Genomic DNA, 126,455 nt, shown 5'->3' with positions numbered 1-126,455 from the left:
TATGGGGCTTGATGCTGGCCACAGCACAGGAGCTCTAGTGTAGACCAGGTGGCTTTACTGAGGCTGGCTTTGTGCACATTCTGAAAAAAAGGTCTATGCAAGCCTGGATAAGCCGCAGACCATCATGTAGGCATGGAGGTTGTGCTTTCCCACCAACATCCACACCTCGATTTTGCTGGTACTGGGGCAGTGGGATTAAAAGTATAGCTTGCTTTGCAGCTCTGCCTGTGTCTGCTGGTGGTGCAGCACACCAGCATGGAGTTAGGCATGCTGGAATTGGTGTGGGACTTCAGCATGTCAGTGGGGAGATGTGCATGTTTGGAAAGCAGCAGCGAGTAATAAGAGTAGCGCACAGCTCCAGGCACAATCCAGCCCAGGTTCACCGAGGGTCCTGCAGCGTCTCCTCATCCCTCCAGCATGGTCATTTGCCAGGGATTTCTGCTCAGAACATTAATTTCATATAGTTTCATATTAGTTTCCATAGGGGACTTTTTAAAAGGGCTTTTTGTAAGGGCATGTTTTGATAGAACAAGCGGGGAATGGCTTTAAAGTGAATGAGGATGAGGTTAGATGAACTATCTGGAAGAAATTCTTTACTGAGAGCCTGGTGAGGCACTGGCACAGGTTGCCCAGAGAAGCTGTGAATGATGTTGCAGCCCTGGCAGTGTTCAAGGCCAGGCTGGCTGGGGCTCTGAACAACCTGATCTAGTGGAAAGTGTCCCTGCCCATGGCAGGGGGCTGGAACTAGATGATCTTTAAGGTCCATTCCAACCCAGATCACTCTGTGATTCTATGGTTCTATGATTCTATGATGAATTGGCCGTTCAGGGTCTACCTTTGACCTGAAAGAGCATCTTCATGGAGGAACAGACATCCATCCTACTGAAAGTTGGTGCTGAAGTATTTCTTCTTGCACTTGTATCCCTTATAGCCATGATCTTCCCACCTTAAGCCTGTATACATTCCCCACCATATGAGCCTCCTGCCGCTCAAAAGGATGAGGGATTTCCAGCAGGAAGGGCTGCAGAGCTGGAAGGGTCTTCAGCAATGAGATGAGTTCATTGCTTGGCCCTCAGAATTGTTCAGGTGCTGCCGCACACTCGGCCAATAGCCCGGGTTCATTCCCAGGGATTGGCCACTGGAGTCTGGAGTCTGTTCTGTCTGAAAGCTCCTTGGACTCTCCAAATCCCCCCTCCAAACCCAGTGGTGCACTCAGGAAGCATGTCCAGCCCTGTGTTCCTGGCAGAGCCCCACTGCTCCCTTTCCACACATGTATATGGGTCCTGTTGGGCACAAGGCAAGGCTGCCCAAGCTTTTCCAAGCACACTGGATACAGCCCAGAGCAAAGCCCAGACACAGCCAGAATCTGCCCTCAAGTCCACACCAACTACATTGACACAGTGAGGAAGGCTTCAGTGACACTGAGCTGTGGACTGTGCTGTGACTTCTACATTTTGAGCAGAGTTCCTGGTTAGCTTTGAAGCAAGGAGGCTCCCTTTTAGTGCTCCTTACTTCTGCAGTATCACCAAAAAACCATATTTGGTTGGGTCCCCAGGAGGATTTCCAGCACGGTCATTCCAAAGTGGAACTTAGAAACAACTTTTATGATAACACTGCAAATACAAAGGTGTATTTTGCACCTTTCACTAGCTAAAATGACAAGCTTTATACCTAAGTAAGAAACTTCTTAATTGTTCTTCGTAGCACAATTAAAATCCAACCCCACCTTTCTCAGCAGGAAGGAAAAAAGACACTAGCCCAGATTTGGGCAGGGAGTCACCAGGTCAGAGTTAAGCTTCTAGGCAAAACCTCAGCTCTGAGTTTCCTGGTCCTCAAGTGTTTTCCCGTCCCAGTTTTCACATTTACAAGTGCACAAGGCTGGTGCATTCAAACAAGAATGCCTGTCAGCTCCTGGCCTCACCCCACAGGACCTCAGTACTGTCCCTTGCACAGCCCAGAGACCTGTTTGCACGGGGCAGGAGGACCTTTCCAGACACACTTTTTGCTAGGCATCCATCAGGGTTCTGCTCAATGAGGACCTGAAACTGCAGCTAAACTCACAGCATGGGTGCCATGAAAACATTTTACATGAGCAGATAGTGATAGGAAAAGGGGAAATGGTTTTAAACATAAAGGAGGGAGATTAAGATTAGATATTAGGAATAACTTTTTTACTGTGAGCATGGTGAGGCACTGGAACAGATTGGTTGCCCAAAGAAGCTGTGGATGAACATCCCTGGAATTGTTAAAGGGCAGGTTGGATGGGGCTTTGAGCAACCTGGTCTAGTGGAAGGTGTCCCTGCCCACATCAGGGGGGTTGAACCTAGGTGATATTTCATGTCCCTGCCGACCCAGGCCATTCTATGATTTTATGATACCACACTGATTTGATGTGATTTAATTTAACCACATACGATTTAATGATATCCGTGGCGGACTCTAGGGCTGCAGGAGGACGTCTCTTTGGAGAGCGGGGATGCCGCGGGAGCGCGGCGCTTGCGGCTCCCGCGATGGAGGTACCCCCACACCCCCAGACGCACTGACACCCCCACACCACACCCACACCCACAGCGGGGGCCGGCTGCAGCCCGGCTCCTCCCCCGCTAAGAGGCTCAGCCAGGGCAGGCGCTGCCCTCGCTCGGTGCTGGAGGCAGCACGGCTCCGCTCCGGGCACCGGTGCCCCGTCCCCGCCGCCGTCCCTGGCCATGCCCCGCTAAGGTAAGGCGGAGCGGGGGGCAGGCGGCACCCGGGGGAGCCAGGCGGGGGCTGGGGATGCTGCGGGCGGGGTGCAGCGGGGATGCGGTGGGATGCGGAGGGGCGCGGTGAGGTGCGATGGGTGGGATGGATGGGATGGATGGATGGATGGATGGGGGTGCCCCCGCCGGGGCTGCGGGCAGCGAGTCGGATCAAACCTGGGCAAGAGGCTGGGCTCGATGGGAGAGGGGAGGCGACACGACCGCAGACCTGCCAGCAGTGCCCAGCAGCCCCGAGCCAGCTCGGCTCCTGCAGCATGGATTAGCCGCTCGGTAATTTCTAGCTGCTGCTTAATTTGGCTGGGGTCACCTAGCAGTGAGCTGGAGCGAAGGGTGGAGGGCATCGCCCTCCTGTGCTGTGGTGTGCAGCCCTCCACGCCTTTTCTCCACAGCCCTTTCACGTTCAGGGATACCTCCGGACGTGCTTAAACGTGGGGAGAGGCTTTGGGGGATGTCCCTGCAACATGGATCCACTGGCAGTGCCGCGAGACCCCAAGTGTCCTCCCAGTCCACTTCACCCTCTCCCTTCTTTCACGCACTTCCAAACACATATTTAGGTGGATAAAGCACAACCTGTGCTTAGGCAGGTGCTGCTCTTCACAAGTTTTCCCTGGCTGCAGCACAGCACGGATTGTGCCCAGGCTGGTTTTGGGGGGGTGTCTCCTGGCTCACACCGATGCTGGTAAGCAGCACCCAGGATCTTCCAGGCTATTTAAATTATTAGAACCATCCCTGGGAAGGGACTGAGGCTTGATATGGGATATTCCCACAAAGCAGTTTGCATTTTGCTGCCTGGTCTGGGAGTATGATATTTTGTACATGGGCTGTGCTGGACCAGCTAAGCACAGCACCAAAATAAAATCCCAGGATTTCCTAGGATATTTACAATTATATTATCGTTAGGAAAATGGGACAGTGGAACTGACATATCTTGGTCTCTCTGGAAAGACTGGGGTGTGTGGTGGAGGACCTGTCATGTAGGCAAAATGGAGGGGGAGTTTGAAAGGCAACACAGCGGTGGGTCTGAGATTGCCTGGTTGCCCCTTGCTGTTAAGTCTCCCCTGCAGAAGGAGGTGGCAGAAGCTAGAGAAGATTTTCTCACGGCTGTGGTGTTGGTGTGAGTGCATCTCTCCATAGTCTGGGCAAAAGGATGTCCAAGAACCAACCCTGTGGGGTTAACCTATGACTTACATAAAGATGGAAAACACATGATAGGTGCAAGCTGACTCCTCACCCATCCTCCACTATCGGATGTTATGAGTCTTACTCTTCCCATGAGGTGAGGGACTGCAAGGTCCCAAGACTGGTAGTGTGAAGGTATGGAATGGATTTGCAGCTTTGACTGAGCTTTGCCAAAGCTTTAGTCAAAACCTTCCTCCCTGTGAGACCCTGTGAAGTCCCCTCCCTACCCTGTGCCTAAATTGTCCCAAGAAAACCAAAGAGGGACAAAAAAGAGCAAAAAAATCCAGGACAGCACTTCTGATCATTGATGGTGAAAATTTTTTCACCTGTGGCTTTGCAATCTCTGAGCCCTTACAATTCCCAAATATGTGTATCTAAATTGTGTTTTACTTTGTGGTGGTGGCCTGGTGACAAACTGTCCTTCTCTCCTGACCTGTTTGAAAGAGCTGATGTTCTGTAAAACTAAGAGGTAGGGCCAGAGTCTCCTTTTGGGCTTTTTGGGGGAGACTGGAATAACTTCATGAAGCTACAGGATCTCCCGACAGACAGTGGCATTTATGAGATCTGAATCCTGGCCAGGGATGACCGTCTTTTCAAGGCAATATTATTTCTAACTCATTTGCCCTCCTCAGAGCAGCCAATTCATCTCACTAGCTATGGAGTTTCCCCAGGCCGAGGGCTGCTGTACAGTGTTTCTGTCTTACGCTTGCTAACTTGTGACTTCGCAATCCTTGGGTTGCCATGGAAAGGATTATGCTGTGATTAATGAAGGCATTGTCAGCTAATAGTTTTTTTCAAAGCCTTTCCTGGAGCTGTAGAGAACAGCTTCCAAGCCTGGCAGAAAGGGGCTGACAGGATAGGTGGCTGCATGCACTCAGTCCTGGGCATATTTTTGGTTGTCCACATCAAGACCATGCTGGCTCCAGTCATAGTCACATCAACTCTGCCAGTCGCTTTTGAGGGTGAGAGGAAAGCCAGGGGGGTTTATTGTGTTCTTGGAACAGAGCCAGTGCTTTTTTCTCCCAAAGCAGAGTGGGACAAGTGTCACTGTACCAAGAGTTTGGCAGGATGTGGAGACAGCGTGTAAGACAGTTTTGCGCTGTGAAATCCTCCTGTCTGCTAGGCACTGTCCAAGGAGAGCTGATATGGGATGAAACTATGTGTTTGTGACTTTCTGGTCCCCCAGTAAAGTGCTAGGTACAGCCAGAGAGCTTATCAGGACAGCACTGCCCCAGCAGTGTCCGTGTTTATTCTGTCTGTCCAACCCCAGGTAGACCCTCCCAATCCCTGCTGTGCCTGGAGCTGTGCACAGAGCCCCTGATCTGAACTGTAGAAACACAATGGTTGGTAAAGCCCTCTAAGATCATAAAGTCCAACCCTCAAGCCAGCACTGCCAAGCCCACCACTAAACTGTGTCTCCAAGTGCCACATCTACACATCTTTTAAATACCTCTAGGGACTTCACTGCTTCCCTGGGCAGCCTGCTCCAGTGCTTGACCACCCTTTCTTCAAAGAAAGTTGTCCAGTATGCAGCTCTTGTAGTCAGACACTAGTGGAGAGCAGTGTGTAGTTGTGCCCAGCTGTACAAAGGGAGTGCAAAATGTGAAAATCCATTGAAAAACAGGCATTTGAATGAAAATAGAAAAGTTAGAAATCCCTAGCCATAAATCTCTGGGGACCCCTCTGTTTCTTGGCATTGTTAGACAAGTTCCTCCCCCAGACCTGCCCAGCCTGAGCAGCTAGGTAGCAGCTACTACCTCAGGCCAGCTGGCATTAAAAAACAGTGCTTGGTCCCATTGTCAGCCTCAGAGCAGTCACAGAAAATCATTGAGCTCTTCTTAGACTGCAGTCCCAGCAAATGCCTTTCCCAGGTTGTTGGTTCAGCTGCTGCCATCCCCTTTCCTGCATTTAACCTGGTGTAATGACACAGCATTTACCCGGGGTGCAGATGACCTGAACACAGTTTCACATGCATGAAAGGAGTTAAAACTAACACTGTAAGGTTGGCTGTAGACTGACAGGTGCCTGGGGGGGAGGTTGGCACTGCTGTTGTTGCTGCACAACTAGTCTGGTCTCCACCTTTATGAGTGTGGCGGAAGGAGGACTTGCAAGAGGATATGCCTGATGTTACATGGAGTGTCGGGAGAATGGAGCCTCTGTGAATCCTGGTCTTGTCCTCTCTCCCCATCTGACAGTGGCTTGTACAGTGGGAGCTGTGCTTGGAAGGGGCTTCGCCCCGTCAGACAAAGCCACTCTCTTAAGCTGTTCCTAATTTTGGAAATGGGAAGATAAATTTGGGATCATGGTAGCTGTCAACATCTCCATGTAAATGTAAAGACTTTTAGGAGTATTACAGAATCATGGAATGGTTTGGGCTGAAAGGAACTTTAAAGATGAACTCATTCATAGAACCCACCTTGCCATGGGCAGGGATACCTTCTACTAGGCCAGGTTGCTCAAAGTCCCGTCCAACCTGGCCTTGATCATGAGACGTAATCTTGTAAGGCTTGCGGGTTGCAGCTGGGAAACACCTTCCACCTGAGCAGGACTCACCTGCACAAAACACCAGGACACAGGGAAAAGGTGCTGTGGGCTGTGCTAGATTGGGACCAGGACCCACATATTGGGACCAAGCCCTTCTGTGTTTCTCCTCATATCTGCCATTGTCCAGAGAGCACATTCCACTCCTCTGATGATTCATCTCATTTCAAGTCATCTAAAACAAAAAGTGGTTGCACTGGGGAGAATTCTGAGAAAGAAATAATGGTCAGAGGTCTGGATCACCTTCCTCAGGAGGAATGATTGTTTAGACCAAGGCTCCAAGCTGAGAAAAGATGGGAAGAAGGTATCTTATAGATCCTGGAAGATCATGTTTGCATGATGATTGCAAAAGAAAGATTTTCCTTAATTTTCCTTTGAAATACAAAAAATTAGGGAGCATCAAATAAAGCTTATAGAGACCAGGCTCAAATATAAAAAGAGTTTTCACAATCTGGCATCTTTGGTGCTCCTTATGGCAGAACCCTCTGGATTCTCAAAGGATTGGGTTAAAAAAAAATTTGGATGAGTTTCATTTTAAAAAAGCCTCTAAGAACTATACAGCATATATATGAAAGGAAAAAGAAAAGTACCCCATTTTGGCTCTAAGGGTTCTTGAGCTGCAAATTATAAGTTTCTGGATGAAAATATCACAGAGAATTACCACTACATCTGCTTTTATACTGCTCCTTAGGCATCCTCTGTCAGGGAAATATAGTATCTGGGGAGCCCACAGGCTGGATCCGGTGTGGGCTATTTTATGTGGAGCTCAACTCACTAAAAAGTTGTTCATGCCTAGAGATCCTCCTTCAAAGAGTTCTTCTGAGATATCGGCCTCACTGCACTTCTTAGTTGTCTTGGAGTAGATAAAGTGTCAGCACATCATTCTAGTGCAAATGCCATGTGTCATGTGGGTCAAGGGAAATCAACAAAACCTGTTCTTTTTTCATTGAAAATATTTTTATTGCAGCAGATACATGGAGGAGCTTCATGGAATTTCTTGCAGATTCTGTATCAGATTTCCTGAAAGCCATTAGGGAATTGCCACAAAGATATTGATCATCTGGATCTCTGCTAGAAGAGCTGGGGTTTGTGTGTGGATTCCTGTGATTTCCAGAGCTGACACATGCTTTTGTTGGGGTGAGGCTTGCTTCCTAAGTCAGTTGTCCATGTGCCTGGTGTGTATTGGTGCACAGGAGTTTGAATTCATGCCAGCTGGGAGAGGCTGGGAGAAGAAAATGCTTTGCCTCTTGGCATCAAGTTGCCAGCCGAGGCAAAGCTCCTGCTGAGCTCAGTGGTCTCAAACAGCTTCACAGTAGCAGTGGGGCTGGAAGTGCGAGCACCCACAAACCACGCCACCTCTCATCAACAGGAGTAGGGTTCTCTTCCCTGGCTGAGGCTGGGAGGACAGGCAGACCCCCTGCACTGGGACAGAGGAGCCCAGCACATGTGTGCCGTGGTGAGGAGGAAGGAGCCCTGCGAGCCCAGCTAGAGCTCATCAGAGTGCTGCCTCCCACGTCTGAGCCTTTGGGTGTTTTCCAGCATCAGTGGAGGTTGCTGGTACGTTATGATACCCCAGCTATTTCTGTCCTGCTTCCTCTCATCCCTCAGATTTGCTGGATCAGTGCCATCAAGGCCAGCAGATTTACTCTGGGCTGACATGAACTCCAGAAACCACACACACACACACACTGGGTTTGTCTCTACAGCCCACACAAGGTTTTGGTGTGGAGAAACAAAGGAGTGGTCATTTCATCTGTCATTTCTGTGTAAGAGCCTTCCTCAAGTCAAGTCTCCTGAAAGTCTTCATGAGCTCTCCATGGCTGGAAAAAGACTTCTAAGATCTTTGCTAAGTGATGAAGTAAATCAGGACTGCAGTTGATTCAGGTTAATTGTACCAATACAAATTAGGGCGGTGGGTAACAGAAAGGGAAAGCTGTTAGGGCAGCCTTATTTCTCTTAGAAAAAACCCTCCGGATCTCCCCCAATGCCCTGTTATGTCTGTTTTTCTCCCAGGGCAGACTGCTCTCCAGAGCAGTGAACCAGGTCCTGTCCTCCCAGCCCTGAGCTCAGCAGTCAGGGAAGATATTAAGCAAGCAGGGCTGGAACTAAACTCAAGCTTTTCAGATGCAGCTGTGATGTTGACCTCAGCCAGGGAAATCAGTTGTCTCCAGAAACCACTGATTTCTTAAGTGTAGCTAAAAGCAAATGACAACCATCAACAGCCACCCCTTTCTTTGTGTGTGAGTTTCTCAAAGTTCTGCAAAGAAGGGCAGGAACAGAGCAGCTTGTTAATGCTGGAATAATTTAAGGACCTGATTAAAGCTGGCTTTCTCATCTAGGCTGATTTCCATAGGAAACAAGGCTTGTGTGGCCACTCTGCCTATCCCTTTAGGTGTGTCACCTAATCACGGTAGTTTGATGATCAAGTTCACTTCAAATTCGAGCTGTAACAAGGAAGCAAAGTTCCTAGACATTTCATGAAAAGACACAGTAAGCATGGGAGAAATCTGGTGCCCTGCAGCATGATGCCAGTGCCTGTTGGACACCTCAGGTGGGGTGAGAAAGCTATTATGGATGCCCCACCTGCAGGAAAGTCTTCTTAGGAGGGGCTATGCCCTACTGACCATCTAGAAATCTTATTATTTGGAATTTTGTCGTTGTAAATGTTTGTTGTCGTTAGCACTGCTCCTCACAGATGAAATTCTATCTATTTCTGGCTCTGCTGTTTGCCTGGTGGGAACTTGGCATGGAACAAAGCCACTTTACTTCCTGGAGACTGCAGTCCTTTTGTCCATCCAGGCTGTTTCAGGATGCAATGACTTTTATGCCTATGCAACACCTAGCATATAAAATTATAGAATGGTTTGGGTTGAAAAAGACCTTGTAGATTATCTCATTCCAACCCCCATACCATGGGGACAGGACACTTTCCACTAGACCAGGTTGCTCGGACCCCCATCCAACCTGGCCTTGAACACTCCCAGGGATGGGGCATCCACAGCTTCTCTGGGCCACCTGTGCCAGTGTCTCACCACCCTCACAGTATAATGATTCCCCCTAATATCTAATCCAAACCAACGTTTCTGTGTGCCCTTTAGTCTAACTCTGCTTTGACCTATACAAGTGACTTTAGCTCAGCCAGATGATGCCCTTTAGAGCAGAGTATCCCATGCCCTGAATAACACCCAGCAAGGAGAGCAGTAGATCAGCAGCAAACAGCCTCTGTGACTCAGAATACCCAGCTGAAAAATTAATATAACTTTTTGCATGTGCAGCCAATGAGTCAGGGAGTGTCTGTCCCCCTCTCATCCGGACTATTACAGGGCTGATGTCTCCCAGCACTGCCTGATTCTGCCCTGAGGGGTGTGATGGTGATTGCACAAAAGCCACCCTGAAAGGGCAGAGCAGAGTCTCCACTTAATTTTACAGTCCCTGTCCAAGCAAAACAACCTCATGAGTCAGCAGAAATCTCAGCAGAATAAACAGGGTTGGTATCTTATGATTTGAACCCACTTAATCCTAACAGCCCTTGCATTTGGAGGCTGACCCCAGCCTCTTGAAGGGCCACCCTGAATTTCTCTAGGACCGTGAAAAATAAGAGGATAGTGTTAGGGCAGGCAGAAGGAGGATTTCAGTAAAAATCCCAGCAAAGGGGTTACTGCTGAGACAAAAACCCTCACAGGATTACAACAGCTTGCAGAAGTCCTGCTCCAGCCAGCATTAGTAGCACCAAAAGGAGAGTGCCAAGGCCAGATCATTAGGGACCAACAAGAGTAGAGGTGAGACAGCTGCTTATTATGCCAATTTAAGGATAGAGAAGAGTAGAGGAGCTTCCTTTATTAAAGACATTCTGTTCTGAAGTCATAGGCACAGACCTGGGTGCCCTGGTTCTACTGCACAATCTTGGGGAAAGTGACGTCCTCCCTCCATGCCTCAGTTTCCCTCTGTGTGAAATAAGGATAGTGTTAGCCCCTTCTCCCTAAATAGGCTGGGATTCAAGAAGGAATAACACAGGATAATATCTTGCTAGAGTTGTAACTAAAACAGTGACTGCAGTGACTTTTAGAGAACATTTCTATAGGAAAAAAACAGAAGTGGGTTAGTAATTAATTTACTGAGCTGAGCTAAATTCAGTAAATTACCTCTGCCATACACTCACTGGGTGGTGGAGGGTCATCTAGAGACTGTTGTAAAATGGAGCACCTTTCCTTAGATTTCTGATTCCCAAGCCTTTGCAACAGGTGCCCAGATAAGCTGTGGATGCCCTATCCCTGTTGGATGGTTCTTTGAGCAACCTGATCTAGTGGAAATTCTCCCTGCCCATAGCAGAGGTGTTGGAACAAGATAATGTCTAAGATCCTTCACAACCCAAGTCTTTCTAGGATTCTATGACCTTTACAGAGTTGTTTTCAGATAACAGAGTTTTTGTAGGTGCCTGAGCAATAGAGCCAAAGGGTTACACCTGCATCTAATGTCTGTGGTTCTGCTGCAGGGCTGGCAGAGCATGGATGCCTCAGAAGGTTGCAGCCTCCCAAACCTGGCCCAAAACAGGATGCACCACAGATCCTGTGGTACATTCCTCCCAAATCCAATCATTCAGTGTAAAACATGTCAGGCTGAAGTCAACCACCACGTGTGTGTATCATTTGCTCTATAAGCAACAGGGATTTACCAGCCCATGAAGGGGCAGACCCATGGTGACCCCACTGGCACTTACTGGCCCACTCAGTCCAGGCTACTTGGGCTTCTCTGAATCACAGATAGGCAGGTCCTGAGCTCTGTTCTTGGCACAGTGCTGTCCAGACATGCCAATTTACTCAGGACAAGCAAGAGGGCTTCCAGTACAGCCCAGCCCTGCTGCAAGGAGAATCTTGAGAGCATGTTCAAGTCTCAAATCACCCTCAGTTTCAAACAAAGGCTTTACTCCTAATTAGTTCCTGTCATGTGCTGGGCGCTGTGTGTAGGGGCAAGACTTGGGAGTTCATGTACAGGTACAGAGGAGATGAAAACAGTTGCAAACACCATTCAGCCAACCTGCAAGTGCAGCATTTTTCCTAGATCAGCCCAGCCTGCTGCGTCTGGATTATGCTGAAATTACACCTGACCTCCCTGCAAAATGATACTTTATTTGATGAATTATTGTGGTGGTTGAAAAACGCTCAATCGCCGGTAGAGGTTGGTGCACAAAAGGAAATTGCCCTCCTTGGGAGGCTGTGCTGAGTGCTCTGCGGAGAGTCGGGATCAGATGCCACCGTGGTCCATTGTTCTGCTTGGGCTATGTGAAAGCACAGTGAGGGATAAAAGGTCAGGTCTTTTGTTCGGCTCCTCTGCCTGCTGGACTTTTCGAGGAGATTGAATGCAGGGCAAATCTATTGAACTTCCTGCTGAGGGCTTAAAAAATTTATGCCTGTTTCCTGACCACTCTCAGATGAACAGAGGCTACTACATATCGATTCTCTGACTTTCCAGAGGGGGGAGTTTTCTGTGATTTCTTGCTTTAATAAGACATTTTGGCTTGGACTCCTCCAGTTGAGGTGTCTCTTTCCATGTCACTACTACCAAAACCCTCCAAATAGAGGTTTGGGGATCAAACCCTCAGAGTCAGCTAAGTGGTCTGTTTTCCATATTCACAGCTGCTCAGGGATGGGAGAAAGGAGGTGACATAAAAATTAAACCAGTCACCTCAGGTTTCTTCTGTAGTCTGTGAGATAAATAATCCTGATGGATGGAATGAATTGGACCTTGGAAGCACTGGCGTGTCCCCATAGTCATGGAGGTGATCTTAGACAATCACAGAAATGTTCAGGTTGGAAAAGATCTCTAAGATCATCAATTCCAAAGATTAACCCAGCACTGCCGCGTTCACCACTAAGCCACATCCCTAAATGCTCTATCCACATGCCTTCTAAACACTTCTAGGGATGGCAATTCCACACTGCCCTGGACAGCCTGTTCCAATGCTTGAAAACCCTTTCAATGAAAAAAAAATTCCTAATATTCAATTTAAACCTCCCCTGGCACAACTCGAGGCCATTTCCTCTTGTCCTGTTGCTTGTTACTAGGAAGAAGTGACCGACCCCACACCTGGCTGCAACCTCCTTTCAGGGAGCTGTAGGGGGAGAGAGGGTCACCCCTGAGCCTCCTTTTCTTCAGGCTAAATAGCCCCAGCTCCTTTGGCTGCTCCTTATCAGACTTGTGCTCCAGACCCTTCACCCTTCTAATCTTTGTTGACTTGATCAAACCCAGTGTCTGCATATAAACAGCTCAGTCCTATTCTGGGTGTCAGATGGGACTTGGAGCATGAAAAGGTTGAGAACCACAAAGACACCCAAATGACAGCGCTGTCACGGGAGAGGGAATGATGGATGCTGATATGAGGCATAAAGCCACAACAGAGAGATACACTAATGGGCTCCCATTCTAGGATTTGCATGCTTCTGTCTTACTCCATGGTCCTCAGGCTTGTGTGCATAAATACAGTGACAGGTATTTGCTGCCAGCTCTCCTGTGATGTGTGGCATGGCCAGGAGGAGGCAAGGAAATGTTCAGGCATCACTTTGCACCATCCCTAGGTAGTGAGTGCATCACAAAGCAGGCTCTTGGCTTTGTGGAAACTTTTGCTTCTGTCTTGAGCTCTGCTTAAAATCACATCCTGAGGTCCACAGTGTTTTGGGGTTAGTTTTTTGAGTTAGCTAGTTTATCACCTTTTGAGACATGGTGTCAACTCAGACTGTTGCACTCTTGCACAGAGTAACAGAATCAATTCAGTTGGAAAAACCTGTGAAATCATCAAGTCCAACTTGTGACCGAATGCCACCATGTCAATAGACCATGGCACCTAGTGCCACATCCAGTCTTTCCTTAAACACCTTTGGGGATGGTGACTCCACCACCTCCTTGGGCAGCCCATTCCAATGTCTAATCACCCTTTCTGTGAAGAAATTTTTCCTGATTTCTAACCTGAACCTTCCCTGACACAGCTTAAGACTATGTCCCCTTGTCTTGTCATTGGTTGCCTGAGAGAAGAAACCGACACCCACCTGGCTACATCTGAGGTAGTCCTAGAGGATAGCCCAGAATGCACCCCCAACATAGCTAAACACACAAGGCGTGTCAGCCTCTTTGGGGAACTGTCTATATTGTCCTCATCTGAAATATGAAAGAGTTTGAGTAACTCTGTTAGGAGATCGGTAGTGACAAAGCAGAGGATCAAATGGACCACAGAGGTCCATGAAGACACTCCGAGGACTTGGAGCACCTCTCCTATAAAGACAGGCTGAGAGGAGAGATTTGGGGTTGTTCAGTCTGAAGAACAGAAGGTTCTTGGGAGATGTTAGAGCCCTTTCCAGTAATGAAAGGGGCTGCAAGAGAGCTGTAGAGGGACTTTGGACAAGGAAATGTAGTGCTAGGACAAGAGGGAATGGCTTTAAGCTGAAGGAGACTTTATTTAGACTAGATATAAGAGAGAAATTTCTTATAATGAGAATGGTAAGGCACTGGAACAGGCTGCCCAGAGAAGTGATCAGTGCCCCATTGCTGGAAGTATTAGAGGTCAAGTTGGATGGAGCTTTCAGCAACCTGATCTAGTGGAAGGTGCCTCTGCCTGCGGCAAGGGTTTTGGACCAGATGACCTTTAGAGGTCCCTTCCAACTCAAACTATTTAATGATTGTAAAATTGCATCTGGAGAGCAGTCTCCATCTTCCTTTCACTGACCAGTGCAGTGCTTTGCAAAAGCAAACAGTATGGCACAGCCTGGAGCTGTCATCACAGGCTCTGATTAGTGCTGTAGCTCTTGGTGGAGGAAGGCACAGAGGATCACATTCCTTTCCTTTGCTGCCTTTTCAAACCCTTCACAGTCTCAGCAGAGATCACCACCTCAGCTTTTCATGGCACCACATCTCACGGCTTGTGGAAATCAGCAGTTTCAAACAAAGTCATTTTATCTCAATCATCTGATACTGCTGGGGATCTGGTTGTTGAGATTTTTTAGCTCAATCAAAAGAAACAACATTGTTTGCATTTTTAGCTGGTCCACAGTCAGCCTGACCAATGAGGAGAGCTCAGCACATGGTTTGTAAGTGCTTGGTTTTCAGAGAGAAGCAATATTTTTCATATAGTTCATATCTACCCAAGGTCTGTTGAAAATCATACCCTATTCTTGGGTACTGAAATCTTTGGCTGGAAACTCTACCTGCTGCACAGCCCCTGACACTCATTTGTCGCTCATGTTGTGTAGATGACACCCTGTTTATTGGTGGTTTCAGTTACAAGCATCATTTCCCCAGGTTTCAGTTGCACTTGCAGAATGACAGACTGCAGTCTACATTATCACTGCACTTTCTTCCTGGAGCTACTTTTATGGGAAAAAAAAAAAAACCCTAATGTACAGAAATGCAAAGTATCTGTGTATGTAATGCAGCAATGCTCCTCCTGTGCTGGGCTGCTTTATTACAGAAAGCCACCTTGGTACCTGTGTTCTTTTCATCCTGTAGTTATTTGGCTAATTGATTAGCAGGCTCTCTGTGTTCTTTTATGTGGAAAAGGTTGTTTTTACTCCAGGTAGCTGGGATTTTATGGGTTTGGAGATTCCAGATCTTTAGGAAGACCGTAGCATCACTTTTTTGTGAAAAACAAAAAAAACAACCAAACAAAACCCCACCACAATAACAAACTACCAGGTCTTCCCTGCAAACAGCATCCACCCACGAGAAGGAGAAGCCTGACAGGAGTACCCTCAAATCTAATTAGCACCTAATCCTGTGCCTTTCATCACTGTAAGGCTGACTGTTGCAGAAATAGCGAGAGAAAAAGCTGCACATTTCCTGGAAGAGCCCTGTCAGGCTGTTGTTTAGTTGCACAGTTTTGCACACCAAGGAGCCCTTCTGAGGATCCAGGGCTTCCCAAAGGCTCTGTACCCACCCTGCTATCAGGTATACCTTTACATGTCAGCTTGCAGCTCTGCTTGAAGTTGTCTTTTTACCTCACTTGTGTGGAAAGCTGGATCTGCAGCTGACAGGGAGGTAATTCTTTATGCCAAAATACACCTCTTGTTCAAGTAGATGTTCCTCTCCTGAGACCAGCATTCACTGGATATCTGGTAATCACTCAAGTTCTGATCCAAAAGCTGTAGGAAAGGCTTTTCTCGACCTTCAGTGAATTTGGGTCAGAGCTTTTCCAGGAAGACGGGCTCTGTGCTGATGATGGTGCAGGCAAAGCCTGCAGGCAGGCTGTGTCATGGATGCACCGCTCACATGAGCAATGGTAATTCCAATGTTTTCTGCAGCTTATTGCTATTGTGACCTGCCTTGCTGAGGTGAGAGCTTCCTCGCATTCCTCACGTCATTTGTCAGCATGACCTCAAGCTGATCCGTCTGTGCGGAGGCGGCAATTAAGGCATAAATAAGGGAACTTTCTCAGCACCGGTGGCAGGCAACATATGGCCAGGTGGTGCTTGCCGTGTCCCCACATCCCCGCCACGACAGACTTGTACTGTTTGCTTACTTGCAAAAGCTCAGGGTATGCTGCCCTGTGTGTAAAAAAAACCGTGAATACTCTGGGTGAATTCCCATTGCTATTTATTGCACTCCAGGCAATACCATTGTTTCCTGTGGGAATGTGTCTTTTCTCCACATTAAAGGAGATAATGGGTAACAAAACCAGAAGGCTGTACTTTTCTTTTCTGAAGGAGTTAGAAATGACCATTTCTTCTTGCAAGGATGAAGATATTTGCACCATGGGAAGGGAAGGTGTAAGTGAATGGCTACTACTGTAACACTTCAACCCAAAGCTCAAATGGGAGAAATGTGGGAGATCATAGAGTCATGGAATGGGTTGGGTTGAAAAGGACCTTAAAGATCATACATATTCAACCCCTTTGCCATGGGAAGGGAAACCTTCCACTAGACCAGGCAAAATCCTCCATGTGGGCCCATCTATCATCTATGTGCTCAGTTTTAGTTGGTCAGTTGTGACTGCCTCAAGTGAGAAGCTGAAGGCAAATACAGAGGATGAGAAGATACTTAAATATTTTTAACATTAAGAATTGTTTGAGCTGGAGCACATTACCTAGAGAAGTAGTGGATTGTCTCTGTTGAGAGCTTGCTTGTTGATCAAGCTCGCAGGAAAGATTCCTGTTAAGGAGAAGATGGATGGCTGCCATATTAAGACTCATACCTTCAGACCTGAAAGCCCTTCTTCCCATTCAGGGCTCCAGGAAGAGTGCAAAAATACAAACTGTTGTGCCAGCTTCCAGATGGACAAAGACTGGGAGGAACAGTGTGTAGTGACATTGCCTTCCTCCTTTCTGCTCACTGTCACCCACAGCCAGTGGTCAGAGATTCCCAAAGACTTGGCAGGGTTTGTCAGCTTAACTGCATTCAAGAGCCATTGTTTTCCTTCCTGATTGTAATCCTGGTTTTGCTAAGGACAAAGGTGCTTGTCTCTGAGTGTGTAGGTCTGACCTTTTTATTCACTATTTCTCAGATGAACAGTAAAATACACTGGAAAATCCTTAATCCTTCTCAGATCCCTTGCAGGAGGGCAGGAGGTGAAAGCGGTAGTGTGCAGAGAGCACTGACGTGTTAAATCTCTTTGCTCAGCTAAGGTGACACATGTTTCTGCCAGGCAAGTGAAGTGGACACAAACTGAATGAAATTTTTTACTGTTTGGAGTGCACAAGGTATTCTACAAAAGACGGGCTCTACACCAAGATGGGTATGGTTGGGGACAGACATTGAATTTGAAGGCACACACCCCATAAATTACTTTTTTTTTTTTTTTTCCACTTCATTTGCATTCAGGAAAATCATTTAGGGTGCAGGACTTTAGGAGAAAGGAATAGATTTTACATTTAGAGTGAAATACCTGAATTTCTTCTGACCAATGCTTAATGAGCATGTGCTCTGGAGGATTAGCACTGCAGAGTGATCCCCCAGGAAGTATGGCCAGTCATGTGGTTGGTTGGACTCCGGTCCTGAAGTGCCAACAAGGGGCACAGAAGTGCCAGTTAAAGAGATTAGAGCAGCAACCCCCTTCTTTGCAATTGCAGGATAATGGCTTTGTCCAGGTTCCTCAGACTTTCTTCCTCCAGAGTCAAACTCCATTGGGTTCCTTTTGTATGAGGATCTCTTCAGAACCAGGAAAGCCATGGTGGAGATCACTGTGGTGCAGACCTCATACTGAAGCACTCCTTGGCTTCTGTTGACCACAGCTTGCAAGCAAATGGCATGTATAGCCCTGTGTCACACATCACTCTGCATCCAGATGTAGTTTAAACCCCTTCCGCCTCACCCCACTGCCTCCCCCAGATGCTGAGTTCAGATGATGCTCAACCAATGATGGCCAAAAAGCTGCAAAATGAACCATATTTACCAAAAATACACTTTCCAGAGGGTTGTCTGTGTGCCCTTGTGTTACATATGAGTGATTTGGGAGAGGTGCTGGCTATGTTTTGCTCAGCCCAGCTCATTTCCCAGACCATCTGTAGAGCTCCTCACAGGATTGGGATTGAAGTGCCCTACACTCACCTGCCAGCAAGGGTCAGAGGGTCCAGATGGTTGTTTTGTTCCACCAGGGCCCTCATGAATTAGTAGGCAGCTGATCTCTCTGGTGCTCAGACAAGCCCAATCCTTCTTACTGATCCCTGTGGGAAGAGCAGGCATGGGGGTCTGCTGCCTCCCCTTTGGGGTGTTCCCTGCTGAGCAAGCCATGGGGAAAGCTGTTATTTGAGCTCTCTCTTGTGTACAACCTCTCTTGCCAAGACATCATGAAGGGACTGACAACGCGCTGAACAAAATGAAGCGTGGTGGCTTGGACTGATGCTAAACCTCAGAAAATGAAAATAAAAATAACCTACAAAAGATTCTGAGTACCAAAGTCCTGTTTAAAACCAGTCTGGATTTGGCACGTAAATATTCTTCCAAACCTGGCACAAGTTTTGGAAGAGTATTCAGCATCACCACAAGCCAGGCTGAGCAGGATGCCCACGCACCAGGTAGCTCTATTGTTGGGAACCCAGATAACCATGGAAAAGTGCTTTGCATCGGCAGCCGCAGAACAAAAACTGAAGGAGCAGTTCTGAGACATGGACTTGTGCCTTTAGCCCAGCCTGTTGGAATAGATGTCCCATGCACGGTTTTTGCAATGTGGACACCCAATAGGGCCAGCTCACCCAGGTCACTTGGCTAATTAGCATAAAATTTATGCCTGGGATACTTAGGAGCTCCCTTATTGGGTGAGGTCTCTGTTTGTCAGAGTGGAAAAGGGAGGAAAGGAATTACTGGATGACTTGTCCATAGCAGATGTCCTTCAGCCAGGGAACTCCTATCCAGCTATCCTCCCTAGTGTCCAACACTGACCCCATGATCATCACATACAGACCTCTGAAGAACCTCCCCCAGTGCCTGCTCTGAGCCAGGCTAAGATTTCATTTACTGTTCCCAGTGGAACACTCTTCAGCATCCCTGGGCAGTCTGCCTCAGGGCTTGCTGCTTGGCAGGGTTAGAAAGTTATTTTCAATCTGTGTGAATTAAAGAGAAGAGTAATAATTTAATGTGCTACAGAGAAGGTTCAATCTTAGAATTAGGAAATGTGCCTGTCAGCCTTTCAGTTCCTGAGTGTGCACGTGATTTTCCACCACTCATCTACCTTCTAGGAAAAGCAAAATTAATTCATTAAATATGGCCTGTGGCCAAAGTTTGCCTAGTGAGCATTTCCTAATGAACGGTGATGCTCTGGCTACTCTTGGGACACCAATTCCTTTCCTAGGAAATGCAGGGGGTTTGTGAGTCATATAGATGGTTTTAGCAGATGGATGTTTTTATTGAGGTGGTTGAAGGCACTTGGATGGCAGAAGCCTACAAATTTCAGTGGGGTAGTTTCCTACTTCATATATGCTGTCTGTGAAAATGTAGAGGTGGTGCAGGCAGCCTGGTGAGGTAAAGGGATTCTCTTGAGCCTTTACAGTCTCTAGAGAGAGATAAATCCTTTCTAGCTAGGACAGGAGCACCTCTGTTTCCCACTGCACCTGAGAGGCTACCGAAATTTCAGCCAGCAGGATCAGCACCAAAGGCCAAGTCCCTACCTTTCTGAATGGGATGCAAGCAGTTGCTGCTGGTGGGAAAGAGACATCACTTTCGTGGCCATGAGGAAAGTGTGTAGGGACACTGGCATGGGATATTATTGTACCTTTTTTGCAAGACTGAGTCTGTCTCTTTGGGACATCCCACCTGGAGAGGATTGTGGGGAGGGTATAAAGACTTCTCTTGCCCATCCCTCTGAGAAATGTTTTTTTTTAGTCGGGGGAGCATACAAATGAAAATTATGGCTAAAACTTGAAACACAATATTTAGGTTTTTATGATGAGTCCAGATTATTTTGCCACTGTGAAAGGAAATATCTTGTGTCCTGCAAGATTATCCTTCATCAGTCTTCAATTTCCAGTGTCCTGTGGGAATCGTGTCTCTGAGATTGAGTGCCTTTTCCCCTGCTTTTTAAGGCATGAGTACTTTTACTATGCTGGAAAATGTTCCACACCATAAATACAACTACTATTGATTGCCATGTAGCAAGGATGACTCTGAGATTAAAAGCTGCAGAAATTCAATTCTTTGAAAGCACTTTTCATTCATACAAACCCAGCATATTTAATTTTGGGAGCCATGAAATGGCAGCAGAGCAGCAAGCACATGGGACTTTCCCATGCAAATCCCACGAAGATACAATTTGCACAACAGCTGGAGCAGAGAGTGGAGCTACACCATCCAGTCCAGGTCTTAGTTTCAGGATGTGTTAGGGGACTTGATATTTTCTTTCCTCTCTTGAAAGCAGTTTGGGTAAAAAGATGAAAATCCATCCAGCCTTGTGATTCATTAAGGACTGCACTTCCCATCTCCATCTGCTTTAGTTCATGCCACAGGATCCAAAGACACATGTAATAAATCAGTATCAGTGTGTTTGCTGGCTTAATCCTTGGATAACTTTCTAGGACTCAGTTTGCAAAATATTACTTGCATAAGTGACCTCCAGTCCCAGTCTCATTCACCATGGTGCTAGCATTAATCTGGATGTATTTAGAGGATTGTCTCTCACTGTCTGGAATTAATATTATGAAAGCATTGGGAGTTTCAGTGCTACTAGCTGTCTTCCAAACCTGGGGCAGTGGAAATGCTGTAGGGTTGGAACAGTCCCCAAGCTGGGTCTCTTGAGCCAGGGGGAGAGTCATTAATTGCTGATTTATTTTGATTTAGGTCCATTCCTGGTGATTGCTGATGTGTTTATACAGGAACCATGGTCATTCTACGACAGGTAAGTGAATCATTCCTGTCCTCAGCTTCTCTAGTTTTACTCCACTAACACAGGCACTAATGAAAATATTTTTTTTGAGGGGAAGGGTCAAGTCAGGTTATTTTTGTCCTGTCTTATTTCCCTAAAAGGAGTGTTACAAGATGCAGAGATACTCATTAGCCTTAATCCTTGATTGGCTTAGAGGAAATCATTGCTCTATGTGTGTAGTCCAGATTAACCTCACACAATGTTCCACTTCTATTTTCTCATCTGGGATGGCCCAAAAGCTGCACATGAATCCTGAACATGCAGAAGAGTAAAACAACTTACTGCCTGACTTAAAATAGGATCTGGTAAAAAATTGATTTCCAATTTCAAGCAACAATTCTGCTTAGGTTGTGTAAAAATAGAATCTTTTTGGACATTTAAAAGAAATTGAGGGATGGAGCACCTCTGATATGAAGACAGTCTGAGAGAGCTGGGATTGAGAAGAGGAAGGAGAAGGCTCCAGAGTCTTATATCACCTTGCAGTAACTAAAGGGAGCTTGTAAAAAAGGAGAGCAACTTTCACATTGGCCTGTAGTGATGGGACCAGGGAAGTGCTTTTAAACTAAGAGAGGACAGGTTTAGATGAGACATTAGGAAGAAATTCTTTCCTGTGAGAGTGGAGAGGTACTGGCACAGGTTTCCCAGAGAAGCTGCCCCATCCCTTGGAGTGTTCAAAGGAAGGTTGGATGGGGCTTTGAGCAATCTGGTCTAGTGGAAGGTGTCGCTTCCCACAGCAGGGGGTTTGGAACAAGAAGATCCTTAAAGTCCCTTCAGATCCATTTTAAGATTCTATCAGTTGAAGAATTAAGTTGTGTAGCAGGTCTCATGTAGATTCTGCAATAATTTAGGGCTTCATATTTTGAGTTTACCCTTTGTCTAGGTATAACATGTCTCACTCTCAGCTTCTCATTGCCATGTCTCACCTGGGGAAGACTGCCAGTCCCACCAGGGGACTGCAGAGACTCGTGTATTTGTCAACACAGTCAAGCATTGATGCAATGGAGCACATCTACCCAACAATTCTGACTGAATTCTGTGTCTTGCTTGGTAAATCTGCTTTTGTCCAGCAGAAAGCACTGGACCTTTGAAGGCACTCACATAAGTTTCAATTTACAGCAGTAGCACAAACAGCTGAGGATAGCTTTGAGTGGAAGGAATGCCAGAGTTCTTGTGGAGTAACTGAGGTGCTTTTTATAGTGTTTCCCCAACCTGCTGGAACCTGAGCCCAACAAAAACAGGCTGCACTTTGGTAGGGGTGTGTTGAAGCTCAGTCCTCCTTCCAAAGGCTCCAAGATATCGACCCTGTGCACAAATTGCCTGATGCAGTTTGTGATGCTAAGGAAAACGGGTGTGGAAATTAAAACAAATTAGGCTAAAATAATAGAAATTGAGAAATACCTTGTAAAAACTCTGTCTAGGATGGTATCACTCCAGACTGCCTGTCGTGTCTCTCTCTGGGTGTTACCCCTCTGTGGTTCAGCTACTGGATTATAGTCTTCTGTACCAGTCTGAATTTACCTTTGCAGAGCCTCAGTCAAATTGAGCACCTTCCTAGTTATCTAAACACAAAGTGTCCTGTCTAGGCAAGGCTGCAGCGTGCTCCTGAATAATTCTGGGCACTCTCCCTGTGGGTTCAGATGCCAAGCACAAATATCAGAGAAATGGGTTTGTGAATTTGTTGCTTACTGCAGACATCTCTGCAGCATGGATAAGGACCTCTCCATAATGAATTAAGGTTACCCAGATGTTAGCAGGGATCGTCCCTTTCTGAAGTCACTTTATACCAGTTTGTTCCGTCTAAAGGCCCTTTCTCTGTCACATAAGAAACACTTTGCTCTCTGTTGCCCTGAAGACTGCTGTTCATGTGATGCTTAATTGCAAATAGCAGCAATATTCATATTTTGCCTCCTTCAGTTTTGCTGTAAGATTTTGGAAATGCATCTGTGTTGTTCATGACCTGTATTACTTTTCAAGGAGCACTCTCTCTGCCTTTTTTTTTTTTTTCTCATTCTTAAATGTGCATAGCATCCTTACAGTCCTGCCATCCTACCCCTTTTTCCCTGAAAACTTTCTCCAACAAGGTCAAACAAAACCCCAAATCTTCACCTGGGATAGATAAGCACAGCACATTTGGCCCTTACTGCTTGGTTTCCACCCAGCTATTAATCCAGGAATTTTGAAGATGAGTCTGTGACATTGCTTTCCTTCCATTCTCCCATCAGAGCAATTCATACCAGGGTCTCCCTTGGGGAGAACTGAGCACCGAGGCCAGCACACAGCTCCAACGAGTAGGAGAGAGCACGCAGAGCTTTCTGCCTGCCCTGTGTCTTCCACCCAGTAGCCCAAAAGAAAAGCCAATATTGTTCCCCAGCAGGGGCCTGCAGGGAGCCAAACTTATCAGCTTTAGTTGCTAGCAAATTACTAGTGGCAAGTAATGCACAAAGAAAGGGAATGCACAAAGAAAGGGAAGATGGAAAACGAGGGCTTCCTGAATTCCTGCCTTGGCAGCCTGACAAGTTTGTTTGGCTCCACAGCACAGCAGCCGCTCGTTCATGCACGTTCTGTCTGCTGCTTAAAGTAGAGACATTTTTGGAGCTGGAGTGGAGACAGGGAGGGTGTGGTGGTTCTCCCCACAGCCTGGCCAGGCAGAGGGCTTTCCTGGTGGAAAATGGCAGCAGATTGCTGCTTGCTGCATGGCTCTTTTTTTTTTTTTTGTCAGGTCCACCTTCTCGCTCTTGTAGGCAACCCTCGGATAACCCAGTCTTAAATCCAGAGTGCTGGAAATTTTCTGTTGCTGGGCCAGCCCAATTGAAATCAAACCCACTTATCTGCTGGGGAATAAAACATGCTGCAAAATTTAAGTATTTCGTGGAGGACCAAGTTCAGCATTAGGAGTTAGACTAGATGATCCTTATGCATCCCTTCCAACCCAGGATATTCTGTGATCCTACAAATCTCATCCATTAAGCTAGACTTTTCAGATTATTGTATCTGTGTTACCGTAGTTGCCTGACTATGTCCAGACCACATGAAGAGCATCGCTGCTGTTGCAGGTTTTTCCCATTCTCAGTGTCCCCCTAATCTGTTCCTGCAGTTATAGGGAGAAAAGTAGAAATAAGAGCTAAAAAAAACAGTGGAGACCTAATCCAAGCAGATAAAGGAAAACAAAGTTCAGCCAGATATTAAGGTCCTGAGGGGTCAAGCACAGTGGATGCTTCACACTATAAAGTTCTTTTTAGTTCAATAGCAAAACAAGGAAGTTTTTCCAACAATTTTGAAACTTTACAGGAGCCAAGGCTTGGTCAGAGACTTCAGCTCTGCTCTCCTGGCTTGGAAGACCTGCTGGGGAGGTGACTCTTGGGGGCAATGCCAAAATCTCAGTTTTCTTGCTCCTATCTACTCTGCAATTCCTGTGACACCTCTGGCATTTCTTTGAATGTAAAGTCTGCAGCTTCAGCTTTAAACCCCACAAGGCCTACATTAACAAGATGATCCTTGATATCTTCGTGTTTCTGGTTTTTGAGGATATTTGTGGCTTCCTGCTCTCATGTCAGGAATGGCCTTTAGATAAAATTGTCCTTTCTCCTTCTTGTCATTTCTCAATGTTTGTATACAGAGCTATAGTTTACCTCCATACCATTGGAATTGACCAAAATCCTACAAAACCTTCTCCCCCCCACCTTTTAAAACAAGCTCTGCAGTCCTCCTGTGATGGCAGCAGCCCTTTCTCCACTATTCCAGCTTAATTTCTTCTTGTTAAGACCAGAATTGCACATTGCAATGCAGGTGAAGGGGATTTGTGCAGTTTGTAAATGAGCAGAAATAAATGTTGTGACTTTCACAGACATCTTTCACTTGGGCTCTGTGAGCACCAGCTTTACCTGGAGCTGACATAAACTGTTTTGAGCACACATTCAGCTTTGCCCAGTGATTCATTGTGCTGTATATTTTGCTAGCAAGGAGGAAGGGGTGGGAGGGAAAAACAAGGGTATTGTAGGTCTGCTTGGGGCTCATCTGTAATCATGTTATTATAAAAAGCAAAGTGTAACTCTGCTGTTTGGATTCTCCTTCTCATAAACACTGAATAATTTAAGCCTTCTCCCATTTATGCCTTGTATCTGTCTGATCTATGACTCTGAGGCTTCCCTGGATAGCTGTAACGCAGCAGTGAAAAGTCCAGCACAAGCCAACCAAAGGGCACATTTGCATATAGATTGAAACATGAATCGTTGGGAGCCATTCATTAGTTGCAGTGCTCAAGACATTTGGCATTTTAACAGCTCTTTGCATCAAATCCTTTCCATCACGTTTATGGGACAATTAAAGTGCTGGGGTTGCTGTGTGCAGAAAATGAAGCTGCAGGCGAGGGAGATGTTCTTGCAGGGCTATGGCTGTGGAATATAAATTGTGTGATGTCAAATAAAGGTAGAGCAAGCAATCTCAGCCCTGGTGTGGAGATACCTTCTGAGAGAGCCTGTCTGAAATGTACTCATTCCTGCTTCTTGATACCTCAGGCTAACTCCCAGGATCCATCTTCCCTGAAATGTATGCACTGAAACCTTCATCTATTTGAATTCAAGACACAGAAGACTTGGAGTAAGGGTTGCTATATGTGTAGCTGAATTTAGTGTTGCTTTTTTAAGAGGCAGTAACAAAATACCCAGCCAACAGGACATTAATTTGAGGGTATAGGAAACTTCAAAGGATTCAATAACAAATTTTACCTCCATCTTGGGGCCACATGTTTCACCAGGGAGAGCTCTTGCAGAACTTATATATCATCTTGTCTTGCTTGATGGTAACTTCTCCATGAATGTTAGAGCCCTTAAAGATGCATTTAACTTGCTGAAACCTGTCATCTGGAGCAAGAAGAGAGGAATTCAGCTCCTCAAACTGTCTCTTAAACCCTCCAACTCATCATAGCTTCAAGTTGTGCTGGGGAGTTGAGATTGGATATTAGGAAAAATTTCCTCACCATAAGGATTGTCAGGTATTGGAACAGGCTACACAGTGTTGGAGTCATCATCCCTGGAGGGATTTAAAAGATGTGGCACCTGGGGACGTGGTTTAGAGTGTTAGGTTAATGGTTGGAGATGATGATCTTAAGGGTCCTGTCCAACATAAATGCAGCTTAGAATCATTCTAAGATTCTACAACATGATCCTGAAGAAGTCTCACTGTATTTACATGATTTCTGTAAAAAAACATAAAATCCTGTCATGAATCTTGGACCTCACCTGGCCACTCTGCACCAGCTGGTGGAGCTGAGGGCTGCCAGCCCATCTATCAACCCCTTTTTCAGGAGTGAGGTTTGGGGAGGGACATCAGAAATCTTTCACTCTCATCCACCCCACATCTTATCCTGCTGCTAGGGATCAACACAAGTGTTGATTTCCCTTAGTCAACCAGCCGTGGAGCCTCTGATAACTGTTTGTATTGGGAGGAAGCATCTTCATCCCAGCTGTGCAAGGAGCAGAGCAAAGGAGCTCCCATCCCCATCCCCATCCCCATCCCCATCCCCATCCCCATCCCCATCCCCATCCCCATCCCCATCCCCATCCCCATCCCCATCCCCATCCCCATCCCCATCCCCATCCCCATCCCCATCCCCATCCCATCATACCTTCCTGTCTGCCATCCACTCTGTCCCAGATGTGTGAGACAGCTGTTATCTGGACCACCTCATCCACATTTTCACCAAAATCATATGATTCATGTGTACTTTTAAAAATCTTTTACATAAGTTATGATTTATTTTTTTTCCTGTTATTTTTACTCAGGCCAGTTCTCAGGTCTGGGGTAAGTAGGGACTGAGAATTGGAGAGATTTGAGTCAAAAGTAGATATTGAAGCCAACGTGTCTGCTGTAAAGAGTGTTTGTGATGTGACATCCTCAGTGGGGTGTGGGACCATGTTTGCTGTCTTCTCCTTGTACAAAAGGCTGTGCAGCAGGCTGGTGTCTCTCTCTGTCAGAGGTGACCTTCCTCTTCATCAAATTCCTCTTGCAAGATTGGAAAACATTTGACAGCAAGGCATTAAAAAGGGAACCCTCAACATTTCATGGATTTGGGGTTACAGACACTTCTGTGGAATGACTCTGATGTACATCAGTGAAAGATTTGGCTTTTACGGTGTAAAATTCATTCCCTTTTCACGACACAGCATCATTTGCTAGCACAGAGTAGACTTGACAGCAATTTTCCTAAAGGAACTCACTTAGCTCTGGCTTTTGCAATCAGGTTCAAGAGGCTGAGAACATCTCCTGGGATCCTGGGGAAGAAAAGTAATAACAGACCTTTTCAAATAGCACAAATTGAAAAATGTCATTTATTTCTTGGGAGAAAGTTGTGGTGGGGGTATAGAGAATATCTGTCAGGATGTAATTTCCTGGTCAATAAATACAATAGTTCCATTGAAATTAAAACCTGAATTTGGAGACAGAATTCCAATAAGAACATCAAAATTATACTCTCCATGTCAGACTTCAGAAAATCGTGTTTTCCCCTAAAAGCTTTGTTTATATGTTTTTCCTGTTGCATTACAGGTTTTGGTGAAATGGAAATTTCTATGGAAAATGTATAATGAGAATTTTTGAAGAGTAAATATATTTTCAGTTGTTTCATAAATGTAGCCAACATAGTCAGATAATTTAAATGTTTGCTTGAATATAAGGAGACTTCTGAAAAAGAATTCAAAATCTATTTAAGAACAAAGAAAATTCAGTAGTGGGAGTGAAATAACCTGAGATAGGCCAGTGAGCCAGCTGCCACTTTAGATACTTTTACTGGAGCTTTTGACAGTGGGAGAATGAGATGAGTAACTGTGGACTGAGACTTGGGAATTTGTATTCTGATACTTTAGCATTTCCATTTAGCAACTCCTGGATATATTTACAGATACTGCTCCAGTGGTCAGCTCGTGCAGGGGTTGTGCATCAGTGTTGCAGGGTAAGGCAATTGCCCTTTCTCTGTTGGCCGCACCCATATGGATAAGTTTTACAAACATGGGAAGGTGATATGATGGTGGATCAGTCCTCTTCTTCTCTGCCTCACAAATCAGCCTTGTCTGGGAGGTGGAACAAGGGAGGTGGCATTGGCAAAGGAAACATCCTCCTTTCTTGCACTGGGCAAAGGTCAATCTTAAAAGTTGACAAGGATTTCATCCTCCGTAAGGCAATTTTTGTGAAAGGAGAAAACTCCACCAATTTTTACATTTCAAACTTCACCAGTAATTTACATTTACCAATGTAAGTTATAAGGACTTCTGTTCCTGAACAGAAACTGTTATAAAATTCTTGAGATAGTTACAGTGGGCTGAAGTTGGCAATATATATCAAATGTTCAGATTTGTTCAGACTCAGGTCTGTCCCACTTGGCATTCTGTATCTAAAATGACTGTTGCTGAAAAGCGAGGGACTAGTAAGCATACACTGTTATTTCCCCAAAATATTTTCCTATCCTTCAGCTAATTTCCTGGCTTTCACCTCTGACTTTTTAGCTTGGTTATTTCCCAAGCCAGATGTGACTTATTTAGTTAGCAGTCCCTAATGCATATCCCTTCCAAGCACTTGTACAATGTCCTTACTTCTCATCTACTTCCATGGCTATTTTCTCGATCTACCCACCACTGAGTATGATATCCCCTTAATTTTGGACCGGAGGAGTATTTTAAAGAAGTATCTCATCTGACCTGTCCTGCTCTGCCCTAGGCAATGTCATGGGCCACTGGAGAAAGCAAGATGCTACCTGCCATAGATGGTCCTTTGGTGTGCCTTGACCTTGCACACCCATTTGCATGTCCTGCCTGAGGCAATCCCACATGCATCCTGATAGTATTGCCCCCTCCCAACTCCTCTACCAAGAAGCAGATGTCCTCCATCCTTTCCTCAGAGACGCTTTAGCAGAACCCAGAAGAAGAAGAGGTTGGTTTGTCCTGCATGCTGAAGAAAGAACCAAATTATGCTTGGTTTTAAGGTTAGGAGAAACACCTGTCTGGGACAGTGATTTGCCCACCGTGACTCAGAGTCCTTATGTGGAGCCCACACAATTTATGTGCATCCCCTACCGCCCAGCCAGGCGTTTTATTGCCAGCACCATTGCTGGCAAATGGCTCTTAAGGTCATACACCACATTTTCATGATCTACAAATCACTTTGTGAGGGCATTTTACTGCCCCTTTACCCCATAAAATTGCTAGGTTCGGTGTGAGACAAATAGGCAGTCTTTCCAATTACATAGATGCTGGAAGTTAAACAACATTTGCATCCAGCAAAATGCAGTGGGGGCATTAACTGTATTTCCATGCTGATACTGTCAGCTAATTCCTGAAACATAGGCTTAATTAATATATCTATATGATAATACTCTTGGGAGTCTCAAAATTAAAGTGGTATGACAATTACTGAGTTTCTCAAAGCAAGTATAAAATTGATGAGTATTACTCACATGAATTAATTTCCCTTCACATGATTTGGGTTTGCACATGAGTACCCATTAGCTGCCAGTTTCTGAACAATCCTCCATGCCATGCTAGGCTCCCTGAAAGCCCCCCAACCAAACCAAAATTTTGGTTCCAGGAATAACATTTAACAAAACTTATTTGTAATTCAGCCCTTCTCAAAATGGGTTTTGGAGGCCATATCCCCCTTTTGCAGCATATGCAGAATGGACTGTCCATGTAATGAAATATCCATGAGAAATATAAGAAGTACCAAAACTACAGGAGTTATTTGCCGTGTCAAAATGCTGAGCTTATTTCTTTTATGGTTTTGTTCTTCTAGCTACAAGAGTTCAGGATGTCCATGTGAAAGTCTTAGCCCACTGACAATCTTACCAGCCACCATTCCTTAAGAATTTCTTGTAAGAAATAGGTCCAACTTCCTTTTCCAAGCTGTGACTATTGCTTTGTTTGCAGTGGCTGGGGATTATTTGGTGGGATTTGGATTTTGAAACATGCTTCTGGATTCATGTGTGTAAAAAAGACTGATGTCTGGTTCATGGTCACTTTCTGAAGACCAGGTCTCTTCAGTGTGTGCCCAACAAGCTCTAAACCATTAGCGGTAAAGCTGTCCCAAGCTCGCAGTTTGAAGGCATCCACAGTGCACATCTGTGCGTGTCCTGATCCAACAAATCAACTGTCTTGGCTGAGTCTGGCAACTGCAGGTGTGATTTGAACAGTGATGGTTGTTCCAGTCTCTGTCATCTTGTTTGCAGCTTAAAAACTCCACCTCTGTCTGGAGCCTCTAGAGTTTGTCTTCCTGAACTTGGCAACTGGTCCTTTCAGACCCTTAAGCCAGGTTGTCCTCTGCGGTCTCTGCATTATTCCAGAGCCTTCTGGAATTTCATATACTATTAGCATCAAAGTTTAATTAAAACCCATGGAGAAATTATCAGAAACAAATCTCCTGATGCATTTGGTAGTTCCAAAGAGTTACAGCAGATGGGGCTGGTATTGTGCTGCACAGCTCTGCGGCTGGTCCACCTCCTCCCTCAGAGGGACCCACCACCAGCACTTGGATAAGATTTTCCAATACTGTAGGCAGAGGGATTGAAGAATCCAGGCAAGTGGTTGCAATTAGCAGCCTGCTGTGAGTTTCCTTTCCAAGGTGATCTTGTATGGAGACAACTCTGGAGTCTTCAAAACAAAGCAAGTAGTGAAATATGGATACTTTTTCTGGGTTTTGATAAGTACTCACAGGATTCTTTTGGTTTCTATTTCATTATGAAAAAAGAGCCATGGGCTTCGCATCCTCAAGGCTTGTTTCATAGAATCATAGTATCATAGATTGGTTTGGCTTGGAAGAGACCCCAAAGATGATCTCATTACCATCCCCTGCCATGGACAGGGACACCTTCCACTGGATCAGGTTGCTCAAAGCCCCACCCAACCAGGCCTTCAACACTTCTGGGTTTGGGACTGCCACACCTTCACTGGGCAACCTCTTCCAGTGCCTCACCACCCTCACTGTCAAGAATGTTTTCCTGATACCTAATCTAAACCTAATCTAAACCCAGGTTTTTTGCATGTTGGAGTGTCTTTTCTCCTTTTGGAGGGATGATACTTGTATTGCAGCATCTCTGCACCTTTGTTGCTGGCACCTAAGGAACAAAGACCAGTATTGAGATGTTTTGAATTGCTTCAAAAGTATTGCCAGCATGGTTTGGTTGTTTTCAGCTATGCTTTCTCCTGCCATCCTTTCCTCTCAGGGAATGGCTTTCAGGGGCTGGCTTTGCAAACACACCCCTGAAATAGTCAGCTTCTCCCTTCAGCAGTCATCTCATAAATTCCCTCAGGATGCTAATGTCTGAGGTGTAAACTAACCTCCCACCAGAACCCCTCATTCTCTTCAGCAATCATCACAACCCCCAGTGGGTAAGCATAGATGGTGTGCAGAAAGGACAGACCTGCTCAGATCTGGTGTAGCAATGAAGGAAAAGTGGCATTACTCCCCTTTCATTCAATACTTCCAAAGATTAGGTATTCTGTTTAAGTAGTAGAGTTTGTCTAGACAGATCAGTGTGACTTTGGCTAATGCAGACCCTTAGTGCAGACACATTTCTGCTGGGAAAATTGCATTTACACAAGTATAGACTACTACTGTGTAGGAAAATAATATATTTGCAGTATGATTAAGCACTTCTTTGTACTAAGTCTACATCTTTGTTTATGTAAGAATTGCTGTGCAGATTACAATAGTCCCACCTCTGTTCGGTACACAGGAACTAATTGCAGACTGGGTCTCAGTGAGGTGGTGAAAAGGCAGGGAGGAGCAAATGAGAGCGTGAGCTAAAGAAATGCAGCAGAAAGCATCTTCCCACAGCATGGAAGATAAAGCTAAAACTCTGAAAGACAATTTGACAGGTTGCATGTGAAAAGTAAAATGTATTTTATCGCAGATGATGGAAAAACATTCTTTGTTTCCAAAGGAATGAAATCAGCCAAAACAATGAAATTCATGTGGTTGTTTTTAGGCTTCTTTGAACAACCTGCATGAGCCAGGATTAGAAACATCCCTTCCAATTTACATTTCTCTGTATCATCTTCTCTTTCTGTTATTTTTCCCCTTAATCAGTACTGTACTATGTAATTCTAACTGTCCTTTCTGTGAATCATTATGATCTTGAAAAGGCTGTATGCCTCAGAGGCAGAACAATGTTTTGTAGACATACCTATTTACCTCCATCTGTTCCATAGTTCTGTAGCTCTCGTGCTCATCCGCTGGGATTCTGCTTTTGTGAATCATATCAAACCATTCTCGTCCTTCATCCAGGGAATAAAGCTCATCCATGAGTGTGGTGGAGCCCCCATCAGCTCTGCTCAGTGATGCCACAGAAGGTACATCCCAGGCAGCAGCTCCACTCCCCCGGCCATCCCGCCAGCTCTATGTTCTTGCTGCTCTCCCTGCTCCTGCACTGGGGCTTTGCTTTTTGCCTGGAGAGTCAGTTCACAGACTAAACCAGCAAAACACTTTGCAGAAACACATGAAAATGTTGCTCCTGGGTTAATGCTCTGAGCTGGTCCGCTGGGGATCAAATCAAAGGAAAAAAAATCACAGATTCTTTAAAGCAATCTAGTCCAGAGTCCCTGCAATGAGCACAGACATCTTAAACTGGATCAGGTTGCACAGAGCCCTCTCCAACCTGATCTTCTTCCAAACATCTAATCTAGATCTCCTTTCTTTTAGTTTAAAACCATTACCCCCTTTTCCTGCTAAAAAGTTTGTCCCCAGCTTTCTTATAGCCTAAATCAACCCTACTTCAACTTGAAGCCATTCCCCCTTGTCATATCACTACGTACCCTTGTAAAAAGCCCCTTTCCAGCTTTCTCCTGGATATTCTTTAGGTACTGTAGAGGCTCTAAAGTCTTCCTGGAACCTTCTCTTCTCCAAACTGGACACCCCAACTCTTTAAGTTTGTCTCCATAGCAGAAGTTCTCCAGCCTTCTGAGCATTGTCATGGCCCCCTCTGGTCTCATTCCAACAGGTCCATGTCCCTCATATGTTGGGGGCCCCAGAGTAGGTGGGGTCTTACCAGAATGGAGGTGAGGGGAAAGAACCCCCTCCCTTGGCCTGCTGGCCACACTGCTGAGGATGCAGTCCAGGGTGCAGTTGGGATTCTGGGCTGCCAGTGCACATTGTTGGGTCATGTCCAGTTTCTCATCCATCCTGTCCTTCTCAGTGTTGCTCTCAATCCCTTTATCCCCCAGCCTATATGGGCACTGGGGGTTACTCTGAGCCAGGTGCAGGACCTTGCACTTAGCCTTGTTGACCCGCATGAGTGCACCCCCATGGGTGCACTCCTTGAGCTTGTGCCTCTGGTGGCATCTCATCCTTAAGGTGTCTCTACTGCACTACAGAGCTTGGTACCATCAAAGGGATGGGAGCAGATAGCTGAGTGGTATTGTCCAACCTTAGGGACCTGTTGGAACCCTCCCAAACTATGCTTAGAGAAGAAGATGACATTCTCTTAATACCATCTTCCTAAAACTTGATTAATTTATATAAAAATACCCAAAGTATTTAATTCTTGATGGGTAAGGGAAAGAGTTTCCATCATGCCTACTATTGCAAAGTAAGGAAGATTTAGCTGCACCCTTGGTTCTCTGGGAGCATGGGTTTGACAGTTCATGGCAGATTTAGAGAGGATCTGAAAGTTCCCAGAGTGGTACCCAGCAACCTCTTACTCCTAGGACATGAAGAAATATGTCTTGGTCAAACAGTACCGAATTATGTGCTCCCATCCTAAAGTGCTTCCCTTCTGATTCCTCCTGTTTTTGTTTTCCCTCAATCCAGTTTTCCAAATTTGTACTTCTTATGATTGCTCTGTTGCCTTTATTTGGATTTCTTCCATTTGCATTTAGGACAGGACCCGGCCATGGGGCTAAAAGGCTCGGTCTTCATTTCCTGTTCCACTTCTGCATCTTAGCAGATTTTTCAATCACATCCCAAGCAGCATCCATCAGCTTTTTGTATGAGACCTGATAGGCAGGGCTCTGGCACGGCTTTTGGGTGGGTGACACCCGAGGACAGCCTAATCTGCTTGTAGCATCAAGGGATTGCCGGATTCTCCACCCGTGACAGTAATGCCACAGGAGTCACGGATTAAATCTTCTATCTCCGTGTTTGTCTGCATACTTAAACTCCTCTCCTGAGCCAAGAGGTCCCAAACAGTCAACAACAAGCTCCTTGCCAAAAGCCAGGGAAGAGGTCAAGCATCACTGGGAGCTGAGCCTCATTACACCACACTAGGTTGCACCCTGATAAATCCAACTAAATCCATCATTTTTGCTCCCAGAGCCTTTGACTATCCCTCAGCACCAAATGGGAAAATGTTGGGATGAGTGCCACATTTGTGAGAGGTTTTTTTTCAGTCCTGTCAGTATCGGAGTTACAGGGAGAGTAAGCAGTGCATCAATTATTGAATTATTTAACAACTCCTCTAGTATCTCTCCCCTTGCTTCAGGAAGCCTTTGTGAGTAGCTCATTACCTTGGCTGACAGCTGGTGCCTGATGTGCTACAAGAAATTGTGAATGGAATCTTCTTTGAAACAGGAAAATTATTAGTGTTACCAGCTTCCAGCATGCACGCTTCTTCTCTACGTTATCTTTTGTTATCAAGCAGAAATGCAAGCTTTTTCCTCCTTTTCTACCTCTTCCTGATGATAGAGGCAAATGCACAACTAGAGATGAGTGCAAAGCATAGCAATGAGCAGTCCTGATTCTCCCTTGGGTTGCACAGCTGTGAATCCAGGAGGAGCTCCATTAAACTGAGCAGGGTACACCTGTGTAATTGAGAGCCGAACTGAATCAGACATGTGAAATCTAGAGGTGATGATGTCTGTTTTTAGTAAAGCACAGACATGCTACTGCCTGAAGGATGCAGGTAGCTGCTGCAAGTCCTAACTGGCATAATCAGCTGCAGTGCACCAGTACATTTGGATTTCAGTCTGCTCTCTAAATCATACTGAAATTTGGAGCTGGGGGAATACCCTATGTTTGCACTGGTGTTATGTTCACTAAGGACTTTCTTTCTTCAAAGATGAGCAGGAAGGGAGTAAAGGATTCAGCTCGGGAAACCTGGATATATGATTGTGTCTGTTTCAATAAGAAAAAACAACAACAAACAACTGCACAAACACAGAAACAGGTTGGTTTGACAACATCACTTGTCAGAGGTACGGTCCACAGATAACATTTGGCCCACACAGTGCATCAACAGTCATTCTGCAGGGTATCATCTTATTTTAGAAAAGCAAGTTTTGGAGCTGTGGGGAGTAACTGCTGGCCTGAGTCCTTAGAAAGCCTCTGCTAACCACTGATTTTTCCATATCCTTCAGCAATTTATCTGAGTATCAGCCCTTAGAGATTTTCAGTATCCCTGCAATGCGTACGGGCTACCTTAGCTAGCCTTGCACACATATACTGTAGTTTTGTAGCTCCAAACTGTCCTCTTCACACTCTCCTTTAGGTCAGCATCATCTGACCTAATTTAATTACCTGCTTTGGTGACCATAGAATTGCCTTTTTTTCCCCCCCTTGAATGTAGAATACGCTAAGCTAGGATATTTCGTTTGAAAGGGATGATACCTAGCAAAGGTCTGGATGTCTTGCTGAGAGGTGAACGCTGGGTTAGTTGAGCTATACCTGACCTTTTGGCACTGAGTAACTTAGCTTTTCAGTGCTAGCTCCAAAATAATTGATTCAAGAGCACTTCTTCAGCCCTGGTAGTGTCTGATGCCTTTTCTTAGGGACTGAAAAGCAGTCTGGGACAAAGAAACCCAAGGTTTCATTAAATTAGGTGCTTCACCTGCTGTGAGGGTGCTTCCTGCAGGTGGAATTTCCCTTCTTGATCCAGCAGTAAAGTCCATGCCACTGCAATAGCACTTAATGGGAGCTCAGTCCTCAGCAGCAGCATAAACATATTGCCCATGTCACATCAATTCTTTAGGATAAACATTTACCCCTTACTATGAATATGCACAAAGCGTGTCACAGCAGGACCTTGATCTCAGCTGTGCCTGCTGCTGCAGAGGTGTAGTAAATCATCAGATGAGGGTCCAGCATGGCTCTTCTGGCTCATACTTCTGTCTCTGCAGGGAAGGATCTAATATTACCCCAGGGAGCTGTAATCTAAACCGGATGGCATTGCTGACAGGCTGCCAGCCAGCTAAAGGTTTCTTTTCCTCAACTGTAGCCGTCCCCTTATTGTACTAAGTGTGCTTATTTGTTCCCCACATAAGGCATAGCACATTCCCTCAGAAGAAGCAGGCTGATAGGAGGCTTAGTACTGTTGCTCTGCCTCTTGATGCATAGAGAAGGGAGGCTGGTTTCCAAGCTGGGTCATCCCTTCCAAGGAATGGGGTTTCCCGTTTCCAGGAGGCAGAATGCTCGGGTCATTCAGGCAGACCTCACTGCAAATGCCAGGTGTCTCTGGCTGCCACGTGTGACTCTGCCTAAGTGTCTCCAGAAAATCTGCTGCTAGCAGAGGAGCAATGCAAAAAATAATGTGTGGAATTACAGATCTTCAGCAGCCCCAGTGCCAGGACAAAAATAAGCATACTCATATAATAGGACTGGAGAGGCAGGATTCAGCCCACTAGGGTCGCGTCTGTCCTTTGGATCCCATTCCAAGGACAGCCTAGGGCAAATCATTGCAGTCCTCTGCTCCTTAGCGTACTCTTTGGCAGCACACTGGGATACACAGCCTCAGAAATATGGTACAGGGTATGGCTGAGCAAGGATGGTATTGTCTGCTTCATTGCAAGGTGAGATAAATGCTCCAGCTGCTCTCTTGGATCTGCTGCTCCTACCCTGCTCCAGTTTCTGTGGCACAGCAGTGAAGAGAGGTGTTCTGGTGAATAAGGAGCCTCTGTAGGACCCCACGCAAACCCAAAGAGCCCCTTCTATGGGTCCCTTTATATATATTTAATCAGTCTTCCATGTGGATCCTCTCAGTTTTTTAGCTTTGATTTGACATCTATCTTCCGCTTTTTAGGGGAGCAAAACTGCAGTCATTTACAGTGCTGTGTGTTCAGGGCATGCTGGAGGCAGACATCTCCCTTGGGATTGCTACATTCACTCTGTCCCCTTCTCCCTGCATTACTATCATGACTCACGTACATTTTTACTTGCTTCATTGGTGGACATACATCTAATTAATCTTCACCTGGCTTCTTATCCATGAGACATGATCTCTTCCCTGCACAGCTACAAGAGCTATACACCTTATTGTTCCTGGGCTTTAAACCTTCAATGTTCCAGCTTAAACCTTCAGTGTTTCTTGCCTGCCCTTTGGGCAAGGGTTGCCTCGCTGTTGTCACTGCTGCTCACAGATGAGAAGAACTAGCTCATTCTGAGTTTATTGTACCCATCATCTGCTGTTGACCTTGGAGACTGTGCCCCATGAAGGGTGCCTTCGAAGCCTTCCTTTGTCTAGAAAGTTTACCTTCAAGCATATAAAATCACAGAATCATTGAGGTTGGAAAAGACCTCTAACATCATCAAATCCAACCATTAACCTAATGCTGCCAGGCCTACCAGAAAACCACGTCCCTGTGCCCTGTTCTTCGTGGACAGATGGATTTGAAATCCCATGGAATCAAGGCATCAGTAGAGCTTTGCATTAAAAGTGATAAATGAGAATGTCTTAGCAGCTGCACTCTTTTATCTAGTCGTGCATTGCTCTGTTCTCTATAAACAGTACTGCTTTAGATTCAAAATTTTAATGGATGAAATTAGGGCTGAGCTATAGTGGTCTGAAATTCTCCAAATAAAAAAGTGAGAAATATCAATTGTATCTAGCGTAGGACAAGAAAAAGCAAATCTGAGTTGACTGTAAAATGCCTTGTGCTCTTCTGGTTTGGCCAGTGGTCCTGATTAGTCTCTGCTGGAACAGACCTCCCTATAGAGAAGGCGTGATTGCAGAAATGTGTCCATGGAGCTGGCAGGTGTAGAGTCAGTGCAACCTCATTGTCTCAGTGGGCCTTGTATTGAGCCCATTTCCATCCACAGCACAGGCTCTCCTCTCACCTATAGGCACGGAGGCCGTGCTGTGCTGAACACCTTCCACTCAATTATTTAAAATTCAGTTGCTATGGATCTACTCAAGGCGATCAGTTTAAAGAAATGCAGATGGCCTCTGGTTTTGAGTTCCCACTGCGCTTTGGTTAATTTGGTATGTAAAGGTATTAGGTTAATTAAATGCCATGTGTTGCATGGGGACTGACTGCATTTGTGGATTAATAAGTATCCCAGAGTGTTCTGTGCTGAAAGTCCTCAAGCTGGCAGATGGTTATTTCACTAAGAAAGGAAGGTAGCAGAGAGAAGTCCTGGGGAAATGAAGAGTTTTCCTGTTAATCCTGCAGTTGTTTTTCCAGACTGGGTAGTTGCAGTGTACTTCAGGTCCTTGACTGAGTAGAAGCCCTTGCTGGAGAGACTGGAAGAATTTAAGTGAAGAGAAGCAAAGTTGTACATTTTGCTTTGAGATTCTCACAGGGCTGGTCATATACAGTGAGCGTGTCAGCTGGCCAGGGGAGGACCATGGCTGGTGCATGGAAATTTTCCTGCTAGGAGAAGATCTTTACCAAGAGCTATATTGTGAATCAGGTCAGAGGGTGTCCTGTGAGCAGCAGGCATGGTCGCGCCGCAGGTCTAGAGCAAACCAGCCACCGTGTTCGGGCATTCGTGGTGGAATACATGTAGAAAGCAGGAGACAGGGGCAAATACCACCGCAAAGTTTTGGAGATGTTGAAGAAGAAGAAAGTCGTTTTCATGCAGCCATGCTCTGAGGTGGTGGAAGATCAGGAGAGAGACCAGGGCAGATGGACACTACTTCGCAATGTCAACCAGGTCCTGAAGCCCACGACCATGTTAGCGGTAAGATAGGGGGTCCCAAGCCCTGAGCATGGCTGGAAGCTTTCAGGCTGCTTTGAAATCTCTCTTGCTGTTGATGGGATCCTTGCATTGCTTACACCAGCTTCTCTCGCCTTCCTCCTTTGTCCCCCCACCAAGCACTGTAGCTCCCCTGCAGTGCAACCTTCTTGCTCTTTGCATTTGGAAGCTCCTCCTAAAGATCCTCTTTGTGAATTGTGTGCATCTGTGTGTGGTGTGTCCTCCTCTTGCACCACTGTTTGGTTGTCACTGCCCCCAGCTTGTGAGGGTCTGCCTCAGAGCAATTTGGAAGATTTTCTCGTTTGGGAGGGTACTAAAACCCACTGGCTGCATTGAGGAGGAAGAGGTGGACCATGTTAAAACTGTAAAGGGTCTGGTGGTATTCTCACTTCTCCAGTACTCTGTCACGTATTTTGGGAAATAAACTGCACCAGTGTAGGCATGAGGTGGGTTACGCAACTCACAAGCCACAGCTGGTAAATGCATGAATCACCCTGTTTTGCCCTGAAATCTCCAATATATCTGCTGGGTTTGGGGCTGATTTGAAGGTGATTGTTTCAACAGAAGGACTGTAGCAGACTTCCATGGGGTTTATATGGAATTGATTAAAGTCAGAAAAGGAAATAGGTCGGCACTCTTAATAAGTGATGTTATTTTATACCCCCCCCGACCTTCCTGAGCTTACCAGCTTAGCCCATCCCATAAGACTTTTTTCACCAGTATTAAGAACTGCACTTTAATGGGTTTAAAAAGAGCAGTTTGAGGGGACAGGCACTCTGTGCATTAGACAACCAAAGCACAGAAGCTGTCTTAGTGGTAGCAGAATATCAATTTACCTTGGGGAGGGAAGACTTCCTTTTATCTCAGCTGTGATAATACACCCTATGAAGCAGACTGCTTTTACCGCTATTCAATACTAGAGATTTTTTTTTTTAAAAAAGCAGCATTACAATTCTTGGATTTTTGATCAAAAGCAATTTTTACAGAGCTACTAAGGTGTTGGAAAGGTTTTCTGCTGGGCAGGAGCTGAGCAACCCGGCTCATCTCTTGCTGACACCTTGATCAGGTTACCCACCGTGTGCATGAATTTACCCAGTGATGCAGAAAGGATAGCAGTGCTGAACATTCTGAAATGCTTTGAGAGTCTTGGATCAAAGGAGCTAGAAAATAAATATTAATATAAATGGATTTATAACATATCTGCTCCTGACACTGCCTTCATTAGCTGTGATTTTTTTTGCCTTTTCAGCTAACTTATGAGATGTGAGGATAAGACGGTTAATGAGAAAAATATATTATTATATTTTTATGAGCTGGATAAAGATACTTAGAGCTGTAGCTCAGTCCTCTGAGGAAATTAAAACCTAAACTAAGGACTGGATCCTGGGTTCCATGAAAGCAGAATGACTTTGTTGATATCCTAGTGTAAGCCTGGCAAGCAGCTGCCAAGGGTAGAGTCTGCCACAAAATGGTTGGGAATTCCCGGTGTGTAGTTTCTCCATGTGTGGATCCCTGAGTAACCTTACATTCTGGTGGTACTCACAGGTTTGTGTCTCTTGGAAGTCTTAGTGAATGATGACTTGGATGGTGATGGCTCCAGCTTATACCCCCCGGCGCAGAGATGAATATTGTTAAGCAGCCTATTGAGCCAAACCAAATCTATAAATATGCTCTGTCCACAGAAATGGTTGGTAGTGGATACTCAGGAAAGGGTTGATATCAGAGCACATGCAAAGTGATACATCCTGGTTTTCCCTTCTCCCTCTCCCAGCAGTTTTTCAGGACTTCAAAAGGGAGATTAACTGCATTTGCATCATGCTTAATAGGTACAAGTGGAGCTGGTCCCCAAGAATGTGGTGTTAGGTGGAGTTACAAGTCTACAGCATTAATCTCAGCTGCATGAATGAAAGCACAGCTGACAACTAGATTGCTCCCAATTTTAATATCTTTTCACCTTGAGAATAGGGGTGAGACACAATTCTGCTTTGTTCCAGTGTGGGTCCTGCTTGGGGCTTTAGTTTGTAGTTATTTTGGAGTTTGCTTTTGTATTGAGGAAAACAGCTTCTTTAAAAGCTTCTTTGCATTTGAGTAATTTAATATCCACAGAGCAGATGAGAGCAGATAGTCCCTGCACAGCAGGACTGACAAAGGTGTATAGGATCAGTAGTGACATGAAGTGAGTGGATAGCGGTCAACTGCTTTCTGTGTCTTTCAAAATGAAAACACAGAGGTCTGAAATGAAACCAGTAAAACATTTGAAACATGTAAAAGGACACGGCCTTTTGGGATTATGGATGCTAAAACTTTGCACAGCTTCAGGTCTCAAGTGAAAGTGTTCACAGCAGATAAAATCTACTGAGAAGTATTAAATACCTAGCCCACCTACACATTGCTGTAGCTAGAAGAACTCCTGAAGAAGAACATATATCTGCCTCTCTGTTTATGTTCTTAACCCATCTTTAGTTATTCCCTTTTCAGCAGTCTCCAAGGAATATTTGATAGTGGTTATCTGCAAGTAAGAAAGGGACCACAAGCCCCCAGATAATGCTTAGCAGAGCTCAAAACAGTCTCCTAAATGTCACTTCTTAGGTTTGTATATTACACAGGGAAAAACCTCCACCTGGGTGCGTTTTTCTGCCTCTATCACTGTTCTGTGACCACTCTGTTGCCAACAACCACTCATGAGCTTGAGAAGCAGAGGGTTAGGGCAGTAGGACAGCAGAGAATTAGGTCCATACACTGTATGGACCATGCCCTGCTTCTGGCACCTTGCAGGGGATTTCATAGAGTCATGGAATCACTAAGGTTGGAAAAGACTTCTGAGATCTTCAAGTCCAGCCATTAACCCAGCACCAGCGTGTTCACCACTAAACCACATCCCCAAGCACCACATGCAAAGCATCTGCTTTCCTGAGCCTCTGTGAAAAGGGGTGGTTTGTGGTTTGCGAGGGAAGTCATTTGACTTGTGCTAATGACTTGGGTACAAAACATCAACAACTCATATCCCAAGGGATGCTGAACTCCCTGCAGCACTGAGTATAACTATGCTGTCTTTGCTTCCAGGGGGATTATGTGTGGATGGACCTCAAAACTGGACGGGAATTCGACGTCCCCATTGGAGCGGTGGTTAAACTGTGTGATTCTGGACAGATCCAGGTCGTGGATGATGAAGGCAATGTATGTACAAAGGCTTGTGATGTCCCTTCTTCAACTCTATGGCTTTGCTAGGCCAGGGATCCCAGGGCCATGAAAATCAACTTTGTTATGGACTTCCCATATGTCCTTGGGAATTAATTGTGCCATAGTTTTCTATTTGTAAAGGCAAGACAATGTTGTGTCCCTGTTTTTGTGGCTGTACTGGGAGTGCAAAATTGAGAACCTCCTTGAGAACAATGATAGCAGAAGTCCCCAAAAGACATTGGTCTTTTGAGCAAAGACCAAAAAAGCTATTTGAGCAAACCCTCCTCAACCTGAAGTTCCAGTTGTTATCCAGTCCTTCCTGACCTCCTACCAATACCTGATGTGCCCAAACACTGGTTCTCCTTCAATTTCCTTCCCCTGTTTGTGTTCAGTGGTGGCTATTTTAGAGTAAGGTCTGTATCAAGGTGCTTCTCTATGCTGCCTTTTTTTTTTCCTTGCTGAGGTAATTGTAAATGCTCTCACTCCCCTCAAGGGTAATAGAGATTTGGTTTGGCAGGGTCCTTGAGGGCAATTTGTAGTGGCTTTTGAAGCCCTTAGAAGTGGTGAGTCTAAATAACACTGCCAATAAAAGTATGACTTTGCCACCCCTGTCCATACATTCCTCTTTTTCTAAATTGTCTTCTCTCTGCTCAAGAGTATTTTGTGGCAGAGGGTTAAGCAGTGATGTGAAAATGCAGTTGTGAAGGGGAAGACAAATCTGCTATTTGTTGTAAACTCCCCTGATGTGCTGGGTGACCATATTGCCCTGGAGGAGGTTCCTGCCAGGATAGCTTGTGTCTCCTGCCTCTTGTTTCTCCAATAGAACTCCAATAAAAAGATGTTTTCCTTCTTCTGTTACAAATCTTTCAAATTCATCACTGCCTTGCCCAAGGAATAGAAGCTGTGGCAGATGTGCTGATGATCTCTTGTGTATGTTCTTATGTCTGGTCCTTCACTTTGGGGTGGGCTGTTTGTGTCTTCCATCCTAATGGTCTCTCATTTGACTTACTTTTCTGTGGCCTTGCTCTTTTCCCAGGAACACTGGATTTCCCCACAGAATGCCAGCCACATCAAACCCATGCATCCCACCTCCATCCACGGAGTGGAGGACATGATCCGCCTAGGGGACCTGAACGAGGCGGGAATTCTCAGGAACCTGCTGATTCGCTATCGGGAGCACCTCATCTATGTGAGTGTCCACCTGACGTCCACCTCCTGCTCTCCTTAGCCCTGGGGAACCCCTGTGGGTGGGAACCCTGATTGAACTGAGCTGTCACTGCTGGACACAAAATGAGTCACACAGACACAGTTCAAGGTGTGGTGAAGGAAAGAGCGAACTTTATTTTTCCTTTCAGTATTTATAAGTTTCTGACCACAACCAGGGATTGGATAGTCAGGTTAACACTTTCTCAACCACACTGGCAGTGAGAGATGTCCATCAAAAGGCACATCTTTAATGGAATGTATAAACACCTGTGTTTATAGTTACTTTCCTGGGAAAGTGGCTAGAACATGTAGAAAAACAATATCGATGGCCTGATTCTCAGGGCGACACTGAACATCTGGGTTTCTACCTTCACCTTGTCCCAGGTGGTGAAGGGCTTCTGACTTTGGAGGATATTGCAGAGCTTCTAGATACCCCAGTGAAAGACCCCATGAGTTAGGTGATGGGAAAAGTCCACACCACCTTGTTGTCCCACCCCTGTAGAAGTTTTGGGCATGTGCATTATCTTTATGCACACAGAATAACCAGTTCAGCCCAGGCTGTGAGCATGATATCATCATTCTAAAGCAAAAACTTCTGTAGAGGTGTAAACTACATGCTGAATGTGACCCTTCTGCCCTCTCCCCCTGAACTATTAACTTGTTTAACCCAGGGGGGTGAAGACAACCACTGCTGGAGGAGGAAGGGGTGGAGAAAGGATAAAGAGGGGCATGCATGAAATAACTGGGAACAAAGAAGTGAGTAACTCACAGAACACCTCTAAAAAACCTTCCCAGTCTGTGTTCATGACCTATTAGTCCTGGGTTTTCTGGGATCCTGGCAGTTGATCTCTGAGGACAGAAGTGTCCTTCCTTAGGTTGGCTCAGTCATGTCCTGCTGTGGCTTTGAAGGCCTTGGCAAAGCCTCCTGGTCATCTAATTTTTAAAAGTCTCTAGAGACTACTAGATTTTCAGGCCAGAGGGAATTGCAAGACAGTCAGACTTCACAGATAAAATAAGCTAACAGAGTGTGGATGGGATTTTATCTGTCAAGTCTGTTCATTCATCACTGCTTGATGTGCAGTGCTTTTTGATAGAATGGGTTTGGATTAGGGCTGGGCAGTAGTGGAGAAGACACCACTCTGCTTCACAGTCTGTTAATATGATAGTTCCTTGCCCCCTTTCTGGGACATATCTATCTCTTCTTTCAGAGATGGAGTCCAATCCTGGAGGAAGGGGACATGGGTGCTGAAAAGGCACCCATAAGTCCCCAAAGCTCGGAGGAGAATAGAGACCTCCAAATGCATCTCTCACTCAGACACTTTATTTGTTGTGCATGATGCCGAAGTCCCCCCTATTGTCAGTTTAGACGAAAAGAGTATAACCAGAAAACTATTCCCATGCTAGATGAACTGGGTTTCTCCCCTTATAATTAAAATTTCTCACCATTTATAATGATAAACTAGCAAGTTAACATCCCAGATTCATACTTGAGGTATTGTCTCCACCATGGCACCCATGGCAGTCACCAGAGAAGTGAATAGAGCCAACAGAGACAAAATTGCCTTTCAGCTATGCAAACAGAAGTGCCTCTCAGACGCTTTAGAGTTGACTGGAGCTTGGATATCATAGAGGAGTTTATGTTGAAAGAAAATTTTAGGCTGGGTGTCTACAGTCCAGGCTCCCAGCTCAGAGCACATCCATCTTCAAGGTTAGGTGCATTACTCATGTGGATAACCGAATTCAAGCAACCTGAATGCCACTCAAGAAGTACAGATGGCCAATAATTTGGAGCTGATTGGCTCATTCAAGGAACTTGTGTTTACCCATTGAGCATTGACCTTTTTTACCTTGCTTGTGGGCACCCTGTGGTGGCACAAAGTGGATTCTTGCTGCTCTCTCTGGGAAAGTTTGGATCATGTTGGTTATTTTGTCAGTGGTGTCCGTGTGTCTCTTTTGGGGTGTCTGTGCTACCCAGAAAGTGCCTTTGCCTCTCCAAGTGACCAGAGGTCCTCAGATACAATTCCCTGTGTGCAGTATCGGATTGCCTGTGAATACACCAAGCTCCTTCCTGAAAGCTCTATCTTTGAGCTCCCTTGCCAAGCTATTCACAGGCATCCAGGAAGATTAGGAGCACAAACAAGCACTGGGCAAAGTGTCATCCTAATAAAGGCTGATGCAAAGGGCATCTTTTGGCCTGGAGGTGAGTGTGGGTGGTGATTTGGCCTGAAGTGACACAATAACCACATCAGTTTCTCTGCAAGTTCTTCTGGTCCGATGGTGACAGTGCAGTGCATCCTACAGAGTTCCTGCCTAAGGGATGGCCACATCCCACAAAGACATTTGCATCACAGAGGTTCCAGGTTATCGTGTCTTGATTGCTCCACACCACTAATGGCTTTAGAGTGCCAGCCCAAGAACTGGGCACAGCACAGCAATTAGTGCAATCTCGAAATCAGAATGACACTCTCAAAATGACAGAGTACATAGCTTGATAGAGAGGTATGCAAACCACTTCTGTCTACAGGTGTGTAGTTGGAGGCTCAGGAGCCCAACCTTAGATTAAGGTTGCACTTAAGTGGTTAAGAGTGATGGCACTAGGAGGAGTAGATTTGTGTCAGATGTGGTAAATATTGATGACAGTTTTGCAAAGCCAAGGTACCATATGGATGCCATGTGTGCAGGGGACACCCAGTCTGCTGAGGTGCTTTTCTCTGTGGTATAATTAGCCCTGTCTTAAAGATAGTGAAGTTTCACTGCTTGAAAGGATTTCTGAGCCTGCTGTGTAAATGATTACCTTTCCAATGGGACTTCTGTTCCTCTTGTTTCCTTGTGTCCTTAGCTTTGCGAAGGATGTGGTTCTGCTCTAATAAAATATAATTTCCCTTTTTCTTCTCCCTCACATTTTATTCATAAGACAAACTGCGGCGGGAGGGTAAGTATGACTCTTGGCAATGTCATTTGCAATTGCTGTCATGCCTTCCACTGGATCACTTTTTCTGTTCACCATTGTGGCCTTCTCATTTACTTCACACCACCATTGCTGCTGCTTTGTAAATGCACTGAAAGCAACCATCTTCTCTGTGCAGAGCTTGACCCACATGGTGAAGCTGTGACAGCTTCCCAGAGCTGGAAAGTCCCCAACCTGTGAATGTGGTTAAAGCTTTAAGCTTCTCAGTAATGGCCTTAACTTGAAGGGCAGAAATGTCTGCAGCAAAATATGAAAAACTTCAACAAGGGCTTCTTGCCCTTAGTTTTGCTTGCATATAGCAAGAGAAAGTATGTTGAGTACAAAGAGAGTCAGTCTGGTGGGGAGTTTGGACTTGTGAGTAAAGTTAAATCTCTTTATCTGGAGATGAAACAAGTGCCTGCTGCTGCTCTCTAAGGGCTGCCAAAATGCAGTAATGTTTGGTAGAGCTTTAACCCCATAACAATCCAGATGAAGTCAGCCATGGTGTTCTGGGTAGCAAGGGAAGCAGGCTCAGAAAGGATTTGTTTGGGGCTAATTAAAATGTAGGTCATGCAGGCAGTAATGAATTTGCTGTGAGATGTGGTTCCTGTGGTCAGCTACAGCAGAGTCTCTGCTCTCAGTGGAGCTTTATTTTTCCAACAGAAAAGGGCTTTGACATCACCCAGCAATAGAAACCAGTGAGCTACTATTTCCTTGGAAGTGCCCTTTGGCCCCTCATCAACAGAGTGAACAAAGTTTTGCCTTCTGTCAGCTGTGAGAATTGGGAAAATTGTGATTATTTATCAACTAGGAATGACCTACAAAAACAAGCAATAGTACAACAGTTCATGCTGACCAAGTGTTTTGTAGATCACAAGGGAAGGGTCAGTGAGAGCATCCAGGAAACATTCCTAATGGTTAACACCTTTAAAAACCTCTCTGTTTACATTTGTGGCAGGGTAGACCAGAGTGGCTGAAATGGAGGGATTTCAGAAGCCTCTGAAAGGAGTTAGATTTTTTTTTTAAAGAGGCTCAAAGAAAGTGAGAAATGTCCCTAAAAATAACCTGGAATAAATAAAGAGGGAAAGAATTTTTCAAATATCTTAGATAGGACTCAAAGGAGTCATCATTAGGGATCTTGATGTCATAATCCCATTTAGAAATTGAGCTTCCTCCTTCTCTGAGCACTGAGGTTTCCTGTTCTGTTCCCTTTGAAGGCTTCTCAGGGACGTCTCTGCTCCCTTTTTCAATACCTTCTTTTTCTAAAATCAAGTCTACATGATTTCACAGCCAATTTCTACCCTTTGGACTTAGGACAACACTGTTCTGGAGCTCAAAGAGCTTTTTTCCCTTACTGACACATAATCCCCTGTTACAGAGAAGAGTTGGGTGTCCTTTCCCAATTACCACTGCAAAGTCAAACCTCATATGAGATTGAAATGAAAGTTGCTCTCTTGTGTTGGCCATGAGACGAGGTGAGGAACCCCTAATGGCTTTCATCATCTCTACTATGGGACACAATTGCCACCTACTGGCTGCCTTCAGGAGGCCCAGACTGGTGGCAAGTTTTGTGTAGATGATGGCAAATTATTTCTTCTCTCCCACGACCATCCTTGGCTGTGCCCCTTTGCTGCTTTGTGCCAAGGCCTTACTGGGTTTAGGCCATGCAGATGAAAACCCATAAGGATTATATGAATGTTGAAATTACTCGTTTTGTTTCCTGAAAAACTATATGCAGTAGTGAGGGAACTTTCACAGCTGGTTCTACCCAGGAAAGAAAGGTGAGATTAATTTTGTAACTTCAGTTGCTAAAAATTAACCTAGAGAAAGTGACTTGAATTCTTTGAAGTCACAGAGTGAAAGTAGCCTTCATCTCATGCCCCTGTCTAACCCAAGGTGGAGGCCCGTTGACTCACCTGCTCTGGACACTGACTTTTAGACAGATGAAACAGGGCAAGGAGATCCTTATTCTCTGCCTTGAGCTTGGGATGTGGCCAAACCTCCTCGTCACTACATCTGAGCAGCATAACAAAGCTCATGAGTCCTTTGATGAGAGGCTTGAGAGAAACAGCTTTTGGAAGGGCAAAAATGAAAGAGCAAGATACTACAGAGGAGTTTGCTACCCAAGGCCCAGGGGAGCTGGACCAAAGGCCATTTACAAAGTTTCAGAGATAGATGAGAAGGAATATGTCAGGACTTTGTGGGCAATATCCATCTGCACAGGACAAGGTTTAAACTGAAGTGTGGAGAAATTTGGCTAGGCAGAGAGGGTAGCAAAGAATGCATTGCAGAGGGAAGCTTAGCACCTGCTGTGGATTGATGAAATCAGGTTAGATAGTCATCTGTCAGAATGGTTTGGATCCAACTGGTCCTGCTGTGAGATATGGGAATGGTTGTCAGGTTTCTTTCATCTATGGTTTCCCATCATACTTGCAGTGCAGTAGATGTATATGGTTGTATGCTGGCTCTGGTGATAATTTTGCAAATATGAGCTTCTCTTAAGACTCTGAATCTTAACTGAGAGCATACAAAATATGAATTAAGGCTTGAAACCGTGCTGTGCGTAAGCAAGGCTGAATATGAACTGATTTAGGTATTTTGGGACTTCTGTTCCCATTTTACTCCAGGCTCCCCCTGCAAGCATCTCTGACTTCAGCATCATCTTTCATCCAGCTTTTAAAAAGCCTTGATTTTTCTGGCCTCCATCCACATCCCATGCAAGCTGCAAAGTCTCTCAGCTATACCTCACTGTCCCCATAACCTTCATGTGCTTCTCCTCCAGACATACACAGGTTCAATACTGGTGGCAGTAAACCCCTACCAGCTCCTACCCATCTACTCACCTGAGCAGATACGCCTCTACACCAACAAAAAGATTGGTGAGATGCCACCACACATCTTCGCCATTGCTGACAACTGCTACTTCAACATGCAGCGCAACAACAAGGACCAGTGTTGTATCATAAGGTGAGTTGCTGAGTTTCCAAGTGGGCCAAATCCTGAAGGCAGGTGCTGAGCAGATGCAACATGCTTGATTTGGAACAGCTTATCAGATAGAATCAGATACTGAATGGCTGATTAGATATTCCATCTACATATTCCTGGTGCAGAGGTGGTCTCTGTTTGCAGTCACTGTTCCTAGCAAAGGTGCTTTATCAATAGTTTAGTATTTACCCTTACAACCCAATAGATCTCATGTTTATTTTTAACCTCCACTTTTAAATTAAAGATCAATACTCCTACAGACATCAAAACTGCAAACATTGATACTTTCTCACAAGGAAGGGCCAGGGACAGGCTTGGTCATTCAGACTCCTGAACGGTGTCTCCATGCGTGCTCTGCTCTGGACCGATCAACCTTGGGTATCAAGAAGTGCCTGGTCACAGTAACGGGTATAGTTCCCTCCAGTATCTGTCCCAAATGGTTGTATCAGCCCTCCAACATGATTCTATAAATTCTGAACCCACAGTCTTTTTCGTTTGAGACACCCTTTTTCCCAAGGCATGCCTACCCTAAGTTTCATTAAATAAAAAACCATAACTCTGGAACATCCCATGTGCAGTATTTCAGATACATGAGTCTGAAAAGGCCATTCAGGAAGGCTTATTTTCCTGGTCTAAAAAAGCATCATGTGGGGCCCATGGGAGAGTTAATGCAGTGTGGCAGTGGCCTGAAAAGTGAAACAGTTTGCCCATGAGGCCAGGGCTGGATACTCAGTGTCAGGAAGGTCTGTTTTGGTCACTTATTTTGTCTTCCCCATGTATCAGACACACCATAGACTCACACAAATATTTCTGCCCAGCCCTTCACAAGATAACTGAGGTTATCTTTCAGTGAAAAGTTTGAGGAATAACTTTGGTTTTCCTGCTCCATAAACTTCTCCTCTCCCACCTGCTCCTTGTTAGAACAAGCCTAGGAGACCTGTGGAAGTCCTTGCTGTTAAAAGGCTGTACTTCACAGTCTGCCTTATCACAGCTCAAGACTGGTGATGAAGATGTCCCATGGGAGCATGGGACAGCTAGATCCTGGACCACAGGGTCATGGTCTGGTGATCATACCTGGAAAAGCACTGACTGAAAGTACTTCATGACCCTCTTAGTGCTGATTGAATGACGACATTTGCTGTGGGTACTGAAACTCAAGCAACAGCTTGGGCCAAATGGAACACAGAGCAAATCTGGATCTTGGCTGGAAGCTGTCTGGTACCATGTCCTACCATTTGTCCCAGAACCAGTCCTTGGGATGGTGGAAACCCATCCTTAGTGGTCTCATCCTGCCTACGCTAACAGAAGAGACACAGAGACAGAAGTTCCTTTGGAGACAGAGGGAGGGACATTGGCAGGGAGGCAGCATGGCTTTCACTAACCTCCACTCCTGTTGTCTTTGCAGTGGAGAATCTGGAGCAGGGAAGACAGAAAGTACAAAACTGATTCTGCAATTCCTGGCAGCAATCAGTGGTCAGCACTCCTGGATTGAGCAGCAGGTCCTGGAGGCAAACCCCATCTTGGAAGGTGAGGCCTCAGATAATAAAGAATTATTTTGCTGGAAAAAATAAAAAACAAATTCAGGAACCATAAAATATAACCAAATGTAAATCACTTATGTGACTCTTTGGGTTTCCAAAAAAGTGACAAAACTTTCTTAAGTACGCTTGTAGTAAGCACATTCAGATTCTTGCCATCTGAATCTATGTTTCACAAGACTAATATTCTCTGATTTGAGCTGTCAGAACCTGTTTTCCTCTCATATTTTTGACAACTATCATTGAAAGCAAAGCATTTCAGCTGACCTGAATTATTTTTTCAACTGTTTTGTTACTTAAAAATTGGGAAAAAAAGTGGTTTTCTACTTAAAACAGTACTTTTGTTCCCCAAAAAAATCCATACAAAACCCTGAATTTTACCTAATTCTGTGTGTAGGATGTAAAAGTGCTGATTAATAGTTTTTTGTGCATCTGATGTTCAATCAAAGCTCTTTTGAAAAATCTCACCACCTCTTCCAGTGCTGGACTGCATGCAGAACATCAATATCCCCTCAGTGCTGCATTCAGCTAACTAATTATTTGCTTTTTTTTGGCCATAGGTGCAAAAATCCTATTCTTATTCTTTGATGGTTCCATAAAACATCATTTTGATGGGACCTGAGCTTCCCAGCACCTTGTGCTGGCTGTATACAATAGCAAATCTCACCTTTTTCTTCCAAGATCAGTGAATGGCAGCAGAATGCAGAAGAAGAAATAGAGGAGGCCAGGAAAGAACCAGATAATGAGAATCAGCTTGTGGCCTTAATAGGTTCATTGGCAAGCTGTTACTGTGATCTACCCCACTATTTTAATTGGATATCTGTAAATTAAATAGGTTATCTGACCCTCTTGACCCAACATGATGCTAGATATACCTTTCATGCTTATGCAGAAAAATCACATTTTCCTTAAAGGATAACATCGGGGCTGTTCTCTAATGGAGGTTTGATCAGCCTGGTCTAGTGGGAAGTATCCTTGTCCTTGGCAGAGGGGTAGGAACTAGATGGTCTTGAAGGTCCCTTCCAACCCAAACCATTCTATGATTTTTATATCCACTGCTTGGTAAATCACCCTCTAGGAATCAACAGAAATGTGACAAGCACGCAGGACACTATTGAATATGCACTTAGTCCCTACTGAGATTCAGGAAAGAGAGGCACTGTAATTCAAGCACATGCCCATCACCTGCCAGAAATCCTGGAGCAGAAATTACAGGGTGTGCTCTTTTGGGTCTGGCACTCATCCAGACCCAAAAGAGGATGGGCATGTGTACCTTTCTCTGCACAGTCTGTTTGCAGGGAGAAGTCTCCTGCTGGAGGTTGGCTAAGTTGTTTGTATTTCCCTTTCGGATGTATTTTCCCTTTTCTTTCCCTCTCAGTCATCAAATCACTCACCAGCATCTCTGTCATTTTCTGCACAGTGTCACCTTTCACACTGCTACCACTCTTGCTCAACTCTCTTCTATTTCATCAGCTGCTGCCAAAGTCCTGCTGCCCTAGCCCTTCTTCCTGGATAAGGTGACCCCATTCCCAAGCGTCCTCCTCTGTGCTCTCTCTGTATTTCCAAGGACAGTCATCCAATATACATCTTGTTTCCTCACACTGAGAGGAAATTGATCCTGCCAAACTTAAGGGAAGGCTTTGGGGCTGCTTTTAACCCTCTCAGCTTCACTCTTTTGACTTTTTCCCCCCATGACACCAGATCCATCATCCTCCCTACATCAGATCCTCTCTAACTCACCATAATTCTTGCAGCTTTTGGGAACGCGAAGACCATCCGTAATGACAATTCCAGCAGATTTGGGAAGTACATCGATATCCACTTCAACAAAAGGGGAGCCATAGAGGGGGCAAAGATTGAGCAGTACCTGCTGGAGAAGTCCCGGGTGTGCAGGCAGGTAAGGTGATACACCTGCAAGGCGCGGGAGCTGGCTCTCGGGCAGCCAGCCTTTGCTGTGCTGTTCTCCTCACAGAGCTGACACCTTCTCTTCTCCTGCAGGCCCCGGATGAGAGGAATTACCACGTGTTCTACTGCATGCTGAGAGGAATGACCATGGAGCAGAAGAAGAAGCTGGGTCTCGGGAAAGCCACAGACTATAACTATCTTGCGATGGTGAGAGAGCAGTGAAACAGAGGTTTGGTGGTGAAAGGTTCTTAGCAAGGGAGAAGGAAAAAAGAGGTGCTTCTGCAGCCAAGAGCTGCTTTGCTGGTTGTGACCTTCCTGAGCCTTAGCCACAAGGTTTGACGGATCACTTAGTCTCAGCACCACAAGGCTCATAGTCTTAGTGGAAATCCTTAATCCCTGTGTCTAGACCAGGCTGTTTTCACACTTTCTGTGAAGTAGGACGCAAGCTTGGATGGGATGGTGTATAGTGCCCATGCCACGTGTTTGGAAGTAACGAGGGTGTTAGATAAGACCTGCTGCTCTTGAGGCAGAGGAATAAAAGAGTGCTTGTCTGGATGGCAGGCTCTCAACAGAATATGGGGCTGAGCTGTGTGTGCTCCAAGTGTCTGACAGAGCCAGCAATCTCCACCCCGCTCCCTATATACCCGTGTTGATAACCAGAGGAGCTGACAGAAGCAGGTGTAATTAAGGCTGGTGGGTCATCAGCAAGGCTGGGACCCAGCTTTCTAACTGGAGCAGTGGGAGCCTCTAGCTCTCTATCCCCATCTCAGAGAGCTTCTTCTCTTCTGCTGATAGCAGTCAGACACAGCATACTGGGGGACGACAGAGTAAGTGTAGGTGACAAGGCTGAGCTCTGAATCATAGATTATGACAAAGGGCAGAGCCAGATCCACAAGTTCAGCATCCCTTAAACAAAACATTGCAGGGGGAAGCCCTGATAGCTGAGGATTACACCCCAGTGCTCCCTGGCTCTGCCCCATGCAGTGTGTGCCCTGTTTGCCTCCTCAGGGTAACTGCACGACCTGTGATGGCAGAGATGATAGCAAGGAGTACGCCAATATCCGCTCCGCTATGAAGGTCCTCATGTTCACCGACACCGAGAACTGGGAGATCTCCAAGCTGCTGGCTGCCATCCTGCACATGGGCAACCTGCAGTATGAAGGTAAAAGGACAAAATACAGGGACATGGTCCAGTGCACTGCTGCGCTTTATTCTGCATGCTGACAGGGACCTAAGCTTAGAGATGGAGGGCTGCATCCAGAACACCTGCCATGGTGCCATGCCAGGGACTCAGGTGTTTTTTGTGGCATTTGTAAGGACAAGGAGTAAGGAATAATTCCACCTGCCCACAGCAGGGCTGCCAGGCTGCAGTGTGCTCAATGACATTCATAATTTCTGAGTGTTGTGAGGTTGAATATGGCCACAGGCCATTCAGTAGACTCAGGTTTTACAAAGAGAGACTAATGGAGTGTTTGATGGGTGCCTGCCAACTGTGATTGGATACACCTTTGTAAATGTACCAAACTTAGCTGTAAGAAATGACACAGTGATTTAAAAAGCCTCTTTGGAAGACAGAAGCCTAAAGCACTTAGATGCTAGAAACATTTCTACATTCTTTGCTGTCTGGTCTGGCAGAGCAGAGTACAGGTCCTTTGCAGCCAGCAGCAGAACTCCAGCAGATGGGTGAACTTTTCCTTCTGATGGCCAGATTCTGCCAGGACATCACACAGAGGCAGTGGAGAAAGACCCTTTCCCTCACCCTCTCCACTTTCTGCAGAGACATGTCCCTTGCTGATGGCTTTCCCTATGTCTTTCTTTCCCCAGCTCGGACCTATGACAACCTGGATGCCTGCGAGGTTGTTCAGTCAGCATCGCTCATAACTGCAGCAACATTGCTAGAGGTGAGTGGCCCTGCAGTGCTGCTGTTCCCTTTCTGATTCGATCCCAGGTTTTTAGTATTGTGGCAAAGCTTCATCTGAGCCAGCCTCTCCTTGCACCACCAGCTCTAGGAGGCTGAAGAGGTCTGGATGAACCATATTGTGTCCTGCATTGGGAGCATGAAGGTGAATGTCTCCATCTGGGCTGAGTAGCCAGAGGAGGCTACAAAGATCCTCAGAGTGCTGGAACATCGCTTCTATAGAGACAGGCAGAGAGATTTGGGCTGTTTCAGCCTGGAGAAGGCTCTGAAGACAGCTTAGAGCCTCCTTCAGTACCTAGAAGGACTATAAGTGAACTGGAGGAGGGACTTTTGACAAGGGCATGGAATGACAGGACAAGGGGGAATGACTTCAAACTGAAAGAGGACAGGTTTAAATGAGATACTAAGAAATTCTTCACTGAGAGTGGTGAGGCACTGGAACAGGTTGCCGAGGGATTTAGCATCTGCTCCACTTGTGGGAATGTTCAAGGCCACGTGTGATGGGACTTGGAAAAACCTGGTCTAGCAGAAACTGTTCCTGTTGGGGAGTTGAAACTATATGATCTTTAAAGGTGCCTTCAACCCAAACTATCCTATGATTACATTATCAGAATATCTGAATTCCCCTTCATACCAGCAGATAGAAACAGACCCTCTGGTGGCACATCAGAGGGCACTGGTGGCATGTCCTAGAAAGGGCATACAAAATACCTCAGTCCCTGAAGCAGGGTGTTTCCCTCACTGATATAAAGTCTGTAATGGTACTTGAGACAAATGTCGTATACGCTCTGTGTATCTGAAGTGAGGTGAGATGGCACTCACTTAAACCATCCATGCAGTGACTGGAGCATTTTTCAGTGGCCTTCTCAAGAGCTATCAGGGATCCCTCAGGGACATAATCTCATCTCCATAGGCACTGCTGGTCCCAGAGTGTGATCCACAGCTCTCTGTCCACTTAGGGAGTGGACATTTCCCTGAAGAAGTGTAATAAGGTGTCAAGGTGATGCAAAGCTTTAACCCATGCTGGTAGCATACAGCTTTGCAGGTTTTGCTTTGCTTTCTCATCCTGTCTTCCCACACCTCATTAACATCTCATGCTAAGTCACAAGAACACCTCCCAGATTAAAATACAGTAGAAAAATGTTAGTTTTTCTCTCTGAAAATGCCTGTGTCTTCATTTGCGGTACCTCCCCTGTACAGCCCCTGTGTTTGGTGTTGTCTCTGTCAGGTTGAGCCCCAGGACGTGATGAACTGCCTTACCAGCCGGACTATAATCACAAGGGGCGAGACTGTCTCCACCCCTCTCAGCATGGAGCAAGCGCTGGATGTGAGGGATGCTTTTGTAAAGGTAAGTCTTAGGGCATTTCCTTATGCCTTCTGTTGAAAAGCTGAAGAAATCTGCCCCTTCTGAGACCGGAGCATCCACTTCACAGGAAAAGGGTCTCGCTTGGTGCCTGTGTGAGCTCAGATCAGCAAACACCCTTGAAACCTTGTTCTAATTGGGATGTACAAAGAGTTGAGGTGGAAGGAGTCTAGGTAACCTGCTCTGCAAGGGATTTGCAGTCTGGACTGGAGATTGTCTGTGCTCAAGGGGACCTGCAGATGGACCCAGCATTCTGAAATGACTGTACCTCAGCTGCAGGAAAGATCCTCCGCTGCTGTAAATCACAGCAACTCTACCAACCCCTCTAGCACCCACAGCTGAATTTCAGGATTTGGGAGCATAAGCAGCAGTAAATACAGCTGAGCAACACAGGGCCAGGGATAGAGCAGTCCAGAAGGCATCAGAGCACTTAGAGCATCTTGAGGCTTTGGAGCGATGAAGGTTGATGGGCTGGGTGTGCATCACTGCTGTGCTGTTTGCAGCCCCGTGTAAAATTGCGAGACAAGCATTATTGGCATGCTTTGGCCAAGTTGAGTCCTCATCTGTGGGGAATTGGTAGATCAAGCTGGTTTGATAGCTAACTAGCCTGCAAATCGTGGCAGCGTCTTCTCTAGTGGTGAGGGGCCTTTGAATTATGCTCCCCTCTTGGTCATACTGCTGTAGCTTATAAAATAAAAAATAGTAACAGTTTAAAACATGAAGTTCTGGAATTACTGAAGCAGCAATATCTGTGTCATTAGGTCATCAGAGTGTTCAGCCAGTGCTACAATGTTTCAGTGAGCACCTTGTTCAAGTGAGCAAGATGTTCTTGCAGCACAACATGGCTCTGCTCTGCTGATCTAGAGAGAAATGTGTGGAAATCAAGGAAGGGACTATCTGGCTTCACAGCAAGCCCATAGATCCAAAATTTAGCACTATCCAAATTTGGGTTTTTTTCTCTCAGTTGTCTTTTAGCTAGGCTTTCAGGTCTGTTTTCCTTGACCTACATAATGGTTCTTGAAGCTTTAAACCGTGCCAAGAGTCTGGCACAAGCATTGGTGAGCACATCCTCAGGGCCTGTCTGGTTGTTGGCCATGCTCTAGGAGATCCCATGCCATCAAGGCTGAAGTGGTGACACAGCCTAGTGGGACAAACTGCTGAACTGTCTCAGTGAGCTCCATCTTTGGGATGTTGCAGGGAATTTATGGGCGACTTTTTGTGTGGATCGTGGAGAAGATCAATGCTGCAATTTACAGACCTCCTTCCCAGGAACTCAAAAGTATCAGGAGATCCATTGGCCTTCTTGACATCTTTGGCTTTGAGAACTTCACTGTGAACAGGTATGGAGCCTGCAAAAGGAGAACCAGGTCTTAATCCTCCTTCACAAGCCCAAGCTCAAGGTCTTGCAGTCCTTTCACCTCTCCTGAAGTGAACTGGACTGGGTTGGACCAAGCCTTTTCCTATATGAGAAATTATCAGAGCTAATGAATTGCAGCAGACAGTGGAGTTCCTAAACTGATTTAGACCACACACATAACATTGTTTTGTGAGAAAAAATGATATTCTGAACCAATAAGGCAATTATAGGCCAACAGCAGCCTTACTGAGTAGTTGACAAGGTCTGTGATTATTGCTCCAAGCATGAAGAGAAATGTAGAGAAATTAACCAGGGTGGATCTAAAGTGGCCTTTTCTTGACCTTCCCTCCACAGTTTTGAGCAGCTTTGCATTAACTTTGCGAATGAAAACTTGCAACAGTTCTTTGTGCGCCATGTCTTCAAGCTGGAGCAAGAGGAGTACAACCTGGAGAACATCAACTGGCAGCACATCGAGTTCACTGATAACCAGGATGCCTTGGACATGATTGCCATCAAGCCTATGAACATCATCTCCCTCATTGACGAGGAGAGCAAGTTCCCCAAGGTGTGTTTTGGGCTCAGCCTTGCTGCCAATGACTCTCCTGATTTTATCCCCTTTGCACTCACATGCTGGCACCCTGTGAGAGATCTGCTCAGCCCCAAGCACACATTCACCTGTGGCCTGCCTATTTTTAGTTTTTATTGTTCTCTTAAATTTTCCTCCATCAGTGTCACAGCCATACTGTAACAAGAGTTTCTGATGGGAAAATATGCCTGCAAGAGGCTCAAAAACATCTACTGGCAAAGTTTAAGAGAAAATAAGGTTAAATATACTCTTTTTGGACCATTATTTTGAATACAGCACTACATACCAGTAATATTTAATAAATTTCCTAAATTTCTGCTCTTGACATATCTTCTCCTACATATCACTTCTCAACTTAAATGCACATCATTACCAAGAGAGGAAAGAAATGTGCTATTGACTGGAAAATTATTTCAATGGGAATAGCCTTGGTTAAATGTCAGATCTTTTCATACATGTACAGGGTACAGATGCCACCATGTTACACAAGCTGAACTCCCAGCACAAGCTTAACACCAACTATATTCCTCCGAAGAATAACTACGAAACCCAGTTTGGCATTAACCATTTTGCTGGAATTGTTTACTATGAAACAAAAGGTATGGGGCAGCTCCAAGGGCACTGCAGGGGGTGAGGGGATGTTCAAGGGCAGAGAAGCTGCTGCTGTGAGGAGCAGGGCAGGGTGGTAGTCCACAGTAGTGTCAATGTATTCCTTTTCTGGTTGCAATGACTTGACCCTCCAGCTGTGCCCATGGGCTGCAGGGTTTGGTGCTGTTTCATTTGTGTGTGCCTGTGACAGCATGGCAGTGCTTTGCACCACTGCATCTTTAATCCAGTGTAAGATGTGCCTCCGTCTTCCTTCTCATGGTCCCCCTCTGCCTGCTCATTACTCCCATTACCTCACCAAGAGCATCCAGTAATCCAAAAACACAGAAGCTGCTTGCAGCTCGCGTGCTGACCATATTGCACTGTGTCATCTTTGTGTTGTCCCATTATTTCTCTAGGTTTCTTGGAGAAAAACAGGGACACGCTGCATGGAGACATCATTCAGCTGGTGCATTCCTCAAAAAACAAATTCATCAAGCAGATCTTCCAAGCAGATGTGGCAATGGTAATGCAGGCGGGGAGAAGATCTTTATTCACATGGAGGGGTATTTCTGGAAGGGGTGAAAGATTTGCAGTCATATTGCTCTCATGATCTTTGGGGTGTTTCAAACCTGTTAGTGAGAGTCAACCATCAGGAAGCATTAATGCCGTATCATGGGTGCATCCACCCTCATGCCCCTAGTTCACTGCATTTGGTTCATCAAATATTATTATTTTGCTTTGATTGCCCCTCTGAATTGTTTAGGGATTGGAACAATTAGGTTTGTGATTGTAGAAATCTGAGAGAAAAGTAACAGTGCCTTCCAGTTAGGTCATCCAGATGTGTGTATAATAGAATGAGAAGTAAACTAACAAGAGGGCAGTTTTAGATTAGGTGTTAGGAAGAAATTCTTACCTGTGACAGTGGTGAGATACAGGCACAGGTTTCCCAGAGAAGCTGTGGATGCCCCATCCCTGGAAGTGTTCAAGTGTTCAAGCAGTCTGGTCTACTGGGAGGTGTGCCTGCCTATGGCAGGAGGGTTGGAACAACATGACCTTAAAGGTCCCTTCAAACACAAACCTTTCTATGACTCTAGGTAAAAGCTAAATACTTTTTGACCTGAGTAGAACAAAATGACAATCTTGTTTCTCCTTAAGCACTGCAGCAGGGCTTGGAGTGAACAGTTGTGTTTTACTGTTACAACAGCAGAGAGAGGAAACACCAGTTATGAAAGCTGAACTTCAAAATCCCACTCCACCAGGACATTTTGTGCTTACTCCATGCTCAGTGTGAGAGAAGACTGTACCTTGAAGTTTCAGAGAAAGGCAGAGTCATTGCTTTAACCCTCTCCACCTCATGTGAGCATTTATTACTGGAATACCAGCTTAAATGCTGAATTAGTGACCATTTCACCTTTAATAACACAAATGCATGATATTTTCTTCAGGAAGTTGAACATCTAAATCTCTCTACTTAGCCCCGCTCCCAAAATTAAAGTAGAAAGTGTTTTAAAATATCAGTCTTGCAGAATCTGAAGGTCTATACAGATCACTCACTATGTCCAAATCCCCCAATCTTTCCCAAGGCAAAAGCCATGGGACTGCAGAGGGTGTGGGGTTAACATTTTTCAAAACAAACAATTTTTTTGGCAGAGGCCCATTTCCAAATGCCAGCCAATGCCACTGATGGACAAAGGGACTTAGGGACTTTCAGGAGTGCCATGTTTTAAGTGCTGAATTCCTTTGCTTTCCCCAAGGGAAAGAAATATTTACATTCCAAAGACATTTCTTCGAATGTGCTATGTGCTGTTTTGCAAGCTCTGCTCATAACCTTTAGCCATTCAGTTTTGCTCCTGCTGAAATTAATGATCATTATCCTTTTGACTTCATTAGGAATAAGAGAACATTTATCAATTACTAATTAAGCTACCAATTGGCATGACACTCTTGTTGGGTTCAGAGCTATCCTCAGAAGTGGATACTCCTGTTGAAGTAGACACTAACTCCCTTAGCATCAGTGCTGCTGCTTACTTTGCTTTTTATTGCTTGTTCCTTGCTGCTTTTTATTTTTGGTGTAAGCTTTGCAGTTGACCTTGGAAGTGATTTCTTTCTTCTTTAGGCAGAGCAGAGATGCACTCTGGGGCATCAGTGGAAGGGTTTACACAGTCACACAAACTTTCTCACAGGGATCCCTACCAAAGCATCTTTAAAAGATGCTGGAAGTATGTAATAGCAAAGTTGAGATGTCTGCCTGGATGTTGTCTAGGATCTGAGAACTGAAACCTTTGAAAGCATCAGAATCCCTTTTTTTTTGTAACATAAACCATTCGGGGTTTTTTTATAGTTTCACTAGACATCTTCAAAATCTGTCCCAAGTGGTAGTCTCTGTGCTTTGATACTTTAATGATATCTGGTTTTCTTTTTGGAATGAGAGATTTTTAGCTTGACATCATGGAACTGTAAGAAGAGCCAACACTGTGTAGCAGCTCCCCTAGTCATGCACAGTGTCACAGTGAACCTGGAGAACACTAATTCCCTGAACACCACCACAGAACAGTTCTCAGACAAGCAAGATCCAGCATGGGGCTGAGATGCTTTTGTCATTGCTTTCCACCAATGTTCAGTAATGTTTTCAGCCCCTTTCTTAGGATGTGCCCTAAAGCAAGGAGCAAGGGAGCCTGGGTCATGGAAACTGACTGCATATAGCAAAGAACTGTGCTGAAGTGTCCTTGGAATGTCATGGAACTGTGCATGCCATCCCCAAGCTTCAGTGAAGCAATCTGTGGAGGAACTTTCCAGAGACTCAGGCTTGGTCAATCAAATACAACATCTTCTCTTAAAAAGAAACGAGTGACTGCTCTGCTAGGGGCTAAATCAAATCATGAGGCATTTTGCTCAACACCTTCCAAATTTTGGTCGTCAGGAGATTATTGATGAGATTGTAGGATTTTGTGAGTCAGTTAAAAGTCCACATCTGCTTTACATTCAGTCTTTCAAATGGGGTCCTTATATTCCAGAAACTTGAGAAAGCCACAGATCAGAAAAATTTGAAAACCGGTTGAGACTGTATATTTGAACATTGTAATAACTGTTTGGTCCCTGAAAGACCTAATATTTGTACACAGTGAAACCTGTGTGGTGAACTGGGTATTTCTGGAACAAATGGGGCTGGAAAGTCTCATTTATTCACGGTCATCACGGAGAAGGTTTATCTGCATGTGTTTGCTGAACAGGAACATTGCTTTGAGTGGTGCCAGGTGAAATTATGGATTGAGTGGGAGGTGTACACTGTTCCTCTGAGAAAGCTGGTATGGTCTGGCAGCACTGCTTGCTCAAGGAACAGGTAGAAGGAGCAGTGGAGGATGGAACCCTGTAAATTGAAAAACAAATGGGAAACTAGGGGGGAGAGGGGGGGCTTTTCCCATGGGAAACATTTAAATTCTATGAAAAATACCTGACTTTTGGGATTAAAATTAGGAAGGGAGGGATTTCTTTAGAATTTTTGTGTTTTGTCCCAGCACCTTCCCAACCACTGTATATTGAATGCAGAGATGTGTGAAGAAGAAGAGTGGGAATGGCTGAAATTGGATGGATAAAGAGTGAGGTTAAAAAATGTACAAAGTTTGTTTCCAAGAAGCAAGAGCTGAACACTGGCAGCTCCCTCAGATTCAGAGAAGTGAACATCAAGACAAAGGAGAAAAGCTAGGAGAGGTTTAGACCAAAATCTAAGAATTAATGCATTTTGTTCATGAGATTGATGCATTTTGTTCATGAGATATATAACAGCTGGACGTCCAAGACTAAAAAAATCAGGCTCCCATTTCAGTTATTCCTTCTTTTCACTGTTTGCTCTTCTCTGTCTCTGTTTTGTGTTTTGTTTTGTTTTTTTACCTGTGCTTCGTGTAGTTTCTCTGTGGCTATGCATCCAGCACATTTGGCCAGTCGCCCACACCCACACCAAAGGTAAATTGAATACATGAGTTCCTCTGTTGTATACTCACCTCTCCTTGGCAAGGATTGTGCTTTACTCCTGTTAATTTATTCCTCTTCCTGCACTATCTATAGAGGATCCATTCCAAGTGACCAATGTGTTGGAGAGCATTTTTACAGCTTGTTGAATAGGTACAGGTGTATGACTGTGTCGCTTAATTCTAGGGCTCAGACAAACTTTGTAATGATGCAAATTTGGTTTGGATGAAATCAGAACCAGGCTCAGCTGAAGTTTTGCAGATTTTTTCCTGATATTTGAATAATTTTAAATAACTTCAGGTGGATCAACTTCAGGAGGTAATTTTAAATAACTTCATGTTTACTGTGGTGCCACCATTGTATGGGACATCCTTCCTCTAAACAACTGCAAATCTGACCCTGTTTTGCAGTTTTTGAAGCAAGACAGCTCACATGCAAAGAGAGACCCCCTGAATTGCATTTCCGGGTTGTTTGGAAATGCTGTCATTTTTGGAGGTGGAGGGTTAGTTCTTTTTCAGGGGACCTCAGATCCAAGCCTTCAGAGACAAGATAATATGAAATTTTGCCATGTTCATCAAAACAGGCTTCTGGCACCTCCTTTAGGTCTTTTCTGTTTCATCTCATCTGCTGACTGGTTCTGATGACTTCCCAAAACTTGCTTGCTAGTTATTTGGCCATAAGGTAGCATATTGTGTGCTAAAGGTTTTATGATATAAGCTTTGTGACTCTGCTTACATTTCCACAGCCCCTTGATAACCAGAGGATTAGCCTGCTTTTCAAAATTCAGCTCTCTGCATGGGGCTGAATTTCATCCCTTTTTACTTCTGCAGTATATTGGATGTTTGGATTTGGAATTCCAATGAGGAGGATCTGACCCAAAACGACCAAAAGCCATTAATTTCAGAGATGGACTCCTTCCCCTCTGTATCATGGTTAAAACTGTTTCAATTGGAACATATCCATATTGTGCCTTGCTCTAGAGTTGTAGCAAAAATAATAGTCTTTCCTGAGTTAGGATATGGGAGAGATGAAGAGGGATTTTGACAAGGGCCTTGAGTGATAGGACAAGGAGAATGGCTTTAAACGGAAAGGGAAAATGTTTAGTTGAGGTATTAGGAAGAAATTCTTTCCTGTGAGGGTGGTGAGACACTGGCAGAGGTTGCCCAGAGAAGCTGTGGATGCTCTATCCCTGGCAATGTTCAGGTTGGATGGGGCTCTGAGCAACCTGGTCTAGTGGAAGGTGTCCCTGCCCATGGCAGGGGGTTGGAGCTAAACAAACTTTAACATCCATTCCAACCCAAACCATTAATAATTCTGTGATTCTATGAGTTAAATCCAGGGGACAAACGTGCAAAATCGATCAGAAATGTTTAGAGCAGCTTTTTCCTCTGAAGATGTCAACAGGTGATGAAGGGAAATGGGAGTTTTGTTGTTCTCATAGTTGATCTTACAACTAAACTTCATGTTTTGTAGGTTTTCTAATGAATAATAATTGTTCATATTTGTTAGACACTGAGGTAAAGGTGGAACAACCAAGATAAAAGTGATTTTTTCACATATATATATATATATATATATGTGCATGTCAATAAGCTTGTAGTTCAAAACAGTGATACTTAGCAATGTATGTAGCCCATACCATGGAAGGCACCTTCCAAACTGCACAGCCTTTAGTAGCAAGACTCTCTTCACTATATGACACTGCAGAATGAGGTGGCCTCAGCTTTCAGTGGTCACCTGAAGACCACCCCCGTGACATTTCATATAAAAATATAACAAAGAAAAAGCATCGTTTTTCCCAGAAACTTCAAGTCACATTGGCATGGCCCAATTTAGTGACTTTATAATCCTAAAGAGATGGGAGGATGGTCCTTTGTCCAGAACCTTTCTTCAAAGTACTGCTGTTGGCACATGCTTTGCCCTCCTTCCCTAGCTCTCCTCAAGTATTTCATCTTTCTGCATTTCCACTGAAGCAGGCTGCTGTCTCCTGATGGTGTTTCTGGTGCACCAGTAACCTTGTCCTTCAAGGAGGAGAAGGTACAGAGGGACAGAAGGAACCTCTACCATTTCTGGCTCAGTGACATTTCTCCTTGTAGTTGCCATTCTCCTTGCCTTTTTTCTCATAATTACTGCAAATAGCCATGTATGTGTTTGCACTTCTAAAGTTCAGACTGGCTTGAGATGGCACAAAGAAGCACAATTGAAGCATGTCTGGATGTCATGCTGGTCTGCACGTAATTCTAAAATCTCTTCTTTTTCTTGTTTTTCTCTTCTGTTTTTTGAGTCTTTTCCTCATTTGATGTTGAGTATGGGCTGCGTGCTCCAGTCTGGGGTACAGCACCTGTGAATCCTGCTCATCCTTCCCCATGCACATAGGTCTCATCCTCCCTTCTACTGGGCTTTGTATGGACACAAGTGAAGAGGTAGTCTGAGTCCCAAAGATGTTACAGTCTCAGAGTTTGAAGGTTAGGAAGTGTCTGGCCAGGGAAAAGCAGAATGTATCAACCCTTTCTCCATCAGGCTATGGGGACTGGGTCTGGTTTTAGCTTAAAAAATGCTTCTCCTCTGCAGTAAATCCTGTACTTTCAGTGCCTTGCTAGGCTGTGTTGAGAGGCTGCTCCACTCTTTTTTGGGGTTGTTTTGTTTAAGTAAGGGAAGAGGTGTGATTTTCTCCAAGCTGGTGTTGAGGTGAGGCAGATGGAACCAGTTAACCGAGTGGTGTCACCCATCCCTGAGGGATGAAGCTGATGTAAAGCACTTGTCCGAGTATTTACTGTGTATCTAAGAGCCCAAAAAGTGCCCATAGGGGTGGTGCCAACCATTGAGAGAGGTCTGTGCACAAATGTCAGGTCCTGAAACGTCATCCCTGAGTGGGATGATGTGGTCTTGACAGGGGGAGCCCAGACCACTCTGACTATTTGGACAGGAGGACAAGCTGCTCTCTGGTCACTGTCCCTTCCTTCCAACCCCTCCCAGCAAAAAGCTCTCAGATGTAAGGATGGAGATGGCAACCCTGCTTTTTGCCAGATCTGGATGCATGCAGGAAAGAAATGCAAGGCACCAGCAAGCTGGACAGGCATTTCTTGCTGTCTGGGAGCAAACCACTCCCTTGTAGACCCTCATATAAAGTTTTACTCCCTTTCTAACACCATGGCTTAAAAATAATCTCTCCCAGCCAAGTCCAAACTGACTAAAATTTGGCTAACATGCAATTGTTTCCAACTGCTAGTCCTGCTCCTGCATGTGTTGCTGCTTCTAACCCCTGTGGCTATCCTTCCACATCTCACAGCAGTGACCTTGTGTGCATAATTAGCCATGTGATAAGAAAACATTCATCAAAGCCTTTCAAACCAAGATTCTTGCTGAAACAGCCTTCTCCTCAGAAAGTCTGCGACAAAATATGAGCATCAGACTCTATGGTGCTCTGCAGGTAGCAGATGTATCCATTAATTATTCTAGATTTGTTACCAGTTTGTCTTTCTGGGAAGGATTTTCCTGGGAGAGATTGCTAGTAGCCCCCCATGCTCCTTTTTTCAAGCAGCCCAGGTTTTTGTGGTGCTTGCATGAGCTGGGTTTCCTCTTGTTGGAATTCCATGGTGACTTTGTGTTTGTCTTGATTGGATTTGTCTCAACATCACATCCAACCTGAGCTGTGTAAACTCCCTGTTGGTGACAAAGGGGTTGGACTAGTGGGAATTTTTAATCCCTTCCAAGCCAAACTATTTGGTGATTCTGTGGAATTCCTCAGTTTTGGGCGGTGGGAATGTTGAAGATTATTAGTGCTATGTGATGAAGCATGTGTAAATATTTTAGCAAAAGTGGAAATAAACACAGGAACAAAAATATGCAAATAAACACTGCAAAACATGGCAGCGAGGCCAGCGCAGATGAGGATTTTGTGACTCCACAGGTGGCTTGACCACCCACAAATAAGAGGATGTTTGGAGGAAAAATGCATTAAAATCCTGCTGGAACTCTCCCTTTGGGGAATTCTCTGGCCATCCGGTCATGTCACAGGTCATTTTACATGTTCACCCCGTTTTTAAGAGGGAGTTGCCTCCTGGTGCCCAACTCTTCCTTCAACCCTCCAGCATTACCTGCTGCCCCACAAAGGCTCCCTAAACAACAGACCCCACTGGACACACAGCACCACTGTGACTGATGTGTAATGAGCTCAGGTAATAGTGGCTGGCACATGAAATGAGCTAAGGACTTAATTTGGAGCTGGTTTAACAAGGTTTTCACTGAGCAGGGAAAAGGGACTATTAAGGGAAACATACACATTCTCATTTAGAAACACTTGCCCCAACATAGAGATTGGGTTGTTAATTTGACCAGGGGAGCTAAATCAAGAAAAATTCTCTAAATCATCCTGATTCCCCCTAAATACTCACCTCATTTAGTCTAGTTAATATTCTTTTCCAAAAGCTACTTGAATCTGTGGTAGTACAGGCTGAGGAATCTCAGCAGAAGTGTTATAGAGTCACCCTTCAGCAAGCATTCTCCTGGATTAGTTTTTACCCTAAATGGGTCTCAGGTTCTTGGTCCATAGAGCAGGAGGAGCCTTGCCTGACAGCAGGAGCCGTGACAGAGGGTTTGGTGTGCCCATGCTGCAATGCATGGGGGGAAGGAAGCCCACACTGCTCTTGAGAGCATCCCTGGGCAGGTGCATTGCCCCAGCCTGTAATACAGAGAATTCTGATGGCCCAGAAGAGACTGTTTGCTCTTATGGGCAGATCTTCCTCATGGTGCCACACAGGGAAGATGGGTTTTCCAGTCACACATGGAGGTTCAAGCAGGAGAAATTAAATCATCTCACTTTTCCTGCCTACATAGAACCATATGGAGTAGGCTGCTGGAGCCTGGCTATTGCAAGTTCAGGGGCCCTGCCCTTCCCATCTTCTGCCACAACTTTCAGCTACCTCTGGCCCCACTCCCTGCTCCAGGCCAGGCTGTTGCAGGAGGTTCCTGGGGATGCAGCCAGAGGGGAAGGCAGTGTAATCCTTTCATTTCCTGAGTGCACTGTGCTGCGGTTTTCCAGGGAGCAGAGACGAGGAAGCGCTCGCCGACGCTCAGCAGCCAGTTCAAGCGCTCCCTGGAGCTGTTGATGAGGACTCTCAGCGTGTGCCAGCCCTTTTTTGTCCGCTGCATCAAGCCCAATGAGTACAAGAAGCCCATGGTAAGTCCTGCTTTTCTCTCCTGGTTGCTTTTTGTACTGGATGCCTGTGGGGTCGTTCTGCCCTGGAGCTACTGATAAAACTCCTTTGGGTGTCACTGGAGTCAGGATTAACGCTGCACACTTAGAAAACCAATCCACAGCCTGCTGTACAAGCAACAGAGTCACAAAAGGGTTGGCAAAATCAGGCACTTGCTTTGCAGTCCTACAGCACCCCAAAATTTTTTGCAGGGTGTAGCTCCTGACCCTGCCTTTCTTCCCAATGACGATCTCAAGGAATTCCCCCTGCAGCCCTTTTTCCTATAGGAAATGCCTCTCTGTTTCCATAGGGGGTAGGCTCCTTCCTGACAGAGACTTCAACTGAGCCATGGGTTTAGTTCTGTGGCAGAGTTCAGCGCTTTCTAAAAATCATCTTCCCGTGGGTGTTTTCCTGAAAATCTTTGCTCCCAGTGGATCTCCCTCATTTTAAATCCTTTGATCCTTTGATCCTTTCTACTGCCTTTTTATTTTCTTCACCGATTACAAAAGCACGGTTCTAAAAGCAGAGGGGGAAAAAAGAGGCAAAATAGCACAGAGGAGATTTTAGAGGAGTTATCTTGCTCCAGTTTAGAGGGATTTGCTTCAAAAGCAATGAACACTATGGGAGCAAACTTTTATGAGCAAATGAGAAAGAAGGACATGGCTCTCAATCCCCCTGACCTGCTCATGGAAGAGACTCTGAGCTTTGCAGCAGAAGGCAGGTGATAAGGTGGGTGCTGCATGCCCTCATCCCTTTCCCCACACCTTGAAGGCACAGACACTGATGCTGTGAGCAATCACTGTTTCTTGCTCTCCACAGTTAAAAGTGATACTGCTTGGAAAGGAAGAGCTTTATTTAATAAATAATCTAGCCAGGCCTGGAGGTTTATGTAAGGTCAGTGTCTGTTAGCATAGCTCAGCTGAGTGCAAAAAAGCATAAAATACTGAATTTCGGAGCTGTTGTGTACAAGCAGTGTTTGTTTGAAACTTATTTTTGCTGTTCAATGAACCTGATATGATGCAGAGCAAAAGGTTTGGTAGGTCTCTCAGATCATTTTACTGTGCTCTTATTCTGGTTTTGGTGAGAGTAAAAAGGCACCTATTAGCCTGTTAATGGAATATCTTGGGTAAATATTTAACAATGTGTCTGATCTGTGATTATCATGAGAGCAGAGATTAGAACAAGATCTTCTTTTTGAACATAGGTGATGTTGAGAAATAGATGTACATCCTGAACTAACGTTAGCAGATTATTCTAAATGCCCTGACTCTTAGCTGTTTTTACACCTGGATGTTTGGAATTCAGTTTGGTATTTTGTGTCCTGCATAGGAAGTCTGTATTTCATCAGGTCCTGCAAGTGCTAAGCGAGAAGTCTCTGTTCAACCTATCTGTCTACAAAACTTTCAGTGGGACAGGAAAACAGTTTCAAGTTTGAAAGAATTAGACAAAGAGAAATTAATCTCCCCATTAAAGAACTGAGTGGGTGAGCTAACACTGAATCAGAGACTGCAGTGTGATATGAAATGTGATTTCTTTCCAAATTTAATTTTAGCCTTGGTTTAATAATCCAAAGGAAAAGAAATCCCAGATAAAGTTGCACAGAGCTGTGCAGGGAGACTGCAAAAGAGAACATAGTCTGAGAGATCATTTTCTCTCCCTGCCTTTGAAGGAAAACCTACTGATAGTGATAGGAAATGGGATAGCGGAAGTGACAGGTCAGTGGAAAGTCCTGACTGTTTGTTACTTTGTTATTCTAAAACTTTTACTTCCTTCTGAAATGTGCTTTAGGGAGGAAAAAAATTGTTTGTATCGGGATGCTGGCTGGAGCTCTCAGTGTCTGTACATCATCCCGTGCTGCCGCTCCTGAGTATTGTTCTGGTTAGTCCAAGAGAAAGGCGTGGGATGAATTAGATAACAAAACCATACAAAGAAAATTAAAACTGTCTCCAGCAGTCTGTGCCTCATCAGGCCCAAGTGGAGGAGTGCATAGTTGTCCATAAGTACAATGAACTAGCCCTAAAAGATTTGCAATCAAGCCCCTGTGTTCTGTAACCTCCCTAGCTGTTTGATCGGGAGCTGTGTGTCCGTCAGCTGAGGTACTCGGGGATGATGGAGACCATCCGCATCCGCCGGGCTGGGTACCCCATCCGCTACACCTTTGTGGAGTTCGTGGACCGGTACCGGGTGCTCATGCCTGGGGTGAAGCCAGCGTACAAGCAGGTGAGAATCCTCTCTCACAGGTAACGAGTGCTCCCTGCTGGGCAATCTCCAGCGATATTTATGAGGTGTGCCTACTCTCCAAAATCAGTTATGCAACATTTGATCCCCAGGTGTCACAGCGGCGCTCTGGGCTTTCCAAGTGAAGGAAAAATAGTTACAAGGCTGGCAGGGATAGGTAGCCATATTCAGCCTGTCCATCTCACTCATCTTAAACAAAGTGACAATGAAGCTATAAGAAACTCATTAGCAGAAATCTGCAGGGTTTGGGACCAGAATAGGTTTACACTGGGCTTGGGAGAAGCAATGGGTGAGTCTGGTCCTGGTGAATCTCAACCCCTTTTCTGTCAGGGTGACCTGCGTGGGACATGCCAGCGCATTGCTGAAGCAGTGCTGGGGAAGGATGATGACTGGCAGATTGGCAAAACAAAGATATTTCTAAAGGTGGGTGGTTCTTCACATTCCCCCTGCCATCTTGGATCCTTGCCTCTGGAAGCGTGTCCTACCATTTCCTTTCCATCACAAGACATGACCCTTTTCCATGGTCTCTGGACTGGCATGTCAGTGGGTAGAACCTGGGTTAAGGCAGAATATTTGTGGCCAGTTTAGGAGCATCAGGCAGGAGGAAGTCCTGACACAGTGCCAGCACTGATGCATTCACAAATTCAAACTGACACAAAAGTGGTCACATCCAGTGCTCAGCCTTTTCCCTCCTGGGCCGGGTGGTTCGGCTTCCTCTCCTGGCTTCACCCAAAAGGCACAGCAGCAGGAGGGATGCCCATGCAGGACCCTGCAGAGAGAGAGACATGAGCACAACAGGCTCATTTTGCTTCCTGTGCATCCTTGTGCAACCCAAGATGTGCCTACAGTCTCCTTTTCTGCGTCAGTCCAGCTGACACAGATCAGTTTAACACTGCAGGTTCCCTGCAGCCCCATACACACCTTTCCTTACAAACCCATTTCTGTGATGTTCTGGGAAGGTGAGGCTTCTTTTGAGCAAAAACCACAATGATAAACCCTGACTGCTTATACCTAAACTCAACCCCAAATCCCACTTCCAGCACAAACACCCTCATCTTTTCCCCAGAACTTGTTCTCACTAGTTGCTCTTTCCAGAGCCTGTTATCAAGATTTCACAGCTGTCAGGACAGGAAACAGAGAAACTGGGAGGCCCCAAGGGGCCACGGGAGGTCGAGCAAAGCAGGAAACACGTGGAACTGCCTCTGCTGCACCCAGTGCGGCATGGCTCAGCTTGCCATGACTGGGAAAGAAAGCTGAATCACACAAAACATTGGAGGAATCAGAATAAAGCTTGGATCGGTGCATCTGAAAGCCTCAGGGCAAAGGAAATTCAGTGTTTTGAGGAGCTTTTTTTTTTTCTTAGGTTAGGGAGGCATTGCAGTCTTGGCTGGAAGAAGTGATGGGCCCCGGGCAGCCTGGAGTTTGTTTGCAAACCTCTCCAGTGCTCATAGGAGCTGCTCCCATGGCCGAGAGCACTAGGAGGGAGCTCTGCAGGGAAGGGCAATGTAATTTAGTTGTTTTCAGACTGTGAAGTATTGCATTTGCAGCTTCTGAATGCTCTGGTTAATTTGGGAATGAAGACTATGGATGACTAGGCTTTATGTTAGGACTTCCCCAGTGAGCAGGTGGGGTAGTACTTGGGATGTAAAATGACCCAAGAGTTTCTTTTGAACAACTGTCCTGAAGAAGGGTCTTGTACCACCCACTCTGACCACACAGCAGGCAGAGGGAGAGCTTGAGGCATTGATGCTGTGTTTCTTCCTCCCACAGGACCACCACGACATGCTGCTGGAGATTGAGAGAGACAAGGCCATCACGGACAAAGTCATCCTCATCCAGAAGGTGGTTCGTGGGTATAAAGACAGGTAAGTATGAACCCTATGGCCAAATGGCCTATGTGGGATGCTTTATCCAGCAAGTGCCTCCTGAAGGCTGCCTGACTCCTTTGGTGCCCAGATCACCAGAGGAGACCCTTGATGTGTTAGCACTCAGGTGCAGCAAGTACTGGAGGAAAACAGAGGAGGAAGCAAGAGAATAACTGTGTTATCTGCCTCAAACCTGGACAGAATAGGACCTTCAGTCCCTGTTCAGTGCCATCTTCAGAGGATGTGGTGTTTGCTATGACAGTGCAGCAGTGGACTCTGAGCCAGCTGAAGGCAGCACTGAGACTCCAATCTATGGAGATCCCCACAAGACTGCAGAGGGAACGCTGGGTCACCTACTGCTACTAAAATTGCTCTCTCCAAGGGCCAAGGGGTTCAGAACTCTTCCCTTTGCAGCCCTCTTTCCAGACATGGGAAGAGGCAGCTCATAGCACCATTGTGGATGAAGAGGGGGAGCGACAGCCAAGGACAAGCTTCACCTATGGAGGAGGGACAGTTCTTGGGGTTTTATGCTCTTTGATTGTTCAAGCCATGGCTGTGACTCAGGTTGTGCTTTGCAGAAAGGGCACATGCTAAGTAATTCATCAATCTTTCACTCACTGATCATAGCAAGACCCCCCACAAGGCCTCCCAACACAATTGTCTCTATGTTATCTGCAGGTAGAATCAGATCAGGCTGAGGACTGGAGGAGCAGGTAGGGGTAGTAGCGTGGTGTTAGTGAGGTTTTCTCCCAAAATCATTAGGGCGGGATTCAATCCACTTTCAGGTGCTAGAACAAAGTAGGAAGGACACATAGAGAAGAGATTTTAGGTGTGAGAAGAGGATGCAGGGCTGGGCAAAGGAGGGAACCATTCCTAGCATCTCCTGTTCTTCCCATTCCCATATCCCAGTGTGGCATAATCTCCCTGCAGAGACCCCTCAGAGAGAGTGCCTACAGATGTTTTTATGAATGCAAGGAGTGGTAGGGAAGGAGATATTTTCAAGCCAAAAATGAGGTGTTTATTCCACCTGGACACTCGGGTTCAAATATCCAAGAAATGAGGCTCAAGAAATGGTGATAACTTGTGGCCAAACCACAGAGGCAAATGATTGAAATGCTTTTCCAGGTCCAATTTCCTGAAAGTGAGAAATTCAGTCCTGATGATTCAGAGATACTGGCGTGGACATAACTGCAGGAAGAACTATGGTGCTGTAAGTACAGGGGTGCTTCCTCACACTTCTGCCTTCCTGCCTCTTTCACCTGGGACATACATAAGAGTTTCCTGGTTCAAAATGTCCCACTGAATGTCAGAAGTGGTGAGGTTTGCTTTTATCATTTGGAGTGATGAATGGAAGTTTGCTCTTTTGCTTTGTTGTCTCATTGAAGTGACCACCCCCTAGCTGTTCTTTCCCCTGTGACTTATATGTCCATTGCACCAACTGGTCATTTGGGGTTTTGCAACTCTTCCCGTAGTTTCCAGATGACTGAAAACTCAAGAACAGCTTCCTCTAAAAAATGGACTCCGTCTCCATGTGGAGCCATATTTGGGTTTCTCACCATCCCAGTCCATAGTCCTCTTCTCTCCCTCTTCCAGCTGGTTTTGACCCAACAGGAGGGTCTTTTGGAAAGTATGTTAAGGTCTAAAGTATCTCAATATAATCTTTCAAGTCTGCAACTTGATAAAAATGGCCACTTCCAGGCTGGCTAGGATGCTGTCCCCTGCTGTCAAACAGCATCTTGACTGTCAAACAGGAGTTTTGCAGATGCTGGACCTCTGTAGGAGCAACCCTCATGGCTTGTGGCTACCTTGGGATGGCCAACCAGACATCCAGAGGCCTCTCAAAGGCTCAGTGGGGAAGAAACTGTTTGTCCTTCCTGGGCTTTGAATCAATGCAGCAGCCAGAGGGTTTAATTTCTCCGCCCTCTTGGAGAACCTCCCTCCAGAAGGTTTGCTGTCATGGGGTCTAATTTCAGTGTCTCTTATTTACAGCCGTGCAAGCAAGAAGTTAGCAGTGAAAATCTGCTTATGGTAGGTGAGCCCCTGGCTGTCAGGGTGGCTTCATCCTGCTCCCTCTTGCAGATGCGGATTGGCTTCCTGAGGCTGCAGGCCCTGTACCGATCCCGCAAGCTTCACAAGCAGTACCACATGGCTCGCCGGCGGATCATCGAGTTCCAGGCGCGATGCCGGGGCTACCTGGTCCGCAGGGCTTTCCGCCACCGCCTCTGGGCTGTCCTCACCGTCCAGGCCTACGCCCGGGGCATGATCGCCCGAAGGCTCTACAAGCGCCTCCGGGGGGAAGTAAGTACCGTGCAGGAGAAATGCAGATGAGGAGAGGGGAGAAATACAGGCTTCTGTATCACGTGCTCTTGGGATCCATTTTTAAAGGAAAAAGAATCTGAAAATAACTAGATGCCTATTCAGAAAGATCCTTCTGTTTATTCCCACAGTATTATCGACGCCTGGAAGCAGAGAAGCTTCGGCTGGCAGAAGAGGAACGACTTCGAAAGGAGATGAGTGCCAAGAAAGCCAAAGAAGAAGCAGAAAAGAAACACCAAGTACACGGGGACTGATCTCTTTCTGGGGTTCTGTCTGTTCTCCAGGAACTAGTTTTGCTCCTTTGAGGGGCAATGACAAAAATATCTAAGGGGTTTCTACCCTGTTTGAGTGCTTTGTATTTAATTCTCTAAAGTACTCTGTGCTCTATTAGTTTGAATCTGCTCCAGAATTTCTGATTTGCTGCACAGGAATGCCAGAGATTATAGCTATTATTCACATTTGTTATTGTATAAAGGGGGAACTGGGACACTCTGTGTGTGTGTGTACGTGCAGGGCTGTTGTATAAAAGAAAAAAATGAGGTCAGTGAGAGTTTCTGTGCATGAACCGACACCCCTACAGGCACTAAGGAATTGGGAAAATGCATTGCTTTGTCCTTCTGCAGCTGGGAAACTGAGATATGACCATGTCACTGGTTTGCTCCAAGTTATGATATGGGTGTAGTGCCCTAAGCACCAGGCAGCTTGCCTTCCTAAATCCAGACCATGTGGAATTTACTGCCAGCTTTTTGGAAGGAGCAGTTCAGTCATTGCACTTCTTCTTTTTCAGGTACGCCTGGCCCAGCTGGCACGGGAAGATGCAGAGAGAGAAGTAAAGGAGAAGGAGGAAGCACGTCGGAAGAAAGAGCTCTTAGAGAAAATGGAGAGAGCTCGCAATGAGCCAGTGAATGACTCAGAAATGGTGGACAAAATGTTTGGATTCCTGGGGACAACCTCCTCCCTTCCTGGCCAGGAGGGACAGGCACCCAACGGCTTTGAGGTAGTGGAGATGTACAGAAGCCTGGCTATCACATGATTGGTGTTAGCAAAACATTAATAGATGAAGAAAGAGTACAGTAATAAAAAAGTGTGTCTCTGAAGGCTTCCTTCAAGGCCAGGCTGTCCTATGTGGCCCCAGAGGGTTACTGTGGCTAGAGATGGTCAGGCAGCCTGGCAGCTTTCCCTGGGACTACGAAATGGAGGAGAGCAGTATCACTAAAAGGTCATCAAGGACTTGTGGCCTTTGAGATCTTTCTTTTAGGTTCATCACAGCTCATGGCATTTAGCTCTTAGACATCCTTTCCCCATACTATGAGTGGGGCCATGCTCATTGTTTCTTCTGCTGCTCTGGGGACATTCCTGGGCACAGGCATGTCCTTTGGAGCTTGGGCTTTGCATGGGCTCTGGAGCTATATTCCTTGTTTTTCTTCCAGCTGACTTTTCCTTTTGGGATGGAAGTCAGACTGGCAGAAGAGTCAGGCCCAAAGGGAAATGGTAGTTTGATATCCAAAGCCACACTGGGTGTCTGACGTGTCCTTCCACAACAGGACCTTGAGCAAGTCCAGAAGGAGCTGGAAGAAGAGGACCTGGATGCAGCATTGCCTCTCCCTGAGGAGGAGGAAGAAGACCTCTCAGAGTACAAATTTGCCAAGTTTGCAGCCACCTATTTCCAGGGCACAACAACACACACGTACATCCGCCGGCCCCTCAAGCAGCCTCTATTGTACCACGAGGATGAAGGAGACCAGTTGGTGAGGCAGGGGATGAAAAACCTTGAGCAGGGCTGGGTGGGTTGGAGCAAGCCTGGGTAAGCCTCCAGCCAAAGGGCACCAGGAGTTTCCATTTTGGGATACACTCATCTGCTGCATGTGTCCATGGCCACTGTCCCACCAGTATGCTTTGAGTAATTATTAGAGGAATATTAGAGGGATGGAACATTAGAGAGGAGGGTCCATCTCTGTAGTTTGATATTTGTGTTAAGACAGCGGGGTGTTCTGGGTTCATGGCACGGGCAATGGAAACTGTTGCTTAGTACCACTTGTAAAGCTTCTAGGGAGCTGGAAAAGTTGCTTCTTACCTTGTTGTACACACCAGTGCAGAGCTAGAAGAGAAGAACTGTTTGTCCCATAGCCAGCAGTACAAGGGCAGAAATGGATGGAACCTGCATGGCTATAATGCGTATTACACTATCCATGAACTTGCCTTCACTGTGGTTCTTCTTCCCCTCTGCAGTGGGTTAGGAGTTGCCAACCTGCCCCTTGGTAAGTTTGGCATCTCCTGTCAAGGAGTAAACCCCATGTAGGGTTCACAAACACATTCATGGTGGCACCAACACAGAGCCTGAATGTGTGGTCCCAGCCAGCAGCCTGCCCATCATTCAGAGAGGATGTGTGCTGCAGGCAAAACTGCTACATGTGGCACAGGGAAGTATTTTACCTCCTGCAGGTGTACAGAGAGACCATGGTGAGGATCCTGATAGACTCAGCATGGCTTTACCACCCTCTCCACTACTCTGGTGTGAGCTAATGAGGTGTAATTTTCCTTTCAAATAGGCGGCACTTGCTGTATGGATCACTATCCTGCGTTTCATGGGAGACCTTCCTGAGCCGAAATATCACACTGCCATGAGTGATGGTGGTGAGAAGATACCAGTAATGACAAAAATCTATGAGACTCTTGGGAAAAAGACCTATAAGAAAGAACTGCAGGCTCTGCAGGGAGAAGGAGAGGTAACTGCTGCATCTGTAAAACAGATATAATTATTATTATTATTATTAGGTGTTGGATATTGAAATGTGTTGGAAAGAAACAACTTGCAAAGTTTGCTTCAGGCAATCAGTTTGTTGATTTTATTTGCACTTATGCTATGAAGGGAGAATTGCCTGTAATTCTGTCCCTTCCTTACAGGGAGAACTGACTGTCCCATAGCTGAATGTTCCCCAGTGAAGGAAGTGCCCTGATATCTCTCACAGGACTTTGATCTCTCTCCTCTACCCTGCAGGGCTAAAGTACAGGGGGAGAATGCAGTGTCCTAAGTTTCTTATTTGGGGATTTCCTTTTGATCTGCCCTGAGTCAGAAGAGACTAAATTAAAAATATGCCCTTAATCTTGAAGCAGGAAGTAATTAGTTACCATGAGATTAAGCTGTCCAAATAAAAACTAAAAAAAAAAAAAAAAAAAATCCCTATTGCATCCTTCTGGATGTCACTGGAGGACTTCATCTTAATATCCTTCCCAGGCAAAACACTATTCTGGATAAATCAATGTCCAGGTGCTGCTACATTTTCATCTTTGGCAATTGCTTTATTCAATAGGATAAAATATAATCTGCTATTGGCATCTTCTGGATGCCACTATTTAATTTCCAAGAAGTTTTCTTGACAAATCTCTACAGTATTTGCAGAGGTAAATTAACAAATCTCCTTGTTCTTAGAAATGACAATATCATACTTCTAGTGAATCACCTGACAAGAGTAGCCACAGGATCATAATTCTGTAAAAATATACACCAAGAATCACCTTGCATTCCTTCTACCCATAATTTCTTGCTTGTTTATTACAAAAAGGCATAGTTTGAGTAACTGAGATATCAGGTAGTACAGAAGAATATTTAAACTGTCCTTTTTTCTCTGTAGTTACATCATCTCTTCACAGTACAAAGAGATGCCTGAGTGAAATGATATACAAATCCAGGTTTACAGTACCAGCTCATATTTTTAATGGATATAAACCATCACAGCCCCAGGACTCAAAGTGTCAACTGGGTGTGAAATCATGGTCTTTTCAAAGCTGTATATAATGGGTGGAGGTTAACTGGGTACAGAAGTTTGCTATAAAAGTAGAAAGCCAGCAAGTAATTTGATGATATTTTAGTCAGTGCCTGAAACTATCCCACATCAAAGGTGTTCTTCTAGAAAACCTGACAGAGCACAGGGCTGGTTAAAAGTTGGGCTACCACAGTGGGTAATTACCTGTCCATGAATCCCTGTCTAGATGACTTCCAGCTAAAAACCACTGTGTAAATGGCTTGTCTCAGAGAGTGGTCTTGTTCATCTCATTTCCACTGTCATACAGCAGAACTGGGTGGACCTGGGCTAAGCACAAGTCAGCCATGTATTCAACATGAGTTTTTCATGTGTTCCAAATATATAATTTTGATCTGAGGGACACTTAATGATTAGAGAGTATCTACGAAATTCAGAGCCAGCCCTGGGTTATCAAGGGGCACAGGAATATGGGTCCGGACTTCTGGTTCCCTCCAGCCTCTGAAACATCTCACTCTGCTCAGGATTAATGGTCTTTTGCAGGAGCCCAGGGGAGGCAGAGAGACCACTTGTTCAGCATTTGCATCTCACCACTTTGCATCCACCTCTCTTACTTTGCAGAGTACTCACATTGATGGGCACAAGAAGAACAGTGTGCGGCACAAACTGGTCTCCCTAACACTCAAGAAGAAATCCAAACTGACGGAGGAGGTGAGGGGAGACGCTTGGCCGCCTGGCAGCACAAGTGCCGTTGGATTGTCTGCAGCCCTCTCTGACTCTCTTCTGCTTTTCCCTAGACAACATAGAACCAGCCCTCCTCTGGGTTTGGCGCTACCTGTCTCTCTGCCTGAAAGATTTAAGGAGTGTTTAAGGGGAAAGGTTGGCTTCCCGTGTCTCCTTGAGTCATTCTGCACCTCGCGCCGGCCTCCCCTCGGCTCCTGTTCTCCATCCATCCAGCACCTTCCCTCCCCTCTTTCACAGCCCTCCATCCAGCTGCTGATACCTCTCACCACTCTGTGATGGTCTGATTCTTATCCCTGCTTTTAGTTTCCTGCCCTCTACCATAGGTAGCAGAGGTGGGGTCTCCAACAGCACTCAACCATTCCTCTGCTCCGCTCCAGTGCCAGGGACAAAAATCCCCATGGGAGCAGTTACCCCAAGCTGAGAGCTTTTGAGAAATGCCATCTCAAAAGAGTGAGGAATGATAAATCCTTCAGCTGGGAGTGATGGAAACAATGGATAGACTTCCCATTTCCGGAGCAGGCACCATCTTACCTGGCTATAGCTACTTGAGAGCATGAAGATTGCTCTGTGACATATTCCCTTAGGGGTCAGTAGGGAGAAACAGGGCCCAGTCCAGCTCACCCTGACTGGCTCTAAAGATGCTCTAGAAATGTCATCTCTCTAATGGAGATGGGGTTAGTGAGCTGCTAGGCAGACAAATGCCATCCTTGTTTTCACAAACAGCACCATGCTTGTGCATTTTCAGCTGCATCATTAGCATGCGGAATGGGTCCGTTTTGCCAGCGAAAACACTGATGATTATTTTAATATGATTAAGTTAAAGGGACAGGTCCTCCTTGGAAATAAGATGGGTTTATTCCAAAGACCCTTGGTGGCCCTCTCCCAGCAGCAGGACCAGCTCAGAGCTGGAATCCAAGGGCAGTGCCATTGTAGAAACCCTGGGGAGGAACCAAGCAGGTGGAAGTGTGACTAGACAGGACCATTTTTAATTTCACCCATATGTGATTAAAGCAAGCACAGTCAAACCCTCCCATTGCTGTTAAAATCCTAGATGGAAGAACTCCTGAGAGCTCTCCTGGCTGGTGGAGGAGTCCTGAGGGAGCACCACACACCTGGGATGGGGGTGGGGGGGACAGAGTAACTAGCTGTCCTGAAAGAGACCAATCTGTCTGGTTGGCAGGTGACAAAGAGACTTCACGATGGTGAGTCTACGCTGCAGGGTAATAGCATGCTCGAAGACCGACCCACTTCCAACCTGGAGAAGCTCCATTTCATTATTGGTAATGGCATCCTCAGGCCAGCCTTAAGGTTAGAAATCAAAACAAGGGCATGAACATGCCATTCTTGCCATTCCTTCTTCCTTGGGCTTTTCTTGAGCTATTCAAGCAAGTTTGATATTATCTGCAGCTTTACAAAGCTCTCGTTACATAATTTTTATGGTTATGTCGTATAATGCAGGCTGGGCTGGGTCATGTTCCTTACTGTCCATATCAGGCCCAGTAGAAAGACTGTGCAAAGGGATTCAAACATTTCTGAAAGTCCTAATGACACTGGATTATTTTTTTAGATGCCTACTCTTGTTCCTCACTGCTGTTTTCCATTTGACCATTGTATCTCTTTTGTTTGTGTGAATATTTTTAATGATCTACAAATGAAAAATTCAAAATCATTTCAACTGCTAAATGAAGCATTCAAAAATTGGAAAGGCCAGTTCCACTGATTTAGCCAATTTATGTGTTTATGTTTATTAATGGGAATTAATGTTAAATAGTTTCTCTTTTTTTATTGTTTAACTTTTAATTATTTTTTTATTCTTGTTGTAGGGATGAAATCTACTGTCAAATCTGCAAGCAGCTGACTCAGAACCCATCTAAAAGCAGCCATGCTAGGGGTTGGATCCTAATGTCCCTTTGTGTGGGATGTTTTGCTCCTTCTGAGAAGTTTGTGAAGGTAAATTGTAGATGACATTTGTCTAACAAATTATCTACCGGTACATTTTCTTTTCCACTCATGGGACCAGCTTTTCTCTTGGGTTTCACAGTAGAGGGAATCCCAGTCTTTCCCAGAAATGGAGACGACAGAGTTCCTAAGAAAATTGTTCATGATCCCAAGTTCAATGTCTAATGCCAATGAGATGAGTCACCCCTGAGAAGTGACTGTCTCTTTTCTGTGACTCTAAAGGTAATGTAGACATCCAAATTAGATGATGTCTCCTGCATGTAGATATGTCAAGATGTGATTAAGTGACTTCCGGTAGGAAATTTGTTTGTGGGAGGCTGCAAATGGAATTTACACAACCAGAATAGCCCACATTTCTCCTCTGTTTCTTATATGGAAAGGTCTGTGCATTCAGCATCTACTGGCTTTGACAGTATGACCTCAGACCATCTACTCTACCAAAAGTGGCAAAGAATGGAACACAGCCAATTATAAATATGAATTTATACTAAAAAAAATGCACACAGAAAGGGAAGGATTTAATTTACGTGGATGTACATTTGCAAAGGTGCTCTCTGAATGCTGCTATGTTCCCCATCATGTGTCATATTGAAAATATCCAATTCCAAACAGCCACATGAGATGACATCTCATGTAACCATCTTCAGCAGCACTGTGGATCAGCAGAACTGAAGTCAGTGGGAGATGCCAAGGGGCTGACACTTTTGAATTTCAGGTTATTCTTAAGTATTTTCTTTTTCTCTTTTCTGGGCAAAGTTCTGTTCTAGATTTGAACAGTCTGCTTTCCAAATGACTTGTAGAGTCATGGAATTGTTTGGGTTGGAAAAGATGTCTAAGATCAAGTCTAACCACTGCCAAGCCTACCAGTAAAGCATGTCCACAGGTGCCATACCTGCATTTTTTTCAGCACTTCCAGGGATGGTGATTCCACTACTTCCCTGGACAATTTGTTCCAGTGCCTGACTGGAAATAAAGATGTTCCATTAATTTCCATAGATATCAGATTAGGTACTGGGTGTTCAGCACTGAAAGAGCTGAAACCAGGAATAGAAATGCTTCCTTCATCCCCAGGCCTTGTCAGTGTTGAAATACAATAAAGAAGATAAATCACTGGCAAAGTCACAGAAAATTAAATTATGTGTGGAAATGAGATCTGAGAAGTATGATGCAGGAAGTTGTGTTGGTTTAAATCTTTAATAACAGAAGATTACTTTAGGGTAGTAAAGCACTTGTCAGAAATAATTTATAAGTAGATCTGGAGACTCAGACATAGAATCATACAATCCCAGGATCATAGAATCATAGAGGTATAGAATGGTTTGGGTTGGAAGGGATCTTTATGAGTCATCTAGTTCAACCCTGCTGCCAGGAGGGTGTTCCTTCTGGTTCCTAGACCAGATTTCTCAGAGTCCCATTCAGCCTGGCCTTGAATGTTTCCAGGGATGAGGCAGACACAATTTTTCTGGGCAACCTGTTCCAGTCTCTTACCCCAGCCTCATAGGAAAGAATTTATTCCTTATGCCAAATCTAAACCTGCCCTCTTTTGGTTTAAAGCAACTTCCCCTTGTCCTGTCATTCCATGCCCTTATCAAAAGTCCCTCTCCAGCTCTCTTGTAGCCCCTCTAAGTTCCAGAAGGTGCTCTAGAATCTCCCTGGAGTCTTCCCTTCTCCAGGCTGAACAACCCCAACTCTCTCAGCCTGTCTCCATAGCAGAGGTGCTCCAACCCTCTGAGCATCTTAGCAGCCTCCTCTGGGCTTGCTCCAACAGCTCAGCATCTTTCCTGTGTTGGGGTCCCAGAGCTGGATGCAGTGGGATCCCAGTGGGATCTGGTTAGGGCAGAGCAGGGGGGCAGAATCTCCTCCCTCGCCCTGCTGCCCACACTGCTGGTGATGCAGGCCAGGACATGTTTGGCTTTCTGACCTGTGAGTGCACACTGGTGGATCATGCTGAGCTTCTTGTCCATGGATACACTCAAGTCCTCCTCCCCAGGATTAGTCTCAATCCATTCTCTGCCCAGCCTGTGTTTGGGATTGCCCCAGCCCAGGTGCAGGAAATTGCTTTTGTCCTTGTTGAACTTCCTGTGGTTCATGCAGGCCCAACTCTTAACCATGTCCAAGTGCCTCTGGATGGCATCCATTTCCTTTTATGATTCTGTCATTCAAAAGTATCAATTAGAACTCAACATTATGAGAAGGATTTCACTGATAATGAGGCAGGTCTTCAATATGTATTTCTGCTCCCAAATATTCAAGTTGTGCTTTGGATCCCATTAGACACCTTTGTCGCATCATGTGTTAAACATGGGCCAAGACACATTAGCACTCCTGTTCCTTGCACCTTTCTTTCAACCAACAACAGGCCTAGGTGGGAAGGTTCAGTCACAGGGAGGTAGGAATATGAAAAAATAAGTAATTGCATAGTTCATTATTAGCAATAGCATAATTAAAACTACACTTTTACATTGCATCAACTGCTTGCTATCGTTTGCAGAAGATCTCATCCCTATAACCTGCCTGTATCACGTAGGTACTTCATAATGTCTCTGTAAGTTACGATTGACAGAGATATCTGTCTCTCTAGCCATGTTATTTATGGCTGACAGTGTTATAAAGCAGTCTGTGTTTCTGAAGGAATAACTGTGTGCTATCGTTCAGAGAACTCTTTATTTTAATATAAAGTCTCTCAGAAAAATTCAATTTACAGATTTATTAGTCTTAGCTAACATTTTGGCCAAGATGGTGGTGTAATATTTTTAAGTGTGTTCGCTTTCATATTGTGGAAATCACTGGATTTAATTTTCTCTACAATAATGTTGTATTTTTAACATGTACTAAAGTGCTTCAAATTCTGCTTTAGGCCAAAATGCAATTTAAAATCTGACTAAGGAGATATCTGTTTAATGTCACTGTGAAAGATGTTTTGTGCTGTCAGTTAAATGTTCTGAGTGGCATTCACTTACAATTCCCCTGAATCATTACTTACACATCTTTTTCATTCACTCCCGTCTTTTTGGCCAGCACTCAATAATATTTTATAACCCATCTTTAAAATATAAAGATAGAAATCACTGGGCAGCAATAGCAGAAACAGAAAAGCTGCTGCTCTGGCTTCAGTCAAAGGTCTGTCTAGTCTGGTATCTTATCTCCTCTGAGGCCAGAAGTGCACAGTAGAAGAACTAGGCAGGGGTGCAGACTGTCCTACTCCCTCTCAGCTCCCAGCAGTGTGATGTAGGAACATCTGAGCCTGAGTGGTATCACTGCCATTAGTCACAGAGGGCTTTTCTCCAATAAAACATTACTTTTTGCAAATGCTCAGCCTCTTAAGCCAAAGGTCTGAACAATGTGTTCCCTGCTGCCAACAGTATTTAAGGAACTTTATCAACGGAGGCCCCCCAGGTTATGCTCCCTATTGTGAAGAGAGGCTGAGGCGGACGTTTGCCAATGGGACAAGGACACAGCCACCCAGCTGGCTGGAGCTGCAGGTATGAGCCCCTTCATTGCCTCCCCAGGGAACTGGGGCTCAGGGTTTAAGCCTTTCACTGTCACAAGAACCACATCTCTGTCAGAACAGAATGTGGGACAACAAAGTGCCTATTTCTGTCGAGAATTTTCACAAAATTCCAACATATTGCATTCCCTGTACATCCTGGATTTGCTCCAGGGTATGTTGAAGATCAATCCTTTTGGCTGCATCGGTATTTCTAAATTAAATGTGTGCTGTTGGCATTGAGGCCAGCTGGCACAGAGCAAGCCCCTGTGTGTTCAAAGGAACTGTCTTCCAGATGAAGGTGGCTGCAGGCAAACTGCCTCCTGTGAGTGGTCCCTGGGACTTGTTTGGGGATAATTATAGCTGGAACAGGTAGTTTGTGCAAAAATTTCTCATTTTCTAAACAGATTTGCAGCACATACAGTTGTGCTCCAGTGTCCATGAGCATTTCCAAGCATGCTTGTGTTTACTGGATTAGGCATCTTGATGACTGAATGTATTAAGTAAAATATCTGTGACTTCCACGTGCTTCCAGTGGCTGACTGCACATTATCCTGTTGATAAATATGGTGTGGTAGCACTGAAAAGCAGCCAGTCAGTGGGATCAGGAATTAGTAAGTGGTTACCAGAGTAGGGTAAAGAGTATGCAGGTACATAGTATTGAAATACACATAACATTATAAAGTTTGACTTTAATCCTTTAGGCGACCAAGTCCAAGAAACCGATCATGCTGCCTGTCACATTTATGGATGGGACAACAAAGACACTGTTGACAGACTCTGCAACAACTGCTAAAGAGCTCTGCAATTCTTTAGCTGACAAAATCAGCCTGAAGGACCGATTTGGCTTTTCACTCTACATTGCACTTTTTGACAAGGTATATCTTAAGTCCTGTTCCTGAATAGTTCTGGGAAAGAAGGGGGAGGTTCTCCTTGCTGTCACATAACTTCCAGAAGGCAGAGGGATTATTTCTACAGTACAAGTGTCAGCATGGTTTTCACAAAAAGAGTAGTCAAATTCTGAAGCTGGGTTGTAGGAAAATATCTCTCCTTGGAGATATTCAGAATTTAACAGGAAAATGCACAGAGAAACCCATTCAAAGATGCACCTGTTCTGACCAGTGTGGTGGACCAGAAACCTTCAGAAATTCCTTTCCTTCTATACACCTGTGTGATGCTATTCTCTTACTCTTAGTTAAGCTTATTAGAAATGAATTTCCAGTAAAACATCCTATCTGGATTTTTATGCAAGGGAGCCAATTAAATTTGATTGGAAAACTAACAGTTTAAATTAAGCTTCCAAAATGAGCTAAAATCCAGACTGCTATGCCTGCATTGGCAATTAACCTGGTGTATTTAACCTTAAAACATATCCTTTTCAGAAATTCTGTTAAAATAAAGGTGAGCATAAATGAGAGGGGTAAAGCTTCATCAGGTGAGACAACAGCTGCAAGTCAATGAAACTCAAGTATTCCAAGAGCTGCTGTGTAAGAGGATGAAGCATGTTCTCACCTACATTGTGGCCACCTCTGCCTCTAGGTGGAGAAGAAAATAGTTTATAGTCTGATTTCTTCATCTTTTTTGATGAGGCGTTCAGCAAGGGATGGTAGGTCTGAGGAGATATAGTGCTTTGGGGACTTCACAGCAGACCCCAATGAGAAGACAGGTACATTTCTGTAAAGGATAGACTTTTTTATTCTGGGTTTTTCTGATGTTTAGCTGGGTTGGATTCAAGCCCATGACTTTGAAACAGTTTTTCAAAGCACAGTATGAATCAACAGTAGTTTAAAATGGGAGCATTGGCTTTGCTGATTCATGTTGATGCTCTCCTTTTAGTCTGGATGAGAAACTGGAGCTCAAAATGGAATGGCTCACCCAGCCATGCTGCAGAACTTGGCTGGCTAGATGACATAGAATCATTGATTATTCTGATTATTTTGACTATTTGGATTATAAAGGTAGTCTGAGTGACTCAAAAATAGATCTCTCTACCTAAAATGGTCTGCATTTGGTCAGATGAATGCCACATTTCTCTCTGCCCTGCCTAGGTGTCCTCGTTGGGGAGTGGCAATGACCATGTGATGGATGCTGTGTCCCAGTGCGAGCAGTACGCCAAGGAGCAGGGAGCGCAGGAGCGCAACGCACCATGGCGGCTCTTCTTCAGGAAGGAGATCTTCACTCCCTGGCACAACCCCAGTGAGGACAACGTGGCCACCAATCTCATCTACCAACAGATTGTGCGAGGGGTGAAGTTTGGGGAGTATCGGTGTGACAAGGTATGTGACCTCAGCAGCTCCCCGTCTGGTCTGACAAGTGTCTTTGAGATGGTGAAATAGGTTACAATAAGGGAGATGATAAATATTCCTCCCTGGACACCCATTAGCTTGGGCATTGTGGTATTCACATGGAAAACAGGAGCTACAGCAATCACATCCTCCTGACTGGGCTTGAATGCTTCCACGTGCTGCATGACCACTCTTAACAATGACCATGTTAAGACTTAATCATAGCTTTTAGTGGTCAATGTCCTGAACTTTAGATGTGCAAAAAACTGTAAAAGGTGAAGTTCTGCCAAAAGGGAGCATCCCCACACAATTCTGTAGTACACCCAGCCTCCACAACAGGCTCGTTGAGTGGTGGAGGATGGATGTTGTGATGATTTGCTGACAGCATCAGTTTGGTTTGTTGGCTCCCACAGGAAGAAGATCTGGCAGAACTGGCTTCCCAGCAGTACTACGTGGACTATGGGTCAGAGATGGTACTGGAAAGGCTGCTAAATCTAATTCCATCCTACATTCCAGACAGAGAGATCACAGCTTCAAAAACAGTGGAAAAATGGGCTCAGCTCATTATAGCTGCACATAAAAAGGTGGGATAATAGATCACCTGTCGAGGACCACATCATGCTTCAATAGCTTCATGTGCCTTTTAAACGTATGTCAGATATCATAGCTCAACTCTTAGCCTCATCTGAAGCTAAAATAATGAGAAAGGGCAGGGCTTGTACTAACCATATTCAGCTTTACCACTGGTTGTTTTGCAAGATCTGACAGAAGACATCCTGCAAAGATTTACTGTGAGATGCAGAACGCCATCTCTGGGGTGGCATTCCTGTTACATGAGATTGTGGTGTCACCAGTTGTATTACAGAGGTGGTTTATGTCTCCGGGTAATGTCAGGAATTTTTTGTGCTGAGCTTTGTATAAAACCTTCCTGACTTCAATTAGAACATTTGTGTTGCTCTCACACTGCAACACTTTCCATAAGTCATTACCCAGTGTTCATGACACCATGAGGGGTGATGTTCCTGGTATGAGGATGGGCATTCATGTAACATCAGGAGCCAGCTTCAGATTAGGACCCCTACTATATAAACATCTCCAAGTGCATTAGGAGTCTCACCTCAACTTAACTGCCAGTGGAGACACAGGGATTCTCTTGGATCTTGCACATCCCCTGTCAATCTGTCAGCTTTGTACAGAAGTGTCAGGTGTCTAAGGATGCTCTAAGTAAGGGGCTTAAGGGCTGATGAGCGTCTGCTTCCAGCTAAAGGAATGTCAAGTTGAAAAGTAAACACTTGCTTTAGGAAAACCCACAGTCAGCTGAGACAAGCCTGACAGAGACTGGTCGCTCCAGATACTTGCCCAGCCTTCTCCAAGTCAAATTATTCCATAAAGTGGGAACTGAAGGCCAGGACTTTGCCCAAACTGTCACTTGTTCCTGTAGTAGTTTGGCCCTTAGCCACACTGAGACTTCCATTAATATTTGTTCCAAGATTTTCAGGTTACATGGAATGATTTTCCTTGCTCTTTTCCTGGATGTAACTGTGTTTTGCTTCATGTTGGTTCCGGTTTGCTTTTTCTGTAGGGAATTTATACTCAGAAGAGGGCAGACCCAAAAAAGGTCAAGGAAGAAGTAGTGGATTTTGCACGTTTCAAGTGGCCTTTGCTGTTTTCTCGGTTTTATGAAGCCTTCAAATTCTCAGGTGAGTCAGTAGAGCACATCCTCAGAGCACAAGATTCTCTAAAGCAAAAGGAAGGAGAGATGGGGATTCCACAGACAAGAAGGGAACCATCTAGCTGGTCTTTCTTGGATACATTATTTTTTGTTGCATCCTGATTAGCAATGGCTCAGGCTATAGGTCTGCCACAATTTCTCTCCCTTTAAAAAACACAGAGCTTTTTGATCATTGCATCCTCCTTTGGAATGTTTTCTGTATCCTAACACCTTTCATCAGCTAATTGAATGTCTTATCTTCAACCCAGGGCCAAGCCTGCCTAAAAATGATGTGATTGTAGCTGTCAACTGGACAGGGGTGTACTTTGTGGATGAACAGGAGCAGGTTCTCTTAGAGCTCTCTTTCCCAGAGATCACAGCTGTGTCAAGCAGCAGGTAAGGAGGAATAGACTTGGCTGACAATCTTACCATAGATCAGTCCTTTTCCAGGCTTTGCCTCTGGATGTCATTATGTTTCATGTTTATTTCTCCTATAAAAATATATCCCAGAGGAGGAAAGCTGCAAGGGCAGAGCTTCACCCTGGCCACCATTAAAGGTGATGAATACACTTTCACCTCCAACAATGCAGAGGATATCCGGGACCTGGTGGTGACCTTCCTTGAAGGACTAAGGAAACGATCCAAGTATGTGGTCACTCTCCAAGACAACCCAAATCCAGGCAAGTAAATAGCCCAGCTCACTGGTAAACATATAGATAGATCTAATATTCCTGAGGAATTTGGAAAAAAACCAATTCAAACCAATTTTTTGCAGTGGGAGATGAATCTGGGTTCCTCAGCTTCCTTAAAGGAGACCTGATAGTTCTGGACCAGGACACGGGAGAACAAGTGATGAACTCGGGGTGGGCTAATGGGTTCAATGAACGGACCAAGCAGAGAGGGGATTTCCCAACTGATTCAGTCTATGTCTTGCCTACGGTCACCATGCCTCCATTGGAGATCGTGGTAAGTAATCTTACGGAATTACACAACTTGGTACAACGTCCAGGGAGGTCGAAGCCTTCGTGAAGTGCTTAGATCTGGCCAGTCTCCCTGAACATAAGGCAGAAACCAAAGTGGATGAGACAGGTGACAAGTTGTCCAAGGCAAAAGTGATCTCAGCCTTTCTTCTGATCTTGGCACTCAGGACACCACAAACTTGTGACTTGGAATATCCACGTGTTTTGCTAAACCCTTCCCACTGGCCTGATTGCTTAAAGGTGTATTTATGGTTGGAGGGAATGCTGCACTCACATATAGATCTGTAGGTTCCAGAGCACATTATCTTCCTTAGGAAATGATCCACACTGTGGAAATACCTGTTATTCCTTGCATTAGTGACTGAGAATGACACAGAGAAGTGAAAACTGTACAGTTCTAACTGACTGTTAACGGGAATTGATGCATTATTCTCATTTCCACTGTTCTTGTTTTATATCTGCTTCCTCTCTTTGAATACATCAGATACATTTTATTTCAAATATACCAGGTAACAGAGAGCTTTTCATCCCATAGGCCCTGGTCACAATGACCCCTGACCAACGACAAGATGTTATCAGAACCTCTCAGATGGCAGTTTCAGACAGTGAAGAAAGAGTAAAGCCATACACCTTGGAGGAATTTTCCTATGATTACTTTAGGTGATTTTTTTTAAACCATTCTCAAAAATTATAGGAATCCCTCTGCAGGTAACTTGGAAATCAGGAAAATCTTGCTACTGGAAAAGACTCTGAATACCCCATTGTGTGACTTTATACAACTACAACCTCTGGTTTAGGTCATGGCATTTGAAATGCAGGTTTTCCACAGACAAGGTTTTATAAAGGATTTTTTCTCAGCAGTGGTGTAGCAATTTGAAATTTAATATTATGTGGGAGGATGTGCTTAGGCTGTATAGGCATTTTCATCTCAGCTCCAAAAATTTAAATGTGCACCACTGGTGAATGCAGCTGACCAACGCTCCCACTTCTGTTTGGATGGGCTGGCAATCCAAATAGGCAGATCAGTTCCTCTGAGATGTCTTCCCCTCGTCAGGCTTATACTACTAGGTGATATTCTTTCATTGTGACTGCCCTGACCATTCATTGCCATCATCCTTCCCACGGTTAGAAGCTTTTTGGGATAGGATGGGTGTGGTGTCATTACTGGGGTAGGGTCTATAAGAGATTCTTCTGAGCCATAGGAAAGTGCAAGTGGTTCTCTTTGAGCAGAACTGGAGCTGGATACGTGCTAAATTGTGATGTCCCATTTGGTGTAAGAGCTCTTTATCTGGGTGCTGTGAGCAACTGTCCTAGGTGAAACATTGGCTGTAAGCTGTTCCTATTATCCCTGTAATCTCTCCACCTCTTGCTTTGCATTTGCCACCAGGCCACCTCCAAAACACACCCTCAGCCGGGTGATGATTACCAAGAGCCGTGGCAAGGACAAGCTGTGGTGTTACACCCGCGAGCCCATCAAACAGCCACTGCTGAAGAAGATCCTGGGCAGCGAGGAGCTGTCCCAAGAAGCCTGTATGGCCTTTATTGATATCCTTCCTCTGCTTGGGAGTGCCCTTCGGCAACAAGTCTGACAGGCAAAGGGCTGAACAGACTTTTTAGGGCTCCAAGCAAAGCCCAAAGAAATGTTCGTGGTACCTCTTAAGGGCTGTGGGACCACATCACAGGCTTGGAGATGGGTCTGTGCCACAAATCTGTACTTTAACGTCCTTGAAATCTGAGGTGTGTCTACTTAATCAGTGAGGATTCAGGGAGCAGTTGTTGAGTCCTGCTGGTCCACATTCACTAGTGCTGTTCTGTCTTGGTTCAGCTGACAGACTGCCAAGTGCACCTGCTATGGTTGCCCTAAAGCCCTAATCAATGTGCAGACCAGTCCACATGGCCTTGGGGACAGTTTGATGCCTGAATATCCCTTTGCAGCCACTTCCGTAGTCGTGCGTAGCATGTCTTTAACAACATCATCAACAGAGGGGCTTCACCAAATATCCCAGTTAGCTCATCCTTGACTCCTACCTCCCACCTGTGCTGAAATATATGGGTGACTACCCATCCAAAAGGACCCGCTCAGTCAATGAGCTGACAGACCAAATATTTGAAGGTGCCTTGAAAGCTGAACCCCTAAAAGATGAAATCTACTGCCAGACCCTCAAGCAGCTCACGGACAACCACATCAAGTAAGAGCTGTTTGTTCCCCTTGACCCAAATGCATTATAGTGTGTTGGGCAAAGCAGATCTGAAGTGTTTGTGCCACAAATAATTTTTTTCCTCCTGGGTCTCTACTTGTGCAGATACAGTGAAGAGAAAGGCTGGGAGCTGCTGTGGTTGTGTACAGGCCTTTTCCCTCCAAGTAACATCCTCCTGCCCCATGTCCAGAGGTTCCTGCAATCCCGGAAGCATCACCCCTTGGCAGCAGACTGCATCCAGAGACTCCAGAAAGCCCTGCGGTATGGCACTGAAAGACCTCCTAGCCCTGGCTGTACCACAACATCCAAATACGTGTGAAAAAATACAACTGGGAGATATTTTGGTGACTGGGGGCACAGTGAAAGCTCACAGCCTCTGTCTATTCCACCAAACTGATTGAAATGAACAATGGGTTGCTGATAAGCAGTGCAGAAAAACAGAAATTAATCAACTTCATCCATGTCCATTTAAGTCACTTTCTTCTTTTTAGAAGGAAATTAAATCTTAGTATTAAGAAAGTAGCTGAAGTTACTCAAAAAGAATATGCATTAAAAAGGGAAGATTTAAACAAAGGATTCTTGCTATGATGATGCTGTAATACTTGCCACCTCCTGTTTTTCAGGAATGGATCCAGAAAATACCCACCCCATCTAGTAGAAGTGGAAGCCATTCAACACAAAACGACCCAAATTTTCCACAAGGTTTACTTCCCTGATGACACTGATGAGGTAAATGGGGGAGAAGGAAATTATTTTCTGTTGGGATGGCTGTCAATTTGCTTATTAAAATCTCAGAGAAGGCTAATATTGGTTCTGATTTAGAAAAGCTCAGCCTTTCCAGAAGCCTCTGGGCCAAAGCATTACAAGGAGAATCCATCCTTTTCTACTCGGATTTGTTGCAAGTTGTGTTTTTCAAGATATGGGTGCTTTGCTGGTGTTCACTAGAGGCTTTAGAGTTTGACTGCAGAAAGAGGGAAACTGGGTAGGTTCATCCATTCACTCAGAGTAGCTCACAGGCCTTGCTTGGCTCTCAGTTATTTGGAGCCTAAACCAACAGATGTTGTCCACCCAACAATACCCAGAGGGGTACCATGAGGGGGCCCCCTGGGAACTGGGCAGACTATTGCAGCACGGGCAAGTGGGTGACTGAGATTACCCCTTCTGACCTGAGATGACACAGAAATCATACCTGCACTCAGAGAGCTCTCACTAAGCATCTGATATGCTGACAAGGCAGCTAGTCATATTGATGCCAGAGCAGATAGGCATGTTCTCTGCTGTCTCACCTACTGATAAGTCTTCCTATGAGGCTCACATCTCTCTCTTCCCTCATACCCTTGGGTACAACTAAATTTCCCTGTTTCCAAGTGGGTTTATTTGTAAAACAGTCCACACCCATGGAAGGAAAAGGATGATTCCTCTGCAGCAGCTGTGAGTGCCCTTGTTTATCTGTAATGGAGTGTTGAGAGAATTCTTGGGGTTTCTCATCATTTTATTTTTTCTTATGTTACCAGCAATGAGCATGACACTACTTCATACATTTGCATCTGTGTGAGAGCCAGTAGAAGAAAGCAGTGGGGACTTCTATACTTGGATGTGTTTACTGTGAACCATTTGGCAATGGAAGTCACTAGGTGGACTGGCAGAGTAGCATCATTCCAGTACAACATGCATCTGGCACTGAAGTGCTGCTGAGCATTAGCAGCACTGACCCCCAGATCAGACTCTTATGGGATGCAGAACATGGTGGTTCAGCTGTGCATGTGGTGGTCAGAAGCTTAAGTTCTTTAAACTGCTATGAGCTGAATCTCATTCAGTGGATAGAGCAAAACTGAGGTGTAGTAGTTTCAGAAACTAGGCAGAAACACCAATTAAGTGTAGTGGTTTTGGTTTGTTTCCCAGCCAATGCACCAATTATTGTAGTGGTTTTAGTACTGGCCAAACACCAGTGCACTCACTAACATTATTTACTCATTTCCTGCTGTGAGATATGGATTAGGAGGAGGCCAAAACAGGCTCAAACGTTTAAAGGGTATAAAGAAAAGCTTTATTAACAGAATTAAATGAAAAATAATAAGAAAATTAGAATAAACCTTCAGAACACTTCTTCTTTCCCCACACCCTCTTTTCTTTCCCACTGACAACATAAAGAGACAAAACCTGGGACTTTCAGTCAGTTTACCACCCCTAAAATAGTCTTTCTTCAGTTCACTTAGGGAGAGGAGTCTCTCTTGCCATGCCATGAAGACTTCTCCAGAAGAAACAGTTATCTTGTGGCTTCAATATCACAGTAAACTGGCCACTTGGGAAAGGAAAATCTGCTCGCAGTGTGAAAGTCCCTCCCATCTCTTGCAGCTTTCCCAAAGCTGCATTTATGGGCCATGTCAACTTATTGGGGTGCTATTTTACGGATGAGCTATTCTAGCATAGAAACAAAAAATTATTTTCATCCATCTCTGGCAACATTGGTTTTTTTCTTCTATTCCTGGGGCAAAGTTTTTCAACTCTCATCTCTCTCTGTTCAAGCTTCTCATTGGATTACAGCTACTGTAACATCTGCTTATTTAAACAGTGGTGCTCCTACTGCCAGCTGTGGTTAGAACGCTGCACCCCCCAATGCATTCCATGAATTACAGGGAAAAAACAAAGTCTGGCTGCCGCTGCCATCCCTGCATACAGGGTGCTGGAAACAAAAAAACCGCTGCCACCCCTTTTGTCCTTCTGTCCACAGCATAGCTGGCTAAAAGTGGCTAAGCGAAGTCCCTTACCAGTCATGCTGAGATAGCCGCAGCTGCATGGTGCCACCACGGTCACACTGTTTTTGGCTGTGCAGTCCCGGCCACATGGCCACTCCCAGACTGGGATGCTGGTGGCCACTCCTGGCCCCAGCTGCTCTTGGTCTCGGGGCCATCCTCAGCACAGACCACAGGGCCACTCCCAGCACTGGTCCCAGAGTAAACAAAGTTCATTTGCGAGCCATGCCAAAATAGCCACGGCCATGTGGCACTGCCCTGGCTGCACAGTGCTGGCCCGGCCAGTTACCTTTCAAAGGTCGGACCCAAGAGAGCTTCCCATGGGCTAGCCCATCCTTACATGTGTTTTCATAGAGACATATTCAGCCCTTGTAAGTGGTTTAATCTTCCAAACTAGGCAGCTGATTGGCTCTTCTAGGTCCTCACAGGGAACCAGCCCTACAGCTGAAAACCAGACTTTCTTAAACCATGACGTGAGGCAATGTAAATGCTGAGCACAGCTCAAAAGGCAGAACCAGAATTGGGATGTACATACAAATAGGACAGACCTTTAAACAGCCTATCCTTTAGATATTCGTCCAACAGGAATTATTTTTCCTCTAGTCAGCTATCTAGAAACCAGGCATCTGGCTTAGACCTGGTCTAAGCCAGGCATCTAACTTCCTCATCGTCACTGGAGAGACAGTCAGGACAAATCAGCCTGGAGGTCTCTCACTCTCTCTTTCCCACCCCTCTTCCCTCAAACAAATAGTTCTGACACTTCACTGTTACATCAGAAAAATCTCTTGCGTTGCCTGGGGAGCTCTGGATAAACCAGCACAGGATATTAATACAGCATCACAAAGTACAATGGTACAGCAGTAGCATGACAGAGCTTCTGCAATATCCCTTCCGATGCCCAGAGCCCCAGTCCTCAATGTCACTGATTTCACTGGCGGTGGGCATCTAAACCTCTCTGTGTGTGTATACCTGGAGCTCCTCAAAGAGAGCAAAAAGGGAAATTAACCCTTAGACAGAAGTGGTGATCTTCCTCTCTTTGTAGGCATTTGAGGTGGAATCCAGCACGAAAGCCAAGGACTTCTGCCAGAACATTTCCAACAGGCTTCTCCTGAAGTCCTCTGAGGGCTTCAGCCTCTTCGTCAAAATCTCTGACAAGGTGAGTGACCCACCCAGAGGCTGAAGTTCTTGGGACAGCCAACTTGCCAGTGGGTACACTTTGGTGGAGCCAGAGCCATGTGGTGAGAAGCATTTCTCTACAAGCTGTGTGGCATGTCTAAGTCAGATCTGACCTGATGCAGGTGAGGTTTGCAGTCCCATAGCCCTGACTTACAGCAGTCACCCCAAAGAACTTAAAGCACAGACAGGCAAAGCCTGTTGCTGAGTTGGGTTTATAAGAAAGGACCAAGTGAAAAAAATGCATAGCTTAGAGCTGCCTCTGGCAACTGGGAGAAATCTATGGAGATATCATCAGGAATGGAAAGGAAGTGTTGTGGTGAAACAGGTTGCAATAAGGAGTAATGGGTGAAATTAGAGACAGAGCCCAAAGCAAGGTGCTGTCATTGGCTTTCTTACATCAGCAGTTTATAACACATGAGTGTTAGAAGTACAGAGCAGTGAGCAACAACTGCAGGAGATGGGCTGGGCAGTGGCCAACCCTGCCTGTGGAGTCTTGCCACTAGTTTGGGGCACCAAAATATAAGAAGGAAATAAAACTGTTAGAGAGGGCTGTGGCGATGGTGGAGGTCCTTGAGGGGGAAGCTATGTGAGGAGCAGCTGAGGTCACTTGGTTTGTTCTGCCTGAAGGACTGAGAGGAGACCTCATTGCAGTCTGCAACTTCCTCATGACAGGAAGAGGAGGGGAAGACATTGTTCTCTCCTCTAGGTTGACCAGTGATGACACTCAAGGAAATGACATGAAGCTGTGTCAGGGGACATGTAGGTTGGGTACTAGGAAAAGGATCTTCACATAAAGGGTTGTTTGGCACTGGACCAGACTCCCCAGGGAGGAGGTCATGGCACCAAGCCTGACAGATTTCAAGTAACATTTGTACAATGCTGTTAGGCACATGCTGTGATTATTAAAGATATCCTGTGCAGAGCCAGAAGATGAGCTTTGATGACCTTGCTGGGTCCCTTCCAGCTCAGGGTATTCTGTGATCCTATTGTATGACTTGCTCAGCCATTATGACTATTTACTGTGTCCCTGCCAGGTCATCAGTGTGCCAGAGGGAGATTTCTTCTTTGATTTTGTGAGACACCTGACAGACTGGATAAAGAAAGCAAGACCAGCAAAAGATGGTAATGATGACTTTTTTCCAGTCTGGGTCACACACAGCCTTTCTACAGCCCTCCAGCCTTTTGAAACAAGACTGACCACATAGTCTGCCACAAGTATAGGCTGTTCACAAAAGTGGTGGAATCACTGTCCTCTAGTGCTCAAAAAAACGTAGATATGGTGCTTAGGGACACGGTATGGTGGTGCTCCTGGCAGTGTTAGGTTAATGGTTGGACTCAGTCTTAGAGGTCTTTTCCAACCTCAGTGATTCTGTGATCTGTCAGGCCACACTTTTGGGGGTGGTGCTCTCTGCACCATCCCTGGGGACATCACCTAGGAGGTGGTCCATCCAGGAGCAGCAAAACCTCTGTTCCAAGGCTATCCTGGCCCCTGTGAGAAGCACCTGCTGGAGGGCATCTCTCCAGGAAGTGCCTGCAGGAAGGTTTCAGTGGTGGGATTGATCTCATCTCACTGACCACATCCAAAGTGGAATTGGCTGCAGCTCTGCTGAATTTACCAGTCGCTGCAAGACACTGGTGCCTCCAGGGTACAACTCTGTCCTGTGTTAGACATGGGTACTATCAATGAAGTACCGTTGTGCAAGAGAACCCAGATACTTTTTACTTTTTACTTTAATTAAAGGTTTGCATGGCAGTGATGTTGTTTGTTCTGCAAAGTCAGAACCCATTTGGCCTTGTGAATGTCCCGTCCCTTTAAGCTGTGATGGCACATGGGCACTGCTGGATGCAGACACCAACTGCCAGCTGGTACTCACACCATCGCTCTTATGTTTGCATCATTTGCACAGGTATAGTGCCTTCCCTCACCTACCAAGTGTTCTTCATGAAAAAACTGTGGACCAACACAACGCCTGGAAAAGACTCGATGGCAGACTCAATCTTCCACTATTACCAGGTGTGCTGGGATTCTGCAGTAGCAGTGGAGAATTGGGAGGGATTAGGAATTGGTTGCAAAAACTTGTCCATCTGCAGATGTTCTCAGGGAATAGCCTCTTAACCAGGGGCTGGATACCTCCACAAACTCCATTTAACATCTGAAGGTGAAGGTCCATGCACATCCTCTCTATCTTTCTGTTGTTCTTTCCTCCATACAGGAGTTACCAAAGTACCTGCGTGGCTACCACAAGTGCTCACGGGAAGAGGTCCTGCAGCTGGCAGCTCTCATCTACCGGGTCAAGTTTGAGGATGATAAGTCCTATTTCCCCAGCATCCCCAAACTCCTGAAGGAGCTGGTGCCTCAGGACCTCATCCGGCAGCTCTCTCCAGATGACTGGAAAAGGGTAAACCAACAGCTTGGTTCATACACCAGGCCTGGCTGGGAGAAGCCCAGTCTCTCAGGTGACTTGTCTGACATTCAGTGTTGAAGCTGGACTGCCAGAATCAGTGACACCTGCTCCTTCTTGGGCCTTACCAGAGCTTCAGCTTCCCTGGCACCACTAAGAGGAGAAATTGTACATGCATATTCACATACACATGCCTTGCCTTGGGTTTTCTTTAACCTGAGACTGTGGCTGTAGTGGTGGATGCAAAGCCAGATGGAAATGTGCTAAGAGATGTTCTCATGAAGAGGTGGTCTGTCATATAATGCAGACTACTGAGTAAAGGGGTAATTCTTCCTGCTTTACACAGGGAGAGCTGTGGCACAGGTGAAAACAGGTCTAGCCTTAAAATATTAGAGGTGTCTCACTGTCAAGAAATAGTCTGATAAGTCCTTTCTGTTTCCTATCTGATATCAGCATCTCTGGGTTGAAGATCTCTCAGTCTCCTCTGCTGCATAAATTGGATAATCAAAATTTATAATCTCTTTAATGGAGTCACCAGCTCAGCTTATCTAGAAAGGACCTACCTTGGTTCCAGGCCCTGCTCCAGTGATCAGCCAGCACTTTTTTGAACTGTTATTGGAATAGAGGCTGGAACCAAACATCAAGGTCAGGTTGGACAGCACCCAGAGCAACCTGCTCTAGGGGAAGGCAGCCCTGTCCACTGCAGGAGAGTTGGACTAGATGATCTTTCAAAGGTCTCTTCCAACCCAAACTCTTCTATGAGTCTACCATTGTGGAACTGATGCTCCCTCCCTGCAAATGTCCCTGGTGCCAGGTACTGCAAACCCTCCATCTCTGTTGTGTTCTCTGTTGCAGTCCATTGTGGCATACTACAACAAACACGCGGGCAAAACAAGAGAAGAAGCCAAGCTTGCCTTTCTAAAGATTATCTTCAAGTGGCCTACATTTGGATCAGCATTCTTTGAAGTGAAGGTACCTGCCCTGGGGATTCTCTGGCAGCTTTTAGCCAAGATCAGGAGCCCTGTGCCACAGAGGGGTTCCACATCTGAACCAGGCTGGGACAATCCCAATGAAACAGGGAAAATGTAATAGTCTTCATTGGTAAAGGGCAAATATACTTGTTCGTTGCTGCCCTGCCTCTTTACACAGGCAGAAGAATTGTAGAGCTTCAGCATATCTCAGTCTTTGGGGCTGCTCCCACAGCTGAGCTGCTGAACACACAAGAGCTTCAATCTTTTTTGCCAAGGCAAAGGGGAACCTGTGGTTTTCCAAAGGATGTGTCTCTATCCACCACAAACCAAATCCAGACCGCCCACCATGGCACTGGAGTTCCATCAAGGACAGTAGAAGCCAGTGCTGTCAGGAGAAGACAGGGAGAGAGGAAATAGGAAGGGGTATGATTTTGCTTGACACATCCCCTAACCAGTTTGTGTCATTTCCAACAGCAAACTACAGAGCCAAATTATCCAGAAATCCTTCTAATTGCCATCAATAAGCATGGAGTCAGCCTCATTGATCCCAAAACCAAGGTAAGCAAAACTTAACTTGGCTATTCACCAGATGCTCCTGAGCCCAGTCACCAAGCCCTCACAGAGGACATCCCAAAGAGCATGTTGTCCAGTATTTAGTGACCTCCCTTTAAGCCAGGTTAGAAAGGCTGGATAGACAGAAAATTTTCTGGAGACAGAAATTCTCTGTTGCATAGAGCCAGCCTAGACTTTTTCAACAAAATATGGATTGGGAACATCAACTATCAGGACCCTGTACCTGGAGGTTGCACACACTCCTTCCTCAATCCTTTAACAGGCAATAGGACAGGAGTTGGACTAGATGAGATCTTACTAGTTACTTCCACCACCTGCATGGTCATTTCTAGCATAGGAGTACTTCACAAGCTCTGGAGGATCTGGAGTCTTGATCTCACTGCCATTCCCATGAGTCTCATCACAGTAGACATCCTTGGCCTGCTGTGATGGAAAGTGAACGGGGTCATGAGAAATGTCCACAGCCCCTCATGGAAGTTGAAGCCCTCTTGCATGTTGAGTGTTTTGTGTTCCCACCAGGATATTCTCATCACTCACCCCTTCACCAAGATCTCCAACTGGAGTAGTGGCAACACGTATTTCCACATAACCATTGGCAACTTGGTGAGAGGAAGCAAGCTGCTCTGTGAGACCTCCCTGGTAAGAAGCGTTAAAGATTAGACCAAATCCTGACTTCGGCAGCAAATTGTGTCTCAGGGATTCTCTGGGCTGAAAGTGGTCTCTCAGAAGAGCCGCTGATAAGTTTTTTTCTTCTGATTTTCCCATGGAGCTGCTCAATGAATCAGGGCTCTCACATGGTCCATCATCCAACAAACAAGCAAACCTAAGATGCTTGGGATATTGCTGTGTCAGGGGCATGGGAGGCTGCTCCCTATCACTGGACTGAAAAACACATTAAAGCTGATACGGACTCAAGGGGTACTCTTGATCCCTTTAACCAATATAATTTATCCAGCTTGTCCCTAGTAACATCACAGCAATAAACCTCCTCCTAGATTCTCTTAAACCCAAAACACAAAGGATGAAAATTCCTTCTGGATTAATTGTTGCTTATCTGAGGCATTCAGTATTTTGTTGGCCATTTGAAAATCTATGTCCTATCCAAAGCTCCCTATGTCCTTAGCGCCAGCAACATCCTGGGACAGGGACTTCCTCTGTCTCAATGTTGCAATTTATCTTTGGACACTGTTCCTCATGGTAGTGGCATTTCACCCAAGGAGAATAGTGGAATAGGTCAAAATGTACCTGAAAATTTGAAAGTCGAGAACTGGTAGCCAGTGTGTTCAGGAGGCACAAGCCAGAGAGTGTAAAGTGTGCTCTGGAGGCTGGTAACATCTTCCCTCTCCTCCTCAGGGGTACAAGATGGATGATCTTTTGACCTCGTACATCAGCCAGATGCTAACAGCCATGAGCAAACAAAGGAGTGCAAAGGGTAGCAAGTGAACTGCAAGAAGCCACTGGCACATGGTCATGGGGCTAATTCACCAGCTGAGGGCTGTGGGATACCCGTGCAGCTGGGCAAGAACCTTTGCCTCCCAGATGTGGAAGATGAGCCGAACACCATCAGGGAGTTCACTGGACTCTGACCTTGAGGGCTCCAATCCCACCTCCCCTTCCAGTGAAGATGACTATCTCTGACCTCCTCACCCTGCATCCCAACTCAATCCTACACCTCAAAGATTTCCAGGGAACACCACTGCTCTCAGAGAGTGACCAATGCAAAAACACTCCAGCAAGAAGTTTGCCTGAACCCATTGTTTGGCATCACAAAGGCTCTTGGAAGAGGATTTGAGTGTGTGTGTGTGTGTGTGCGTGCGTGGCTTGCTTTGTTTTCATTTGTTGGGTTTTTTTTTCCTTAAATATGAGAGCTGTTAGGATGCTAACAGGTTTTTGGTGAAGTTCTGGGAATTTCAGGTTTGAAGAGGAATAAGAGAGCCCTGATCCATGCTGGAAAGATGTCAAATGAACACTGCAGGGCTTGTTTTTTTGTCATTACAAAAGAATACACTGTGTTCTTAAGATGTACAGAAAGAAAAAACAGGCTGGGAGGAGCACATGTTAACTAGGAATCAGAATAAACAAACTACTGATCTAACAGGCTAGAGTACTAAAGTGCTATCCGTGCAATGCTGGAAATATTTAAAGAACAAATTTTAAAGTTTTGTTTCTTCTTCTATTTATTTTTTAAAATATTAAAAAGGAAAAAAAAAATCTTGTATTTCGTGCCGGTATCTGGATGCTGACTTGGGGCTGAGGGCAACCTGCAGAACAATCCCTTGCCCAGAGATTCCCCATGAGAATAGAGAAGAGCCATGACTGCCAGAGGCTGAGTAAGGCACATCTTTTCCAACCTAAGGGCTCAGCTGGAAGCGAAGCTTGGAAAATGAATTATCTCCTTTTGCTTCCTGTGTCCAGAAAATTTAACCTCGGGAGGACTTTTACTGCAAACTTCAATATGGATATAGGGGTTTTGAACACCCCATGCTTGGAAGACTGAAGCCAAGCTTATACTGGATTTCAATTCAAACATGAACTTGGCCATCGGGTTTGTACCAGCTGATTTTCTTGTGCTTTGTGTGTTTCTGTATAAAGCAGCTCTTCGTGAGTCCTAGCTGGACCTGAACCACTCACAGCAAGGGCAGACCCTTGATTTTGGTGGGCTTTTCTCCATCTTTGATTGGCTGTACTCATCTGCTGGCTGTTTGTTTCATCTGCCACCTAATGCCACACAGTGCGGACAAGCCTACTTTGGAGCAGAGATGGGACCTGCTGGCAGAGAGGAGGCTGAAATCATATTGTGTCTGGGAGTGAAGCCTGGGGGTGCCTTTCCAAAATCCAGGCTTCAAAGGAACACATGGCTGGGTGTGGGGTATCAAGAGAGGGGACAGTTGTCCACCAAGATCTGGTGTTTGTGTAACCAACCCTGAGTGGATCTCAGTAGATGTTGAGGCCTCTCTTGATCCTGTGCACTGGGCTGGGTTTGACTGCTTTTGTAGAAGTCCATATTGTGGGGTGTCACATGCTGCTCTGTTAAGCTCAGCTGGGCTCCGATCTCCAACACCATGGTGTGCCAGGCAGAGCTGGCAGCGCTGCCTACCAGACCTCGAGGACCATGACATTCAAGTGGGATGCAGCAGTGACTTACGATTTTGGTTGCTCCATCAAAGCAAATGAGATGCTGCACAGAGCCATCCACCAGCCAGACAGGGCTGCTAGGAGATCCCCTTCCTCCATCATCCCCTACCCAAAGCACTCTGGCGATGGGAGCATGGTTACATCAACCAAGGCTGCATTGGGGGCTGCCTTCTCACCATCCATCTCTGACATTTCTCTCCTTTCCCCAGCTGCCATGATCCAGTGGTCCCAGGGATCCCACCTGTCCTTAGACACATGCCTATCATCACCACACCATCGCTGCTTTTTCTGAGTCTCCTGCCATCCCTGCCACCCACTGCAGGCTCAGCAGATGATGCAGCACAGCAGTGTTTTCCAGAGCTGTCCCAGGTCATCTTTCCCCTTCCACCACCTTCATCCCTCCACTTACAGCTCTGTTGGCATCCCATGCACCCCATAATTTTGGGCAGGACTGGGACTCTGTGTGTGTGTACCTGTGTGTCTTATGTATTAGCATCTGCTGGCCTCTTTGTATTCACACCAAGCAATGTAACGTGAAAAAAACATATGTCCAAGTGAAATAATCCAATTAAAAAGCATCAAGTGGCTTGTGGGAGGCTGTTCTGCACTGTGCAGTTGTGGTGACATCTCCAGGGGAAAGGGTGGGATCAGGGATCCCAGGTTCTTGTTGTGGACAAGATTTCTTCTTGCACTGTGCAATTCCTGATGAGAGCATCCAGCAAGGGGGAACAAACCATCAGTATTTCCAAACCGAAAATTAATTTCAATCTGTTCTTTTGGGATAAAAAATAGTGAAGTCTGGGAGTCTCCATTGCTTGTCCTCTATGACAAGGGCTGAATCTTCCAGTCAGTTTTGAGCTTAATCACTGCATGTAGGAAGTGTTGGGTGAAAAGCTTGTGTGTGGGAGTCAGATGACCAGCCATGTGCTTAACGAGGTTGCCAGACCTTGCTAGCTGTGAAGCAATGAAAATAGTAGTTGAGATGTGACAGAGTGTAAGGCATTCAAGGGAACCACAGGTCTAACTGGCCAGGCTCTCCCTAGGGAAGGCTTCTGAGGATGAGGAGGGTGAGTAAAGGGAGTTACCAGTGCATACTGATACAGACACTGATAGCAGCTGGATACATGGATCAGAGAGCACTGAGGTGGCTTTCCCCAATGCATATTAAAGGCAGCAGTTGGGGAACCACAGCCAAGCCCCTCACTTGAACACCAAGGCACAGGCTGAGGAGCCCATGGTGCACACCATGCTTAACCCACACACTCCCCACCTCCTAGTTTTGCTGCTCACATACCCTACATGGTGTCCATGAAAAGTTATGAACCACCTATGTATGCATGGCATGGGGAGGGGAATTTAACACCATTCACTCCCCATATTTCATAGATCTGGAGGTGCTCTACAACAATTCATCAGTCCTTTAACTTTTTTCCAAAGGAGAATCTTAATTTTTTGCATTTCTAGCCTCCAAAATACTCCAAAATTGCAACTTGGATGTTTCTCAGCACAGATAACTCTGAAACTTCATGCTGCCCTCTCACTTGTGATCACTTCATTTAACAAAAGGCTTATGTATGTCTATAGTCTGGATAAAGTAAAGACTACTGTATTCTTTCCCTTTCCCAGTTTGCTGAAATAAGAACAAAACAGGATAGGTGAGATAAAATGTATTTAAAACATCACTTGCAATTTACAAAAAACATATTCTTATTTTCTCTTCAAGTAGAAAGATATGGCTTAAACCTGAGAGATGTTTGCATCTCCCTTACAGAGAATAGGCCCCCTCCCCACTGTGTGCCAGCAGCCACTGGGAGAAATGAAAACTGGAATAAATCCCAGGCTGTAGAACAGGTGTACAGACCTTTCCAAGGAAAAAGCAAATACCTGGTGGGACCAATTCACACACAGCTCCATCCTTCTGAAGAAAAGTGGTTGTTACTGGCCATAGTCCCAGTAGCTACATGGCCAGGACACAAAAAATCCTTCAGCCCCCATGGGAATGACATGCCCTCACTCACAGACAAGGGGAGGAGATTGGCCTGTTGGGCTACGGCAGGGCAAGAGTGGGGAAAGGGAAAACCAAAGTTGCCCTGCCTCTGTTACAGAAAGGTACCAATTGTAATGACCCAGCCAGCAGCACCTGAACATTGTGTGCTCTTGGGGATGGAGGACACCTGCAAGGGGGGAGGGCAGGAGGTAGTGTGTGGAGAAGAGGCTGGTCTGATAGGAGAAATCTGGGCACCTGAGAATGAGGAGGGCTGGAGGATGCTCAGATGTTCACAGCATGTGTGGAAACAGGGCTTACACACAGCAGGAATGATAACCCTGCAGGGTGCCCGTGGTCCCGAGTAAATGGGGGGAATGGCTCCCATGTGCTTGCTGCATCTCACCACAAAGCGCAGATCCTTCATGGCTACAACTCCATCTGCGCTCTCCTACACCAAGGATCCCTAGCAGGCATGGGAATATGAGAAAAGCTGTAGGAGAGGAAGGTTGGTGCTCATCTCCAGCAGGGCCATGAAGGCTCCTCCTCACCAGGTAGATCTGAGCCCCCACCAGCTGGTCTCACTGGCCTCATCGAGACAGCAGGTCCATGTCCCCTCTCTGCCCATGTCAGGCCAGGACAGCAGGCATGTCGCTGAGCTCTGGAAAAAGAGACACACAGTGAGCTACCAAACATCTGCATCTGTTCTGACAGCCACTGTGAGCAAACAGAACCTGTTTGAAAATGCATGCAGCCCAGGTTGGGCCATTTTGCCTGGATGATAGCTCCATAGGTGCAGAAATGTGGTGCATGGGAGGGTCCTCAGCCAATCCCACCCTGCCTGGCAGAACCAAGAGTGCTCAGTGCCTCCAGAGTCTCTTTTCACAGCACTGCAGAGTAATGGAGGGGAAACCTGGAGGTGTCTGCCCCAGCCTTTGCTAGAAGCAGGGCCAAGTGGATTGAGCTGCTATGGGGTCTGGGGCTGAGGTAACCCAGACCACATCCTTCCTCATAACCTTCCTTATAAGTATGGACACCCATCACCAACCCACCCATCAGGATCTCGGTACTCCCACAGAGACCACCCTGAGCAGGATGCAGCTGCTCTCCTTGCCCTGCTCACCTGTCTTGAATTTGTTGTAGGTGCCACCACTCTCTATCATTGGGTTACTGTCCTGGGCACAGCAGGAGAAGTTCTTCTCTCGCCACCTGCATGGGCCAGAGAAAGTGGGTCAGAGGCCACTGCCTGCTGTGGTGCTCCTTACAGCCCCCTGCTGCCTTGGACAGCTTTTACCCACTTTGTGAGGGCAGGTATTTTGGGATTTTCTCAGGTCCTTACTGAGAGAGAACTCAAGTGCATTATTGATGTCTAAGCATCCACACTTCATGTGTGCAACAGCATTTTGAAGGCAACTTTCTGACTAAGCCCTGTTTTCTAAGCAAGATTTAAGAGCTCTAAAGCCTCCAAAATGTTTACAGACACTGGTTCTAAAGCAGACAGGAAAATTTAAAAATTGTCATTTTGGTGGGCTCATAAACCTGACATGACCACACAGGGCACTGAGACACAGCTAATGGCCCTTTGGTTCCAGGAGGGCTGGGGATGCCCTTGCTTCAAGGTCAATCCAGAGGAGTCTGTTGTTTGGTTGGACCAGAAGCATCCACAGGACCCTGGGAAATGCACACAACATGAACATGATCCCGGAGGAGTTGGGCATGACAAGGTCTGATAGTGGTGGTGATGCTTTACAGGGGTGATTCTGTAGCACCCTGAAACCTGCAGTCTTGAAGACAAGGGGAAAGCAGGACCTGAGGAGAGCAGAGCACGGTAAGAGGGAAAGGAAAAGAAGGAACCGCATTGCCTCGGGAAAAGCCTGGATGCCCAGCAAAAATGCCTGTACAGCTGCTAGTTCATCACTGTCAAAGTGCTACTAATTAATTTTTTCACCATCCCAGAGCAATATTAGTACTCCAACCTTTTCCTTTACCAAAGCAAGTCACAGTTAGCAGCAGTCCAGAGTGCTCACCCAGGGGCTTCCCAAACTTTCTGCACAGGCACGTTCCTCATATAACTGTGGCAGAGCAGAACATCCAGCAGCCAAACACAAGTAGCTGCGGTGTGCCTGTTCTGTGAAGCCCAGATTTCCCAATAATCTTTGACAGGAGTGGAAGGAAACAAAATGTGGTGTCTGTGACACGGTCAGACACTTTTGTGTCAGAGGATGGATTTCCTGTGGGGCTCTGGTATGTGCAGAGAGACATGGGGTGCTCAGATATTAACATTGAGAACTTTCCTATCAGTCCAGTGAAACACTCTCAAATAGTAATAATAAAAAATCTGTTCCTTTCTCAGCCCACCAGCTTTGATAATTGGTATATGTTGCTACTATAAATCCACCTGTTCTCCACTGAATCCTGAGGGTAAACAATGTCTGAGCTGCCAAAATGGAAAGGGAAAATGAGAGCAAGCAGGAGAAACAGGGAGGTTCTGGGGGACTTTCAGGACTTTCTTCCCTTTCCAGAAGAGAAAACTAATGTTTTCAAGAGTAGTTTTAACCCTTCAAGTCACCTGAAAGCATCCCTCCTTCCCTCCACCTGGAGCAAAAGGTCAGGTTAGGATGGCCCTTAACAATTTGGTAGTTACCAGTGCAGAGCAAAGATGAGTGAGATGAGGAATGCAGAGGTCAGATCTGTCAGGATCCACATGATGTTGTACTGCTGTGGAGTCTGGAAGAAAACAACAGAGGTTGTGTCTACCACCAAGGACCACAAGATTTGCAAAAAAGTTACTCAAACACTTTCTCCCTGATTGAACATGGCTGTTCAGCTGCCTGGTTTGCATCTGCAGTAACATCCCTTGGGTGTTTAAAGCATTTGGTGGCATCTCAAAGTGGCCACTCACCACTGGGTCCTGGTGCAAAATCATTCTCCTTCATAAAAGCAAGTCTGTTGTGTAGCCAAGAAGATTTTACCATATCACATATGGAATGCCACAGAGACCTCTTGTTCGTAAGGCAGGTCTTGCATTTCTCAGCTTTACCCCAAATATAACATCAGCTGGTGGTATCTCATTTTCTCTGGCAAAACTGTCCTTTACTGAACATCACAGAGAGCCTGGGGTGGCTTCCACTTTAAGTCTGAGACAGCATCTGAAGATTCATCCTTCTACTGGACCTCCACCCAAACTTAGAATGGACTGAAACACTGCAGTTCTCTGGAGGGGAGCATTGTAAAATCTAATTCAAGACTGTGAAGACAACTGTTTAAAGTGCTTGAAGAGATTCTGGTGGGACCAATGCCTCAGGTGCTTCTTGGTTCTACAGGTTGTCCAAGGCAGAATAATAGAGAAATTATGTGAAAATTCCTTCCAGAAAGAAGGCTTATTTCTGTGGTTCTTTCCCTTGGACTTGCAGAATAAGACCAAGTTTGACAAGGGCAGTGGGACTCTCTGGGAAAAGAGAAACTTCTGACATCAATAAGGTGCTTGAAAAGCTTAGAACTGGAAATCCTCATGCATCAGCTTGTGTCCCCAAAGGCCCTTCCTTTCTTCCTGCACAAGTCTCAATAAGACTTCTTTTTTTCCCTTATCTCAGAGCCTAAGGTGATAATCCAAACAAGTAGGGTGCTTCATCCTGAGCCAGGAGAAGAGAGAAGGGTATGGCAATACCTGTAGTGGCTTTAAGGTTCCCAATAAGCCAGGTCTGAACTCAGGTCCTTCTTATGCAAAGGATCCTTAAAGGATGCTTTATCCACGTGTGAACTGGACCATCATCTCCAAAGGTAATCATGAACATCCCAACCCTATTTCCCACCCCTGAGACAGAGAAGACTTCCACTTACCATGAGGAAGAGTGGCTGGCTGAGATCCTTCAACAAGTGGACGGCATTGGTGGTCACAGAGTGTGCCCCAGAACACCATGCCAGGGAATAGAGCCATGGCTCGTTGACCACATAGAAGTTGGTGGTGATGTTTGCCTCAGCATATTTCCTTTAAAAGACCAAAAGGCAACAACCTTCATTGAGCAAGGAGATTAGTACTTCCTTCGGGCTTACTCAAGGAGATTCGGGAAGATCATGGGAAATGGTTGTAATCTTCTGTAGGAAGTGCTTACTTTAGGACCTAGATAAGGAACATAAAGGAAAGCCAACCAGCCAATAATTAATCATTAAAAATTTGTCAATACAGAATAGCTGAACAGCTGGAAACAAATGCAGATAAAATTCCCAAAAGGTCAAAACCTTTCTAATCCTTCTACCATATGAATCAATGTAACAACGAGTTTATAAAGGAGGCTGTAGCCAGGCAACTGAAATATTCTGCTCTACCATTCTTTCAGCATGGAAGATCTTCAAGCAATAGAGCAAGAAGAAATGGATCCAAACTTCACCAGGGAAGGTTTAGATTGGATATTAGGAAAAATTTCTTAATGGAAAGGGTTATCAAGCTTCGGAATTGGCTGCCCAGGGAAGTGCTGAATTCATCATCTCCGGAGGTATTTAAAATATTTAGAGGTGGGGACATGGTTTAGTGGTGGGTTTGGCAGTGCTGGGATTGATGGTCTTGATGATCTTAGAGATCATTTAAATCTAAACCATTCATGTTATTCTATAACCTCCCCACAGTGGGTTCCAAACCACCACAGAATCAAAGAATAGCCTGAACTGTAAGGGACACAGAAGGCCACAGAGTCCAACTCTTCAGTTAATGGCTCATGTAGCAATTGAACCCCTAACGCTGGTGTTGGTTAGAGCACCTGAGCTGGTTAGACCAGCTGAGCTAATCCTTGAAGCTGGCCACCCAAGTTTGTTATGGTCACTCCATTAACACATCATTTCTCAAGTTATTATAAGCTATTGAAACTTAATATGAGGTCAGTTCATTCTTTGTATAAAGGTAAAGTAATGTATCATCAATATCAACATTTAGAAATCTACCTAGGACCTGTCCAAGGTTTGCCCAAATGGATCTGCCTATGATTTTTTATAGCCTTTCAGGCTGGAGAAAAGAAGGCTCTGAGGAGACCTTAGAAAACCTTCCTGTACTGAGATGGGCTACAAGAGAGACGGACAGAGACTTTTTAAAATGGCATTGAGTGGCAGGACAAGAGGAAATGGCCTTAAGCTGAAGGAGGGAAGGTTTAGATCAGACATTAGGAAAAAATTCTTCACTTTGAGGGTAGTTGAGACACTGGCACAGATTGCTCAGAGAGCTTGTGGACTCCCCACACCTAGAAGTCTTCAAGGCCAGGCTATGGGGCTGTGAGAAATCATGTCTAGTGGGAGCTTCCCTGCCCTGGCAGGGAGGTTGTAACTAGATGGTGCTGAAAGTCCCTTACATCTCAAACTATTCTGTGATTTTATGATTCTATGATTTCACATCCTGTGACAATTATAATTGAGAAAATATGAACACTACTCTTGTCCAAAGGATTAAAGTTTTTCCTTTCCTTTTAATTTCAACTAGACTTCAACGGTTTTGTGCATTGGAAAGAGCAAAAAATCCTATTTACAGAAGGAGAGCTGGACAGGTAATGCTGGGGGTTTTTTGGTTGTTTGTTGGGTTATTTTGCCATGTCAGAGTAGCATTTTGGGAACTCCTGCAATGAGTGTGGAGCCTTTCATCATAGAAATGACATTTTCAGTGTGTCACATGCAGCAGAGTACTGGTAGTAACAGACAGGAAATGATGTCTCCAAAACACTGGCTACAAGAGGGTGACAGTCCCTCACAAAGGCACTGCTGTTTGTTGGAAGAGCCATGGGAGGTTAAATGGTTGTTCATTCTCCTTGATTCAGTGGTGGTGGGACTGGGGATGCCACAAATAAAAAGACAAGAAATCAGGATACAGCTGTGTTGTTCTTACCAGGATATCCTCAGATCCTTGTCAATATGGAATTGAGGACAACCAGATTTAATTACATGTGCCACCTCTTAATAAACAGTAGGAGTGATCTGCAGTCTGTCACTCCTAAAATACATCAGGGATGGCTACTTGATCTGAACAACCTATTCTCAAATTGTTATAGTCTCTGGAACTGGTCACTGGAGGGAGACATTGCCCCATGCATGAGGCAAACGTAGTCCAGATGCACCCCAAAGATTGCACTTGGGGCTGAAACCTACCGGATGTCTTCACTGGACATGTCAGTGTAGACCAAATTGAGTTTGACAATATTGTGCTTTATTAGGTCTTCTATTGGTGCCTTCCTGCCCATCGTGTGCTGAAACCCAGGAGCAACAGATTGAACAAAGGACCTCACTCCGTTATGCAGCCACAGGACCTGCAGGTGACAAGAGGAACCAGTGAATTCTCAGCAGAAAAATTCATGCTCCTAATATACCCCACTGTTCACACAAGCCCAGTAAAGATAATGTCTTGAGGGGCTTAACCCAGCCTGTCAGATGGTGTTTCTCCCAATGATCAAATAATATTCAGATGCTTAGAACTTCAGAATATTCAGATGGTTAGGACTTGTAAGTCACTTTTATCAAGAAATAAGTATCCATTGTTCCTTGCTTATCCTCTGGAAATCAGTGAGTACGTTTCATACAGCCCAACAAAAGATGCAGTGTTGAAAATGAATGAAAAGCTTTAGTTTATGGAAAAGGCAACCAAAAATATTCTGTTCTACCATTCTTCCAGCATGGAAGAAAAGATCTTCAGCAGATACAGATCAGCATAACTCCCCAGACATCAATGAGTACATAACATGATTCCCATGAGTTTAGCATTCATCCACTGCCAGGGTGAGGAAAGCAATAAAGATTCACAATTTATTTTAATATAAGTCAGGAATTTTTATGCAATGTATAAAACAAGCATGGGTAGCAGGAAGTGGACTGACAATCATATTTATAAAGGGGTGCTGTTTAAGGGCTAAGGCATCAGCTGTATATAGACTGCCTTTTTTCCTTTGCTGCTGAAAGATTACACCATTGTGAACCTTCTGAGTAACTAATATTAGGAATATACTCCAAATGATGCCTTTTAAATCAAGTGAAATGCTATGGGCCAATTTTATGCAGGTGAAATCATGCAGAGTATGTCCCAAAGTCACGATGAGGAGAGCAAGAAAAAGGGATATGGAGTGAGACCACCCTACCAGATGGCGTTTAATCTTTGACTCCTTGAGGATGACGTCCAGGATTTTGCGGACCCACAAGTTTCTGTAAGGATGTTTCTCTGGAGGGCGGTAGAGATCAAATATCACAAGTTTATTGTGACTGTCTGCGAGGCGCAAAAAACCACTTAGCGTGTAAATGGACTGATTCATTGCCTCTTTTTGATCTGCCTTTGACAACGAGCCCATCCCTAAAAATGGTTTGTTCTAGAAATAAACAGGTATAAAAAAAAAAGGAAATAGATCAGGCAGTTTGCTCTGGGAGCCAGCTGCATCTCTAAGAGGGAAATAGTTTGATGTCAGTCTTCAACAGGTGGGGATATTTTCTTTTTCTTATTTCTTCTACATAAGAAATGGGGGAAGTTAATCCAGGCTGTGAGGACATTGCTTCTGGGACCTTAATTGCATAGTTCAAAGCTATCTCTGCTGTGCTTCTCTGTCCCACCTTGTTAGTTCTGAATGTTATAAATAGCACATTGCACAAGTAGTTCTTTTCTCCTTCCCACAGCCCATGAGCTCTGCTGCTGCCATGATAAGGTGACACAAGAACACCCACTAGCCAATTGTTACAGGTCTTCTTAACCTGAAGGCAGACTGAACAAAGTAAAGAGACCCAAACTGAAGGATTTACACTGACTTATTTGAGTTTCGACTCAACTAGCTGTTCCTCTGCTAACACTGATGATGTTAAATAATAGACAGTTTGTGTCTCTTTTACATCTAGTTGGTGATAGTCATGAAATCACAGGAAAGCTTGGATTGGAAGAGACCTTTAAAGCTCATTTAGTCCATGCCCCCTGCAGTAAACAGGGATGTGTCCTACTGGATCAGGTTGCCTAGAGTCCAGTCCAACTGACCTTGAATGCTTCTAGCCCTTTATGATGCTTACCTTAAGGAACCACGTTCCAGCATTCAATTTCTGCAGGGCATCCCAGGAGAATGACGAAGCTGCTTTATCAGTGTCATTAGGGTAGACTTCTTGGATATTAGTTGTCCTTCTCAAGGTGTCATCATGCATGAGGAAAGGAACCCCATCATAGCTGCCAGAGAGCAAGAGTTCAGGTCACCTGGGAAGCAGGTTCATTCACAGGATGAACAGAATCAAGCCAGGTCAGAACATGTGGGCCACAGTGAATGCAGAAGTACAGCCTTCCTTAGTGCAGAGAATGCAATATGGAGGAATGCTGAGGCTCAAGACACCAGGTTATTTCCAGCTTAAATACTTCTAGGGGTTCTCACAGAAGTCATGCTTCTCTGTGCCCCAGTTTCCCTAAGGGCAATGTGAAGGAGATGACCTTTTTGCCTGCCCACTCCCTCAAAAATTATTAGTAACTTATTGTTGAAATCTCTTTTTGCTGACATCAAAGTCTCTCTGTGGTTTCCAGAGAACTGAATTCTGAATGGATAGTGATGGAAACACAAAATTTTCTTTTATAGAAATGTCTAGTTTAGTAGAAAATCTAAATGTTAATGTTTTTCTTATTCAATGCCTAGAAACAGCTCATCCTACACAGAATGTTAGAATGTTAGCATTTCATGGCAATGGGTTCACCAAAGGCAATTAAAGATTTAATAATTAGGGAAATGTCGCAAATCTGAACACTATTTTCTGTTGGTTTGTAGACCTGATATAACCCTCACTGTGACCTGGAAGTCAGACTAGAGTAGGGGCTTGTTTTTATACTCTGCCAATCATTTAAAACACACTGTAGAAATAACGATTTTTAAATCAATAGCTGCAGCTTATTGACTTGCCTGACAACAGCCATGCCCTACAGCCCCTGTTATCACATGACAGGGGAGGGACCCTGTCCCAGCCATCAGTAAAACCCAGTGCCCTGGAGCTGCATGTCTCCAAAGACAGCTCTTAGAAGAAGCAGCACATATTCTGTGAGATGTGATGTTTTGCCCTCACCTTATGGCAACATCTGTTTCAAGACCGTCCCCACCATGCTCAATCGTCTTCAGAAATGACATCTCAGTGTTTTCTGGCGCCAGCTGAACAAAAAGGCACATGAGCAGATAATTTTCAAACACACTCTGGAGGACTCTGCAAACTCTTTCTGCCTCTTTGTAGCATCTGTTTTTTATTAAGGGAGCATCGTTATATTGTTTAAGTCTATTGTTTTTTTCTTCCACTTTAGCCAAACCCACTGTGTAGAAGAATAACAGAATCATAGAATGGTTTGGGTTGGAAGGAACCTTTAAGATCACCCTGTTCCAATCAGCCTGTCAGGGCAGAGACATCCTTCACTAGTCTCGGTTGCTCAGGGCCCCCTTCAGCCTGGTCCTGTCCCTCAGGAACAGTGTTTTCCTTGTGAGCAAACCCATGCAGCGATGCCTTTGGCAAGTAGTCCCAATGACTAGAAATGTCTCCCACCCCACACTGATTTCATGGGGGAAAAACAAAGAAACAACAGAAGACAATGATGAAAGTAACAACACACAGGATGAAGAAATTACATAAAATAACCTCTTCAGACCTACCATTGGTGCTCCACGGTGTCCAATGAGGGCTGGCTTTGGTCCAAGTGTTCCCATCTCTCTGATGCAAGGAGAATACATCCCCAGAGGTATCAAGAAAAGAAAGAGAAGGATAGCCAGGTATGGACCAACAATTATCACCTGAGTAACTGAAAGAATTTGAAGGAGGAAGGCTAGAGTTAATCCACATCGTAACATATGAGTCTGACTTGACACTTTTAATATAGTCCTCCAGCTAAGTAGCATTTTGGTTTTGTCCCATCCCTTTTTTCTTTCCTTCTCCTAATTTTCACTTTCTTTCCGAACAATGCAACCCAGGAAAACATATTGGTCAAAGCAAGGATGCAAGCTGTCTAAGTCAGGACTGCAGGCTTTATGCTTTAATTACATCTCACTGTGCATGACAGCAAGATATGGCTTTATTTCTTTTTTTGTTTAGACATGGTGCAATGAAATCACCTCCATATGTAGAAAAACAATCCTCAACAGCAGGATGCTAACTTTTTCTTACTCAGATGAGAACAAGCACTATTTTCAAGTTTCATTCACAACGAAGAAGAGGAGGTACCTCTCCTTCAATTATGTTGCATCTCTTTACTTGGAATACTTCCCTGGTTCATTCAGATAGTTGCTAGTGACCTTCAGTGTGACCTAGATAATCCTGCAGACCCTGAGAGCATGAATATTGTACCTAGAAACTTGCCAAATAATTATCTGTGGTCTTCTCTGGAGTCTGTTGACACATTGCCCAAGAGCCCCCAGTCCTTCTCCTCAGGGACCAAAACAGTTCTTCTGAGAAATGAGCACCTGTGCACCACCACCTCTTTCTTGAGTGGGTACCACCATCCCTCTGTGCCAGTGGCTCTGAAGGAATTTGGGCTTACGCTAAAATGATGATGTACTAAGCTAGGAGTATCTCAAGCATGGTGGTATACAGCCTAGGGTCCCTGTGTATTCTCCCTCAACCTCACCAGCTGCAGTTCAACAAGAAAAGCCTTGGACAGGAAAACAAAATGCCTGTCTGTGATTTTTATTGCAAACCAGTATCTGAAGATGGCTGTCAGGAAGGTATTTTTGGCTCTATGGAGAGACAATAAGAGAAAATCAGACGCTCCCAGCCAGGTTTTTCTGCAGTTGTTCCTGGCATCTGGCTTTATCCTTATGACATTTGGTCATTCTTCCCAGTAGTAGGCAGGAACTTCCCGTGAGATAACACTAGGAACTTATCAAAAAGATCTTTTCCCTATCTCAGCTGATCTCTCCTGAGGTGTGGTTTGTCTGACTGGACTGGAGATCCCTTCTGTACACAGAAAGCAAAAATCACCCAAGGGAGCTGCCACTGGCTGCTTTCTCCTACAGAGGGCTAAACAAATTTTCACTCATGACTCAGAACATGGGTGCTTCTGCTCTGTCTCCTCTGTCTCAATGCCCACCACTGCCTCATTATAGGGCAAAAGAGTGCAAGGTGACATGTAAACCAGTAACACACTGGGACAGCAATAGGGCAGTGCACAGCCCAAGCCCCAGGCCTACTAATTTCCCTGGGAGATGCAGAATTTGAAAGTCTTCTCCATCTGGAGTGCAGGTGTGGGTGGAAAGGGCTCCTGCATGCTTCTTTTCCCATGCTCGTGTATATCTTTTATCATACAGGAAGCAGGAACCAGAGCTGCCGTACCTTTCTTATCTGCTCTGATGGCATGAAGAGCCACAGGCCAGGCAAGAAGGACCATGATGGCAATTGCCCCTATGTGGAGATAAGGAGCTGTGACCTGGCAAAGAGAAGAAAAGGATTTTAGTCAAAGGATGAACTGTGGAGACAGATGGAAATAATCCCCATCAGAGCTACAGCCTTTACACCTGGATGGGTTCCTGAACTAGAAACCAGTCCATTGTCTTCTCATGCTCATCAGAGCCCTGTGGTGAATATTCCAGCTAGAACTGACAGTTACTAAAATATGTACTAGGGAAAAAACCCAACCCTCCAGACGCGAGCCTTTCCTATTTCTTAGTCCTGATGCTCAATTCTCTAAGCTGGAAGGGTTGAAGAAAGCAGCAGTCACTGGAGAAGTTACTGCATGTGACAGTGTCTGCCCCAGACACTTGATACCAACATCTCCTGAGCAGAACCAGGATTCAGCTGTGCAAGCAGAGGTGCCATCTGAGATGTCCAGAATACCTGAGATGGATTTGCAGGGCTAATGGACAAGACACAGTACCTACAAGAGATTCATGTCCTTTGGGAACAGCAACAGGAGGCCGTCTCAAAGGGCATGGTCACCTGAAATAAACAGCACCTATAGGGAACCCAAAGGCTCTTGTCTCTCCTTCTCCTCGTCCACATCCCCTGGTGTCTGTCACAGGGAGGAGAAGCCAATGGTTTCTCATGCCAGTGCATAACCCAGTGGTTAGCGAATTGTAGAACAGGAATGTGCAATTAATCACACCCTACAACACCATGTCTTCAATTCCTCTGCCAGTCCGCTTGCATTGCTCTCCCAGCCTTCACAAGCACTAAGACACATAGGGGAGAGGAAACAGGCCCAAATAGCACAGAATCATTGAACTGTAGAGTGGTTTGGATCCTGCAAAGCAGCTGTGTAGTGAAAGGCTACATGCCTCTTCCTTCCCAATACAAGTGGGGACCTGAATGCTTAGACAATGAACAGCACAGGACAGCTCTTGCCTCCACCTTCAGAGCTGGTGAGAGTTGAGGAGATCAGCAACCATGAACTCTGACCTGCATCCAGCATTTTGTCTCACCTGACACCAGCGTTCTCCACCTGCTCCCCAAAAAATCAGTGTGCTCATGCCCTCAGGAGATTAGACACTTCTGAGTCACAAAAGACTGAAACTTTGATGTACCAGCAGATTTGAATGAGGGATGAGGGAGAAAGTTCTTGCCGTGGAAAACCTACCAACCTAAGGGGTGATTTACCTGTCCTGGACAGCTGAAACCTAACAGCACACCTACATTTTTGGGAAGAATAAAAAAAAAGGGTTGCAACTTTCTGTATCTTTCCAAACTGAGACGTGTTACATCACATAGCTTGAAACTCAACCTCAGCCCTTGGCTTCCTTTCCCCCAACAGGAAATGTTAAATCATAATAAAAGTTTACTCAGAGCATGGCCTGCTAACAAAAAACATGTGAAAAACATCCACCATACGGAATATCTTCTGCCGATTGTCACAAAATACTTCTATAAACAAGCTGCTCTTTCAAATAGACCCCCAACCCCTCTTACCTGGAATGACAGGCGGACAGTTTTCCGGTGATCTCGCCAGAGTATAGATAATGCAAAGAGTGCTGAGATAGAGAAGCCAAGGACGAGAAAAGTACCAATCTGGGGACACAAAGAAGACATAAATCAGCTTCAGCATTTCTGCATAGGGTATGCCATCCATCTAAGTCACAGCTAATTTAAGCAGCTTGAAAAGTTTTGTCAGATGCATGAGATGGACTGTGCCAGGTCAGAGACAGAGAGATACAATCAGACTAAAACCAAATCCACAGTGCTATCAGTATGGCAGGACTGATTTCAGGAGCTGGGTACTCAACTAAGTCAATTCTTAGGATACTCTCTGTAATCAGTGGAGAAAAGAGGAATTTCAGAGGTGATCCATTCCTACTTGCATTATGATGGAATCTCTATTGATATAGATGGAGCTTAGGTGATCAGCCTATATTGAATCCCTAACTTGCAGATGGAATTCATCACTTCTAAACTCGGAAGTGACAAATTTCACCCTAAAGTGATAACAACACAGCTTCCTTGTTCTGTGAGCTGCCTTGTAACAGGCTTCAGCAAAATTCTGCCTCCCATAATAAAGAGATGAGAGTTCACTTTTTAACCAAAAAGGTGAGGCAGTGTCTCAGTCAATTCTTCACCTTCTTGTTTGATTTGGTACCAGCACTGTGGTAATGGCAGATACTTCTTGGTATATCATCTTTCTGCTGAAAACTAAAGGAAATTGTGCCAAGGCCCTAACCACTCTTCAGGGGATCTTCTACAGATCAGTACTTTAATTATCTATTCTTAATCTCTTGCATCCAATAATGCCTCTTTTTTCTTTTTTTCTTTTTTTTTTTTTCTCTTTTTTTTCTTTTTTTAATTTTTTTGTTTGGTTGATTTTTTTACAAATTGTTCTACAACTTTCTGGTTCTTCTGGAACCCATTTTTCAATAGTAAAGATCATTCAGTTTCCATTACTTAAATGAAGAAACACAGGATCAAGCATCTGCATGTTCAGCTCTTTCCTCCTACTGCAGCCTTTGTAATCACATTGCATCGTGTCCTAAACTGCATTGGATAGAGAAGCATTTTCAAATGTTTCACATAGACTCAAAAACTACTTAAGAGTATTCTAATACAATTTTACAACAACTCCCTGATAATTTGTTTCTGCATCTTCAAAACTCCAAAACACATTTCCCAAACCACAGAATAGAATTAAGAACTATAGAACAGTTTGGGTTGAAAGGGACTTTAAAGCTCATCCCTGCCATGGGCAGAGATGCCACACACTGGATGAAGTTGCTCAGGGCCCCATCCAGCCTGGCCTTGGCCACTCCCAGGGAACCATCCAAAGACCAAAAGGCATAAAGCACCAGGATGCCTTGGAAAAGCCGTATTTCTCTCCTGCAGAGAGAGCAGACACTTTTTTCACTGTTGCTGGGGTCTGCTCCAGAAAATCATGCAGTGCTTCTCATGAAAACTTTGCTTTTGACTTCATGTTACCATATGTACATGTGTCAAATATAGACATCTTCACCTGAATGAGTCACTGCAGGCACCTTTTAGAGTCATTGGAGAAAAAGGGTTCTTTGAGTGTGATTCATCTCATCTTAATTTAGAGGCCCAAGACCAGCTGGATGAATTGCACTGAAGAGGATTCATTTCCCTCCACTGAGTGCAAAAGGGGTTTGAGCGATCAGCTCAGGTGGAGATAACATTTTCATGGGTATCTCAATCTTGTAAGATTAATCTCTTCTCTCTCTTCTTTTTCTCCCATAGTCTAAGAGGTTTCCTGTGCAAAGAAACAGCACAGACTCCATTAGAAGCATAGAGTTACCAGAAAGCCCTGACTCTCCCTACCTTGTGACTCCAGTGCAGGTACAGCTGCTGGCCTTCTGCAAGCAAACACATCGCGAGGACCTGCGAAATCAAGAAGAGATTGTATGCATTCTGGTGGAACGAGGTGATGCATGCCAGTGAGGCACTTCTGGAATTATTTTTTCATTGGGAAGTTACTTTACACTAGGTCTTGAACTCCAACAAGCCAAGAATGAAGTCAGTCCACAGTTCTCATGCAGAGCTTCTTCACATAATACTATACCTAAGTAACCAGTGAGTCTGGAGATGAATTTCACCTGAAAAAGAACTTTGCTGCTGTGAAAATGCACAGGTCTATGCTCAGGAGTCTAAATGCCAGGGGAAACTTCCTAACCATGGTAAAGGATCATTTTGGGATCAGTATCATCAGGTATCAGGGCTTAGAGAAAAGTATCTGTTAGTAGACTTCAGTGCTCCACTGAGGAGGATCATTTATGATGCAAATCCGTCCAGACTGTAAGATAGTGGGATTGTATGAAAACAAGATATATAGATTTGGGGGAAGAAGACCTTCTTTTCTGCAACTCAACAGCAAGTGAAAGTAAGTTTCCTATCCACCTACAAACACACTCTCTTTCTAGGATCATGCTGATTTGAAGCAAGATATAAGGCCAAGCTGGGTAGGGCTTTAAGCAATATGGTCTAGTGGTAGACATTCCTGTCCATGACAGAGGGGTGGGAATTAGATAACCTTGAAGGTCCCTTCCAACACAAACCATTTTACAGTTCTATGATAAACTCAGCAGTGAATACAAGTGCTTCCTGACATGTTGAATTCCTTTAATGGAGTAAATGCACCCAGTATGACATCATGGGAGCCAGTTGAGAGAGAACTGAATACTGCTAAAGACCTTAAATCAGCTCCATCTAAATAAGATATTTCAGGATGAAAAAATGAGAGCAAAAATCCACTCTAGTCTTTTGCTGCAAGTGATGTTATGCAAAGACCTGGTCCTTGTGTACAGTAAAGCCAAGCATTTAGAACATTCTGAGCCAGAAGGATCCACAAGGAACATCAAAGTCCATCTTCTGGCCCTGTGCAAAATCGCACCAAGAATCATACCATGTTCCTGAAAGCATAGTCCAAATACTTCTTGAACTCAGGGCACTCAGACAGATTTGGTCCTGTGACTACTTCCCTGAGGAGCCTGTTTCAGTGCCCAACTATCCTCTGGGTGAAAAATCTTCTCCCATTTTCTAACCTAAATCTTCACTAATACAGTTTTATTCCCTTGTGTCTTCTCACTGGTCTGTCTACTCCAAATTGCTTCCACACACTTTCTGGAACTGTCTAACATAAGTACAGAGGCATGAGGGCTTAGGTGACTAGTATGTTTCTGACTAATACGGCCAAGGTTAGAGTAAAGGTCCCTCTTGCCAATCCCATCATCTCCCAGAATTTACAACCTCCAGCTCTTGCAATCTTCTATTCTTTTAAATGAGGTGTGGAAGTGTCTCCCCTCCACCATTTACCTGCAAAGTGGTGATTAAGGGATGCTTCCCAGTGGCAAGAGAAATGGATTCACTGCAATGAGAATTTAATTTCTGTCTCCCTCTTTCTGAATGGCTGCATTGACCACGAGGTTATGCTGCAAAGGGTGGACAGCAGACGCATAACTCCACTCTACTTCAGCATGGAAACAACCTTGTAATCATCTCAATACTACCTGGTGAGCTGTGGGCAGGCTCTGAACCTACACTACAAGGACATGCAGGTAGGCACTTAGACATTTGGTTCACCTGAAACATCTGCTCACTTAGATGTTCACAGCAGCTGGATTCAGATCCTTATGTTCATTCATTTTATGGCAAAAACTCGCAATTTGTCTGGTACCCCAGTCTCTTAGGGATGGAGTTTTGAGGTCACATTTTGGATTTCAGTGTCAATGTACTATTTTGAGTCCTCTCCATTTATGGAATGAAAAGGGCACATAGCATCTGAACCTCTTTACTTTGTACAGCCACAACCCTTAGAAAAAACATGGTTGAACTGCAGAGAGGCAAATGTTGGTGTTTGAAAGACTAAACAAGAAAAGATTTTTCTTTTCCACCGAGCATAAACAGTTCTGTAATTAGAACCCTCAGTTTAACCTTTTAGCCCTAATAGCGATGAGAAAATTGTCTTGGGGAGTGATTGAACAACCGAATTAATTGAAATTGATTGTGTGAAAAAATGACAATGATGCATGTGGATGGAGAGCATGGTTGTCAGACAGCTAGTACTTTCTTGTGCAGCATTTTCTTCAGCCACTTGTGGCTGGTGGGCAGAAGTCTGTATGCTTCACTGGGTCACAATAAGGTCATGGAAGCAGGCTTGCAGGTTCCAGCTGGGTGCCATCATTAAGAAAGAGGGTATGGTGTTCACAAGCAAAACCAGACTGGCTGATATAAAATCCTTCTGGTCCAATAAGGGCATCAGAGTGTTCAGTTTTCTGATGTGACAGGCTGCTCATGCAAAACACCACCAGAAAACATCAGCTAGGTGAAGGTACTCTCCATCCAACACTGTTCAACCAGAACTTGGGATGTAATTCATCATGGCAGAAACCTATTTGGCCATCAGTTGTCTGAAATGTATTAGAGCAACCCACCTATTGTATAACGCCCACACTGAATGTCTTATTTGGATGTGGAAGGGCTGAGTTACTCTTACCAGCCCATGAGGCTCCCAGTGTTTTTCTGGGTGGTCCATCAAAGCCTTCCATGAAAGGGAAGCTCTGTAAACAGTGGTGGAGGGATGGACTCAGAGTCCTCCTCTGAAAGAGCCCTGCTAGGATGAGCTTTGCCCAGCCATGGTTGTTACAACATCCTTCATGTTTTGAGATTGCAGGAGCGTAAGTGGTGGCAGTGATAACTCTCCTTGCTCCCCTTTCCCTCAAGACCTAGCAACATTTAAGTAGCAGTCTCATGCCCCCAGCACCCACTGTTCAGCATGGATGCATGCAGTAGTCTTGCTGCAAAGGACATGGTGGCATGGTGATGCAATCAAGCAGGACAAGTAACACCCAGCAGCTTTGGTTGGGTCACTTAACAGCTTCATAAAAGCAAGAAGCAAATGGACCTTCACTGCAGAGACTGTTCCCAGAGCAGAGGAACCTCTGAAGTGTTTCTCCTGTTGTCTGACACCATCCAGACTACTTGCATTCTTTCAGGTTTATCCATGCTCACCCTTTCGAGGAAGGCAAATGTTGTTAGCCTCATTAGACAGAACTGAGAGGCTTGAGAGGAAGATGTAGCTACATAATAAAGAGTGAGACCAGGACTGAACTAAACCAGGCAGGACACCAATTCCACCTCATATCTTCCATCTTCCTTTCTGGCTTTACTTTGCCTATCACCTGCCCTGATAGCTTGCAGTTACCACGTTCATGGTGACAAAAACCTGAGAAAGTCCACTGCTTAGGCACTGACTGACACTTGGATCCAAACAGAGCATGACCGAGCTTGTGGCAGCGGCCTCAGGGAGACAAAGAGTTAACACTGTTCCACCCCAAACCCCTTGTGAAGGGCGGCCCAGGAGTTCTGATTGGGTTTGAGTCCCTGGGGGGTTCTCCCTTGCTGTGTTTCTAATGGTCCCTGACCCTGAACTCCACCCTCAAAGGTGTAAACCCTCAGTTCTGTCCCTCAAAAACCCCTGCTGTGCCTCTGTTCAGGGCTCTCTGTTCTGGACCTGAGTTTGTTCTCATGCTGAATAAATGGTTTCATGAACGGGAGCCCGTCTCGTTGGTGTTTCATGCTGGTCCCCAGAACCCTGCAGCTTCCCTGGATGAGATCCTGAGGTTGCTGACTGCAACACGAGCTGACACATCAACCCTAGGGGTCTTCAGGCTCCTTAAGCCCAGGAAATCCTGGTTTCTATCATGGGCAATGGTGAGTTAGTTTGATCCTGAGGCTGACTCCAGATCCACAGCCTGCTGTGGCACCATCTCAGATGTATCCATGTCATATGGACAAAGCTCTGAGTTGCCCAAAGTAGTACTGCAACCACCAAACTACCCACACCACTCTAGAGTCCCTGGGAAAACCAGGTAGGCTTTGCTGAATAACAGTCCATGAGCCCTAGAGCCACCATGGGGTCACAAAATCCTTGTAATTAATTATTTTTGTTTGTTCCTTTCAGAGCTCAGTCAGTCCACATCTCTTATGATGCTCTTGATTGCTGTGGGCATGAACAAGCGCCTGTCCTATTTATCACTTTGGGGTTTTTACCGCTAGTAATGGAATAAAAGTACTGTTTATTTGTACTACATCAGGAAAAAAGGACCCTAGAAACCAACTGTGTTAGGTACTGCACGGACAGAGCCAAAAGAGGTTCCCTGTCGTGAGCAATTTACAGACTGACTGCATGATGACACATCAGGGAGTGGGTAAGAACAGCAGGAATGGATGATAAAAGCTGGTTGTCTTGGTCACAGAGTTGAGACAACGCCATAACCTCACCTTCAGCACCTGATATGTCCAAATGAAAGTCAGAGCAGGCATGGGACTGATGTGGACTCCAGTGCCTGGAGTCAAAGTGAATTCTTGGCCTATAGCTCTGGATGAAGAAAGTGGAAAAACAGGTGCAAATCTGTCTTTATTTGAGAGCTTTCTTATGAAGGAAAGATCAGAGAAGAATGAGTAAGTAAAAATTTTAGGAAAATTTTGGGGTTGGTATGTTTCCCTAGCTACAGCAGACACCATATTAAAAAATTTCACAGGATTTATAAAAGGGAAGATTTCAGGAACCTCTTTCAGCACAAACTTCAGCAGCATTTTGTGACCACACCTATAGCTTCTACCTGGGGAAAATCCTGCCGCAGAGCAGAGTGAGTCAAGTGATAAAGTTCTGTTCTCCTTCCTCTAGTAAACCTTTTTATCCAGGATTAGAAGAATAACTCAGCTGTGGTGATATATCACCACTGCTACATGACTCAGAGCCCCATATTTCCCTGCTGCCAAAGCAACAATTTTTAGTTCCCCCTAAATCTAAATCCAGGCACTGCTGGGTCAGCTTTCCTTGGGTTCAAGGAGGAATTGTACACATTTATCAAAGGGAAGTCATTGAAAGAAATCACAGAAACGACATCTGGCTCAGAGACTCCCTGAGCTGAAACTGGTCATTTGCAGGTGGATAGGGGGGGAAAGTACTGTAAACACTCATTGTGCTCCAGATCATCTCCCAACTTTCACTGTCTAAGGATCATATGGAGGACTAGACTGACACATAAAGCCACCCCTATGTTTACCTTTCAGGGCTACAAACCAAGGTCAGCTTACAAGGAGCATTGCTTACCAGTAACAGTGAGATGTATGCGAACAAGACTGCAGCCACAATCAGGATAACAAGAGACCAGAGAAACCAGAAGCCCAGGTTCCCATAGTTATACCTAAAAATAAACCAATAAAATACTGTAAGAATGCTTTTGGTTAGCACATGGACTAGAGAGGACCAACAGCCCTGTTCTTTGAAATCCTGAAATTTTCTAAGCAATAAAACAAAGAAAGGGGGAGGAATAGCCTATGCTGTAACATGCAAAAGTGATTAAGAGCCTCCTTTCCGAAGTCCCTGATTGCATTAACCATCAGACTAAAACACATTATTATACTTTTCCTTCCCATAATATTTCAGCAGCTTTAATTTAATTTTAGAGGCTAGATTTGCATAACTGTTGCCTACGTACTACAGAAGGAAAAGATGTGCATAAATCCCTGACAACTTTTTCTTACTTTTGAATCTGGGAACATGGAATTCTCTTTTAGTGAGATAGCTGGTGCAATGCCTCTGATTCCAGCCACTACATTTCTTCATGTGGAATGGGGGAGAAAGGGAAGAGGGAAAAGAAAGACTCAGAAAAGGAAAGAGTTATTTGGTCCCTTCCATTAACATTTTTTATGACAATAATTCTCCCCTTTCTCCTAAATTCACACTTACACCTAAAAATTGTACCCAAGCAAAGGCAGAGTCTCCTGAGAGGTACCTCCAGACTCACTGGACATTCAATTTGGATGCTGTAACCAAGAGTTTAAAGTGCCAAGCCTTTGCTTCATGACTAAAGTGCCCTGCTGCACCACAGCTGCTCTGGAGGCTGCTCATCCCTTTCCAGTCATCCTAGTGACCTGCCAAAAGGGTAGTAGAAGAGGAAAAGATGTTACTTACCAGTCAAAGCTGTTGTAGTCATTTTTACCTTCACCCCATGTGTACAGAAAGACCAGAGAAAAGCAGAAAGCTGCAACGAGCAATGGGAAAAACATGCATTCCCGCTGGAGAGGGAGAGGAAGGACAAGCAGTCAGAGCTATGGCCAGCCCAGAGCAATCAAAGCAAACGGCAGCTACTTTTAGGCTGTCCCTAAAAATATGTACCTTGGTGCTGGAATTCTAACTGAAGTAAATATGGAGAGGGATTCCCATCCTGCTCTTGTAACCAGGAAAATGTCCTCAAAAGCATACCTTCCACTACTTGTTCTCAGGGAAAACTCATGACTTCCCAAATTAATAGGAATGAGATTTTAACTGCTTCACATGAGAGGAAATTGCAATGTAGAGCAGCCTTCTTTGCAATTCTTACTGTCCACTCAACCTTAATGTTACTTCTTTAATTTGATTCTATGTCTTTGAGACGTTTCACTGGCCAGCAGAGGTTGGTGCAAAGTCCACATTTATTAGCTGTCTGATGGCACAGGCAAATTGAGCCTGCCACAGAAGCAGCAAATCATCAAGCATTAAGAGAAAAATCTATCAGCCTAACAGATCCCACTGGGCTCCAAATGATATTGGGCTGGGATTCCATGACATCAACACCTTGTCTACTTAGACTGCCCTGCCCCAGTACAAAAATCCAAGTCCTCTTGGATTTCTTCTTCTCCAAGCTGATTTTGAGCTCATTTACCATGTTGCAGCAGCATTTCCCAGGCTCGGTCCTTTCGCGCTGGTACCGCTTCCACCGGCAGCTGTAGAAACCAGCCAGACACGAGATGAAGGGCTGGTGCTCGTACCTCTGCAGCAAGCGCCGACGGACCACCTTCAGCTTCCCAAACCTGAGCCTCTTGAGGCTGGTGGGACTGGCCTCCATCTGAGTGGCTTTATCTCATCTTCCCCCTAAAACAAGAAAGCAAGTTTTATGGGGAGACTGTTGGGTAAGCTTTCTGTATTTGAAAAAGGAGAGAAAGTTTTCCCAAGCAAATGCTGAGACCAGCACAAAGTGATGCTGAGGACATCCCATCTAATTTTATATACTAAAGTGAGATGGCCAGCTGAGAAAGATGGTCACTGCAAATCCTCTTAGCAGTCAGTGGTGCTCCTGGTTGTAACTTAGGCACTCTGAATCACCTTTGACGCTACCTCTGCCTCCTTTTGGCTATACAGGGAGTTCTGGGAAATGAATTCATTAAGCACATTTCAAATTATGTCATATGAACCTGAATCTAGGATTAGCTGTGGGAATTATTTAGCAACACTGTGACCTATTTGAAACATGCTATCAGTTTAACTAGCTCATGTAGAAAGGGCACTAAACCCCACCAGGTACACAGCTCTCTTATCCTAGAAAAACTGCAGCACTGCAGAGACTGATCCCTTAAGAAATAACTATTACCTGGCTGAAACAACCTTACTTGAAACAGATTTTCAGGTGTAGAAAGACCAGCCACAAAGATGTATATGTGGGAGATCTATTCATAATTATAATTAAAAACAAAGAACTTGGTGGTAAATTTCAACCAATGTGGTTACAATAAAGCAAATAGCACAGGGACTAGTGCTAGTTGAAGGGTGATTCACCCAGCAGGGCAC

General features: G+C 45.1%; 2 protein-coding genes across 2 annotated transcripts; one reads left to right on the top strand and one right to left on the bottom strand.

Moving 5' to 3' along the window:
• The first annotated feature begins 37,901 nt into the window (after positions 1–37,901).
• MYO7A (myosin VIIA) lies at positions 37,902–102,577 on the top strand. The gene is made up of 49 exons (XM_058859648.1): positions 37,902–38,679; positions 41,758–41,871; positions 42,911–43,063; positions 48,810–48,994; positions 50,418–50,539; positions 52,305–52,447; positions 52,549–52,662; positions 53,464–53,617; positions 54,280–54,356; positions 55,602–55,721; positions 56,934–57,076; positions 57,448–57,658; positions 58,143–58,278; positions 58,684–58,790; positions 62,171–62,227; positions 67,275–67,412; positions 69,490–69,648; positions 69,997–70,089; positions 71,437–71,531; positions 72,657–72,741; positions 73,611–73,829; positions 73,979–74,086; positions 74,635–74,844; positions 75,392–75,595; positions 76,397–76,573; positions 78,230–78,319; positions 79,533–79,660; positions 80,176–80,302; positions 83,674–83,793; positions 84,503–84,676; positions 85,847–86,074; positions 86,497–86,667; positions 87,666–87,783; positions 88,064–88,190; positions 88,305–88,474; positions 88,570–88,760; positions 89,310–89,434; positions 90,162–90,319; positions 90,810–90,963; positions 91,078–91,233; positions 91,596–91,701; positions 94,768–94,881; positions 95,936–96,023; positions 96,809–96,915; positions 97,115–97,300; positions 98,159–98,275; positions 98,749–98,832; positions 99,367–99,486; positions 100,201–102,577. Exons 1-49 carry the CDS (start codon positions 38,548–38,550, stop codon positions 100,288–100,290), a joined length of 6,705 nt encoding a protein of 2,234 aa, XP_058715631.1. The 5' UTR covers positions 37,902–38,547; the 3' UTR covers positions 100,291–102,577.
• Positions 102,578–103,798: 1,221 nt separating this feature from the next.
• GDPD4 (glycerophosphodiester phosphodiesterase domain containing 4) lies at positions 103,799–125,764 on the bottom strand. The gene is made up of 15 exons (XM_058859672.1): positions 125,554–125,764; positions 124,824–124,927; positions 123,960–124,053; positions 118,667–118,726; positions 116,816–116,914; positions 115,247–115,340; positions 113,575–113,720; positions 113,003–113,085; positions 111,977–112,127; positions 111,070–111,294; positions 110,090–110,247; positions 107,807–107,954; positions 106,611–106,693; positions 105,090–105,175; positions 103,799–104,627 (listed from the first exon to the last, which is right to left on the bottom strand). Exons 1-15 carry the CDS (start codon positions 125,734–125,736, stop codon positions 104,596–104,598), a joined length of 1,746 nt encoding a protein of 581 aa, XP_058715655.1. The 5' UTR covers positions 125,737–125,764; the 3' UTR covers positions 103,799–104,595.
• Positions 125,765–126,455: the final 691 nt, after the last annotated feature.

The sequence above is a fragment of the Poecile atricapillus genome, chromosome 1 (genome assembly GCF_030490865.1).
Source record: "Poecile atricapillus isolate bPoeAtr1 chromosome 1, bPoeAtr1.hap1, whole genome shotgun sequence".
Lineage (NCBI taxonomy): Eukaryota > Metazoa > Chordata > Aves > Passeriformes > Paridae > Poecile > Poecile atricapillus.
This window is presented reverse-complemented; position numbering and strand designations above follow the sequence as displayed.

Excerpts from the sequence above, each read along its gene's own strand:
- MYO7A (XM_058859648.1), top strand. The coding sequence starts at position 38,548 with ATGTTGAAGAAGAAGAAAGTCGTTTTCATGCAGCCATGCTCTGAGGTG. Across the intron at positions 58,279-58,683 it reads TGTTTACTATGAAACAAAAG|GTTTCTTGGAGAAAAACAGG; the intron begins GTATGGGGCAGC and ends TTATTTCTCTAG. Across the intron at positions 71,532-72,656 it reads GTTCGTGGGTATAAAGACAG|GTCCAATTTCCTGAAAGTGA; the intron begins GTAAGTATGAAC and ends ATGCTTTTCCAG.
- GDPD4 (XM_058859672.1), bottom strand. The coding sequence starts at position 125,736 with ATGGAGGCCAGTCCCACCAGCCTCAAGAGGCTCAGGTTTGGGAAGCTG. Across the intron at positions 124,928-125,553 it reads GGAAATGCTGCTGCAACATG|CGGGAATGCATGTTTTTCCC; the intron begins GTAAATGAGCTC and ends CTCCCTCTCCAG. Across the intron at positions 104,628-105,089 it reads CTACAACAAATTCAAGACAG|AGCTCAGCGACATGCCTGCT; the intron begins GTGAGCAGGGCA and ends CTCTTTTTCCAG.